General features: G+C 41.5%; 5 protein-coding genes across 7 annotated transcripts; 3 read left to right on the top strand and 2 right to left on the bottom strand.

The window, feature by feature from the left end:
- Positions 1 to 23596: 23596 nt before the first annotated feature.
- LOC139381917 (zinc finger protein 665-like) lies at positions 23597 to 27053 on the top strand. Its single transcript, XM_071125776.1, has 4 exons — positions 23597 to 23876; positions 24103 to 24360; positions 24525 to 24621; positions 24781 to 27053. The coding sequence occupies exons 1-4, from the start codon at positions 23730 to 23732 to the stop codon at positions 26577 to 26579; spliced, it is 2301 nt and encodes a 766-aa protein (XP_070981877.1). The 5' UTR covers positions 23597 to 23729; the 3' UTR covers positions 26580 to 27053.
- A 5189-nt stretch (positions 27054 to 32242) lies between these two features.
- LOC139381342 (adipocyte plasma membrane-associated protein) lies at positions 32243 to 40660 on the top strand. The gene is made up of 9 exons (XM_071124796.1): positions 32243 to 32544; positions 33302 to 33418; positions 34849 to 34964; positions 35368 to 35460; positions 35926 to 36045; positions 36285 to 36459; positions 37688 to 37822; positions 38776 to 38968; positions 39355 to 40660. The coding sequence occupies exons 1-9, from the start codon at positions 32453 to 32455 to the stop codon at positions 39562 to 39564; spliced, it is 1251 nt and encodes a 416-aa protein (XP_070980897.1). The 5' UTR covers positions 32243 to 32452; the 3' UTR covers positions 39565 to 40660.
- Positions 40661 to 41269: 609 nt separating this feature from the next.
- LOC139381799 (cystatin-F) lies at positions 41270 to 44441 on the bottom strand. The gene is made up of 4 exons (XM_071125568.1): positions 44307 to 44441; positions 43662 to 43819; positions 41673 to 41795; positions 41270 to 41523 (listed from the first exon to the last, which is right to left on the bottom strand). Exons 1-4 carry the CDS (start codon positions 44353 to 44355, stop codon positions 41431 to 41433), a joined length of 423 nt encoding a protein of 140 aa, XP_070981669.1. The 5' UTR covers positions 44356 to 44441; the 3' UTR covers positions 41270 to 41430.
- Positions 44442 to 65105: 20664 nt separating this feature from the next.
- On the bottom strand, positions 65106 to 98583 carry LOC139381718 (synapse differentiation-inducing gene protein 1-like). Its single transcript, XM_071125445.1, has 4 exons — positions 98168 to 98583; positions 94852 to 95524; positions 88512 to 88649; positions 65106 to 66663 (listed from the first exon to the last, which is right to left on the bottom strand). Exons 2-4 carry the CDS (start codon positions 95416 to 95418, stop codon positions 66505 to 66507), a joined length of 864 nt encoding a protein of 287 aa, XP_070981546.1. The 5' UTR covers positions 95419 to 95524; positions 98168 to 98583; the 3' UTR covers positions 65106 to 66504.
- Positions 98584 to 106116: 7533 nt separating this feature from the next.
- On the top strand, positions 106117 to 143409 carry LOC139382048 (cullin-9). Of its 3 annotated transcripts, none has more exons than XM_071125999.1 (41): positions 106117 to 106237; positions 107164 to 107826; positions 117595 to 117749; positions 117885 to 118481; positions 118629 to 118770; positions 118955 to 119145; positions 120097 to 120496; positions 120718 to 120910; positions 121002 to 121203; positions 121390 to 121583; positions 121703 to 121899; positions 122130 to 122367; positions 122552 to 122657; positions 122778 to 123005; positions 123218 to 123308; positions 123572 to 123743; positions 124032 to 124137; positions 124251 to 124346; positions 124468 to 124643; positions 124727 to 124860; positions 124978 to 125163; positions 125472 to 125501; positions 125795 to 125931; positions 126134 to 126316; positions 126520 to 126677; positions 126792 to 126993; positions 127174 to 127345; positions 130486 to 130631; positions 130751 to 130880; positions 131130 to 131332; positions 131515 to 131768; positions 132593 to 132968; positions 135303 to 135443; positions 135659 to 135823; positions 136061 to 136224; positions 136373 to 136466; positions 138692 to 138877; positions 142018 to 142135; positions 142247 to 142380; positions 142513 to 142604; positions 142714 to 143409. In XM_071125999.1, exons 2-41 carry the CDS (start codon positions 107169 to 107171, stop codon positions 142919 to 142921), a joined length of 7755 nt encoding a protein of 2584 aa, XP_070982100.1. In that variant the 5' UTR covers positions 106117 to 106237; positions 107164 to 107168; the 3' UTR covers positions 142922 to 143409. The 3 variants fall into 3 exon arrangements, with proteins under 3 accessions (XP_070982100.1, XP_070982101.1, XP_070982102.1); XM_071126000.1 differs by having other exon boundaries at positions 106221 to 106237; positions 125475 to 125501; XM_071126001.1 differs by lacking the exon at positions 125472 to 125501 and having other exon boundaries at positions 106221 to 106237.
- The last annotated feature ends 770 nt before the right edge of the window (positions 143410 to 144179 follow it).

The following is a 144179-nucleotide window of genomic DNA, read 5'->3' as shown; positions in this document are numbered from 1 at the left end:
AAAAAAAATGTCACGTTGGATTCACATCTTAGAAGGAACTATCCAAGCAGTAGATACATCTTCTTTAAATGCCGATATTTGGTTATGTTGTCAACCAAACGTAATTCAATATTACTTTTGTAATACAATAAATAAATAGACTAAAGTTAAGGCTATTATACAAACTAATGTAACATTCAAGATATAAATGAGTAACACATGCATGGCCACATTTTGAGGTTACTATTACTATACATTTCGTCTTATGTAATCATATAAAGCCTGCATGTTCAAGATAGTATGCATACATCGTTGCATGTCTGTGGAGATCTTTACAATTCATCTAATAATTTGTACATGATCTCGAACGACATTGATCACTTTCACCACTTTTCATGTAATCTGACATTGTGTTCCCCTATGGACTTTGCTTTCCTTTTAAATGGTTGAAAGCGCAGTGACAGACAGTTGGTTGACAACTAAACCAAACATCAGACATTGTTTTTCCATTGGAATTTGGTTTTACTTTAAGATGATTCAGAGCATAGCAATAACACATGGGGAAATTCAACTAACTTTTGGCTGTCTTTTTGAGTGGTTAAATATAGGTTGTAATCTCATTGATCAACATCTCAACCAAATATAGCCCAATTATCTAGGTTGAGATTATGTGGAGTGCCCAGTGGATATTTGGGGTTATTGTCCTGCTAAAAGATGACAATTCTATCCCAGCAATAGGATTTAAAGGGATACTTTATGATTTTGGCAATGAACACCCTTTATCTAGGCTACTTTCCCAGAGTGAGATGAACTCTTGGATATCATCTTTATGTCTCTGCGTGCAGTTTGATGGAAGTTGCTAATAGAGGTCGACAGATTATGATTTTTTTAACGCTGATACCGATACCGATTATTGGAGCACCAAAAAAAGCCGATGCCGATTAATCAGCCGATTCTTTTAATTTATTTGTAATAATGACAATTACAACAATACTGAATGAACACTTATTTTAACTTAATATAATACATCAATCAAATCAATTTAGCCTCAAGTAAATAATGAAACATGTTCAATTTGGTTTAAATAATGCAAAAACAAAGTGTTGGAGAAGAAAGTAAAAGTACAATATGTGCCATGTAAAAAAGCTAACGTTTAAGTTCCTTGCTCAGAACATGAGAACATATGAAAGCTGGTGGTTCCTTTTATTAACATGAGTCTTCAATATTCCAAGGTAAGAGGTTTTAGGTTGTGGTTAATATAGTATTTATAAGACTATTTCTCTCTATATCATTTGTATTTCATATACCTTTGACTATTAGATGTTCTTATAGGCCCTTTAGTATTGCCAGTGTAACAGTATAGCTTCTATCTCTCTCCTCGCCGCTACCTGGGCTCGAACCAGGAACACATCGACAACAGCCACCCCCGAAGCAGCGTTACCCATGCAGAGCAAGGGGAACAACTACTCCAAGTCTCAGAGCGAGTGACGTTTGAAACGTTATTAGCGCGCACCCCGCTAACTAGCTATCCATTTCACATCGGTTACACAAGCCTAATCTCGGGAGTTGATAGGCTTGAAGTCAAAAGCAGCGCAATGCTTGAAGCATTGTGAAGATCTGCTGGCAAAATGCACGAAAGTGCTGTTTGAATGAATGCTTACGAGCCTGCTGCTGCCTACCATCGCTCAGTAAGACTGCTCTATCAAATATCAAATCATCGACTTAATTATAACATAAAAACACACAGAAATACGAGCCTCTGGTCATTAACATGGTCGAATCTGGAAACTATCATTTCGAAAACAAAACGTTTATTATTTCAGTGAAATACGGAACTGTTCGGTATTTTATCTAACGGGTGGCATCCATAAGTCTAAATATTCCTGTTACATTGTACAACCTTCAATGTTATGTCATAATTACGTAAAATTCTGGAAAATTAGTTCGCAATGAGCCAGGCTGCCCAAACTGTTGCATATACCCTGACTCTGCGTGCAATGAACGCAAGAGAAGTGACACAATTTCACCTGGTTAATATTGCCTGCTAACCTGGATTTCTTTTAGCTAAATATGCAGGTTTAAAAATATATACTTCTGTGTATTGATTTTAAGAAAGGCATTGGTGTTTATGGTTAGGTACAGTCCTTCCTAACCCTAACCTTAATCACTGAAACTATACTTTACCCTCATTCTTAAACCTAACCTAAAGTAATTTCGACCCCTGTGCCTAACCACAATTCTCATTAGGTTATGCCGTTCCTAACCCTAACCGTAATCACTGAAACTATACCTAACCTTAACTTCATTCTTTAACCTAACCCAAAGTCATTTCGACCCCTGTGCCTAAGCACAATTCTCATTGAATATACACTTTTGAATATACACTTCAGTACCATTTACAATAATTCCATCTCTCCCTCTGTCTCAGGAAAGTAACACAATCTGTGGATCAGTGGAGAGGAACTGTAGCCTTTCATTCTGATTAATGGGGTCAGTTCATGCACTAGCTACTCATTAGAATAAGTTATTTGCAATTCAGAAAGTGTTGAAGTTAAGTGTTTCTGTTTGACTGAAATTATCATAAGATATTTTTTCAGAGTGGTGTCATAAATGCGATTGGTGTGGATCTCTGGTCAATGTGGAGAATCGTGATGGTGAGCACATCATGGTGAAGAACTTATACATACAGATGAATTAGAAATATTGCCTTTCATACCAAGGAAGCAGTGAAAAACCTTACATCTGCGGAATATGTGGGAGAGGTTTTGGTCATGCTGCCCATGTGAACCAAGATGTACACCATGAGGAGTTAAGCATTCGGCTGTGGGACTTGTGGGAAGAGATTCTGTGGGAACCCAGTTCTGATCTTTTTCCACTAATTGTTTTTTTGACCAATCATATTTCTATTGACATGTCCTCTATTGTCGATGTTGCTTTATCTGATCACCACGGTGTATTTTGTATTACCTTGATGCCCATAGGTAATACTTATTTTCCACCATAATTTGCAAATAAATAAATAAAAAATCCTACAATGTGATTTTCTGGATTTTTTTTTTCTCATTTTGTCTGTCATAGTTGAAGTGTATCTATGATGAAAATTACAGGCCTCTCTCATCTTTTTAAGTGGGAGAACTTGCACAATTGGTGGCTGACTAAATTCCTTTTTGCCCCACTGTATGTACCACATGTGGAAAGTGATTCTGTCTAATTTCTTGAAGACTCATCAGGAGACACTTAAAACAGAAGATGAGGAAGCTTGAAGTGAACTCACGGGCAGGTCCACAGTTTCAGTAGAATTGATTTTGCTTTTCAGGTGAATATATGTAGGCCTACAATGTAATAGATGGGTTCTGAATATGAATACTGATATTTATTAATCAATACATTACATTACCAAAAGTAAAATGTTTTTTTTTATTTAATGCAGCCTCTGTATATTAACTTGGGCATAAGTGCATGTCAATAAATATTTTAATGAATTAGTATTACACATACTTAAATTGAGTTTATGTATTTTCAAACAGAATATTTTATTTCAATATCCTACTTTTAGATATCTGTTATTTGACTTATTTTATTGCTGTTTTCTCACAGAAAAAAAGTATCTTGTTGACATTGCTTTGCTTAGCCTATAAGCCTCATTGTGATGGCTTGAGTGGGTATTGAAAACCCCAAATACTATCATCGTTGCCCTATTCGGTTTATGGTTCTTAAGATTTCTAATATCTAGTTGTTTTTCATGTCTAGATTAAGCTTTAAAACCCTGCTTCATCACATATAATTCCCACTTAATGGTTCACAAATCATATAATTGCTCTCCTGCCTTTCCTTCATTTTCCACATCATAGTCTAATGGCCTTTAATCTGAAATTGTTTTGAGATTACAATGTTTTGAATAGCCAATAGGCCAGTAGATTTCCAAATGAAAGAGTATTTTGATTTGGGTTCGCTAATAGTTTATTTATCCTGTAACATCAACAACATCTTTAATATGATACATAACACACATTTCCAAACAATAGTTAAAGCTGCAAGCAGCGTGGCCGGGGTTCGGCTGTGTGCCCACTGTGCCACCATCTGTAACGGCTTTCTTCCTGGGAAGGAGAGGACCAAAGCGCAGCGTGGTAAGTGTCCATGGTTTTTTAATAACAGAAACTCAACATGAACACACTACAAAACAATAAACGTGGCAAAACCTGAAAACAGTCCTATCTGGTGCAGAGAACACAAAGACAGGAAACAATCACCCACAAATCCCAACACAAAACAGGCTACCCAAATATGGTTCCCAATCAGAGACAATGACTAACACCTGCCTCTGATTGAGAACCATATCAGGCCAAACGTAGAAATAGACAAACTAGACACACAACATAGAATGCCCACCCAGCTCACGTCCTGACCAACACTAAAACAAGGAAAACACACAAGAACTATGGTCAGAACGTGACACCATCAGGACAAATTGGACACATTTCCCTAGGATGAGCTATTTCTGTACTATTTACAACACTTGCCAAATATCAGAACTCAAAATCAAACTGATCATGTAATATAATAGGCTTTTGAAGTATTTTGAACCATTGTCAATTATGTTACTTTAAACGTCTTCTTCTCCAGAACCGCTGGCCAAATCATCACCAAATTTGGTATATAGCAGCTATGGACATATTTAAACACAGTATTTTCCATGACTCTAGCTGAAACAATATGGCCGCTACGAGCCCATTAACTTTTATTTTTTTGAGTCTATGAACTTGCATGAATGTTTTTTCCTGACCTACAGTGCCACAATGTGGCCAAACTCAACCATACTTTACAAGTTAGCTAGACTCATATCCTTGAGCATGTATGCCAAATTTCATCACTCTGTCCAACAGATCAAGAGATATAAAATGTTGCCTGTTATAGCGCCACCACGATATGAATGTGCTTGCATAGGCTGAGTCTTCACAGTGATTGAAACATGTGTACCAAATTTTGTTACAATACAGGTATCCGTGACTGATTTATATGCATTTGTGACAGACCACGCCCAAATGAATATTTATTAGTCCGTTGTGGCCATCTCGTTTGACATACTAGCCTGGATTATAGTGCGTTTACAGACTTTGGTCAATAGATGCCATATATACAGTTTCGTACAGATCAGCCATTCGGTGAGTAGCATTTGAAGTGTTTTTCACAAAATTCAAAATGCTGGAAAATCCATCATGGAGCCCATTATGGGTCCTTCAGGTACATTTATTCCTCGTGAGGAGAGAGACATATGTATAACAAAGTTCATGACTAGGTCACACGGTGTGCGGGCATGAGCTTTCAATATTAGCATTTTCAAAAGATTGTTATAGCGCCACAATCTGTCCAGTTGGCATGGCATTGCAGAGGGTGTGGCCCATGGCCCTTTACCATCAGGCAAATGTTCATCCTCCTAGGTCTTGTTATCTCACAGGTACTTGCATGTGAATTTTGGCCTTACGGAGGAATAATGGTCCATCTTTAAATGACTTTCAGCTTATAAAGACTTCATAAAGCCTTCATAATGCCTTCATAAGCACTACATAAATGTGTTACAAAGTATCTATCCCCATATGTCATGCATTATAAAGGGTTCATAAATGTGGAATAACTGTGTGACGTAATCACCAATGTCAAATGTGACAACACACTATGTCGAATATGACATAAATATGTGCTTTAATAAGGGTGACATGTTGTACTGAAGGATGGCATACGCTCTAAAGTGAAGTCATGTTGGTCACATTACACCTAATCTCATTCACAGACACTTCCGCCTAAATGTGTGGACGTTTTGATGGACCAACTCATCAAACTTGGCCTTCATTAATTAGAGTTGGGTTTAAAATCACATTTTATGAAGAGAAATTGTGGAAATGGGCAAGGTTTAGACTTTGTGGCTGTGATAACCAGTGACGACCAGGGGGAATGTTTTTGCTAGCAATTCTTTACTCAGTAAGGTCACTCCCATAGAATGACATGGTCACTCTCACTAAGGCCAGCTTTGAATGGTTAACATCCCAGGCCTGTATGTACTGTGTGCGTAATAGCCTGTGGACGAACTAACACCAACAAAAACACTTTACCTTGATGAAAGTCCCCAAGGAAATTGAAAGTGGCTTTCCTCTGGAACCAAGTTACAGTACATGTTCCTCAGTACATAAATACACATCCAACAATATATAACCGTGCTGTAGCGGACCCAGTCAGGTCTTTGACTCATTCACCCACTCTCACAATGACAGATCAGCAACAACATGTGGGCACCATTGTAACAGGTTGTAATCAAGCCCTGGTCTCCAGCATTGGGAACAGAAGAGGAATACCTGGTGCGGTAATCTCAGGTTGGACTACTCCAAATCATCTTGGCTGTGACAAATACATTATCGCAAGCTTTGCAGGTCCGTTAACCCATTCAAATACCTCTCACACTCTAGCTGTGGATCATGAGAGAACCGTCATAAATTAGCAGAATGTTAATAACCTATTTTTGGACAGACACTTTATGTAGTGTCCTGTAATACTTAGTTTGAAGTGACACACCTTGAGTCATTCATAACGCATCTACAAAGACTCTATATCGCATCACGCTGTACTTACGTTAAAGTCAGACACCTTTGGTCATTCATTACACATACATAAAGTCTTAATGATGTAAACACAAATGTATTAACACTTAGGGAATTAGCACTAACAGCTAAAACAAATCAACATTAAAGACATATTTGTACATTTTTAAAACAACACAAATACATTAAGTTAAAAAATTACAGCAATGCAATTACATTGAACATTACACAAGGCTGTGAACAGTGTAGCTTGTTCCTGAGCTCGAGGACAAATGGTTCTTGCCTCTCTGCCTGCTGGAGGTACTGCATGTTGTTTCCAACCTTAAAAGTAACAACAAAGAAAGTTACCAGGTCTGTTAGAAAATGCCTTTGTCTCACAATCTGGATAAGGGCATTTCTGTGCTGCCCCAGAAATATTCTAAATGTGAGATGGGAAACTCCATTAAATTCGTATTATTATATTCCTCTTTCATTTACAAATCTCATGACATGACTAAAGAGACGTGGCTGTATCTAGACAGATTTTTATTTTCCCTGCTAGTAGCTGGCTAAATTTCAGCTAGCTACCAATTACTGTGGAAGCCACAGAAATAATTTGAAATAATGATTGAGGTAGCTACAGTATGAACTTAACTACTCCAAAATCATTTAAATTACAATAAATAAAGATGAATTTACTCTTTTTTTTCGCTGTCCACTGGCACCACAAGTGGCCATTTGATTTCCGATCTGATCATGTGTGCTTACCGTGCTACAGAAACACCACTAACCGAACAACAGTGCAGGGCATGTAGATATTTCCTATACCTCAAAAGTCATCCCCTGATGTGGTTAAAGCATCGTTGTGAACATAGAAAATCAAATTTTGTTGTTTTCTATTAAAAAAGTGAGAAAAAATGGGGGAAAACAATAAGAAAACCTGAAAAAACAGAAATTGGGAGAAATTTGGCCCAAAAAATTCAGACAGATTTTTTAAAGGCCCTAACAAAATTTTTTTGTTGCTGTTCATGACTGCACTTTAGTGTGTGTGTCATCCTGCAGCCCAGAACTTTGAGGAAAGTTGAATTCACATCCAATATTGGCTATGCTCCCAAGAGGGAAAGAGGTTGGGCCATTCTAGAAATGTTTTAGAGTAATATAATATATACAATTTAGCAGACGCTTTTATCCAAAGTGACTTAAAGTAATGACTGAATGCATTTTTATGTATGGGTGGTCCCCAGGAATCGAACCCACTATGACAGGGTTATAAATGCTTTGTAAAGCCTCAATTTAAGCGGTGCTTATGCCTCCCTTTATAAACCACAGGTTTATGTCATATTAGACATAGTGGGTTATTGCATTTATGAGTTATTGCATTTACATTTATGAACCCTTTATAACTCATGCATACGGTTATAGATGATTTGCAACACATGCATGTAGTGTTTATGAAGCCTTTATAAGCTCCACGTCATTTAAAGCTGCTGAACCCCTAACAATACCTGAGATTGATCATAGCATGATAATGTGCTTGTCAACACATGCTGGTTGTAAGTTAATGGCGTGAATGAATCATTGCACATGCAAATATTTGACAATGATCGCTTGTAAACAAGGTTCTCTTGGAATTAGTGTTGTAGATATGCATAACCAGACTGTGTATCTGTTTCTGTGTACAATCCAACAAGCAGAATCAAATGTTTAATTCAACATAATTTACATTTACATATTAGTCATTTATCCAGAGCGTTCATTTTAGCTAGTTGAGATAACCCCGTATCTCAGTCATAGTAATAACATTTTTTCCTCAATAAAATATACCAGCAAAGTCAGTGATCGTACGAAAAAGTCAAGTGTTAGTTCACAAAGGGCAAGGGTGTTACTATAAAAAACACATTATTTTGTATCGTTATGTTTATCTCCACAGCCTCATCGATCTAGAATACCTCCCAATCTTAGCTAGCATACAAAAACAATACTTATAATAAATTGCACAGGCTGATTACAATTACCATCATTGCGTTAGTATTAAACTATTGATAATGCTCAGTGAACCAACCGTAGGTCACATTATGTGAGTGATTGCTTTTCTCATTTATTGAACAAACAGATTAGAAGCAGGGGAAAAAAACAAAACACAAAGAGATTATCCAGGGTTCTCCAACCCTGTTCCTGGAGAGCATGTAGGTTACCGCTCTAACCCTGTTCCTGGAGAGCCTGTAGGTTTCCGCTCCAACCCTGTTCCTGGAGAGCCTGTAGGTTTCCGCTCCAACCCTGTTCCTGGAGAGCCTGTAGGTTTCCGCTCCAACCCTGTTCCTGGAGAGCCTGTAGGTTTCCACTCCAACCCTGTTCCTGGAGAGCCTGTAGGTTTCCGCTCCAACCCTGTTCCTGGAGAGCCTGTAGGTTTCCACTCCAACCCTGTTCCTGGAGAGCCTGTAGGTTTCCACTCCAACCCAAGTTGTAACGAACCTGAAACATTTTTTTCAACCAGCTAATTATTCGAATCAGGTGTGTTAGATTAGGGTTGGAGGGAAGACCTAGAGACACTTCAGACAAAGGCAGTTTTAAGAAGGAGGGTGGTAAAAATGTCACCAATCAGAATTTATCCCACAAATCTATGAGACACTTTCATACCTTTCCATCCCCTCCCCCAAACTAAACAACAATTATATGATGGTACTACTTTAGAGCATTATAGATTAACAGAGAAAATAATCTGGCCTTTTGTTGGAATTGTCTCTTAATGGAAAATAGTGTTAGTTTAAAGAACGTAATAATATCTGTTGTTGTTTTGTCAAGCAGGAACTGCCTGCCAAATGTTTGTTTGACTCAGTTCATGAACATTCATATTTTATGGTGGATAATTCACTAGCATATATATATATATATATATATATATATATATATATATATATCTATATATATATATATATATATATTATATACATAATTTATTAGGAGGTTATGGGCCTAAAGCTTTTTCAGTAGATATTCAGTGTGTTGATTAAGAATTGATTTCTGTTAAAATTACCAATTTATACTATTCAAGCAAGGGATGGAAATTACTGTACTCAGCATAATAGGCCTCTATTAGGCTATTTTAGACATTATGCCCATTGACAAGCCCAATGTAATGTAAAGTTTCAACTAGGGATTTGAGGGGGAAAAAAGGTCACACTGAAGGGTTAATTGTTGTTGAACAAAGTGTTGGAATGTGTTTGCAGGTTATATTGAAACGATTGCATTTTGTTTTCCACTAATCCAGATGATGGGATTGAGATGTCATTAAATGAGAATATCATTTCACCCTTCTTTATGGTCCTCTAGGAGGCAGCACTTTTCCTGAATATGAGAATACATGTAATAACATAGTAGCAGCCCATTTAGAGTTTTAATTGCAGTGTTTAACTTATTTAATTAAGGGCCTACACGAGATGACGCTGATGAACAATTCAAAGGAAAATGAATTACCACACATTAGGCTATAGAAAAGGAAATCAATAGGTTAATCATTAAATATTTAACACAAATATCGTTTTATTAATATAAGTTTTGATATGTCTTCTAAATACCACAATCTACTTTATAGGACATGTAAATTATTAAAAGTGAAATGGAATGTTGCCCCAGCTGAGTCAGAAATTGCACCCCAAAACTTATTTGCAGAATTTCACTGTTGCAGCAAAAATATAAAAATGAAAATAGTGTAAAATAGAGTTGGCTGCTTGTCATTGGCTAAGATACCTGTAACCAACTTTCCTCTGTACGTTTCATCGTAGGATATTTTTGTTCAGTATATACAGTGCTCCTGACTTTTTCCACATGTTGTTACGTTACAGCCTTATTCTAAAATGGATTAAATAAAGACAAAATCTCATCAATCTACCGCCAATACCCCATAATAACAAAACAAAAACAGGTTTAGAAATGTATTCAAAATAAAAAACAGAAATACCTTATTTACATAATTATTCAGATCCTTTGCTATGAGACTTGAAATTGAGCTCAGGTGCATCCTGTTTCCAATGATCACCTTTGAGATGTTTCTACAACTTAATCTGTGGTAGCAAAGCAAAAGCAAAAACAAGTTTTTAGAAATGTTTGCACATATATATAAAAACAACTGAAATATCACATTTACATAAGTATTCAGACCCTTTACTTAGTACTTTGTTGAAGCACCTTTGGCAGCGATTACAGCCGCAAGTCTTCTTGGGAATAATGCTACAAGCTTGACACACATGTATTTGTGGAGTGTCTCTCATTCCTCTCTGCAGATCCTCTCAAACTCTGTCAGGTTGGATGGGGAGTGTCGCTGCACAGCTATTTTCAGGTCTCTCCAGAGATGTTTGATTGGGTTCAAGTCCGGGCTCTGACTGGGCCACTCAAGAAATATTGAGACTTGTACCAAAGCCACTTCTGCCTTGTCTTGGCTGTGTGCTTAGGGTTGTTATCCTGTTGGAAGGGGAACCCTCGCCCCAGTCTGAGGCCCTGAGCACTCTGGAGCAGGTTTTCATCAATGATCTCTTAGTACTTTACTCCATTCATCTTTCCCTCGATCCTGACTAGTCTCCCAGTCCATGCAGCTGAAAAACATCCCCACAGCATGATGCTACCACCACCATGCTTCACCCTAGGCATGGTGCCTGGTTTCCTCCAGACCTGACGCTTGGCATTCAGGCCAAAGAGTTCAATCTTGGTTTCATCAGACCAGAGAATCTTGTTTCTCTTGGTCTGAGAGTACTTTAGGTTCCTTTTGGCAAACTCCAAGCGGTCTGTCATGTGCCTTTTACTGAGGAGTCACTTCCGTCTGGCCACTCTACTATAAAAGGCCTGATTGGTGGAGTGCTGCAGAGTTGGTTGTCCTTCTGGAAGGTTCTCACATCTCCACAGAGGAACTCTGGAGCTCTGTCAGAGTGACCATCGGGTTCTTGGTCACCTCCCTGACCAAGGCCCTCATACCTGACCAAGGCCCTCATTGCTCAGTTTGGCCGGGCGGCCAGCTCTTGGAAGAGTCTTAGTAGTTCCAAACTTCTTCCATTTAAGAATGATGGAGGCCACTGTATTCTTGGGGACCTTTAATGCTGCAGAAATGTTTTGGTACCCTTCCCCAGATCTGTGCCTCGACACAATCCTGTCTTGGAGCTCTACAGTCAATTCCTTCAATCTCATGGCTTAGTTTTTGCTCTGACATGCACTGTCAACTGGGGGGCCTTATATAGAAAGGTGTGTGCCTTTTCAAATCATGTCCAATAAATAGGTGGACTCCGATTTGTAGAAACATCTCAAGGTTGATCAATGGAAACAGGATGCACCTGAGCTCAATTTCAAGTATTTTTATTTCATTTTCTATAAATTTGCAAACATTTCTAAAAACCTGTTTTCACTTTGTCATCATGAGGTACTGTATGTAGATTGATGAGGAGGAAAAAATATATATATTATTCAATTTTAGAATAAGTCTGTAATGTAACAAAATGTGGAACATTTCAGTGCACCTGAAGATGATTAATTGAGAATCTCCATTGTTCAGTTGTAAATATCTCACACATGCCAGTGAATGGCAGTGCCCCAAAGAAGCCACAAAGTCACTAATATTAATCTTCCTATATGGCTTGCAAGGAGTGGAGATTCAAAGTAGTACTCAAAGACCTTATAACAAAACACTTTCATACTGTGTTGTACCCAAAAATCTACCCATTCGTTTTCGACACGTCAGATAGTGTTTGACGGAATCAATACAGTACTCATACTTTTACTAACGTACACATGCAACAACAGTTGAGGTAACTGCTGCTCCAAGTAATAACTTTAGTCTGACCTCGATATGATTGTTCTACAGGGAGCTACTTGAGACTACCTGCCGCTTAGCCAACACCCTGAAGAGGCATGTGGTCAACAAGGGTGACCAGTTGGCCATCTATATGCCAGTGTAGCCCATCGCCGTGGCTGCCATGCTTACGTGTGCTCGTATTGGTGCTGTAGACGCGGTAGTGTTAGCTGGGTTCAGCTCAGAGGCCCTGGCTGGGAGGATTCAAGATGGTGAGTGATACTGGGCTTGGACTCATGTTTGACTGAGATTAACTCTTAATTTAGGCTTTTACAAATGTTAGGGGTCAAGTCACACTAGCCAAGGTTGCCAACACTGTTCAACCATAATGGTTGGGGCAGGCTGTCATTCTAGCTAGAAACCTTGGGCATGTCACGAGATCTCATGGTCCAGTTGGTAACCCGAGAATGCATTTCAAGGACGTTTGTGTTTTGTATACAGTTGCTGCCTCCATAAAGCCCAAACATAACATTTGAATGGTTGACTGAGCACAAGGGCAATACAGGGCATTTCAATTGTGCATGCCTCCAGCTATTTAACATTTTAGAGACTGTAATCATAGAAATCGGGACCCAATATTTAAGCTTTGCGCCTTTAAATAAAGCTCCACCATGTTGAGAGTTTACAGTCATTTCAGATGTTCTGTTCAAAGGCACAGGATAAATGACTGATATTTAAACAGTCTTCAAAGGTTCTCAGCACTCCCAGGTGAGTCATTATGCATAGAACATGTTCTCGGCCGTTGTAGCTGGGATACGCCAGTCATGGTGAGTCTCTTCCCCTTTTTTTCCAAATTAACTCCAGTGGTAAACGGTCCTGTTGAACTCAAACGCTTCTAACATCATGAGATTAGACAAGGATTGGACAGACAACTAGGAGCAACATGTCACGTAAAACATTTATAACATGTATACCTCAAACAGAACCAATAGATAACAGCAATTCGGCCAATTGTTATCAGCTTCTTGCATTTTCTCAAAGTACTTCATATTCTCAATTGGACTGTATAGGGGTGTCAGCACGGTCTCAGATCTCTGACTGTGTCCCCCATCTGCAGCCCAGTGTAAAGCTGTGATCATGTGCAACCAAGGTGTGAGGGGAGGTCGGTTCATAGACCTGAAACCTACAGTAGATGCAGCAGTGAAGAACTGCCCCTCTGTCCAACATATGTTTGTGGCCCAGAGGACCACAAACCCAACTTCCATGGGCAAATTAGACATCCCATTGGAGGAGGTAATACTTGTTTCTCACACGTTTTCTTGTGCCAGGTGGAGGTAATGCTGAGTCTGAGTAGGACAAGCCAGTAGCAGTCCTGTAAAGTGATCGGTTTGCATTGTAGTTCAGCTCCACTCACAGACGTAATTCGCTAGGTTATTTTGATCGAATGGCTATCGAAATTGTGTTTTACTGGAATGAAGTAGCCTACCGGTAAGCTGCCGCCGGAGACTCTCATCATATAGGTAGGCTACATGCTGATTTTATTTTGATTGTTCAGGTTCACCATTAGCAATAGTTTTGGTAGTTCTGCTTGAAATAATCAGTGTATATGGTCATTTTTACATATACAGGGTAAAGTTAACGAGGACAGCAATCACTTTTGCTACCGTCACTGCATGGTCAAAGTGGGAGAAGAAGAGAAGCTCACGCCGAGCAGTCAAAACCTCCACACGGTCTAAACCAGGGGTGTCAAACTCATTCCATGGAGGGCCTACTCTCTGCTGGTTTTGGGTTTGGGGGTTTTCCTTTCAATTTAGCCCTAGACAACCAGGTGTGGGGAGTTCCTTACTAATTAGTGACCTTCATTCATCAATCAAGTACAAGGGAGGAGCGAAAACCTGCAGACCCTCGGCCCTCCGTGGAATGAGTTTGACACCTGTGGTCTAAACCATTTGATCATGAGATGGGGGTGAAATACAAAGTTGTGCTACAGTATATATTCCTTGGCTATTAAAGCAAACATTGTCATATAGTATGCAGTATAGGCATTTCTCCAGTGTTGAGTGACTCATTCACTGAGTTGACGACAAGTTTAGTCTTGGTTTACTACCTTGGGTTGTCAACTGAAGAGGTACTTCAGAGTTATCAGTTGATTGTTAAGGTTTGTTGTAACTCTGTAGTGGTGGGACATCGGCCATTGAGCTCTGTAGCTTTGGCATAATTGGAAATGTCCTGTTCTTCTCTCTTGTGCCCGTATTAAGTGGGTTATAGAGACAGGAAGAATATACTTTATTTTTGATGAGTAATAACTATGTGTATGCATGTAGTGGATGGCTTTGCCACGATGACGATCTGTCTCTGTCCCCCCAGGGAGATACTGGGAGACAGTGGAGTAACTTGGAATTAACAGGCTCTACTGTGCTGCCACTGCCATCAGGCTGCTGCTGAAGTACGGTATTAGGAGCGCTGGGTGAAAAAGTATGACAGGTTCTCCCTCAAGACCCTCGGCTCTGGTGAGCGAACCAATGTTGTCAAACTATCCAGCACAACTTATTATACTATCAACCAGGTGATTCTACCAGATAGATTAAATGACTGATGAACTGTTCTGTATGTAATTTAGTCGCATAGATGCCAATACAAATTCAAAGTTAATGGCTTTGCGTATTATGGAAACTTGACTTCATTACAGTGATTCCTGTCAGTGTTACAATGACATTAACAAAATATGTGTCTCTCAGGTCTTGGCTATAGCTATCAGCATCACATTTCTAGACCAAAATGAGAATGAATCAAAACAGTTGAAAAAAAATAAATATCTTTATTATTAGTATCTTATAGCTGAAAAGCCCATCAGTAAAAAGGCAGCCCGGATAATACAGCATTTATATGCCTAGAGTACATTTCACAATTTCTTGAACTATCACAGAGTGTAACTGTACTGAACAGATCTTTCTTCATGCAGTGGCGGAGCCTATGAATCACGAGGCATGGTAATGATTCTACAACGGGGGGTCAAATGGAAGATGCCCTTCAGTGGATACATGGTGACAGGCAGGTAACCTCAGGGCTGCTGACTGTCTCGGCCCAGGTTGCCTGGTGTGGTAAAGGCTTCAGCTTTGATGGTCTTAGCTGAATGGCCGAATGATCAGTCTTTTTAAAGAGGCGTCGTAATTTGTAAAGTCTTTAAAGATTTTTATTGCACCACCATGATGGAACAAGCATCATAATACAGTACATAACATGGCGCCAGGGGCTTATCAAATGCTTCTAAAAAATCAGGTCAAGTTAGGTTTGTAAGAAGGAGGAGACAATCATACATAAGCAAGCTTATTTTCTGCATCAAATAAATGCTAACGTTAGTGCCGTTGTGTTGCATGCTGCTGGAGGAGAAAGCTCTGCGTCTAAGGCACATCTTGATTTGCTGTGGTAGTTTCTGTGCTGATCTAGCCAGTAAGTCTGTCTGATACTGTTTATCAGTGGTTTAACACTAATTTCCGATTAGCACAAGGAACATCTGCATGCTCCACTGAAAATGAATTAAAATAATCCCCCCCCCATCACCCACAACAGACTTACCCCCTTCTCCCTGACTCCCCACACCCCCCAGCGGGCGAGTGGGGAGGGCCATGACCTAATTCCTCGAAAATCACTTTCTGGGGTTTTCTCCATGAGCATATGTGCGAAGTCTTTCGAGGGGGACTGGAGAGTAGAGTTCTTCCAAAGGCTTAATAAGAAGATGAAGTGCAATTTTCTTGTCCAGTACTACAATTCCTTTTTTTATTAAGGTGATTATCACATATTACTAATTTGCCATAGCCACAGGGGTTCCTTACAATACACCCCACACCACTCTTCCCCGTCAGGAAAACATAGACAATCTGTAGTGCAGCCAGACTTTGGTCAAATACAGTACATGTCAACTACTCTCCAATAAGTCAGCATCACATCCCTTTAACCCTGCTTATTGCACTTTTCCTTGCATCTCCTGTCTCTCTCCCTGTCCCCACAGACAGTATGAGGGGCCATAGCCATGAGGCCCTTCTTCGGGCATTCGGGCTTCAGCCTGTTTTCATGGAGGAGAAGGTGATCTGTTCCTTGCTTTTTTTTAACATGAATTGTGGAGTCTCTAGTTAGTCCCAGTCTTTTCATCTTCAGACCAGAGACTTTAGAACGGAGATAGATAGCTTTATGTCCACCAATCCCTCAGGCTTGACCCGATGTGACCCTGTGGTAGATGGGTCACACCCGCCTTACTTCCTTTCGCAATTAAAACTAGACAGCATATGCTTCCTTTCCTTATTTAACAGATCTACAGGGCTTTGTTGGAGTGAAAATGTGACCTCCCCACTAAACATCTCCTCCACTTCTTTTACTAGTCATTTCAGTAAATAGTACATCTACATGGAAGTACAGTATAATCTCCATGCACTGAATTAGTCTTAAAATCACATTTTATTAGTCACATACACATGGTTAGCAGATGTTATTGCTAGTGTAGCAAAATGCTTATGCTTCTACATCCGACAGTATCTAACAGGTAATGTCTATAAATTCCACAACAAAACCTAATACATACAATCTAGTAAAGGAATGGGATAAGAATATATAAATATAAAATAAATGGATTATCAGTGACAGGCGGCTAAGATGCAATAGATAGTATAGAATAGATAGTGAAGGACATAGTATACAGTATATACATATGAGATAAGTAATGCAAGATAAAGTGGCATTATTAAAGTGACTAGTGTTCCATTTATTAAAGTGGCAATGATATCAAGTCTGTAGGTAGGCAGCTGCCTCTCTGTGCTAGTGATGGCTGTTTAACAATCTGATGGCCTTGAGATATAAGCTGTTTTTCAATCTCTCTGTCCCAGCTTTGATGCACCTGTACTGACCTCGCCTTCTGGATGGAAGAGGGGTGAACAGGCAAGTGGGGGGTTATTGTCCTTGATGATCTTTTTTGCCTTCCTGTGACATCGGGTGTTGTAGGTGTCCTGGAGGGCAGGTAGTTTGCCCCCGGTGATGCGTTGTGCAGACCGCACCACCCTATGGTTAGCCCTGCGGTTGTGGGCGGTATAGTTGCCGTACCAGGTGGTGATACAGCCCGACAGGATGCTCTCGATTGTGCACCTGTAAAAGTTAGTGATGTCTGGTTTGCTTAATAGAAAGAATGACATGATTTACAGCATTTACTTTTACCTTTGATACTTAAGTATATTTAAAACTAAATACTTTTAGACTTGTACTTAAGTAGTATTTTACTGGGTGACTCACTTTTACTTGAGTCATTTTATCATAAGGTATCTTTACTTTTACTCAAGTATGACAATTGGGTACTTTTTCCATCACTAATAAAATCAATTTCTTGATTATGTTAAAGAGTCACTGTAATGTTGTTTCCTGCATGGTTGTCTTCTGTCTTTTAGGATTAACACCCAGCAGTTCCAGGGACTGCTGTGATTGGCAATTCCCATGATATCAAAGGAGAGGGTAAGAATACAAATACACACATACAAATGCAAAACCTCTCTATCATCCCACATTAACACACACAAAATATATTTTGTACATTATATAATGCGAATCAGGTATTTCTGAAGCTTTGAAATGGCTTCTAAACCGTTGAATCACGGTACAATGCAACCATGAAATGGAGAGCTTCTTAGCTTTGAGTCAACTGACCAGGATGCATCACTCCTTGGCCATGATAGAGATTCTTAGACTCTAGAGAATCCCCCTGGTTTATCTTTCTCTTCCAGTCCTGTTTGCTATCATGAACGTTACAGACTGTTCACCGTGTCCTTATAGTCACTGTTTTCATTCAGTGGTATAATAGGCACTATTTCTCAGCTGTGTCAATGTTGTGTAATCTACTCTAAACTATAGGGGCAAAACCAACAATGTCTTAGTATGGTTTGTCACTGCGGTTAATGATCAACCCAGAGAAAGCCCATAGCAGTTTCCTCTTGGTAAACTCTTGACACTCAGCACCACTGTGTGGCTATAAAGGGGAATAACACGGAATATGTGGCAGACTGAACATGAATTTAAAGGGCAATTCCACCACTTTTCATTATATTCATATTCATTATCTTCAGCACCAAACCAGTGTCTACATGTGTGGTTAAATAGATAATAAGGTCATAAAAAATGTTTCTCTGTGACATCACAGGGTAGGATTAAAAGTAGTTTTTTTACAGTGATTTTCAAAACCTGCAACAAGTTTCTAGTTAGAGGGAAGGTATTTTCTTTGCTTCCCACGTCACCGTGAATCTTGTGTTTGAAAATCACGTTTTTGATGATGTCATCAGGTAGAACTTTTTAGTTTCATATTCCTTTCTACAAAATATAGAAATGCACAATTTTCATATATGTACACTACATGACCAAAAGTATGTGGACACCGGCTCCTCGAACATCTCCTTCCAAAATCATGGAGTTCGTACCCCTTTGCTGCTATAACAGCCTCCACTCTTTATGGAAGGCTTTCCACTAGATGTTGGAACATTGCTGTGGGGACTTCCATTCAGTAACAAGAGCGTTAGTGAGGTCGGGCACTGATGTTGGGCAATTAGGCCTGGCTCGCAGTCGGCGTTCCAATTCCTTCTATACCTTTCCATTTTTGTATGGACCTCGCTTTGTGCATGGTAAACTAATGTAATTTGGAAATTTTGCACAGAAAATATTTCCCAGTTTTGGGGGGTTATTGCATTTTCTCCCAGATCCCTAATCGTTTTAGCTCTGCGAAAGAATCCGAGATGACCAGAAAACGTTACCAATATCAACTAGACTGAAGCATTCATTCTACAATTTATGACATTATTCTGGTGGGAAAGGGTTTATTTGGTATTCTATGGCAACATAATGTCAGAAGAGAAGCTGCATGTATCTAATTATAGACAAACAGAACTACAAATAGCCTACCAAAATGTCGTAAATTATAAGCAGAAACATATCTAAATCAGGCAACAACAAAAAATACTGCACCCCCTGTCAAAAAAATCGTTCTGCCTTCTCTGACTGTAGCCTAGAGCGCAGTGCATGTTCTATATTTGAGGGTTAGGGTCGGGAGCAAGTCTCAGATTTTCACTTTATCACATACTGCATAATCAGCGGTTGCGGTTGGTTTATTAGCGGGCGATTGCGGGTTAAAAAACAGCTGACTCGCGCACAATGATTAAACCTCGTTTTTTTCGGAGTTCCCAGATCTCTTGAAAGCACCATTATATCTGGAGTCTCGTTCGATATTGATGACGAGTAGCCTACCTTATTCAGAAAATCTCAGGAGTGGACAGTGCTCATCGCCTGACCAGTATGATAAATGGAAAGAAGGAGAAAAGCCTATCAATAGAGACTCCAAATGCACATGTGAAGCTTGGATATGTGAGGTAGAGTGTGGGAATTGCAAAAGATATGGCCACATGTCAAATGTTTGCAGATGGAAGTTGTATATTATTGATGAATCTGTGAATGGAAAATGTTGCAACTGTGGTGTGGATCATACTCTGGATTTATTTGAGTAGGGTACTAGAGGGTAAGACAGTTGTGAAGAGGGCACGACAACACATTTTCCCCCTCAGGAGACTGAAAAGATTTGGCATGGGTCCCCGGATCCTCAAAAAGTTCTACAGCTGCACCATCGAGAGCATCGTGACCGATGGCATCACCGCCTGATATGGCAACTGCTCGGCATCTGATCGTAAGGTCGCTACAGAGGGTAGTATGTACTGCCCAGTACATCACTGGGGCCAAGCTTCCTGCCATCCAGGACCTATATACTAGGCGGTGTCAGAGGAAGACCCAAAAAAGACTCCAGTCACTCAAGTCATAGACTGTTCTCTCTGCTACTGCACGGCAAGCGGTACCTGAGTGCCAAGTCTAGGACAAAAAGACTCCTTAACAGCTTCTACCCTCAAGATGTAAGACTACTGAACAATTAATCAAATGGCCACCCAGACTATTTACATGTGTCTTTACACTGCTCTTACACACTGTCTAACATCTATACATAGTCACTTTACCCATACTTACATGTACATATTACGTTGACTAACCTGTACCCCCGCACAATGACTAGGTACCGGTACCGCTTGTATATAGCCTCGTTATTGTTATTTTATTGTATTACTTTTTACTTTAGTTTATTTAGTAAATATTTTCTTAACTCTTCTTGAACTGCATTGTTGGTTAAGGGCTTGTAAGTAAGCATTTCACGGTAAGGTCTAAACCTGTTGTATTCGGCTAATATGTGACAAATACAATTCGATTTGATTTGATTTAGTTACCGCCTATTACCCTGAGTACCCTGTTATGGGGAAAGTGGTCGAGGTGTCAAGGATCAGGGCTGTACGGCAGATCTCGTATGTGGAGGCGGTGAAGAGAGAGGAAGGGGCAAGAGGCCACAATGCTGAAGAAGATACACGACAACCAGTTGCAAATGTTTTATTCCAATCAAGTGATCTGCATAAACTCATTGTGAAGGTGGATTTTGTAGCATTTTTTAGCCACATTCATTAATTGTAGCCTACTACACAGAATTGTGTAGAAAGGTTTTTGCTCTATAAGCCAATATGTATTCCATATACAGTGATTCACATTGTGTCCAATGGAATGGGTGGAGTAAAAGGTCAGCAACACTCCGTATTATTCAGAGCCCCATGAAATGACACCATATATACATCCTACAGACCCTACTGAGTATTCCCTACAGAACTTTTACTGCGACACCCAGAATATGTATTCCATATACAGGGATTCGCATTGGTGGAATTTATTTAACTTTGGAACATATTTTCAAACCCAAATGTGATGCAAATGAATCATTGTTCATGTTTAGACAATTGTTTTCATATATCATGAATAAATAGAGGATATTGACACTTTCCTACTATTACATGTGGGACTTTTTTATTTTGAACATTTCTGAAATTCCGTGACCCAGAAGTATGATGAGTCTGTGACAGTAGGAAAAAGTGGACCCTTGCCTTTTGGCTGATCTATTTGGGGTTTCAGGGTGGGTGAAAACAGAATTGGGTACTGTGGAATCGGTGGGGGTAACCAGAAGTGGTCTTGTGATAATTGTTTATGTTTCTGCTGGTCAGAGGGAGAAGGCGCTCGGCGTTAAACAAATGGGGGCAAGAAATGTGAATTGTTTCGCTCTCAAGAAAAGGGCGCCTTTGAAAGGAGTGATTACTGGGGTAGCAGTAAATGTAAAAGTTGACCAACTGAAGGGGAAGATTCCCGGTGTTTGTGATGCTCGTCATTTGGTGCGATGCAAACAGGGTGGCGAGAGTGGGGAAACAGAATAGTCATTGTCTGTTCTTTGGGGCTGGGGATCAGAAATGTCCAGTGCGAGAGAAGCAGGTTGAGGTTTCCAGGGATAGAGTAGTGCATAAGTTGTCATATGCTGAGGCAGTAAAGAAAGTAGAGGAAGTTGGGACAAGGGGAGGGATCCTGAGAGGAGTGGTGTGAGTTTACAAACACTCAATTAGTATTTGGTAGCATTGCCTTTAAATTGTTTAACTTGGGTCAAATTTTTCAGGTAGCCTTCCACAAGCTTCCCACAATACGTTGGGTGAATTTTGGCCCATTCCTCCTGACAGAGCTGGTGTAACTGAGTCAGGTTTGTAGGCCTCCTTGCTCGTACACACTTTTTCAGTTCTGCCCACAAATTTTCCATAGGATTGAGGTCAGGGATTTGCGATAATACCTTGACTTTGTTGTCCTTAAATTTTGCCACAACTTTGGAAGTATGCTTGGGGTCATTGTCCATTTGGAAGACCCATTTGCGACCAAGCATTAAATTCCTGACTGATGTCTTGAGATGTTGCTTCAATATATCGACATAATTTTCATACCTCATGATGGCATCTATTTTGTGAAGTGCACCAGTCCCTCCTGCAGCAAAGCAACCCCACAACATGATGCTGCCACCCCCGTGGTTCACATTTGGGATGCTTTTCTTTGGCTTGCAAGCCTCCCTCTTTTCCTCCAAACATAACAATGGTCATTATGGCAAAACAGTTCTATTTTTGTTTCATCAAACCAGAGGACATTTCTCAAAAAAGTACAATCCTTGTCCCCATGTGCAGTTGCAAAACATAGTCTGGCTTTTTTTTATGGCGGATTTGGAGCAGTGTCTTCTTCCTTGCTGAGCGGCCTTTCAGATTATGTGAATATAGGACTCATTTTTACTGTGGATATAGATACTTTTGTACCTGTTTCCTCCACCATCTTTACAAGGTCCTTTGCTGTTGTTCTGAGATTGATTTGCACTTTTCGCACCAAAGTACGTTCATCTCTAGGAGACAGAACGCGTCTCCTTCCTGAGCGGTATGACGACTGTGTGGTCCCATGGTGTTTATACTTGCGTGCTATTGTTTGTACAGATGAACGTGGTACCTTCATGTTTTTGTAAATTGCTCCCAAGGATGAACCAGACTTGTGAAGGTCTACAATTTCCTTTCTGAGGTCTTGGCTGATTTCTTTTGATTTTCTCATGTCAAGCAAAGAAGCACCTCCAATTGACTCAAATTATGTAAATTAGCCTATCAGAAGCTTCTAAAGTCATGACATCATTTTCTGTAATTTTGCAAGCTGTTTAAAGGCACAGTCAACTTAGTAGATGTAAACTTCTGACCCACTGGAATTGTGATGCAGTGAATTATAAGTGAAATAATCTGTCTGTAAGCAATTGTTGAAAAAATGACTTGTGTCATGCACAAAGTAGGTGTCCAAACCTATAGTTTGTTAACAAGAAATGTGTGGAGTGGTTGAAAAATGAGTTTTAATGACTCCAACCTAAGTGTATGTAAACTTCAGACCTCAACGGTATGTTTCAGGAAAATTTGATTTTTAGCATTTATAGCAATGGTTTTCAACTTTACTGCAGGGTTGGAATGTATTTCGCAGAAAACTGAGGTTGTGGTGGCAGCTGCAGAGAAGTATTTGGGTATGCGAGACTTGACATCAGAAGAGTTACAGGGTGTGTTAAGTGGTGATGTCCCATCTATTTCAGGTTGGCATGAGGTAGAACTAAATATATTTAAATAGTGGAGTAGGATGGTGTAATTTTTATTTTATTGATTTTTTAACATTTGTTTTGTGATTTTAGTGTTAGATGGTAGGGTATTTATATTTTTTTATTTATATTTTTTTAACCAAAGTATAAGGGAGTTGTACTCCAGTCTAGTAGGTGGCGGTAATGCAACACGTTGGAATTCAACTTCCGTTAACCTCATCAAAGAAGAAGAAGACCCGGAAGTACTTTTCTATTGTTATTGACGAGATGCTGATGTCATCTTGTTGAATGAAATAGTTAGCCAGTGAACTACAATGTGACAGCATCTACTGCGTAATCATAACGTTATATTTGTCTAAATGTAGGCTTTTAAATCTCAGGGAAAATGTCACGTTTAAAGGATCAACTGGCCACCGTCATGAGGCTTTTAGTAAATGCAGCCGTGGTGGAAATAAGTAAATTGTTGGACGAGTGCACGAGTCAAAACGTTTACACCGAGTCACAGAGGCAGTGCACTGGCCCTGGGACTGAGGTAAGTGGGTCACAAGCACAGTTTACATTTGCCTAGCTAACCAGCCTGCATTGTGTTGGCACGGACGTGTGTGTTACATAGGATAAATTGTATGAGGAGCTAACCTTAATAGTTTGTTTGACATTATTATGTCATGTCTTGGGTCAGAAAATTGTCATTGAGACTAGCTAGCTCAGAAGTTAAGAAAAGAGTCAGTGTCATATGTTTGTGTCTTCTCCATATACAGCTGTCTGCCACCATGAAGAGATTGTGCAAAGAGGCCATGCAAAAAATCATTAGTCTCATAGATGAGGATACAGCTTCTCTGCGTCTGCAAGTGTCTGTGTGTCAGAGAGATAATCAGGTTCTGAAGGAGAATCTCCAGGTGATGGATGGGGACCTGAGGTCGACTGGAGGGCTTGGAGAGGTGGATGCAGAGGACAGGAAGACCCAAGGAAAAGACCTGACTAAATCTGTGCGCTTGTCTGAAGTCAACAGTGGCACGGTAGGCTCCCATATATCCATATCACTGGTCACCAATATCTTGAATAGGATGCAAATTAGTTGCTATTCAAGGAATGTAGCTAGCCTATGTTAGAGGTCAGAGAGAGAGAGAGAGTGTGTGTTTGGGGAAGGATACTTTCCACTGATTTATTATTTCACGTCTAGTCTTCAGAGACGGAGGAGGAATGTGCTGAATGGATCACGTTGAAGGAGGGTACCCTGCAACAGGACACCCAGACAGGACACACACATGAGCACACAGGTAAGCAGTTATGAAGTCACCTTTCAATACGTTCAGAATAGTCTGAATGTAGACAACTGACTGCATTACATCTTATATTCACAACTTAGAAAGTTTAAATGAAATGCTGAAACTGCAGCACAACAGCAGTGATATTAATATGGAATGTCTACTGCCCAGATGGAGAATCCAGGACTGAGGATGGGGAGGATGCTACTATTGAACACAACTTAGAGGAGGAGATTACTACACTACTCTCACCAGCAAAGGCCCAAGATGACCAAGACTTAGAGCCTGCTGTGCCCACAGACATATCCAATGATGCTAAGATGGCGGCTCCCACAGTACGTCAAATGAGACTGCGTGCAGTGAGACGCACCCAGGGCCAGAAATCTGTCAAAGGAGACAAATGTTTAAGCTGTGTACAGTGTGGGAAGGCTTTTAGTAAATTAAGTAACCTGAAAGCCCACCAGGTTGTCCACACAGGTGAGAGGCCATTTAAGTGTACGCATTGTGGGAAGGGCTTTACAGCAAAGTGCAGTCTCAAAGTACACCACGTTATAGTCCACAAAAGGGAGAAGCGATTCAAGTGCACATACTGCGGGAAGATATTTGGCACCCAGAGCCAGCTTAAAGAACACCAGGTGGTTTTCAAAGGCGAGAAAGAGAAGGTATTAAGATGTACTTTGTGTGCTAAGGCTTTCCCTGCCAAATGTAGCCTCAAAGCTCACAGAATAGCTGTACACAGAGGAGAGAAGAGATTCAAGTGCTCTCAGTGTGGGAAGGTTTTTGCCAGGCAGAGAGATATGATAGTACACCAGGGTGTACACACAGGAGAAAGACCGTTTAAGTGTACAGCGTGTGGGAAGTCTTTTACAGCTAGACGAAGTTTAAATGTACACGTGCTGACTGTACACAAAGGAGAGCGACCTTTCAGCTGTGACATATGTGGCAATAGATTCAGCCAGAGAAGTGGCCTCAAGGCTCACCGAAGGACCCACACCGGAGAGAAGCCCTACATGTGTGACCAATGCGGAAAAGGCTTCAGCCTGAAAAGTGCCCTTAATACCCACCACGTAGTTCACACTGGTGAGAAAGCATTTAGCTGTGAGATCTGTGGCAAATGTTTTAGTTTAGCGCCTAACCTCCGCAGACACCAGCAGACTCACTCTGGTGTTAAAGCGTTCACCTGTGACATATGCCAGAAGAGTTTCACTCAAGCTAGTCATCTCAAAGTCCACCAGCGCATTCACACAGGTGAGAAAACGTTTGTATGTGACGTATGTGGAAAGAGCTTCAACCAAAATAGTTCGCTGATGATCCACCAGAAGATACACAGTGGGGACAAACCCTATGACTGCTTAGAGTGTGGAAAATGCTACCGGTCTGCAAACTATCTGAAAAGGCACCAGGTGACACACACAGAGAAAAAAACTCACTCTTGTGAAGAATGCGGAAAGAATTTCCACACCGCTACCAATCTCAAAACTCATCGTCGGGTCCACACAGGCAAGAAGACATTTACCTGTGATATATGTGAACAAGGGTACAGTTCCCTAAGTTACTATAACGCTCACCGGCTCATTCACACTGAGGGGAAACCATTCAGCTGCACCATGTGTGAGAAGCAGTTCGCCAAACAGCGTTTCCTCAATCTTCACCTACGCACTCACACTGGAGAAAGGCCACATACCTGTGACCTGTGTGGGAAGAGCTTCAGTTTTGCACAGAACCTTGTTCGCCACAAACGCGTGCACACTGGGGAGAAACCGTTTCTCTGCATTTTGTGTGGGAAGACTTTCAGCCAAGCGAACAATCTCAAGGCTCACCGGCAAGTGCACACTGGGGAAAAACCATACAACTGCTCCAAATGCAGGAAGAGCTTCTCCTGTATGAGAAATCTGAAGGAACACAAGTGTATTGAAGTTCAAGAACAAATAGTGGAAGTGACTGTTGGGAGACTCTCACAAGTACTGTAATAATGTATGAATAATGGCACAATACCAACACACCTGACTAACTGGAGCTGCTTAGCAAAAAATGCTATGAATGTTGCAAATCCATGTAGCAATTATAATTCTAGAATATCTAGCTATTACACAAGCTGCATAAATGACAATGCAAGCCTTCTACTGTACGTCCATGGTCCTTCCATGGATTCCCCCTGATGTCATATTAGGATGGGTTGAAATTTGCATCACTGTTGCTATCATCATGTCTCTCAGGTAACCTGGGCCTAGTCTAATGATAAGTACTACTATGTTATTATATGTATGTAATATGTATTTAGCATTTCCATATTTCAACCCACATGCACCAGTAATGTTGCAGCATGAGTATTTTACAGTATGTTGCAATACATTTGCTCATTTTAACTCAGGTAACAAGAGGTGTTTGACTTGTGTTTTGTCACTGTAAATCTGAATTAAATAAATCTACTTAGAATCAAATTATATATATATATATATATGTGTGTGTTTATTCGTTACCCATGTCGCTGTTCAGTTGAACCAAAGAAAAGGTGTCCTTTAATATAGGCTTAACTAAGGTTGTGAGTTTAAAGATATTCAGTAAAACATATTCAGAACTTTGAGTTTTTCAATTTAAATGATTATAGAAAATTATTGCAACCAATAGAATGTTTATATATATATGTCATGTGCCTTTTACTGAGCAGTGGCTTCCGTCTGACCACTCTAGCATAAGGCCTCATTGGTGGAGTGCTGCAGAGATGGTTGTCCTTCTGGAAGGTCCCATCTCCACAGAGGAAGTCCAGAGCTCTGTCAGAGTGATCATCGGGTTCTTCATCACGTCCCTAACGAAGGCCCTTCTCCCCTGATTGTTCAGTTTGGCCGGGCGGCCAGCTCTAGGAAGAGTCTTGGTGGTTCCAAACTTCTTCCATTTCAGAATGATGGAGGCCACTGTGTTCTTAGGGACTTTCAATGCTACAGGATGCACCTGAGCTCACTTTCAAGTCTCATAGCAAAGGGTTTGAATACTTATGTAAATAAGATATTTCTAACAGCCTGTTTTCGCTTTGTCATTATGGGGTATTGTGTGTAGATTGATGATTTAAAAAAAATATGTATTCATCCATTTTAGAATAAGGCTAACTTAAACAACATTTGGAAAAAGTCAGGGGGTCTGAATACTTCCCGAATGCACTGTATATATTTTATATATTTACAAAAAAATATGCACTACCGTTCAAAAGTTTGGGGTCACTTAGAAATGTCCTTGTTTTTGAAAGAAAAGCACATTTTTTTTGTCCATTAAATAACATCAAATTGATCAGAAATACAGTGTAAATATTGTTAATGTTGTAAATTACTATTGTAGCTGGAAATGGCAGATTTTTTTATGGAATATCTACATAGGCGTACATAGGCCCATTATCAACATCCAATGGCAAGTTTATCATTTTAAAAGGCTAATTGATCATTAGAAAACACTTTTGCAATTGTTAGCACAACTGAAAACTGTTCTGATTAAAGAAGCAATAAAACTGGCCTTCTTTAGACTAGTTGAGTATTTGGAGCATCAGCATTTGTGGGTTTGATTACAGGCTCAAAATGGCTAGAAACAAAGAACTTTCTTCTGAAACTCGTCAGTCTATTCTTGTTCTGAGACATGATGGCTATTCCATGTGAGAAATTGCCAAGAAACTGAAGATCTCGTACAACGCTGTGTACTACTCCCTTCATAGAACAGCTCAAACTGTCTCTAACCAGAATAGAAAGAGGAGTGGGAGGCCCCGGTGCACAACTGAGCAAGAGGACAAGTACATTAGAGTGTCTAGTTTGAGAAACAGACGCCTCACAAGTCCTCAACTGGCAGCTTCATTAAATAGTACCCGCAAAACACCAGTCTTAACATCAATAGTGAAGAGGCGACTCTGGGATGCTGGCCTTCTAGGCAGAGTTGCAAAGAAAAAGCCATATCTCAGACTGGCCAATAAAAGAATAAGATGGGCAAAAGAACACAGACACTGGACAGAGGAAGATTGGAAAAAAATGTTATGGACAGACGAATCTAAGTTTGAGGTGAACGGATCAGAAAGAAGAACATTTGTGAGATGCAGAAAAAATGGAAAGATGCTGGAGGAGTGCTTGACGCCATCTGTCAAGCATGGTGGAGGCAGTGTGATGGTCTGGGGGTGCTTTGTTGGTGGTAAAGTGGGAGATATGTACAGGGTAAAAGGGATCTTGAAGAAGGAAGGCTATCACTCCATTTTGCAATGCCATGCTATACCCTGTGGACGGTGCTTAATTGGAGCCAATTTCCTCCTACAACAGGACAATGACCTAAAGCACAGCTCCAAACTATGAAATAACTATTTAGGGAAGAAGCAGTCAGCTGGTATTCTGTCTATAACGAAATGGGCAGCACAGTCACCGGATCTCAACCCTATTGAGCTGTTGTGGGAGCAGCTTGACCGTATGGTACGTAAGAAGTGCCCATCAAGCCACTCCAACTTGTGGGAGGTGCTTCAGGAAGCATGGGGTGAAATCTCTTCAGATTACCTCAACAAAATGACAACTAGAATGCCAAAGGACTGCAAGGCTGGAATTGCTGCAAATGGAGGATTCTTTGACGATAGCAAAGTTTGAATCATTATTTATGACCTTGTCAACGTCTTGACTATATTTCCTATTCATTTTGACACTCATGTATGTTTTCATGGAAAACAAGAACATTTCTAAGTGACTTCAAACTTTTGAACGGTAGTGTACATGGGGGATTGAAAATGATGCAGACAATTACATTGATGGAAGCCAGAATATATTTGCAATATTAAAGCTGATCTACACCCTAAAAAAAAGGGGGAAAAGGTTATTATGTCATTATGCTATCGTGACGTCAGTTGAAACAGTATAACAAGAGTCTGAAACAAGGTCATTTGGTCATTTAGCTTAATTTGCAACTGAACCGGGACAGATCTGCCCAGTCACTAATTTCTGGGTGCTTTGAGAAGATTCTGCCCTGCATTTACAGGGAGCAGACAGCAACCGTGGCCTCCCCCTTGGATCAACCAGCCCGTCATGGAGGAGACTCGGCTTGAGGCGGCTGAGCTCGTCATAGACGAGACTGCTTGAGGTGGCTGCTGTGGAGACCTTGGCCATGACAAAGAGACTCAATGTTCTCGTGCTGCGAGGCTATCTCAGAGTCAAAGCTGAAGGTCTCTGCCTGGAAGAGGAACTCCAGGGTGGAGGACCGGTCAAGTTGCTGCTTCCCCTACTGGCAATTTAAAATGCTCTGAAGGAACCCCTGTCAGAGCGGAGACTTCTGGCCCTTTGCCCTCTTCCCTAGGTGCAAGGAGGTAGTCACCCTGCAGGAGAGAGTTACTGTAGAGCAGCCTACCTCCAGCATCACTCGTTTTAGGGTGCTCTGGGCAGACTTAATCAATGAAGCCAAAGATCTCCACCTGCTGTTGAACTCCAGGGTGGAGGACCAGTCAGACTGCTACTTCCCCTACTGGCAGTTTGAACTGCTCTGCAAAAGCAAATAATGGGCACATTCCTCTGCCCAGGTGTTGCTGACACGTGCCAGATCTTACAACACCTGGATAGATATTTTACGTGTCAGCTAATCACATCAAATGTTACAGTAACCTGTCAGTCACTGACACAGTCAATGACATGGCACGCAACCATTGGTTGACGCATGCAAAGTCTGAGGAAGAGAACGCTACCGGAGTCACCCCAGGAGTATGTGCATTGTGACATCACAGTTGCTTAAAGGAGCAATCAACAACAAAGTGTTCAGTTTTAGCAAAAAACTGAGGGATGGGGATGGAGAAATGTTATCACTCTTAAATTCATAAATTCCAAAAATGGATGAAGCAACTGCAGATTGCCCCTTTAACGTTACCATCCACCAACATTTCTTATGTACCTAATCCTAGAATTACATATAGAATCCCTATTAATTCAATAGGATCTCTGTAGGCCTAGTCGTAAAGATTTGTAATTTAACTTTTAAAATGTATGACCTTTTACTGTTGAATAAACACAACCAGTTTCCATCTGATTGTCAAACAATCATGTTCATCCACTCACAACATATTTCCAGCCTCCAAACAGTGATGAATGGAAACAGACATCTTTTACACAAAACACCAAAAAGTGTAGGCCTAATGACATTTGGCGATTGTCAGTTGGCCAGATTTTTTACGTTTTTATCTTTATTTTGCAGGGATGCAGTACCAGAAATTCCCTCCTTACGTTCACCCCTGGAGTAGGCCTATAGCTTCATCTAGTGGTCATGTCGGGGAACAAATCTTCAGTATCACCACAGGGAATGGGAAATGAGAGAGTGCTGAATTTAGTCAAGGAAAAAATGAATTGCTATTTTGATATGCGAGGCTCATTTGATCTAATAGAAGTTTCGTAATGTTTAGGTTGTTACGAGTGTACTGATAAGTGTGATGCAAGTCACATCGCGGCAATTTTGAGAAAGGCATCTTATATCAGAGTTCGAAACAGTCTATGCATACCAGTGGAGGCTGCTGAGGGGATGACGACACATAATAATGGCTGGAACGGAGCAAATGGAATGGTATCAAACCATCTGTTTGATGTATTTGATACCGTTCTGCTCGAGAATGTCCTCCCCAATTATGGTGCCACCAACCTCCTGTGATACATATTCATGAAAATAGCATGGCATATCACTCTCCATTGAATACAGGTGGTTGACGTCAACACCCCTCGTAGAATATTCAAAAAGTATTTAAACAACGAAATGTATCCACCAATCCAAAGAGAGGAATAGGCGGGAGCTTGACAGCCCGCTGTTCTGCTCTACGGTCGACGAACCCCATTGTTAGGGCGGAGACACCAGCATCTCGTAATTATATCCAGTATCTGAAAATATTTGGCATGGGTCCTCAGATCCTCAAAAGGTTTTACAGCTAGACCATCGAGAGCACGGGTTGCATCACTGCCCTGACCGCAAGGCACTACAGAGGGTAGTGAGTACAGCCCAGTACATCACCGGGGTCAAGCTTCCTGCCATCCAGGACCTCTCTACCAGGCAGTGTCATAGGAAGGCCCTAAAAATTGTCAAAGAATCCAGCCACCCTAGTCATAGACTGCCCTCTCTGCTTCCGCACGGCAAGCGGTCACCGGAGCGCCAAGTCTAGGTCCAAGAGGCTCCTAAAGAGCTTCTACCCACAAGTCATAAGACTCCTGAACAGCTAATCAAATGGCTACCCAGACTATTTGAACCCCCCACGCTGCTGCTACTCTCTGTTATTATCTATGCATAGCCACTTTAATAACCCTACATGCATGTACATAATTACCTCAATTACCTCAACACCAGTGCCCCAGCAGATTGACACATTGACTCTGTATGGGTACCCCTGTATATAACCCCGCTATTGTTATTTACTGCTGCTCTTTAATTATTTGTTTTTCTTATCTCTTACCTTTTTTGTAGGTATTTTCTTAAAACTGCATTGTTGGTTAAGGGCTTGTAAGTAAGCAATTAACTGTAAGGTCTACACCTATTGTATTCGGCGCATGTGACAAATAACATTTTATTTTATTTATCTCTGGCAATATGACGTTCCAAAAGGGTATGTAATGCACACTCCACAACAGAAGGTGGCGTTGAACATCAATGATCTAGAGACAGCAGCTGTCGCTGACGTAGAAGAAAAAAATGCGTATTGCGAAAAAGGTGTCCACTCGGAAAGCTCGTCGTATACTGTAGATATCTCTACGATATCCTGTATTTGTCTGTCTTTACAACCAATCAAATGATCAACCTACTCATGTAGCGAGCTTCATATTTGAAACATCATTCCTGGGTAATAGAGTCATAGTAGAAGAAGTCTCATTTCATTATGAATGAGCCAGAGGGACTGCGGTTCAGGAGACTGAACAGACCACAGATCATCACAGATGAATTACAGGAACCCCAATACAAGGGCACCAGGTAAGCTATCTTACTCAGTATTGATATTAACATCAGATGCTGCTTTCCTTGCTACTGTAGTATTGCATCACGCAACGATGCACAATCAACCACTGTGTATCAGACTGCATGATTCTCATTTGCGCTTCCTAGCTGATGGAAGATGCAGAGGTAAACAATCCATATCTAGGTCAGTTGTACACTCACTGACTAAAGGTAAAAGGGGATGGACTGAATGTGCAATTACTTTGCATTATGCATGCATGGTATGAACCAAACAGTCAGTAATAAGTGGAGAGAGCGTTGACCAGCGTGCACTTAGTGTAGGCTACTGATAGTAAGGCCTATTCAGGTTTTTCATAGATGCTTTCCCTCTGAAAATAGATACATGTGCATTCTGTGTGTATGTTTTGAGTACTGTATTATCCACTGTTGACCAGATTTCATAGATCTCTTCAAACACCAAATAACAAATTGATATTAAAGCTATAGTCTGGGATCTGGGAATCGGTTCGATATACCCATTGATTCTTGAAGAATGTAACTTAGGCCTATGCCTGAGGACACAACTATCGTAACTTATAACCCCAAATATAAAGGTTATAGGCCTATGCCATTGTTTAACAACAACATAAACCGACAATGTATAAATATATATCATATGAATGTCAGACTGTCAGTCGTTGCATCTAGTGCCCTGTCTATGAATTTGAGAGAGGAAACATTTCCTCAGCTGTATTTAAAAAAGTGTTTCATTTATCTGTTTTGTTTTTCCCAGTACCTATAGTGGAAAGGTATTCCGTGTGATCCTGGTGACCCTGGGAGGATGCCTGATCCTTCCAATGCTTGTAGTCTTTTTTCTGCTTGAGTCTCCTATTCACCCTGAGCTGCTTAGGTGAGCTGTCAAGAATTTAAATCCTTCTTTTTTTTCCTCTCCTGTTCTTTAGAATCATGTTCACTCTAATGTCTCAGAAACGTAATGACTTCAAGGAATGTTGACATTTACATTTGAGTCATTTAGCAGACGCCGTTATCCAGAGCGACTTACAGGAGCAATTAGGTGGTGTCAATGTAAATTGTCCGGTGGCGATTGTTATGAATTGTTCAGTAGTCTAATGGCTTCGGGGTAGAAGCTGTTGAGGAGCCTTTTGGTCCTAGACTTGACGCTTCGGTACCGCTTGCTGTGTGGTAGCAGAGAAAACAGTCTATAACTTGGGCATTCACACATAGGTGTTCCTTTTGTCCAAGTGAGAAAGGGCAATGTGGAGTGCGATTGAGATTGCGTCATCTGTGGATCTGTTGGGGTGGTATGCAAATTGGAGTGGGTCTAGGGTGTCCGGGAGGATGCTGTTGATATGTGCCATGACTAGCATTTCAAAGCACGTCATGGCTACAGACGTGAGTGCCACCTGGTGGTAATAATTTAGTCAGGTTACCTTCACTTCCTTGGGCACAGGGACTATGGTGGTCAGGGAGAGGTTGAAAATGTCAGTGAAGACACTTGACAGTTGGTCCGCGCATGCTTTGAGTACACGTTCTAGTAATCCGTCTGGCCCAGCAGCTTTGTGTTTGATGGTTCGTCTGAGGGCATAGCGGGATTTCTAAAAGCGTCCAGATTAGTCTCCCGCTCCTTGAAAGCGGCAGCTCTAGCCTTTAGCTCGATGCAGATGTTGCCTGTAATCCATGGCTTCTGGTTGGGATATGTACGTACAGTTACTGTGGGGACGACGTCATTGATGCAATTATTGATGAAGTCGATGACTGAGGTGGTGTATTCCTCAATGTCATTGGATGAATCCCGGAACATATTCCAGTCTGTGCTAGCAAAACAGTCCTGTAGTGTAGCGAGTCACTGTAGTGTAGCGAGTCACTGTAGTGTAGCGGTACTTCCTGCTTAAGACTGTTTAATCAGCTTTACAGCAAGATACTTTAGAATCAGTCTGCATAGTTAACATTTTCTGCTTACTTTTCAACTTTCTGGAAATCGGTTTTTGGAAACTATTATGTACTAGTCCTTCTCACAGATCTCACTCCACTGAATGACTGGGCCTATACTACTTGTATAGCATACATATTATGTAGTATATAGTCAGTATGTAGAATGGTTTCAGTTATCCCTTATCAATAGAATTGATCATGTAGGCCTAGATGTTCTGATGCAAAGACAAAATGCTTAGCCAAACATTACTTTTTCAGTAATTGCTTAATTATTGATTGAAGAAAGATTGATGAGGCACTCGGCTCAAAGTTTGAATGCACGGTTGCAATTTTCCTTTAGGCGCTTTTTGATTTTGTTTCCTAATTTCTTTCCTCTTGTCTTTTCAGCCTCAATGAGCCGCCCCTTATGTCTGGCTGTTACGAGCCCAACTTTAAGCTGAGGGAGGCACAGCGGCTGTTTGAGGACCAGCTTGTTGGCCCAGAGTCTATCGCTAACTTTGGAGGTCAGTATGGGACTAGAGTATTCCAGCAGGAGTCTCGCCACATGACAATGTCTTTCACATCTTTCACCCAGTTTGTTTGGGGCTTGTGTCATTTGTGGGGATTCCACAGTAACAGCAGTCTGATAGTTCAAAGTTGAGGGGGCAATGCTGGGGTAATACTGTCTGGATGGCTGTGTTGACCAATAATAGCAGATGCTTAAGTTTCCAAATCTGCACATACTCTGTGGGTCTTAGTGACGGACAGATATTTGGCATGACACATTGTCACCTTTGATTTGACTTGTGCATTATTAGTTCACCTCTGCAACGGTTGTTCTATGCTGATGTCCAACATATTGCCTTTGCGTTTGACCAGTTTCAACATGCACATTTTGATTGTTTATCTCTCACTCTCTCTCTATAGATTTGATTTACACTGGTACGGCTGATGGAAAGATAGTGAAGATTGAGGGCAAGAGCATCACTGTTATAGCCAGACTTGGCAAGCCACCCTGTGGTAAGTGAGAGAGGGGCTTTGACTAACTGGTTACTCACACACTGTGTGTCCATCTGATTGTGTGTCCATCTTGTGTGTCCATCTGATTTCTTAAGCTTTCATGACACAATGTTGTCTCTTCCCTCAACATGACATGATTTAGACGAATGACCCAACAGTTCCCATTGCTCAAGACTGGAGTTTCAAATGCTCATTCATAAGCAACTCTTAGCAGGTGCATTTCCCTCATGCCCTTTATGGATTGTTTTTATGCTTACACAACAAGGACAGCTTAATGCACAACAGGCCTATTATGTTGGCTCAAAACTGAAAAGACCTCAAGAATAGACTCAAGCTCTAACCCAAACATTTGCTCGTATAAATCAGATTAGCCTGTTCAAAATTATTGAAATTATTGCTCCCAAATAAATTATCAATTACTTTACACACCACATGTCCACCACTGTGTTATGTGCTTTGTTGTAGATGGATCCCGTGAACAGGAGCCTAGCTGTGGACGACCCCTGGGTATCAGAGTGGGTCCTAACGGCACCCTGTTTGTAGCTGATGCCTACCTTGGGCTGTTCAAGGTCAACCCTGTCACAGGTAAGCAGCACACACAGCAATGGCATCACAGTTCTCTATTCCTTATAGGATCGATTTGAATATCAATAATGTGACAAAGACCTGTTTGGTTTTTTTGCAAGGTATTAAATATTTGTTTTAGATTTTCCAACAATTTCACCTTTTACTCAGTTTAATCAATTTTGTTCAATATACTATCCTCAAAAAGAAAGTGCTGGATTATGCAAGTCATTTTAGTGTTTCTTTGACTCATTACGAAGGTGAGGTGACCAACCTGGTGTCGGCTGGGCAGATGGTTGGGGGCCGGAGGCTCTCCTTTGTCAATGACCTGGATGTAACGCAGGATGGGAGGAAAGTGTACTTCACCGACTCTAGCAGCAGGTGGCAGCGCAGAGACTACCTTCATCTCATTATGGAGGCCACAGCAGATGGACGGTAACTGTTACCACAGAACATATGGAGATCCTTGAGCACATTCTAATAGCAAGGTCTTGTCTACTTTGTCAAGAGTTTCTATTGATATTTGATATGCATATAGGGCAGGGGTCTCCAACCTTTTGTAGCATGAGAAATGAAACATGTTGTGAGCTACTCATTTTTTTCTAGCTTTCAATAGGCACATTCTTCTCTTCTCCTCTGCAACACTTCCCAGGTCCTTAGTGTACAGGAGAAAGTAGTGCACTGTTTTCTTACAATATACCTGGTACAATAATGGCTAATAAACAACAAAAAAATCCCTAAAAGCCCTATAAAATATGTAATTTTTTTATCTCCCAAATTATGTACTCTGTTTTATTTTTTTGGTTTTAGATATTTTACTTTTTCAATCTCAAAATTATAATTTTGTAGAGAAACAATGAAATGGAATCTTCTGAGTCCATGTCAATGCTTAAATCAAATCAGGAGACAATTTATTTTATGTCTGGAAGGATTTTGGAGTGTAATTCCCCTTTAATTGCACATCTGGCCCTTTTTAATTTCTCATCTAGCAAGTGAGGAATGTGCCATCTAATGTGCCTGTCTAGTGATGGTTCTGTACTGTTGCTGCTCATTTCATGGCAAAATGGACAAATAACAGATACAAATTATATACTTACTCGTGATATACTTCTGCCAGGTAAGCTTACTTTACAGTTAACATTTCATTGAGAAGGTTTTGGGGAACGTATTTCTGTAAATTAATTGGCAGATATTGTGTTAGGTTTGGCTTTTTAAGCCAATATTGGCTAACCAGGGGTGGGATAATGTCAATGTTGCGTTGATTCGATAGTAGCTGGGAGCTTGCGGTGTCTGATACTTGTGATATTTGTTTATGACAGTTTGCGGTGGAACACTTGAAAATTGCATGTACTTTCAGAATTGTTTGGCGAGCTACTCATAGGTGGGCTGCGAGCTACTCATAAGTGGGCTGCGAGCTACTCATAGGTGGGCTGCGAGCTACTCATAGGTGGGCTGCGAGCTTTTGGTAGCTCGCGATCGACCTGTTGGAGACCCCTGGTATAGGGCCTTGTCATATTTGAAGATTTAATTTTCTAGAATGAAAGCATTTGTGTTGATACATAATGCATAACCTTATATTTTTAAGAAATTGAACACTTTATTAAGACAACAACCTGACGGCTGAGCGAAGTTGTCCGTATGTAACCCTTTGCCTGTCTTCTAGCGTGTTGGAGTATGACACAGAGACCAAGGAGGTGACCGTGCTGATGGAGAACCTTCGTTTTGCCAACGGGATCCAGCTTTTCCCTGATGAGGAGTCTGTGCTGGTGGCTGAGACCACTATGGCTAGGATACGCAGGTACTGTAGAGTTGATCCTCCTGAGGAACACAACCAGCCTTATTTAACTACTGCACCGAGTGACGAAATGCTTCCCAAAGTGGATTGAAACGTTCTTTAGTTATCTCATGTTTCATCAGATGCTAGGTTGTTGTGGTGCCGGCTTTTTGAGCGTGCTCCAAGTGCGCCAACAGGTTTTTTTTTTTAATTCTCTGGTTTTCATTATTTTCTCTCTCCCTTATCAAGATTTCATGAATATATGTTGCCTTTGTAATATCAAACTTTAAAAAAATTGCCGGGAGCAGTCAGTTCTCCCACGACTCACATGTATAAATGATGCAAGCTCACTGTTGCCTCGGTAACAGAGCCCCTTCACTGAGCTGCCGGAGCAGAAAGACATTATATTGGCTTGTCCTTACACTAATTTTGGAGGTGAGGGGGAGGTGAGGGGGAATGAGTGGTAGGGAGGTGTTCATTGTTTGTTCATTTCAGCGCGTATGGTAATGCAGACAGTTAGGGGAAGGTTTTTTATTTGATGACTGTGCATAATGGAAATCAGTAAGTTGATTCCCTGAAAAATGGGGCAGAATTATTATTATTTATTTTTTTCATGGTATTTTAGGTTTCCCCAGCAAGTAGATTGTCTCCCTCCCATAACTGGTTTATAATAGTCATAAGTCATGCATTTTCTTTTGGCTTTATCAATGCAGACAGAGTCAAATCCCCTGCTGCTGCTAAGAGATCTGAAGCTGGCTTGTTTTTCAATAACACAGTCTTCAAAGTATTGTGAAGACTGCTCGTACAGGAGTTTTGTCAAATGTTTTTGAATTGTTTCCCATAATACCTCTGTTACCTGTCACACATTCCATAAGCATGAGGCAAGCCATTTTAACCTTAATCTGCATGACAGAATGGACTTTCTTTCCCTCATCTCCTGAATTTCCACGACTTTGTTTCTGACTGTGTCCGTGCAGGGTCCATGTGTCAGGTCTAAATAAGGGAGGAATGGACACGTTTGTTGACAACCTTCCTGGTTTCCCTGACAACATCCGTCGCAGCTCCTCTGGAGGGTACTGGGTGGCCATGTCAGCTGTGCGGCCCAACCCTGGATTCTCCATGCTGGACTTTCTGGCCCAGAAGCCCTGGATAAAGAAGCTAATATTTAAGGTAGATGATATGACATGTGATAGCATATGGTATTATATGATATGTTGTAAAACGATATCTTTATTGACCATTTACATGGAAGTTCATTTTAATCCACCAAAAGACTAAAGGGAGGATTGACGTGTCCTATTTACTGTGACTATAAGTCTGGTATTCATTCCTGTTGGTCTGTTTCTTGGGTGTTTCTGCATACAAGGGTTTGGGATCTTGCATGCTGGAAATCTGCCTAACATATCGAAGGAATACATACAGTATACCTCATTCATTGTGACCATGAGACCATGTTGTTAGACTGTCTCTTTGTGTGATCTCTACTTCAGTCTGGTTTTGGTGATAACTCATCCCCCTCTCCCATCTCTCTTCATCCCTCCCCCCTCTCCCTGCAGCTCTTCAGTCAGGACGTGCTGATGAAGTTTGTGCCTCGCTACAGTCTGGTGATAGAGCTCCAGGAGAGCGGGGCATGCATGCGTAGCTTCCATGACCCCCACGGCATGGTGGCAGCCTACGTCAGCGAGGCACACGAGCACGACGGCCACCTCTACCTAGGCTCTTTCCGCTCCCCTTACCTCTGCAAGCTGGATCTCAGCAAGGTTTGAGCTGGGAGCTGAGCACAACCGCTGTCTCGAAAAAAAAACATATAGTGTTGCTTTCTGATGAAAACCACTCATCTCCAAAACAGGAACTTTTCAGGAAATGTAAAAAAACTGCCATATTTTCCCATTAACAAACATACTATTATGAAACTTCAGAAGCTATTTTGAATATATGTTCTTGGTCCTGGAGTCATGAAATGTTCAGAGTACATTGAGGGGAGTTACCGCTTTCAATACGTGTTAAAAGAAAATGGAGAATGGGTTTTCATCAGACAGCAATATGTTCCACACTGTGAGACTGCTCTCTGCCTATCTAACACCTCCCTACCTAGTCTTTCCCAAAGGAGTGTTTTCCAATAACAGATACATTGGAATTGATCGGAATGGCTTAATGCTTGATGTGCTGCGTTTGCATTGCTTTTTCGCCAGCTTCAGGAAAACATGGGCTAGTCTTCATTAAGTAGCTGCACTACTGAGGCACATTTGACTGGGATGCATATCCATCCTTTCTAGTCTTATCAGCCCACAATGGACTATTAACCCTTTAACTTCTGTTGACAAGTATGATGGTGTGTTTCATTTGGAGCTCAAGTACTTTTTTTTTTTTTTTTTTAACCAAGCATTCCTTGGGCCAAATTGTTTGTGAAGAAATCCCCATGTAAGGTACATTGTTTTTCAGGTCTGTTTTGTTGAAATGAGGTGCCAAATGTGTTACTTTTCTTGTGTGAACCATTCAGTACTGAGCTCTCATCTCACCCCTAAAAATAACTGACAATGTTATTCTTGTACTTCAGACTTAATTTTATCAGTAGAAATAGATGTAAAGATCACTGAATCTGTATTTTAGGAGTGCCACTTTAAACTGATTTGTGTGTATATTTAGATATCCTAGACCAAGTTGATCATACTGTGGTGAAAAAGGAAATAAGTATGAATCATTTCCCCTGACTTTGTATATTGCACAACTGCTTAACGGAATGTCCATTTTTTGCTCAATGTTGAATGCTGCCAGCCTTCAGCTGAGCTTCCTTTGAAATAAAACAGTTTGCCTAATAATAAAAATGACATTTCTAGTGTTTATATACACTACCGCCCCCACTGCATGTCTTCAGAGAAACCAGTTGGACAGGGGTAGTTTCATGTCAGTGGACACCTCAAATGTACAGTAGAAATGAGCACACAGAAACCCTCCCCTGCCTCAGAGCCAGTGGAGCTCATCAGATCAAGGGCCTCATTAAGAGGGTGCACGGAGAGCTGCTTCAAAGATGTTCCTGAGAGCTCCGACCCCACTCAGCGAGCCTGATCCCAGGGCTGCCCTCTGTAGGAGGGGCCCCTCCACTGCTGCTGGCTCTCTACTCACTAAGATCAGACGCTGCTGCACTGGTTTCATAAGAGCCTTTGAATGATAGACCAGGCTTTTCAAAGGATATAGGTCACGGAGTGCTGAGGAAGAATCATATCCCAGTCTGTACAAAGGCCCTGTGGAGCAAGCCTTCAGATGGAATCTCTAGAAGTTTAGATAGCCCGAGCACAAACGCAACTCGGAACAGCCGCACAGATGTTCTATTCTTTCCTACGGATATGATGATCCAGTTTGGGATTTAAGGTGTTGATCAGAATGTATTAGTCTGTGCAGACCCTAACTCATGCCAAAACATGAGTTATAATTCATTGTATAATTTGCACGGGATAAAGCAGTCCACCATTTTATTTGAGGATAACAAGGTTAGATAAGTTAACCTAAAATACATATTGGTACTCAAGACATATAGTAATAGCCATTGTTAAACTATACGTTAAGGCTCAATTTTATTTTGAGGAATGAAAATGCTCAGTCATGTATGGAGAGAAACAGCTTAGGAACTTCCTTCAAGATCGGTCAGATGGGCTGCACGAAAAATAGGTAGTCTTCATGAAGTGGAGCCAAGGCATTGTCCAAACCTCAAAGTCACAGTGGAAGGTCTGAAAGACACAAATGCACTATTATAATTAGTTATTACTTTTAGCTATGATCCACTTGCCAGCCAAAATTAGTGCTGATCTTCACCCAATTGCTATACATACAGCTTCAACATAATGTATCATATTTCTAAACTAAAAACGTACAATACCTGCTGCAACAAACCATCTGGTTGGAACTTGCAGTTGGCCAGGTCTGGGTCTTTGTGTCCGTTTTTGCGGCACACGGTCCGTGAGAGGTCTACTTCCAAAATGTATTTGAGTCCCTTTACAATCTGTAACAGAAAGCTACATTGAACTGAAGAAGTTTGTGCCTCCCTGGTGTAGTCTAACTATACCAGGGCTGCCCAACCCTCTTCCTGGAGATCTACTGTCCTGTAGGTTTTCAGTCCAACCCTAATTTGGTCTGGTTGAGCAGCTAATTAGTAGAATCAGGTGTATTAAATTAGGGTTGGACTGAAAACCCACAGGATGGTAGATCTCCAGGAAGATGGTTGGGCAGCCCTGAACTACACTGCTCAAAAATATAAAGGGAACACTAAAATAACACATCCTAGATCTGAATGAATGAAATATTCTTATTAAATACTTTTTTCTTTACATAGTTGAATGTGCTGACAACAAAATCACACAAATGATCAATGGAAATCAAATTTATCAACCCATGGAGGTCTGGATTTGGAGTCACACTCAAAATTAAAGTGGAAAACCACACTACAGGCTGATCCAACTGATGTAATGTCCTTAAAACAAGTCAAAATGAGGCTCATTAGTGTGTGTGGCCTCCACGTGCCTGTATGACCTCCCGACAACGCCTGGGCATGCTCCTGATGAGGTGGCGGATGGTCTCCTGAGGGATCTCCTCCCAGACCTGGACTAAAGCATCCGCCAACTCCTGGACAGTCTGTGGTGCAACGTGGCGTTGGTGGATGGAGCGAGACATGATGTCCCAGATGTGCTCAATTGGATTCAGGTCTGGGGAACGGGCGGGCCAGTCCATAGCATCAATGCCTTCCTCTTGCAGGAACTGCTGACACACTCCAGCCACATGAGGTCTAGCATTGCCTTGCATTAGGAGGAACCCGGGGCCAACCGCACCAGCATATGGTTTCACAAGGGGTCTGAGGATCTCATCTCGGTACCTAATGGCAGTCAGGCTACCTCTGGCGAGCACATGGAGGGCTGTGCGGACCCCCAAAGAAATGCCACCCCACACTGTGACTGACCCACCGCCAAACCGGTCATGCTGCAGGCAGCAGAACGTTCTCCACGGCGTCTCCAGACTGTCACATGTGCTCAGTGTGAACCTGCTTTCATCTGTGAAGAGCACAGGGCGCCAGTGGCGAATTTGCCAATCTTGGTATTCTCTGGCAAATGCCAAACGTCCTGCACGGTGTTGGGCTGTAAGCACAACCCCCACCTGTGGACGTCGGGCCCTCATACCACCTTCATGGAGTCTGTTTCTGACCGTTTGAGCAGACACATGCACATTTGTGGCCTGCTGGAGGTCATTTTGCAGGGCTCTGGCAGTGCTCCTCCTTGCACAAAGGCGGAGGTAGCGGTCCTGCTGCTGGGTTGTTGCCATCCTATGGCCTCTACCACATCTCCTGATGTATTGGCCTGTCTTCTGGTAGCGCCTCTATGCTCTGGACACTACGCTGACAGACACAGCAAACCTTCTTGCCACAGCTCACATTGATGTTCCATCCTGGATGAGCTGCACTACCTGAGCCACTTGTGTGGGTTGTAGACTCCGTCTCATGCTACCACTAGAGTGAAAGCACCGCCAGCATTCAAAAGTGACCAAAACATCAGCCAGGAAGCATAGGAACTGAGAAGTGGTCTGTGGTCACCACCTGCAGAACCACTCCTTTATTGGGGATGTCTTGCTAATTGCCTATAATTTCCAACTGTTGTCTATTCCATTTGCACAACAGCATGTGAAATGTATTGTCAATCAGTGTTGCTTCCTAAGTGGACAGTTTGATTTCACAGAAGTGTGATTGACTTGGTGTTACATTGTGTTGTTTAAGTGTTCCCTTTATTTTTTTGAGCAGTGCAGTTGGACTATACCAGCGAGGCATGAACTTCAATTCAACATAGCTTTCATCCTTATTTCAACACATTCAATTCCTCCATACCTGTCTTTTGGCTTTTTCAATTGCAGATGGCTTGAAGAGGAAGGCATCATTGGTCTGATTGTTAAATGAATTGGTCCCATGAAGCGCCGCTTTTAGGACCCCCTTGTCATTTGTGTCGATCTTATATGGAGCGCCAGGCACTAACCTTTGGCAACTGACTGAAAAAAAAAAAAAGCTAATTCAACAAATTCACTAAATGTTTGCGACGTTATGTTTTAGGTTCGACAGGTCTTCCTATGAACACAGAATTAGGTCAGCTTACGCAAGACTGTGCTACAACTGACAGTCAGAACTGTTGCCAAAAGGCAAGTGACAATATATTTCTCATACCGATTAAGTCAACCAACATGAGCAGAGAAACCTAACTCCCCACAAAGAAACTGAAATCCATAAGGGCCTAACGCTAACAGGATACAGCTGCATTATTTCACAACAATCATTAACGGGCATGCACTGCTACTGATCAAAAGACAATTCATTATTCAACATTTTTGTAATTACAGACATTGTGTGGTTATGGTAAAGTAATTAGAATTGTTAAATTGTGGACAAAAATCCTCAATCCTAAGAAAACCTAGATAACGAACATGCCATACTACTTCTACTAAACACAGACAATTTCATCCTATTAAAATTTGATCTTACCAATTGAGCACAAGCCAGAGAAGAGCAGAAGCATATAACTCAGCCCCATGCCTGTTAGAGATTTCTCAACACTGCTCTGTTTATTTTACTTCCTGTAAGGCAACACTTCCACCACATGTTGCAGACTAGCCAAACCTACCATGGGCCTACTTCCACAAGACAATCAATTAACTAACAGGTGCAGCCAATAGAGAAAACTGAACAAACTAGTTTGATCATTTCAATATCTTTTGATTGACATTCTCTCATCTTTTTGCAACAGAACATTATTTTCATTAATTGTGTTACATGGAAAGGTGGTGCTTTACTTATATTTAATCAATACATAAAATAAAAGAACCACAACCAATTTTGAATTGGCCTTAAATTGGTTTAAAGCTCCCTTTGAACAGTCTTGTGTAATAGCATTTTTCCGATCTGATTGGTGAAAAGACCAATTAGTTGGCCTCCGGAGTGGCGCAGCAGTCAAACACACTGCAATGCTTGAGGCGTCACTACAGATGCGCAACCACGAGACCCATGACGACGCACGGGTTAGGGGAGCGTTTTTGCCGGCGGGGATGTCCTTGTCCCATCGCGCTCTAGCGACTCCTGTGGCGGCTCGGGCGCATGCACGCTGCCACTTTGGCCAGATGTATGGTGTCCTCCGACACATCTCATGGCTCTCGACCTTCGCCTCTGCCGATATCCAATTGGATATCACACAAAAAAAAGACCAATTAGTGAAAATAAAGAACAGAAGAACAGTGCTGCTTGTGTAAACGTAAAAGTGTTTTTTAAAATAATGTTGTCTGTGGAAAGTGGCAATACAAAGAAATAAAACATGAATAATAAAAAGGCGTCTAATCATCCACAAGAAACCAAAGTAGGCTTTGAGAAAACAGTAAAAGTGACGAAATTCATGACATGTAGAGTCTTAAAACACTACTCTATGGGCTACTCATACTGTAGATATACTGTACATTGTTTGTAGTACCAATTACCACCAGCAGCTGGTAGACATAGCTCGCGTTTCCAAGAGCTTTGTCTGCATTGAATTGACAAAATAATGTCTTATTTTACACAAGGAGGTACAAATCCAGATGTGAATTATTAATACATTTTGGGAAACGTCATGGAGTTGTAGAGATCTCAACTAGAGAACGTTGATGATTACACTGACTGGGGGAATCAGTTTAGGCCATGTCAGAGTGACCTGAATCGAGACATTTTTAGAAACTATACCCTGTGGATAAATCTTTGCATGGAAACTGAACATTTACAATGTCTTCAGACTAACAACCCTGTTTTGAGAGACCAAACTGCACTCCTCAAAACATCTGACAAACTTTTATTTCACTTTTGTCATGTCTGTAAAGAAGTGCATTGCACTTTCAGTATGTAGAAGTAACATCAAGTTAATTATAATGCTCATCTCACAATCATTTAAATTAACTGGTTTACTGGTCCCACATCCCATAAATGGGATAAAGCCAGAAGTGGGAAACTGTACACATTTTGTAATGTCTGTCAAATTTGGAATTCATTGGCTGTATCCTCATTGTCTCTTTATTCCCTGTCACATCACTTGACCATGAATTGCATTCTGGTTTTGACATCTAGCTGCATAAAAAAATCAGCTCCCTGAAAAAGGTCAGTAGACGTTCTACTTCAGAGGAGAGAGATGGTAGTTCACTGATGCACTAAGGTTGAACCTCTGTCATCAAAGTCCCCCCTCCCCCACCCCCCCACCACCACCATCTGTCGTTTCTCACTCACTGACAGAGAACTTTATCTTATTTGTGTTTTTCCACAGCTTCCCCCCTCTAGGGAAAATCCTGTTTTTCACTCTTCATGTTGGCAGAAACTGGTCTTAGGATTTCAATGGCTTACTTAGTATCTCACAGTGATAAGTCAATCAGACACATGATATCCTCAAATTTGACCATGTAGTTTTGCTAGGCAATCCTTTTAAAAAAATTTTTAAATTGTTTCTTAGAATCCTGTACTAACTCTTAGATGGGACATCTGATGTCCACTGACTGCACTCACTTCACTGACCAAGGAAATTATGACTTATCACTATGAGTTATCACTATGAGTTATGTGAGTTATGTGAAGTGCACTACATTGCCAAAAGTATGTGGACACACCTTCAAATTAGTGTATTTGGCTATTTCAGCCACACCTGTTGCTAACAGGTGTATAAAATCGAGCACACAGCCATGCAATTTCCATTGACAAACATTGGCAGTAGAATGGCCCGTACTGAAGAGCTCAGTGACTTTCAACGTGGCACCGTCATAGGATGCTACCTTTCCAACAACTCAGTTCGTCAAATGTAAGCGCTGTTATTGAGAAGTGGAAACGTCTAGGAGCAACAATGGCAACAGCCGCTAAATGGTAGACCACACAAGCTCACAAAACAGGACCACCAAGTGCTGAAGCTCGTAAAAATTAGCTGTCCTCAGTTGCAACACTCACTACCGAGTTCAAACTGCCTCTGGAATCAACAACAGCACAATAACTGTTCGTTGGGAGCTTCAAGAATTGGGTTTCCATGGCCGAGCAGCCTCACACAAGCCTAAGATCACCATGCGTAATGCCAAGCGTTGACTGGAGTGGTGTAAAACTCGCCACCATTGGACTCTGGAGCAGTGGAAACGCGTTCTCTGGAGTGAGGAATCACGCTTCACCATCTGGCAGTCCGACGAAAAAATCTGGATTTGGCGGATGCCAGGAGAATGCTACCTGCCCCAATGCATAGTGCCAACTGTAAAGTTTGGTGGAGGAGGAATAATGTTGGGGCTAGTTCCAGTGAAGGGAAATCTTAACGCTACAGCATACAATGACATTCTAGAATCTAGACAATTCTGTGTTTCCAACATTGTGGCAACATTTCAGGGAAGCCCCTTTCCTGTTTCAGCATGACAATGCCCCTGTGCACAAAGCAAGGTCCATATAGAAATGGTTTTTCGAGATCGGTGTGGAAGAACTTGACTTACCTGCACAGAGCCCTGACCTCAACCCCAGAGAACACCTTTGGGATGAATTGGAACGCCGACTGCGAGCCAGGCCTAATCGGCCACATAATTTTGGCCATGTAGTGTATGTCTCCAACATGAAATAGATTTTTGTCATTCAGATCTATAAAAAACAAGGTGAGAAACCATGATAGATATTGACTTTGAAATGTTTACTTTGATGTGTGATAGAATATACAGTCAGGTCCAGAAGTATTGGCACCCTTAATAAAGATGAGCCAAAAATACTGTATAAAATAAATAATACAAACACTGAGCTAATGTATACTGTATGCAAAAACATTTTTTTATTATATTATTTTATACTAATACGATTGCTCAGAGTAAGAGATTTAAAAAAAAAATCAAGTAATCATCTCTTTTCCCCAAAAGATAGGGGTCAAAATTATTTGCGTCCCTGTTTCCAATACCTTTCAATACCTCACCTTGCGAAAATAACAGCACTGAGCCTTTAAAATAATTATTTATGAGATTGGAGAACATATTTGGAGGGATCTTAGACCATTACTACGTACAGAATCTTTCCAGATTCTTGATATCCTTCGTCTGCGCTTATGGACTGCCTTCTTCAATTCAAACCACAGGTTTTTAATGGGGTTCAAGTCCGGGGAATGAGATGACCATTGCTAAATGTTGATTTTATGGTCAATTAACCATTTCTTTGTAGATTTTGATGTGTGCTTTGGGTTATTGTCTTGCTGGAAGATCCACTTGCGGCCTAGTTTCAGCCTCCTTGCAGAGGCAACCAGTTTTTGGGCTAGAATGGTCTGTTACTGGGTAAAGTTGATGATGCTGTCAGCCTTAAAAACTGCTACAGTAACATGATGCAAATGGGTTTGTCAAGTATACTGTATTGATTTGTGGGCCTTTTAGAGGCCAATCTTGTTGCAAGAGGTAAGCAATCAAATAGACTGAGTGGTTCCTGCCATTTTGATGGAGTGCTCTAAATTTATCTCAGCCCAACAATGTGAACATTCGTTCTGAGCTCATGTTGCTCTTGCAGGAGGATTCCGTTTGAAAGGGAGAGGTTGTTTTTATATCTCAAAGTGTCTGTTGTTTAATTATTACTTGATTTCCTCGGTAGCCAGAGAGCCATGTGCGGCTTGAGGATGTACATTTCTAGGTACCACTTTATATTTAGCTCCCTTCATAAAACGTTTATATATAGTTTGTAAAGAGTTTACTTGCCATTTATTAATCATTGTTCCTATGTTTGTAAACGTCAATAAGCAATCTTTAAATATTTCCGCATTTATGAACACTATTTTAAATCATTTATTATTTAAATTGTATGATTTATAAGATAATGAATAAGGTGATTGATCATAGTAGGTTCACAATTTGTGTAAATGATAAATTAATAATAATGTATTACTAAAGTACTTACAAACCAGTGATAAAGGAGTTATTGTCAACTCATAAGATTATTTATAAGGCATTTGTTAATGGTTGATTAATGGTTATGTTATATGCATATTTATCAATAATATATAATATATGAATATATGCCATGAATGGGATATTTAATACTTGTTAATGAGTGCATTTGTAAATGTGAGTAAATGCACATACTAATACATCAGTTGATGATTAATGTAGCACCTTATTAACCATTTACTGATTATTTTTAAGAAATGTTTCCTTGTGTCTTGTCATTCTGTTACCAAAAACCCACATATCTTTAAGATATTTTCTTATTTCACAGAAGTAATAGTAAAGGTAGACCTACCAGTTAGTTATAGTGTTTTAACTGAGAATAATTTAGTTGTTTCTGAATTATTAAGTGGTTAAAATTCAGAATTCTGTTGCCAAATTGGTAACAGAATGACTGGAATTGAATTGGCTACAATGGAGAATCATAGTAGTGACAAGCCACAGTTGGGTCACCTGCTACTGTCCTCATCTTCTACTGGCATACTGTTATGTTCAGCTCATAACTGTTTTCTTTCTCGTTCTGTCGTCTGGTGGTCAATGGGAAAACCATTTGAACAACCCCTAACTCTCACTCCCTCGCTCTGCCTTCTCTATATCTAGTTAATGTTACCTCTCCCGGCTCAGGGGTATTACTGACACATACCCATAAGACCCTCTCTTTCCATTTACTGTAACCAGCATCCTTACCCCTGAGCCCCGACCGACACCGGACATCCATGAACATTGAAAAGTAGTTGAAATTCAGTCTGCCCTGGCCTTGATTTTCAAAGTACATAGGCGTAGTTTTTGGGTCCGGTCCGGACCGGCCATGATTTGGCCTAAACATAGACGTCCATGATTTGTTCAGATTTGGTCCAGTCCAGACAGTAGAGTACAGTACTGTAGAGCACACTAGAGTAGAAGAGAGTAGTATAATGTACTGTTTTGCACTATACTGTACTAAACTCTACTTTACTGTACTGTTACTGTACTGTATTGTATTCTACTGTGATGTACTGTGACATCCAAACTTGAAACATACACGTCTGTGATTGGTTCAGGTTTGGTCCAACCAAATTTAGTCTTGTTTGGGGGTGGAGATGATTTAAATAATAGCCAGTGTGTAGGATAATACCCAAATATGAAAAGAAGGATATTGCACCATAAAGAGAATGACATTCATATCCATAATTATGCATTTCCAAAGAATAATGTGTGAGTGATATAATATGTAGGAGTGACCCTCCAAGTTGGTTAGAATGATACAAATTGTGATTATTTTCTGAGAAACCTTATATAAACAGGTGTGTGCCTTTCGAAATCATGTCCAATCAATTGAATTTACCACAGGTGGACTCCAATCATGTTGTAGGAACATGCAAGGAGGAGAAATGTAAGCAGGATGCACCTGAGCTCAATTTCGAGCATCATAGCAGTGGGTCTGAACACTTATGTAAATATATGCACGCCTGCTCCCGCTCTTCCCCCCTGGCGCTCGAGGGTGCCAGGCTCTCCAGCATTGCGCACTCCTGCCACCATCATTACGCACACCTGCTTTTCCCACTCATGCACATCAGCATATTATTGGAATCACCTGCATTCAATCACCTGTTTATTACCTCCCCTATATTTGTCAGTTCCCCATCTCTGTTCCCCGCTGCTGCATTGATTGTCATATGTCCTTGTATAGTGTGCTGTCGTTGTGCATGTCTTGTTTCATGTCTGTTCCTTATTAAATGGTGACTCCCCTGACCTGCTTCTCATCTCCGGTGTTGGTCCTTACACAGTGCTACATTACAGCCTTATGTTTTTCATTCATGTTTTTTTATTTAGTTTAAATTAGCAAGAAATTCTAGTTTTTGCTTTGTCATTATGGGGTATTGTGTGCAGATTGATGAAGGATTTTTTTGAAAGTTTGGAATAAGGCTGTAATGTAGCAAAATGTGGAAAAAGTCAAGGGGTCTAAATACTTTCTAAAAGCACTGTACATAATGTCCCACAGCTGACAGTGCATGTCAGAGCAAAAACCAAGCCATGAGGTCGAAGGTGTCACACCCTGATCTGTGTCACACCCTTATCTGAAACAGATCAGGGTGTGACACCTTCGACCTTATGGCCTTCCAACAGGACAACGACCCTAAGCACACAGCCAAGACAACGCAGGACGCCCAGCCAGAGCCCGGACTTCAAATAGCCATCTTAAAACAATTTCATGTTAGCTTAGACACCCCCCCCCCCCTTTTAGAGGTTAAAAGTAGGGCTAGGTTTTTTTTCTACCTTAAAATGAATCACATGAAATAAATAATAATCTTCAGAAATTACTTTGTCAAAGCAACAAAATAACTAAGGCTTTACAATGATGGTGTAAACGTAGATACATTTCTAGAAGTTGCAGAGGTTGCACTGAGGGACATGTCAAAATGATGGATTTTGACACTTTAGCAAGTCTTTATTCATTTAAAAAATCTGATGTATTGAATTTTCTATGTGGTCTATATTAAAGGGCACTTCACTCAATATAACAGGCTTTTAACCTTTGTGTAGTCTTAACATTCGGTATACTCCCCTTGTGTAGTCTTAACATTCGGTATACTCCCCTTGTGTAGTCTTAACATTCGGTATACTCCCCTTGTGTAGTCTTAAGATTCGGTATACTCCCATTGTGTAGTCTTAAGATTCGGTATACTCCCCTTGTGTAGTCTTAACATTCGGTATACTCCCATTGTGTAGTCTTAACATTCGGTATACTCCCCTTGTGTAGTCTTAACATTCGGTATACTCCCCTTGTGTAGTCTTAACATTCGGTATACTCCCCTTGTGTAGTCTTAACATTCGGTATACTCCCCTTGTGTAGTCTTAAGATTCGGTATACTCCCATTGTGTAGTCTTAACATTCGGTATACTCCCATTGTGTAGTCTTAACATTTGGTATACTCCCCTTGTGTAGTCTTAACATTCGGTATACTCCCCTTGTGTAGTCTTAACATTCGGTATACTCCCCTTGAGTAGTCTTAACATTCGGTATACTCCCCTTGTGTAGTCTTAACATTCGGTATACTCCCCTTGTGTAGTCTTAACATTCGGTATACTCCCCTTGTGTAGTCCTAACATTCAGTATACTCCCCTTGTCCTAAGGGTAAAAAATGACCCGCTTTCACTTAACCCCTAATATAAAGCAGCTTAGTTGAATTTTAAACCCCAAATATTTTTTGCATGAAGAAACAACCTGTCGTTAATCACAAACTTTGTGAAAAACTTGGTTTTCCCACTTCACAATGCAAAAAGATTGCATTTAATCAGTGGAGCACTCGTTTTTATTACAACACACCTTTTCTTTACTAAAGTAGAGGTTTATTATTATTTGTATTATTGCTAGGTACTGCATAGGTGTAAACATACATTTTTTAGCAAGAGATAGCACTTATATATACTGTACAATGAGGAACTCAACTACAAAATACTAGTCTTCTCCCATTTTTTGAACCATTACCCCCACACAGTAAGGTGTGTAAAAAACAACAATAAGTAAGAATAAAACAAGATAATAGATACGAAACAAAAACGTGAAGAACATAAATCATTCAACTCTAATTAGCACATGTAGGACAGTATGTAAGTGTGTGAGCATGGACTTTGCAGATGTATTTCTCACATGTGCAGCACATCGTATTAGTTTTACAGTCCTTCTTTGGGGGCAGAATTGGCATCTCCTCCTCTTACCTGCCCCAGCTGCAGCCTCAGGTGGATCAGGACAAGATTCAGCCCCCTGAACAGCTTTCAGTAGCGCTGCAGAGGCTACTGTGCGGGGAAGGCGCTCCTTGCGTTGAATGTGTGGGGTTACAAGTGCCTTTCCCAGCTGCTCCAGAAACATCCTCCTCTTGTTCCGCTTATCAGGCATCCAGGTAGGGTTGATCTTGTTCCATATCACAAAGACATTGTATGAGGACACATCAATGATGTTATGGAAGATGACCAGGGGCCAGCGGGCAGTCATCATCCTGCAGCTGTAAGTTCCAATCACCTTGTCCAGGTTGTCCACGCCTCCTTTGTTGTGTTCGTAGTCCAGGATGATGGCTGGCTACCTGTTCTCACGATCACTGATCTCAGCCGTTTTGTGCAGTATGCTCAGGAGGACCACATTCTTGTTCCTCTTTGGGAGGTAAGAAACTAGAGTGGTGGTGGGGGTGAAGGCAAACTTTGATGAGAAGGTCTCTGTCCCACTTGTTGCGAGGATTGCAAGGGGGAGCTCAGGCTTGTTCTTTCTAACTCTGCCAACCATGGTGATCTTCCTCTTCAGGAGCTGCTGGCTGAGTTTTTTAAGAGGTGAAGAAAATATCACACCTGACATTGTGCCCCCTAAATCCATCTGTCACATCAAGCACAACCCGCATCCCCTGGTTCTTCTCCGGGCCTCCACTGGTCAGCTTCGCTGTGTAGACTTGCATCTTCCAAGTGTAGCTGGATTGTGCGTCACAGCCACCCATATCTTGATGCCACACTTTGCTGGCTTGCTGGGCATATACTGCCGGAAAGGACAGCAACCTTTTGACAAAAGAGATTACTGTCAGTAATTAGTATCAGTGTCACAGAAAACAATCACATAAATCAATGATATTACAGCAATACATAATAAAATTAACAGTGAAAATCACTTACATTACAGATATGAAAATAAAAATGTACCTCTGAATGGAACCAGTGGCTCATCCACTGTTACTTCAGGCTCAGGGTTGTAGAGGTATATCAGACGCTCCATCTACTTCTCCCAGACCTCTCTTATGGCCGCCAGTTTGTCTCTCACACGTCTTGACTCACGGTTATCAAATTGTAGCATTCTTGAGAAAGCGTGAAAGACTTTCAGTGGCATCGTGGCACGGAAAATCGCCCTTCCACTCTCTGCATCCCAGAGACGACATGTAGCCTCGCCTCGGGACTTTACACACCCGCTAAGATTAGCAGCCCTATGTAGGCACACAGGTCACTCTACTAATAGGTCTGATTTTATAACTGCCAGGTGAAAAATGACCCTAAGACAATCTTTGTACCCTGGTGGTGTACAGCTTTCATGGAAATATGAACAAAGGCGATGTTTCACTTTTTCTAATGTTGGCGTCACTCTAGGAAAAGACATCACATTTCAAGTTGAAAAAATATCATTTAGGTGGTTTTATCCAAGGGTTAAAATTCAATATTTGTGCACAATTTCTACTTAAATTATTAAAGGGACGCAAAAGGCACTCATTTGAGCATATCAAGTGGATGGGGATGTAACTGTATGTAGTTTTATTTGGTTTGTGTACTCTATTGTCTATCCTTGGTGTGAACGTCTCCAGTTACTTTACATATGTTGAATTACATAACCTAATTGCAAGGGCTTTATCAACCCTTCAGTGGTGAAATTTTTACTTTCAAAGTGTGTTGTATGATGACCCACAACATGTCATCATACAGTGCTAAATAGCAACTATCTGGCTGACTATTATAAAGTAATAAAGTGTGTTTGTGGGTTTCCAGCTAGATATGAGCATTACACAATACAGCTAGTCATCCAGTCTGTAGGCGTGTAATGCATTTAGTTATGAATTGCCTCTCGCTCCCATCCTGCTTTTCCAAGGACATCTGTCCACAGGTATAATGTGATGTTCAGAGATAAGGGGATGCTCTCTAAGTTACATTTATTCAGTCACTTCCAGTCATTTGACATGCCCGGTGGTAGAAACTCATGCAGGCATAAATCAAAACAAGGCTTTAGCCCAACTAATGTTATGTATATACCCATTAAAACAGGTAGCATCTGTCACTCTTGGCCCTGTCTTTGCTTTGCCTTGCAATACGACAGCTTGGAGGAGGCGAGGAAGACATACAAATCCCTGTATTTTTTGCCGTCTTTCGTGGATATGTATTTTATATAATGAGTTTTTGCCACATCTTCACAGCTTTTAAAATTAGAAATAGCAGAGGCATGTTTCTCAACAATTTAAACCAGGTCATGTCATTATTCTGTTAAACTGAATGTAACCTAGCAACAGCTCCCAAAGTGGATGCATTTTTATTCCCCAGTCTAGGTCCTCCAAACTCAAACCTGTTCATCACCACATCACCAATGACAGCAGTGCTGTGTGATTGTTAACTGCATACTAATTTAAATCAGATTTAGTTCAATATAAACCTATACAATATGTAATGTATGCAAAGAGGGAAGGATGAAAAGCAAGAGCGGTCTTAACCGAAGTGGACTCATAGTCGTACATACAGTCGATCAAGTGAAAACAGGTAAGGTATATAGAGGCATTAGTGCAGAATGATTGAGAATGGAATGCCTGCATTGCTCTTCCAGTAGACTGAGGCTGGTGACAGATGACTGCCAGGCATTGATCATTGCAACCAGTTTAGGGAACAGAGCTGAAAAAGAATGACATTTTTCGAGGAACAGAATCAGAACTGGGAACGAAAGTGATCTATACTGTTCCAGAAAATAACTGTTCTTTTAAAAGCTTGGGAACTGGTAAATAATGCTCTTTTACATTCTGGGCATTTTTTCCCCATGTAAACAACTAGCTATATCCTGCCTGCTCCAAGGCATGTTGCTCTATCCACTCTGATTGGTGAAGTAATTTAATGTCGAGCTAAATGTTTAAAAAAATCTATACTAAACAAAAATATAAATGCAACATGCAACAATTACAAATATTTTACTGAGTTACAGTTCATATAAGGAAGTCAGTCAATTGAAATAAATTCATTAGGTCCAATCTATGGATTTCACATGACTGGGATTACAGATATGCATCTGTAGGTCACAGATACTGTCGCTTAAAAAAGGTGCATGTATCAGAAAACCAGTAATTTTCTGGTGTGACTACCATTTGCCACATGCGTCGCGACACATCTCCTTTGCATAGATTTCATTGTGGCCTGTGGAATGTGGTTCCACTCCTCTTCAATGGCTGTGCAAAGTTGCTGGATATTGGCAGGAACTGGAACATGCTGTCGTTCAGCATGATGACATTTTCAGTTTCCAGGAATTGTTTACAGATCCTTGCGACATGAGGCCATGCATTATGATGTTGAAACATGAGCTGATGGCGGGGGATGAATGGCACGACAATTTAACCTTTATTTAACTTGGCAAGTCAGTTAAGAACAAATTTTTACAATGACGGCCTACTCCGGCCAAACCCTAACCCGAACAGCACTGGGCCAATTGTGCGCTGCCCAATGGGAGTCCTAATCATGGCTGGTTGTGATACAGCCTGGGATCGAACCAGAGTCTGTAGTGACGCCTCTAGCACTGAGATGCAGTGCCTTAGGCCGCTTTGCCACTCTGGAGCCCTAATGGGCTCAGGATCTGGTCACGGTATCTCAGTGCATTCATAGTGCCATCAATAAAATGCAATTGTGTTTGTTGTCCATAGTTTATGGCTGCCCATACCATAACCCCACCGCCACCATGGGGCACTTTGTTCACAACATTGACATCACCAAACCTCTCAACCACACAAAGCCGTACACCCGGTCTGCGGTTGTGAGGCCGGTTGGACGTACTGCCAAATTCTCTAAAACGAGGTTGGAGGCGGCGTATGGAAGGGAAATTAACATAAAATGATCTGGCAACAGCTCTGGTGGACATTCCTGCAGTCAGCATGTCAATTGCACGCTTCCTCAAAACTTGAGACATCTCTGGCATTGTGTTGTGTGACAAAACTGCTCATTTTAAAGTGGCCTTTAGTGTCCCAAGTACAAGATGCACCTGTGTAATGATCCTGCTGTTTAATAAACTTCTTAATATGTGACACCTGTCAGGTGGATGGATTATCTTGGCAAAGGATAAATGCTCACTAACAGGGATGTAAAGTAATTTGTGAACAAAATTTAACAAAAACAAGTTTTTTGTGCGTATGGAATATTTCAGGGATCTTTGATTTCAGCTCATGAAACATGGGACCAACACTTTACATGTTGCGTTTATGTTTTTGTGAATTACAGAGGTTTCACAAGGAACTGAAAGGAACAATATGAACCGTTACTTTTTTTGGAGTTCGAACCGATTCAGAACTTTATTTTGCAATTCAGAACAGTGAAATGGAACGAAAAAAAATGATGGTTCTGTTCGGAACAAAACAATTGGAAAATTATTTAGGTTCCAACTGCTGCGGCTCAATTCTCCCTCCCCTGTAGCCTCTCTTAGAGAACACAGACAAGTTACACCCCAAAATATCTTCTCACAGCCATGGCCAGTACACGTAGTTAAAGCAGCGTTTTGAAAATGTTTTATTGGCTTTGATACTCTGATTGGTTAGAAATGATCCAATCGCTGATGACTTTGTTTTGCGGTGACATCCTTTTGACGCCACCACAAATGACTTCAACGATGGCAGTCTCAGACTGAAGTATGTAGCGAACATAGAGCAAGCGGAATAATTCAGTTTGAGTCGTCAAGCTAATCCTGACATGACTCTGACCTCAATGATTTGGACCTAATGGGCATCAGTTTGGACTTTGTACCCTGCTGCTATGAATGGGAAGATATCCTGAAAATATATCCACTCCATATCCTGATGGTCAGGGTACACGGGTCATGCTTTAATTGTTCAGTAGCTTCAGCGTAGTGTGAACAAATAGGCTACTGCTTCACATGTTATTCGAATGCTGTGGATGTAATTTTAGACATTGACTTCATTGTTATTCACCATAGCTTTGAGTAATGCATGCATGTCACCCCATACATACAGGAAAGTGCATAAGCCACTGTCTGGGTTGCATCACCACCATAAGAAGCACTCTAAACTCTGTAACCCATGGCTCTGCCTTTGGCATACATACTTGTTTACTTTACTAAATGGCAGAACTATGTCCAGCAAACACAGTTGTTAGAAGCTTGAGATTTTAAAAGTATTACTGAGAGTTGAATTAAGAATGCTAGGGATTGAAATTGCACATTTGGATTTAATTGTATGATTGTACTTCATTTTCTAAAACTTTTCTGTATTTTCCACTTCTTCCTCTTCTCTTAAATGGGGCAGCTGTAATCTGGGATATGGATTTGCTGTCACCTGACTTCACTGATACAGAACATCACTTCCTGGTCTTGACTGCTTCCTCTTGCTTGCTTGATGGATGGCTGCCATTCCATGCACAAAGACGACTTCCTCAAAAACAAATAGATATGCAACACACTAACTGCATTACCACTGCTCAATGAAGTTATCTGGCTTTTTAGAGGGCACTTTCATTAAATGCTCTTATAGAAGAACCATGTCTATGTATTGTATAGCGTCTCCTGTGGGATAGCTGACAGTGTTGTTTGTATAGAGTAATAAATTAGCAATTTATATAGCTGTACATAGCTTTTCCACCAGGAGTTCAAAATGCTTCACATTGTATGGGAAAACTCACCTCATCCACTATCAATGTGTAGCACCCTCGAGAGTGATGCCTGTGCAGGCATTTCTGTCCCAGAGCTCATCATCACACATCAGCTATCACAGTGGAGAGGTGAGGAGCGACAAAATGCCAATTAATCAGGGGATGATTAGATGGCCATGATATGAGGGCTAGATTGGGAATGTAGCCAGGACACTTGCAATAAGTGCAATAGATCCCAAGTGTTTGGGGTCTATAGTCAGGAGGACCTCGGTTTAACATGTCATCCCAAATGACGGGACCAGCGAAAATGATGACGTCAATGTGTCGGACGCAGTAATAGCAACACAGTTGTTTAATGAAGGGAGGGGGTGTTTGCTTAGCCCATTCATAGATGCTAACTAACTTTAGAACCTATTGATAAAGGTATTTTCTTCATCGCTTGCGGTTTTGGACACATAAGGAACGTATCTGTCATATCAGCGAGAATACATTTTCAAAAAAACAAAAGGTTCAATTACTACACACCGTCATAGGATTAGTGTTCCCACACTGCCATATCTCCATGTTACAGCGCTTGTTTACGGAAGACTGACAAAAAACAGAGGCGACCCCCTGTGCTAATTAGCTATCTAGCGTGCTCAGTACACCGATGTGTCAGCATAACTGGGGAGGAAGTGTAGTTCGTCAACTGGAGACACACACAGCATATGGATGCAAATCTCCTACAGTCATTTTATATTTTGTATTTTAAATATCATGTTTTGCTGATATGACAGCCATGTTTCGAAAACGTATTTTAAGCGATGATTATTGACGTTAGTAAACGGTAAAACACCGTGTCAGGATTGTAGTTCACATGGAGCCAAGCGTGGGTGAAGCTAACCACTCTGAACTCTAGGGAGAAAGCAGAATTCTGCCTAGAGTTTGAGAGAGCTAGTGTCTGCTCTGCTGTGGTGTGATTGGAGCAGTGAGGAGCAGGGCCCACATATCGAGCCTCAGGAGGCATAGACAGCATTTGCATAGCAATTAAAACTCCATTGCTGGGTGATTTCCATTTGACTGCATTACATTTCCCTTTTAAAGGTTGATTTATTATACAGTACTCTCTACGTTAATGAGCCTTCCTCTTCCCACCTCTTTCTCCTTCCGTTTTGTTTTCTGCTTCATCCTCCATCTGAAGTCCATTTGGTTTGTGGTTGCTCCTGCCTGGTCTCTCCTCAGACTCCAGTGGCTAATGGCAGTGGTTATTAGCAGAGCACTACTGTTGTCTCCCTCTTAACCAGATGACATTGCATCACTGATCAGAAATCCTCATTATTGTGTCTGAAGTTTCAGTTTAACCTGTGGTCGGTTGCATTCATATTGCTGATTCATTTAATAATCAAATACAGTACATTATAATGTAATACAAACATCCAAGTGAAATTATTGCATCAGTACACACAAGTAACTGCATTTCCACCAAAGAGTTTTCTTTCAGGCATTGTTCAGACTCTCACTAAAGGGTCAAGCCAGAATTGCAGAATACAGTACGTAGCTACAACAATGGTGTGGTATGCTGAGTGTCTCAAGCATGGTCTCCGCTGTGCAGACATGCCTGACTAGACCCCTCCCCCCTCCCTAAAGGCAGGGCTTGGTCTCCACTGTGCAGACATGCCTGACTATACCCCTCCCCCCTACCCCCTCCCTAAAGGCAGGGCTTGATCAAAAGCATTTGGGTCTGCTGCTCTGATCCTCAGTGAGGCAGGGCCGTGGTTGCCTTCTTCCTTTCTCTCGGCGTACAGTATGACGGAACCGCCCAGAAGAGCTTGGCGTCTGTGATCTCACAGGAACTCTCTACGGCATAAGCGGGGAACACATAAGTGGAGGAGAGAAAGTAATGCTCTGTGTATGTGAGGTGACCCAACTCTGATTGTTAATTTCAGGCTAACATCTGATTAGCCACAGTGCCTGTATTGTTCATGAGATAATATGACACTAGCCATGATGACCCAGTTGGAACACAAGTGCCCGATTCTGTATCAGAGTACACAACAACCTCCTGTTGACTTGCCTTGCTCCCCGACCACTTCTCACAACTACTGGCCCATCGAGAGAGTTGTTGGCCTCGGAGAAGACTGGATGAACAAATCATTCAAAGATGAGAGAAGTGGGTTGAGTCATCACTGCTCCGTGCCACAGCAGTGGGCTCTTGTACATTGATGCACCACTTGCACATTCATTAACATTTGCAGCTGTCATGGAAACCCGTGAGCGAACCCTTTAGAATTAATTGAAAAGGGTAAAGCTAGGACCTTTTTCTTTGCTACTTATGCTGTATTATGAATAGCTTAATCTCAGCAATCTTTAACTGACCCATATGATGATTATATTGAATTTTGGGTGAAGCATCTGAGTGGAGGGTTGAGATGCACACCTGGCTCTGTATCATATAGATAATGTATTTATTTGTGCAATTATTTATGTGTTGTCCTTTGCAGGTAGTTATGCACAATATACCTGTGTGTGTGTGTGTGTGAGTGTGCTTGCGTGCGCGTGTATACATTCGTGCCCATTATTCATACCTTATTCATGTGGCAGATATTCTATGTGACTCTAAAATGGATCTTAGGGACAATATGTCTATTTAATCATAATTAACCCTTTAGCTCAAGGGAGAGGATGCACACACTACAGATCTAGGTTGACGTTTCTTCTTAATTAACGGCAGCCCAAACCACAGTGTTGCATCAATGGAAAAGAACTCAGACCTCCCGTAATGTAATGTACATTATTAGGGGCAGTGTATAATGATAAAAACTATACATTTCCAGTTACCCACAGCATTGGTTCTCGTTTGCATACATTTTCCATGACAAAATATTATAATGTATAATTCATTTAAAAAATAATCCCCTTTCTCATCCTTTCCTTGCCTTATTCCTTCTTGAACATAAACAGGTGTAAATGTGACCGACCAGCTCGATTCGGTCTTATGTAACAAAATTTGAAATTGTATTTTTTACATTGGATAAAAGTAAAGACTCAGAGCTAGAAAATGGTATATCATACACTACAGTTGAGGAACAATGGGAAAGTAATTCTGGTAATTCAGTAATTCTGGTTTGAAAGTTGATAAACGTGTAACCTCACTATGAGAAAATGGCCCTTGAATATTTTTGTGAACCAACTGGAGAGCGCTTCTTTGTCTACACCCATTCAGCATTGTTCACACCCTCTTAAGCCTTAGCCCCACCCATCTTTTTAAGGATTCACATGTGAGGCCATGTAATGTACTAACCAACCAAAGATTTCAAGACTAAAGGTTGGTTTATACTACATCTATGGACAGTTGTTGCAGTGACACCCTGAACATTCGATTGTCATCCGACATCAAACTTGTCGTTATGAAAAAGTATAAACACAAAAACTACAGGTTGCATGACATCAGCCTGGTGTTTCAAAATATCATAACTAGTGTATTTTAACACCAATAAACCCACCTGTTTAAAAATGAAATGAGTATATGTCAATCTATCAAACCAGGCTACTAAAATAAACTTTCTAAACAATGTTTTGGTTAGTTTCTAGCTTGTTAACTAACTAGCTAATGTTAAGTTAGCTGGCTAGCCAGTTCAAATAATTATCATATAGCTGACAACGTCTTCACTTTAGCTAATTTGTTTTCATTATTACAGGAAAATAAACTCACAACAAAATCATTATTTACAAATGAATGTCGAGCCAATTACAGAAAATAGCTTACGGTTGTGAGTGTGACGAAATAAAAGCAGGGCATTCTACCGGATATTTTTTTCACTTGGACATTGTCTCATTGGCCTAACGTTATATCCTAATTTGACTTTGGTGCAGGTCATGTTCTTCACATTACCGTCTCTAGTAAACACATACTATGATTTCATTTGATAAACTTTATTTGTCACATGCACAGGATACAGACGGTGTAGTGAAATAGTTACTTGCATAGTGGAGTCTTTTGTTTAGACATGTAGCTAGCTAGCTAAACAATGAACCATAATCCCAACTCATAACATTACTACCCTGCATGAATCTGCAGGTAGCTAACCAACCAGGTTCAATGTTAGCTAGCTAGCTAACATTAGGCTATAACTAGCAATGTAAATGGCTCTGAGAAACAATTAATATTACTACACAGATCATACACGTAATGTAACGTTAGCTAGCAAGCCAGCAAGCTAACTTTAGCTAGCTAGCTAACAGTAAGTTTGAACTTTAAATGAAAACGACTTTGACAAAATTAGGAACGTATAATATCTGAAAATGTAGCTAGCTAGACTATCTTACCCGTATACATGGATGGACGCATCTCCCTCTCTGTCACAGGTGCCATGGTTGCCCTTAGTTTGAAGATGTTATCCGGAGACAAGTGTTTTTTACAACAGCCTTCTGTGTTCTCTTTTCGACTCCCTCTGCATATTTGCATTTAAACGTGAGATTTTTCTCCATCTCCTTAGCTATCATACTCTTAATTGCACCAGGCATTCCACTGATTTCAAAACTGGGTCTTCCAGAAAGTGGAGAGCAACACTTTTGTAGTTCTACTATGTGATATATTTCAAAAAAGCAGCATTACAAAGGAAATTACATACACGTACTGACCAGCTCATGTTATAGACAGAAGCGTGCTACAAACTCATCTCTCTGCATGTTCAGCCTTTATCTCAGCCAATCATGGCTAGTGGAAAGGTTCCTGTCTTTTTCAGTGGCTAAACCAACTATTCGTATTTATTCGTATTTACAGATGGCATACAAGTTTGTTATTAAGGCACGTGAAAGTTCACATGTTCCAAAATGCATTTCTGCCATAAAATGATATATATATTTTTTAAAGTTTATGTTCAAATGGCTCTCCTGTGAAGTAGTGACGCGCGACATACACCTAGTTTCATAAAACGAGTCACAAATGTCAAACTGCTGCAAAAGCTAATGTAAACCTGTCTGTCCCTCTGTGTCTCCTCCTCAACAGAGCCCAGCCAGGCCAAGTTTTTCTGTGGAAGAAAACTCAATCACTGTTCATTTACAATTAATGAGCCTTGGGAGAAAAACAGCTGCTGTCATTCATCGACTAGATTCCTCCTCGCCACAAGAACCACACCATGTGATGAATGGTAGCAACTTCTCATTTCATTCACTTTTTGTTGCTGGTTGAGACCAGCAATGATATGTATTGTAGCTAGTGCTACTATACATATTTTGTCTAACCTATCAAATCTCTGGAGCCGAACACTGTATTTGACTCAATGATTGACATTGAGAGTTAAGTGTCAAATGGGGGTGTTGTGCAAATCGACATTTGAATTAAAACATATCTCCTTTTAGATCTTACCCTGCCAACTCTGCCTCAAAGTGCAGTCTTACAGTACACAACCATAATCAATGCCCTTCACATGTTTTAGAGGATACGACAATGCAGATATGAATAGACTGCGCAATCATCATCTCTGCTTTTCAAATCAGATGTCCTGCTAGTTAACAAAAACATTGTTGAAGCCACTGTGCATTAAGCTAATTACCCATCTTCCCCCACTCCCTCAGTCCCCCGCTCTCCAACCCTCCACCATTTCACCCCTTATTAGATAGGGTTGTGGGCTGCTCTTAGCACACAGATGTTAGCAGCAGGCGTTTATCCCTATTGGCAGCTCTTTGCCTTGGAGTTGCTTGTTAGTTTTCTGGTGATAAGGGGCCCTCTGTTTAACAATGAGAGCTCTAATGCATTGTTCCAGTGCTGTCAATACATGTTAAAGGTCAGTGTACGGTCGAGTCCAATACTTTGATGGCCAAATGCAAAAGAGTGTCTCATCTGCTTCTTTATCGTATCGTAACACATGTTGGAGGTCTAGACAATACCGATATTGGAATAGGCTATTGATTTCCATGGTTATTGTTGCAATCCAATTTCCCCGTGCCTTCTAAAAAAGGGTATCTTAACCATTCCGGGTCTATAGCCATAAACGCTATAGGTGGTAGGTGTCTTCTTTACCATCAATCCTCCTTGCATTTACAGAATGGCTGTTGTTATTGCCTGCAATAACTCAACCAGAGCCTGATAGCCTTTTGGTATTATTTTTATGGTTACGTATTATACTTCTCTATTGTCTTTCTCTCTGCGTTGTTGGGGCGGGCCATGTAAGTAAGCATTTCACTGTTAGTCTACAATCTGTTGTTTAGGAAGCATGTGACGAATACAATTTGTTTTGAGTACAATAGGCCTTAACCACTGAGTCTCTCTCATGTCATATATAGATATGATACAACTATAGCCCCCCCCCCCCCCCGACATTGAAGTCTTGGCAAGCACATAGAGACGCGTTAATTACAGCCAGCGGAACATCCGCTCTGAGCTGAATTACGTTTTCATTAATTAGAGAGAAACCCGGCCTCCCTCTGATCGTGTCCACAGGGTCCCACTCACCAAACCTCCAATCACCCAATCCCACACTCTCATATCATATAGGAGGGACAGAAGAAGAGGGGTTGGAGCAATTAAGGTGCCCGCAATGTCATGTCAAATGTATAAATCATCTGGGCGCCTGGCAAGCTAATATTTCTGACAAGCAGTGAGATGTTTCTGCTGCCATGAAATATGCACAGTGCGTGCAGGTGATTAGTCATTCTTGGGTGCAAGGCTGGGTGTAATAGAGTTGCAATAGTGTGTGTGCAGTGGAGGAGAGGATAGGGAGTTAGGGGAGTGAGTGGAGAAACCTGATGCTTGAGCAGGGTCCATAATGTATGTCTATATTGACCTCAATAAACACTAATAATCTTTTGGTGTGTTCAAGTAATATTTTTGTTTGTTAGAAGCCTTTACATTGCACATAGTATTTTTTTTAAAGTATTTTATACTGTACAGTATTTGCAACAAAATAGCCTAACCTGCAAGACCATATTACTTAATGTGGTAATACTGTGTGCATGAAGGAAAAAAACTATAATTTTAGCAGCTGAACTAACCCAAGTCAGACTGTGAAATCAGCCATTTTTTTTATGGAAATACATTTAATTTGCAAGCACTTTTATGTCAAACACTGAGTCCAATGAGTTTCCCCCCCAAAATCGACAGTTTTGACATAATAATCATTACATTTGTCCTACTTCACACATGTACAAGTGTGTATTATACATATGTGTGAATTGGAAATGTGTTTTTTGCATAACTCACTCCCCCTGAGACACCCTCAGAAAGTGGGGTCACAGCCAGAGATCAGCCATTATTGATGGCAATTCTGGAGCAATTAGGGTGAAGTGCCTTTCTCAAGGGCACATAGACAGATTTTCCCACCTAGTCGTCTCGGGGATTCGAACCAGCAACCTTTTTGGTTACCGCCCCAACGCTCTTAACTGCTAGGCTACGTGCCGCCCATACATAGTAGCAGTTTACAACAGGAAAATAAATAGTATTGCAAAAAAAATAATATTGCAGTTAGGCATGTATCGAGGTATTTACAGCATGGCTTCTGCCTCCAAAGACTTGTCTGCTTTCTCTTCCTTAGTGATTTGTGCCTATCAACATGGAGGTATCTCTGTGTAAGCAGGTTCTGTCAGAGAGCTGCAAGCCTGTGCACTTGATCTCCCTGACGAAACACAAAAGCATGTTGTCGTAGGGTTACAACAAAGCTCCACATTTCAGGTGTGTGGCATGTGTTAAAAAATATTGTGCCGTGAGGACACATCAGTTCTCCCTTGAGATAATAGGACCACCAAGATACTGTATTAGAGTGCAGTATATAGACCATCACCTTACTTAATAAGTGAGCTGCAGTGTCTACTATGCGACTTCCACAGATCAATTCAATGTGATGTAGAATACATGTATACAGGTTGAATGTATGGATGAGTGACAGCTTTAAAAGCACTTTTATCCACCCTCTTTATACTCGACAGGAGCTGCCAAATGTGACTGATAGTGCGGTAAATGTAGCTGAACATAAAGCAGCCCACTCAACAACTCACCGTTAACCGAGCAGAGAGCATGCCCCGTAAACTAACACTATGCCCTTGGTACAGGTAATATTTAGTGCAGGTTGGTCTGACCTCTCAAAGGATGTGTCTTGCCTTGGTAAAACTCACACACCAATTTTAGACATCTGAAGAACAAAATATTCAGTTGTGTATGGAACGACTAACGAGTTCCCAGTTTTTCGTTGTCAAAATGAGAGAATGACTTGACCATTATAAGACTATTTTCCATATCATAACCCTCTTATGTTACATCCCATGAATTGAGTCAACCATATGGCCAGGTTCTGTTCATCCTGATAGTCCCATAGTTTGCAGGCCTAAATTCCATTGTTAAACTGCCCCCAAGTGAACCACCCCCCCCCCCCCCCCCCCCCCCCCCCCCCCCCTGTAGTGCAGGGGGTGGGGCCAGGGCAAGGCTACAAGTGGTGGTTCTTGGAGAGGTATGCGATGAGCGCTACAGCCACGCCCACATATATGCCTGTGCCGATGGTGATTGACAGCACAGCCAGGAAGAGGGCACGTCTGGAGTTGGAGCTGGCCAAGTGGAAGTCCCCCTTAGACACTGCCTTGTTCGTCTGACACAGAGAGAGAGAGAGACAGAGAGAGGGGGAGACAGAGAGGCAAGGCGGGGAGAGATAGACAGACAGAATTACTCAATTAATAGGAGGAAATGAAACAGTAGATAGGCTCATTTCCAGTGAGATGTCTGGGGGATCTTGTGGGGTCTCTCAGCAAAACATGGCAACACACAAAGGATAATAATGAAATCACCTGTGACTCAACCCACCTATAGGGCCTGTAGCCTTTTGAAGTGCACAAGATGTTACCAAGATTAACAAGGGTTATTCTGATTAATACATTTCTGTCTCAACAACCTAGAGGTATTCCTTGTCATTTCATCTACACTGTACATATCTTCCCTGACACACTTCTCTGTGAACTATTAGCCCTTATTACCTTGTTGAGGATCATTCTGATGTATTATGTAAAGGGGAGGGGGAGTTGGATTGTAGGCGAGCAGACCTTGATCTTTTATCTTCAGCATTATGGGTGGCCATCAAAAGATTGTCTCCAGACAGGCTCTCTCTATAACATTGTTAATTGTGCACATTTGAACTCAAAGACATTTATTAATGAACCAGTCCTTATTTAAAGATTCCAGACGAAGTTCATCACGAGGTGGGTAGGGGCTGAAAGCTGATTACCCCACCAGTGCATGGCCCAAGGTTTCAAAGAACTGTTCTGTGGTCACTGGAGGGTGAAGACAGGAGATGAGAGGATTGTGATGTTTTAATCTTGTTATTTTTTATATTCAGACAGGTGCATAAATGGAGACTCATATTTTTATGTACAGTGAACACAATGTAACAGCGAAGTAACGAAGGGCTCTATTCCATCTATAAAGCGTTACAGATTCTGCGATAGAAAAGTAAAAGCAATTTCCAATTGAGCCGAAATATGGAGTGTTTACCGTGAATGCAGTCTCCGCTGAGGCAGAAACATTGCTTTTAAATTTCTGCGATGCGGATCGAATAGAGCCCTAAAAAAAAAAATCATTATAAGAACTTCCACTACTGTCTCTACCGCTGTCGTCTGTCAAATGTTTTGATCCTTCTCAAATACCTTTCCAATTTAACGGCACTAAGAATTTGCCTAATTATATCATTCTGAGTGGAGATATTAGATTAATTTCTAATTCTTTTTAGGGGGGGGGGGGGGGAATCTACAACCCTTATGAAGCTTGCAATATCTTTGTTCATATACAGTGCAGTAGAAAACTGCTTCTCACTGAAGAAACAAACCTCCTCTGCTGCTTGCAGGAAAAGAGTGAGTCAGAGGAAGTGAAATGGTTCCTTGGAAGTTGTGGGAACGTACGTTTTTGGTTTCCCAAAAACAACGACGCCATAAGTGTCCTGACCGGTAAAACGTAATGTTTTTTTAAACGTTCTGAGAACATTTAGTCTGTTCTGGGAAAGTTGTTTTTTATGTTGCAGGGAGGTTCTGATAGTGTTTTACTATGATTCCTTGAAAGTTTTATTAATGTTCTGAGAACGGAAATTAAATAACTTTCTGAGAACACTACTAGCTTAGTTTTGGTGAACTGTTTTGAACTCCAAGCACAGATAGGACACATGTAAATTAATTTGCTTTAGCAATTAAACATGCAAACACATTTATTTACTTTTGTGGCACAGCGTCAGTGAGATTCAAACCTATGATACTTTGATCTCTAGCCATGGAATTAGTCCAATGCATTACCAGGGTGGAGCTGTTTTTCTAAACTCATACAAAGCTGCTCATTTGAGTCTATTCAAACAGATGAAACTCCAAAGGGAACAAGAACGTATTAATATCACAGATAGAGTATAGAGTTTTCTTGATGCTGAAAACCGAATATATGTTTTTAAATAACGTTCTTAGAACGTTCTCTGAATGTTACTAAAGTTTGCTTGTGGTTTTTATGGAATGTTTTCTTAACATTCTCTGTACAATTTGAGAACTTTAATTTAAATAGAACCATAAGGAAACATTACACTGCAGTACTGAAATTCCCACAGAGGAACGTTGTTTCTTAATGTTCTCTGAACTATTTGAGAACATTCCCAATGTTAAACCAGTTGGAGAACATCCCTAGAACATTACCAAAATTGTATGAAATGTAACCATGTTTGAACTTTTAGGAAACGTTCTGCTAGAGTAATGAAATACCAAGAAAGTAACGTTATTTTGTTCCTTAAACGTGCTGAGAATTTTCCAAAACCAAGCAACTATCCTGCACCGTTCCCAGAACGTTGTGGGAAGGTTGTATGCAAAATAACCATAGAACAACCACACTCTCACCAAGCTCTAAGAAACATATGGTCCTCAGCATGTTATGTGCTTGCTGGAATGTCATTCTGTGCAACAGGTCCATCCTTGTCATGGCAATTTAATTTTCACACAAAACAGTGCCAAAGAACAGCAATGTTGGAATCATTGACATATGGTTTAATCTTACCAGTGTACGAAGAGACCATAACAAATTATATTCAATCACAGGAAGGGATATAACACCTCTGTGTTAGGATCTGTGTAACTTTTGGGATCTTTCATAAAAGCCAGGCTTTTAATTCTCAACAAAACCAGGTTTCTATTCTTGCACAATCATAAAAACTAACTAATACCCAATAGGCTAACTGAACATGCATTCTCTCACACAGTTCCCTTTTTAACACCAAACACATCACTGGTGTGTGTGGCTAAAGAGCTAAGGCAGCAGCTACTCTTCTAGACAAATGTAGGCAGTTACCATATATATATATATATATATATATATATATATATATATATATATATATATATATATACACTGCTCAAAAAAATAAAGGGAACACTTAAACAACACAATGTAACTCCAAGTCAATCACACTTCTGTGAAATCAAACTGTCCACTTAGGAAGCAACACTGATTGACAAATTTCACATGCTGTTGTGCAAATGGAATAGACAACAGGTGGAAATTATAGGCAATTAGCAAGACACCCCCAAAAAAGGAGTAGTTCTGCAGGTGGTGACCACAGACCACTTCTCAGTTCCTATGCTTCCTGGCTGATGTTTTGGTCACTTTTGAATGCTGGTGGTGCTTTCACTCTAGTGGTAACATGAGACGGAGTCTACAACCCACACAAGTGGCTCAGGTAGTGCAGCTCATCCAGGATGGCACATCAATGCGAGCTGTGGCAAGAAGGTTTGCTGTGTCTGTCAGCGTAGTGTCCAGAGTATGGAGGCGCTACCAGGAGACAGGCCAGTACATCAGGAGACGTGGAGGAGGCCGTAGGAGGGCAACAACCCAGCAGCAGGACCGCTACCTCCGTCTTTGTGCAAGGAGGAGCACTGCCAGAGCCCTGCAAAATGACCCCCAGCAGGCCACAAATGTGCATGTGTCTGCTCAAGCGGTCAGAAACAGACTCCATGAGGGTGGTATGAGGGAAATGTGTTCTATGGAGTGGTGAATCACGCTTCACCATCTGGCAGTCAGACGGACTAATCTGGAATTTGGCGGATGCCAGGAGAACGCTACCTGCCAAAATATATAGTGGCAACTGTAAAGTTTGGTAAAGGAGGAATAATTGTCTGGGGTGTCTTTCATGGTTCGGGCTAGGCCCCTTAGTTCCAGTGAAGGGAAATCCTTTATTTTATTTATCAATCTTTTCTTGGGGGTGGAACAGCATTAATATTGCATATACAGTACTTCTATCAATGTAATTGTCTGTATAATTTCCAATCCCCCTTATATACTTTTTTATAAATTTGTTATTTTAAATATATAGTGAATTTGGAAAGTATTCAGACACCTGGACTTTTTCCACATTTTGTTACGTTACAGCCTTATTCTAAAATGGAAAAAAGAAATACAAATCTTCATCAATCTACACACAGTAACCCACAATGACTAAGCAAAAATAGGCTTTTGGAGAAAAAAAACTGAAATATGACATTTACATAAGTAGACCCTTTACTTAGTACTTTGTTGAAGCACCTTTAGCAGCAATTACAGCCTTGAGTCTTCTTGGGTATGATGCTACAAACTTGGCACACCAGTTCTCCCATTATCCTCTGCAAATCCTCGAAAGCTCTGTCAGGTTGGATGGGGAGCATCGCTGCGCAGCTATTTTCAGGTCTCTCCGAAGATGTTAGATCAGGTTTAAGTTCGAGCTCTGGCTGGGCCACTCAAGGACATTCGAGACTTGTCCCGAAGCCACTCCAACGTGGTCTTGGCTGTGTGCTTAGGATCGTTGTCCTGTTGGAAGGTGAACCTTTGCCCCCAGTCTGAGGTTCTGAGCGCTCTGGAGCAGGTTTTCATCAAGGATCTCTCTGTACTATGCTTTGTTCATCTTTCTCTCGATCCTAACTTGTCTCCCAGTCCCTGCCGCTGAAAAACATGGTCTGAGTGTCCTTTAGGTGCCTTTTGGTAAACTCCAAGCAGGCTGTCATCAACCTTTTATTGAGGAGTGGCTTGCGTCTGGCCAATCTACCATAAAGGCCTGATTGGTGGAATGCTGCAGAGATGGTTGTCCTTCTGGAAGGTTCTCCCATCTCCACAGAGGAACTCTGGAATTCTGTCAGAGTCACCATCGGGTTCTTGGTCACCTCCTTGACCAAGGCCCTTCTCCCCCGATTGCTCAGTTTGGCCGGGCGACCAGCTGTAGGAAGTCTTGGTGGTTCCAAACATCTTCCATTTAAGAATGACGGAGGCCAATGTGTTCTTGGGGACCATAAAATACTACAGAAATATTTTGGTACCCTTCAACAGATCTGTCCCCCTACACAATCCTGTCTCAGAGCTCTACGGACAATTCCTTCCGACCTCATGGCTTGGTTTTTAGACATTTTTGCAAATTTATTAAAACAAAAAACAGAAATACCTTATTTACATAAGTAATCAGACCCTTTGCTATGAGACTCGAAATTGAGCTCAGGTGCATCCTGTTTCCATTGATCATCCTTGAGATTTCTACAACTTGATTGGAGTCCACCTGTAGTAAATTCAGTTGATTGGACATGATTTGGAAAGGCACACAACTGTCTATATAATATCCCATAGTTGACAGTTCATGTCAGAGCAAAAACCAAGCCATGAGGTCTAAATAAGTGTCTGACCGCATTCTGTCCTCGATCAACACTTTTTAAACTTTTGGTGCCAGCGAAAATGACATACGAAGGTAGTCAAGAAGACAGGCTTGATTGAGCATCCGCCATGTATATCTCACTAATATAATAAAGAGCTGGCTGGATTTTCCATACACGGGCAGAACAGAGAAGAAGTCTGGTAAGACGAGGGGGGGGGGGGGGGGGGTGTGTTTATTTTTCAATAACAGCTGGTGCGCAATGTTTAATATTAAAGAAGTCTCGAGGTATTGCTCGCCTGAGGTAGAGTACCTTATGATAAGTTGTAGACCACACTATCTACCAAGAGAGTTCTCATCTATATTATTTGTAGCTGTAAGACCACACTAAAACAACTCTATATGGCCATAAGCAAACAAGAAAATGCTCATCCAGAAGCGTGCTCATAGTGGCCGGGGACTTTAATAATGCAGGCCAACTTAAATCAGTTTTACCAAATTTTTACCAGCATGTCACATCCGCAACCAGAGGGAAAAAAACTCTAGACCACCTTTACTCCACACACAGAGATGCATGCAAAGCTCTCCCCCGCCCTCCATTTGGCAAATCTGACCATAATTCTGTCTCGATTCCTGCTTACTAGCAAAAAGTAAAGCAGGAAGTACCAGTATGTTCTGGGATTCATTAAATAGCATTGAGGAATATACCACCTCAGTCATCGGCTTCATCAATAAGTGCATCGACGACGTTGTCTCCACAGTGACCATACATACATATCCCAACCAGAAACCATGGATTACAGGCAGCATCCGCATCGAGCTAAACGCTAGAGCTGCCGCTTTCAAGGAGTGGGACACTAATCTGAATGCTTTTAGAAATCCCGCTATCCCCTCAGACGAACCATCAAACAAGCAAAGATACCCACTCCAATTCGCATACCGCCTCAACAGATCCACAGATCTCGACTCCACACTGCCCTTTCCCACCTGGACAAAACTAGCACCTATGTGAGAATGCTGTTCATTGACTACAGCTCAGCGCTCAACACCATAGTTCCCACGAAGCTCATCACTAAGCTAAGGACCCTGGGACTAAACACCTCCCTCTGCAACTGGATCCTGGACTTCCTGACGAGCTGCTCCCAGGTGGTAAGGGTAGGCAACAACACGTCTGCCACGCTGATCCTCAACACTGGGGCCCCTCAGAGGAGTGTACTTAGTACCCTCCTGTACTCCCTGTTCACCCACGACTGCGTGGCCAAACAATACTCCAACACCATCATTAAGCTTGCTGATGACAACAGTGGTAGGCCTGATCACCGACAACTATGAGACAGCCTATAGGGAGGTCAGAGAACTGGCAGTGTAGTGCCTGGACAACAACTTCTCCCTCAATGTGAGCAAGACAACGGAGCTGATCGTGGACTACATGAAATATCGACATCACCACATCACCAACAAACTATCATGGTTCGAACACACCAAGACAGTCGTGAAGAGGGCACGACAAAACCTTTTCCCCCATAGGAGACTGAAAAGATTTGGAATGGGTCCCCAGATCCTTACAAAGTTCTACAGCTGCACCATCGAGAGCATCCTGACCGGTTGCATATATATATATATATATATATATATGCAGAAGGCCCAAAAAATTGTCAAAGACTCCAGTCACCCAAGTCATAGACTGTTTTCTCTGCTACCGCATGGCAAGCAGTACCGGAGCACCAAGTATGGGGCCAAAAGGCTACTTAACAGCTTCTACCCCAAGCCATGGGACTGCTGAACAACTAATAAAATGGGCACCAGACATTGACACCCCTGCACCCCCCTACATTTGTTTTGTACACTGCTGCTACTCGCTGTTTATTATCTATGCATAGTCACTTCCACCCTACCTACATGTACAAATTACCTCAACTAACCTGTACCCCCGCACACTGACTCAGTACCGGTACCCCCTGTATATAGCCTCGCTATTGTTATGTTATTATTTTTTACTTTAGTTTATTTAGTAAATATTTTCTTAACTCTTCTTGAACTGCATTGTTGGTTAAGGGCTTGTAAGTAAGCATTTTGTGGTAAGGTCTACACTTGTCATATTCGGAGCCTGTGACAAATTAAGTTTGATTTGGCTAGTTCAGGATATTTACGCCTCCATATATCCACTAGTGATTTCCTTTACGACCCATGAAGGTATTTAAAACCGTATTATAATCTCCCACCATAGTAATAGAGTCTTGTATTGCTTGTAGGCTTGATAAATTATTTTATATATTTTCAAAGAAGCGTGGATCATCATCATTTAGACCCTTTAGATTAATGAACCTCTTCAAGAAGAAGTTACAGGTCTGTGAGAGCCAGAAATCTTGCTTGTTTGTAGGTGACCAAATACTTATTTCCCACCATCATTTGCAAATAAATTCATAAAAAATATTTTTGTCTGTCATAGTTGAAGTGTACCTATGATGAAAATTACAGGCCTCTCTCATCTTTTTAAGTGGGAGAACTTGCACAATTGGTGGCTGACTAACTACTTTTTTGCCCCACTGTACACGCTGGTACCCCGTTGTGACCATTTTCCCAAGCATCTCTGAGCAGTCAGACCTTTTGATTATTTTGTGCCGCCAGGGTCACAATCCTTTGCCCCCTATCTGATTGTCCGAGTGTGACTCCCTCTCCATGGGTTACTGCAGCTAGTGTTGCGAGCACTGCCACTACCTGGTTGGTAGTCTCCACCAGAATTCCCACCGGCTAGGAACAAGGTCATAAAAGTTCTCATTAGCAAATTCCTTGTATATTATGCTCACCCACCCGGGGCTTTGGCTTTGTTGGTCCAACCCTGCCAGGCAGGCTCAGATCTTGAGGGGCGGTGCTGCTTAGTGGGTCTCTGACTGCGTTCATCTTTCTGCCTTGGCTGCGTATAGGCTACTTGCAGTAGGCCTAAAAAACAGATGAGGACTTCTCCTTAGTCTGTGGGTCGCTCAGGTGGGTGTCTAGGTTTAGGGTTGGGGACCGTTCCATCATGATAGGACAATAAATAAATATACTATATTTGTAATTTATTAAAACATTTACTGTGTATCCCATATCTGCACAAAATTGAAAACTCTCTCTGTCACAACTTCTGCTCGCAGACACACATGGGCTCCATTTTCCTTTTTCCCTCACTTAACTCACCACACTTTCCCAATCACAAAAACACACATCCCATCTTCCATCACAACAACACTCCCCCCACATATACACCCGCACATACCCACATACTGTCCTCTGTTTGCTGGGTTTTTATCTCTACCATGTTTATTCCTACCTAATTTCGGGCTTTTGAGTACTTTTGTGTTCCAGTTCCTTATATTTTAAGATGTATTATTTAAATAATTGTCCTTTCGTCTAATGCTGTCTTTTATCCATTTATAAATATTATTTTACAACATTCTCTATCTTAAATGGTATAGTGTATTTGTAGTTTATTTCTTTATCAATTGTTGTATTTTATTGTTTTCCTGTTTTTATAACAATCCCTACCATGGATAGTATTCGACTCCTCTATGGGAACTATTATCGAGAATAGCCATGGAGTAGTCTTGGTGTCTCAGAATAGTTGGTTATCAATGTACAGTTTCTCAACTACGAGAGCTACACGTTTCTATCACTTTGAAGAGTGGGTAGAGAACTTTGCGCTGTTCTGAAATTTCCTTCAGGAACTGATCATTCATGCGCCTGAAGGGAAATCTTAACGCTACAGCACACAATGACATTCTAGGCGATTCTGTGCTTCCAACCTTGTAGCAACAATTTTGGCAAGGCCGTTTCCTGTTTCAGCATGACAATGCCCTTGTGCACAAAGCGAGTTCCATACAGAAATGGTTTGTTGAGTTCGGTGTGGAAGAATTTGACTGGCCTGCACAGAGCCCTGACCTCAACAACAGCCCTGACCTCATCAAACACCTTTGGGATGAATTGTAATTCCAACTTCGAGCCAAGCCTAATCGCCCAACATCAGTGCCTGACCTCACTAATGCTCTTGTGGCTGAATGGAAGCAGGTCCCTGCAGCAATGTTCCAACATCTAGTGGAAAGCCTTCCCAGAAGAGTTGAAGCTGTTATAGCAGCAAATGGGGGACCAATTCCATATTAATACCCATGATTTTGGAATGAGATATTCAACGAGCAGTTGTCCACATACTTTTGGTAATGTAGTGTATATAGAATTAAAAACATTACATTACATTTCGCAAACAGATTTCACTACACATTAAGTGTGTCCTCAGACCATTACTCTACTACTACATATCTACAACACAAAATCTGTGTGTATATGTGTGTATAGTGCGTATGTTATTATGTGTGTGTGTGTGCGCGTGTGTGTATATGCGCGTGTCTGTGCCTGTGTATGTGTGTCCCCTGTTCCATAAGGTGTATTTTTTATAGTTTTATTTTAAATCTGATTTTACTGCATGCATGAGTTACTTGATGTGAAATAGAGTTCCATGTAGTAATGGCTCTATGGAGTACTGTGTGCCTCCCATAGTTTGTTCTGGACTTGAGAAGAGACCTCTGGTGGCATGTTGTGTGGGTTATGCATGGGTGTCTGAGCTGTGTGCTATTAGTTTAAACAGACAGCACGGTGCATTCAACATGTCAAGACTACTCACAAATACAAGTAGTGATGAAGTCAATCTCTCCTCCACTTTGAGCCAGGAGAGATTGACATACTGATGTTAGCTCTCCGTGTACAATCCAGTTTAGTCTCCTTGCTCAATTTCCACAATATTCATTACAAAATGTAGTTGAGGTTTAGGGTTTAGTGACTGATTTGTTCCAAATACAATGCTTTTATTTTTTAAAATATTTATGACTAATTTATTTCTTGCCATCCATTCTGAAACTGACTGCAGCTCTTTGTTATGTGTTGCAGTGATTTCACTTGCTGTGGTATCTGACGTGTATAGTCAGCATACATAGAAACACAGACTTTACTCAGAGCCAGTGGCAGGTCATTGTAAAGATTTTAAAAAGTAGCTGCCCTGGGGAATGCCGGATTCTACCTGGATTATGTTGTAGAGCCTTCTATTAAAGAACACTCCCTGTGTCCTGTTAGACAGGTAACTCTCAATCCACAATATAACAGGCAATGTGCCCTAACACATACATTTTACCAGCACCAGATTATGATCGATAATGTGAAAAGCTGCACTGAAGTCTAACAAAACAGCTCCCACAATCTTTTTATTATCAATTTCTCCCAGCCAATCATCAGTTATTTGTGTAAGTACCGTCCATGTTGAATGCGCTTCCCTATAAGGGTGCTGAAAATCTGATGTTAAATTTGTTTACTGTGAAATAGCATTGTATCTGGTCAAACACCATTTTTTCCAAAAGTTTACTTAGGGTTGGTAACAGGCTGATTAGTTGGCTGTTTGAGCCAGGAAAGGGTGCTTTGCTATTCTTGGATAGCAGAATAACATAAGGCCCCTCCACACACTTTCCCCCATGGCCCTGCAATACAAACTCAATTCAAAAGGATTTATGTAATGCTTTTTGTCAGGACATATATTTCAGTCATTGAGCCCAGGCAGCATGGCAGCAAGTTGTTTTCTCCTGTTCTGTGATCCATGTATATATTACTGACATATAGCTAGCTACCTCAGCCATGTCCAGACCTGAGGAACAGAGAATGTGGTTTAGCCACACACATCGTCTGGATTCACAAACTGCAGCCTCAGTTATAAGCTTTCGTGAAAGGCTAAGTACAGTATGTTCAAAAACATGAGTGAACCACGGTTCAAATGTGCTTGAATCATTTAGGACATTACCTAATTGCTCACTATATCAACAAGACTAACCCTAGCTCTTGTGAACTTGATGATACTCCAAATCGTAACAGGTTTTATAGAAGATTCACTCTCTTGCCCACATTTCTGACTGACAAATATACTAAAGAGGCACTTACAAGACAGACCAGGAAGAAGACTAATAACATGCAACATAATAATCACTTCATTATCAGATCGATTAAAAAGCCTCCTACTTTGTGAAATTAAACATTGGTAATATGAGCTTAAACCTAGTACTCATTACAGATAAGGAGATATACAAAACGAGGTAATCTTTAAAAAAAATGAAGCATGATGATTTCTCCAATTAGTCAAAAAGCATTGTTCATGGAAGCAAAGGATTAAGTTAATTTAAATAATGATTTTCTGCTTTTGCTGCTGCTTTGTATTGAGAGGTCAAATTTATTCTCTAATATAATAGATTACATTTACAGTGTCTGGACGGACAACCCACCCCTAACACACACACATTCTCTGTCCAACTCCAAACAATGCTACCATGAGGTCCAAAGGCTGATTATTATCCCCTATGTGGGGATCCCTAATCCATGGTTAATCTGGGCTTGATGGTATTATAAAAAAATAAAAAAAGAGAACTCCCACCCACTGCCCCCACCATCCTCCAAAATATAAGCCTCCACAGAGACCTTAAAGATCAATAGCAGACCTGAGCAGAGTAACTGCAGGCCATGTTACAGATTTAGTGTGCATCGAGCTGAAAGATGTGGGTCTTGGCCCCAGTATCAGGTAGCATTCTGCCCCGCTGCCCCAGTGACATCTAAAATCTGAAGTTTTTTTGATTACTCTCTGTGTTTGATGTAACACACATTCCCCCAGGGGGGAGGGTAAGCCGGGCATAGACACAAAAATTGACCTTCACTACCTTTAAAAAATATATATATTTAACCTTTATTTAACTAGGCAAGTCAGTTAAGAACAAATTCTTATTTACAATGACGGCCTACCCCGGCCAAACCCTAACCCGGACGACGCTGGGCCAATTGTGCGCCGCCCTATGGGACTCCCAATCACGGCCGGTTGTGATACAGCCTGGAATCGAACCAGGGTCTGTAGTGACGCCTCTAGCACTGAGATGCATTGCCTTCGACCACTGCGCCACTTGGGAGCCCATCTATCTTCATCACATAGTGAGGACACATGCACAGTTGAACCATTCGCAGAGCTATGCGACGTTAATAGCCTTTGTTAACAAAGTGTGTTGTTATGTCTATGATGTTACATACAGTATTTGAAACAAAAGACAAGTAATTTCTGCATGCTTAGAAAGGTCAGCAGGACATGGCTGCAGTCGACCGAATTGTAATGAGGACAATGAAACATTCAGTTGGGCCTGAAAATGACTGTTTATGAATATACAGTATGAGAGACATCTCTATAGAATGGCTTCGATGTTGTTGTTTAAAGTATAAGACAGTGAGATCAAGATTCCTCAGTAACTCTCAGGAGCCCTTCAAAAATACAGACTGTTTCAGATGACTGATAAATGCATGAAAATGAGCCACAGTGCTCCCAGTTTGTGTCTCATCATTCTAACTATCATCTGTTTGAACTAGAGGATGCCACACAGGGTGTTGTTGAGTCTTGGGAAAATCTTACAGACACAGTCCCATTTTCCACCCAGCCCTCCATAAATTGAAGGAGCATACTAAATATGCAAATACGATTAACAATCCTATTGTTCTGCGCAGGCGAGAAACAGTTATTTTGTAATTACTGGTTCAATTCAAGTCAGCATAATGAGTTCAAATCAAATCAAAGCAAAAAGGAATGAACCACGGAGCAACTGCAGTTCTTCAGATGCAGTACAGTGAAGGAGAGGAAGAGAAACCGCAACATCATTTTGCGACTGAGGATGAACGTTTTTTTTTTTTTTTACAAACACATTACACAATTATCTTTTACCCTTGTGATCTGAAGGTGTTTCCTTAAAAAAAAATATTTCGCATTTCAAAAACAAACTTAAATACAGTACTCCTACACTATTATCCACAGGGACATAAATGTACTGTATACACTACGTGAAAGTATAGAGAAGTAGGTCATTGTGGATAAGAGGAAAGGACATACAAGCCCATCCATGGTATACAGTAAATAAAGAATCTGTGCTTTGTGGATCATCACCATCATCGCCCAGGAAAGGTATTTCTTCCCAGCTTATTCCATACAAGGCCCACTCTCACACTCTCTCTAGCCAAAATATTATATAAAAAGCTTACTCCATTTGTATGGAGTAAACTCTAAAAGCAGTGAATCAGATTATGCACACTGGTTTACTAAAACAGATTGTTGCAGTTTGGTATCGGAAACAGTGAGAGACCTCCTCTCTAGGGAGTCGCGACCTATTCAACTTTGCCCATGTGATAGTATGGAGCTTAATTAAAATAAGATCTACAGTATTAATATCTCACGGTGACAAAAACAAAACAGGGGAATTATTCAGCTGCACATAATGTGTTTTTCCATCACACCATTTGTATACACAAACACCTTATTCAGAGAATAACAATGACCTGGTATGCTCAGGAAAATAGAAAAATAACAATTCCAATACAATAATCCTTGGCACAACCAATGACTCAAATCACAAAATCCGCCAATAACAGAAGAAATGTTTGAGAGGTACAGGTAATAGTAAAATACTATTCCTATTTGTTTGTGTCTGTGGCTTTGACAATGGTAATCCTGTGGAGAAGCCTGATACCTGTCTCAACCAAAACTAAACGAGGTGTTACTTATTCTTATACAGCAGCTAAATGACCAGTTGTTTCATTTCCGGCAGATCTCATTCTGGTCTCTTGTGTTCAGGCCGTTCAATCTGTATTTGGCCAGTGCGCCCCCAGCTTAATGAATCTGTGAGCCGGTAAATGGGCACATGCATAAAGATGAAGCTGTCCATTTAACCACAGCGATTGAAGTGGGTTATGTGATAATAGTCGTGGACACACGTTGTTTGCTCTTGCTGGGTAGAAAGAGGGAACACCATGCACCAATTTGGTCTTGTCGATGCACAGTTGCAATATATCAGCGACAGCTGTTGATTAAAACTGTCTGGGTCCAACCATGTAATGTGTCACTAGAATGATGGTGAGGGCCGAGAGAGGGATCCTCATGAAAACAACACTTTCATTAGTAAACCAGAGTTATATATTGCCCTGGAGAAAGTAAATAAACACCTTAAGGCTTATTCAAACCAGGGAAATACCCTCAAAGCAAAGCACTTTAAATATTCAAAGAGTTATGCATGTCCATTTACACAGCAGTATTTCTCTGTGGATCAATGGAGCATGCAGTTCTGATTTATGCTCTGTGTAATGGCTTTTAGTTAGCCTGGTTGCAGAGTTGTTTGTACTTTAGCATGGTTTGATTGGTTTGACAAAAAGAAGTCTGAAGAGTTTGCTAATGCACAAGCAATTTTGGCAACCAGGCAGGCACTTCAGGCAGTAGAAGGTGGCAATTACAATAACAACGCTCTCAGCCGGTCATATTAACTAGAGAGATAAATGGACAGATTGGCCCTTGTTCTCCACCAGGTTGCTCTTGGATTGGTGCACATCTATAGAAGAGACCAACCCTTGCTTGAATATGTATTTCACAATCTACCCTCTCTGATAGTTCCTCCTAAGCCTTAGAACAGATGGGAAGTAGTGTGGTGGTGGTTGCAATATGCATGATGACCAGAGCTCTTCCACTCTGCCAGATGAGTCAGAGGGACATAGTCATCATCAACTGTTTCACTGTTGGTGTCATAATAATGAAAGTGGAAAGAAAGTGTACCAAAACACGCCTCAGCCCAGCTTGACTGAGGGAATCAGGAGCTTGACTGAGGGACTCGAAAATCCCCCCAAAACATTCCTAACCCCAGGAAACTTCAACGGGTGATTATTCAGGAAAATAAAGAAAAATGGTCACTCTGTCTGTATTGATTGGAGTATAGATTGAAGGGACATACAAACAGGCTTATGTTTCGGCATAATGACCTTAGATTCAGTCTGAATCAGTCTGGGAGTTTCCACTTCGATAAAAGCCAATCCATGCATGTCCTTTGAGTTTGAGACAGTAACATAAGAGTAAGGAGTAAGGATGCTGGGAGCTGTTGATCGATATAATAACATATAGTAGTAACACTTAACTGCTCTCAGAAAATGGCATCATTACCACGTAAGACGTAAAAACTATCAGGGGTACCAATGCAATAATGATGAAGAACGGGAGGAAGAAAGACAAGACGACAACGATCATGATAATGATGACCTGTATCTCATTCAGTACAATAACTGCAGCTAACAATGTGCAGAAATGAATTGCTAAAATCAAAGTAATTCTGACAGATTGGTTTAGGGGGTGGGGGGTCCCCTGCAATCTCACCCATGAAATCTAGATTTGTTGTGGTTAAAGCTTTTTTTCCTACACCCTGTCGCCCCAAAGAGCTGTGTATTGATTGCTTTGTTCCTCCTCAAAGGAGGAAATGAATTGGAGTGTTGAGCAGTACAAAAGGTAAAGGCAACCAATTAAAATGGCTACGGCCTGTAACCAAAGTGCAATACTCAAAACACTGCTCTTACTGACGTCTTACCATTGACACAGAAGTTGCTTTCTGGTCTGCTTTGCTTTGAGAGTAAGATTGAGGCACATTTTCACAGAAAGAGCCCATAAGCAGTAACCTGATCTTGATTAAAGTGCACTTAACCTATTTAATCCCATGGGTCACAAAAGTGAGAGCACAAAGCTTTTGTACTTTACAAGCTCTAAAGAAGTTAAAGTTGTACCTCTAAACAAATGTATCATATTATGCATTATTAAAGGTGTCTAGTATGATTCACAGAAGTTTCATATGATTTCTCAAAATGGTCACAATTTTTCAAATCAAATCAAATCAAATCACATTTTATTTGTCACATACACATGGTTAGCAGATGTTAATGCGAGTGTAGCGAAATGCTTGTGCTTCTAGTTCCGACAATGCAGTAATAACCAACAAGTAATCTAACTAACAATTCCAAAACTACTGTCTTGTACACAGTGTAAGGGGATAAAGAATATGTACATAAGGATATATGAATGAGTGATGGTACAGAGCAGCATAGGCAAGATACAGTAGATGGTATCGAGTACAGTATATACATATGAGATGAGTATGTAAACAAAGTGGCATAGTTAAAGTGGCTAGTGATACATGTATTACATAAGGATACAGTCGATGATATAGAGTACAGTATATACATATGCATATGAGATGAATAATGTAGGGTAAGTAACATTATATAAGGTAGCATTGTTTAAAGTGGCTAGTGATATATTTACATCATTTCCCATCAATTCCCATTATTAAAGTGGCTGGAGTTGAGTCAGTGTCAGTGTGTTGGCAGCAGCCACTCAATGTTAGTGGTGGCTGTTTAACAGTCGGATGGCCTTGAGATAGAAGCTGTTTTTCAGTCTCTCGGTCCCAGCTTTGATGCACCTGTACTGACCTCGCCTTCTGGATGATAGCGGGGTGAACAGGCAGTGGCTCGGGTGGTTGATGTCCTTGATGATCTTTATGGCCTTCCTGTGACATCGGGTGGTGTAGGTGTCCTGGAGGGCAGGTAGTTTGCCCCCGGTGATGCGTTGTGCAGACCTCACTACCCTCTGGAGAGCCTTACGGTTGAGGGCGGAGCAGTTGCCGTACCAGGCGGTGATACAGCCCGCCAGGATGCTCTCGATTGTGCATCTGTAGAAGTTTGTGAGTGCTTTTGGTGACAAGCCGAATTTCTTCAGCCTCCTGAGGTTGAAGAGGCGCTGCTGCGCCTTCTTCACAATGCTGTCTGTGTGAGTGGACCAATTCAGTTTGTCTGTGATGTGTATGCCGAGGAACTTAAAACTTGCTACCCTCTCCACTACTGTTCCATCGATGTGGATAGGGGGGTGTTCCCTCTGCTGTTTCCTGAAGTCCACAATGACAATTTCTCCAAGGTGTACGTTTACAGATGAATTTGCCACCAGAAGTCTGTATTCAACAACTTAAAAGACATTGTTGAAATGTTTGAATGTTTTCTTTGCAAAAATAATGTAGTTGACATTCAGTATGTGCCTACATTTTCAATGTTTTGCTAATGCCCGTTCAATACTTTGTTTTGTTAATGTCAGTATTGCCTTGTAACCTAAGCTTTGTGCCTTGTATGTGATTTCATTCATTTTACAATGATATGGTATAGAATATATTCCATTCTCAGACCTTTCTTGTTATTATTCTTGTGTCTCTTTAAGTTGGTTGCAACTTCAGCTTATCCTTCAGCTTTATAGAGTCAGATATTCCAGTTTTAATAGACTTGGTAATATTAACTACATTGTCTTATTATGGGTTGCATGTGATGTATGTACACTGCCTTCGTAAAGTATTCAGACCCCTTGACATTTTCCACATTTTGTTATGTTACAGCCTTATTCTAAAATTGATTAAATAAATAATAAATCCTAAGCAATCTACACACAAAATGCCCCATAATGACAAAGAGAAAACAGGTTTTTAGAAATGTTTGCAAATGTATTTAAAAAAAAATCAAACAGAAATACCTTATTTATATAAGTATTCAGACAGGTGCATCCTGTTTCTATTGATCATCCTTGAGATGTTTCTACAGCTTGATTGGATTCCACCTGTGGTTAATTCAATTGGTTGGACATGGTTTGGGAAGGCACACACCTGTCTATATAAGGTCCCACAGTTGACAATGCATGTCAGAGCAAGAACCAAGCCATGTGGTCGAAGGAATAGTCCGTTGAGCTCCGAGACAGGATTGTGTCTAGGCACAGATCTGGGGAAGGGTACCAAAACATGTCTGCAGCATTGAAGAGCCCCCTTAAGGTTACTAATGGCATTAGATTTGCATAGTGGCATGTCTGAGAAAAATTTGGTAACAAATGGGTTAAGATGACTGATATCTGAAACACAAACTCCTGAGGGAGGTGTTGAAAGAGAACCTATGCTATGGCAGAAACCCTGTATGTGTGGGCGGTAGACAACATGGTTTATCTAGAGTACACATAAATACAGACTGTAGCAGAAAATTGAGCCGTACTGCAGCAGTTCCTTGCTTTAAGATTATCGATCTATGCATGGTTATCCATTTAATTATCACATTTACATAAATGTAAATACTAACAATGTTCTTAATTATAAGGTTCTGGCTTCTAACTCTTTAGATCCAATAAACACACTTATATCCGTGCCTATCCATTCTGCACACACAGTAAATTGTGTCTATAGTATTTTTTTAAATGATGAAGTGAAGATTTCAACATTTTGTGTACGTGGGTTGCTTTCTCAAGGCTGTATTTTCCTTCATTATGTTTTGCAGACCACCTTTGATTTTTCTAAATCCCAAAGTGTCAGTATCAATTGAGGACAACTCAAAGAAGGAAGATGATCAGAAGAGATTTACTTAACATGGGTTTGTGCATGTGTTTTCAAATCACTGAGGCTCAAAATGTTTTCCTGTCCTGCTCCTTTCAGGATCTTTCAATGGCTGCTTTGAATAGCTTATCTTTGATAATACCCTAAAGCTTTTCAAAACCTCCCACCATGGCGATGTTGTTTTAAATCCAGCCTGCTACATTTTTTATTCTGCGTCTGCTAGGCTTTGTAGTTGGATTTTAGGGAATTGATTTTAGTGTGGGCTGTGTTGCCCATGCCAACCAAGCAGAGTTTTTTTTAAAGCTGGAGAATGAGAGAGAGATGTAGGTGTGAGTCGTGATGTGCAGTCAGACCAGAGTGATGCAGTGTGGGTAGCAGGCCTCTGCCAGAGGCTTCGAGCAGCTCACAGATATATGAGATCGTTACACACACAGGGAAAACAACTACCTACCATCTTCATCAGGTCCACTCTTATCTTCCTCTCAAGGTGAATTAATGTTGTTTTTATATGGGATTTTAAGAAACATTTGTGTGTTGAAAATGCCTAACCACTTGTATAATCTATTTACATACACTTCAAACAGACATGCACTAAGTGTACAAAACATTAAGGACACTTTCCTAATATTGAGTTGCACCCCCGCAGTTGTGTTAAGTTGGCTGGATGTCCTTTGGGTGGTGGACCATTCTTGATACACACGGAAACTGTTGAGCATGAAAAACACAGCAGGGTTGCAGTTCTTGACACAAACCGGTGCGCCTGGCACCTACTGTACAACCATACCCCGTTCAAAGGCACTTAAATATTTTGTCTTGCCCATTGACCCTCTGTATGGCACACATACACAAACCATGTCTCAAGGCTTAACATTTTTTAACCCCCTGCCCTTCATCTACACTGATTGAAGGGGATTTAATAAGTAACATCAATAAGGTATCATAGACTAACCAGGTGAATCCAGGTGAAAGCTATGTCACGAAAAGAGCAGGCGTCCTTAATGTTTTGTACACTCGGTGTACATACCCCACCAGGCATGCCACTATGGATTTCTTTACGGTACCAAACCAAAAACAGATTTAACGTTACTCACCACATTTTATGCTCTGCAGTGCTAGCTAGCTGTAACTTATGCTTTCAGTACTAGATTCATTCTCTGGCCCTTTGACTGGGTGGACAACATTGGGTGGTCAGTTCATGCGGCAAGAGCTCTGATAGGTTGAAGGATGTCCTCCGGAAGTTGTCATAATTACTATGTAAGTCTATGGAAGGGCATGAGAACCACGAGCCTCCTAAGTTTTGTATTGAAATCAATGTACCCAGAGGAGGACAGAAACTAGTTGTCCTCCAGCTACACCATGGTGCTACCATACAGATTGTTGTTGAGGCTACTGTAGACCTTCATTGCAAAACAGTGTGTTTTAATCAATTATTTGGTGACTGGAAAACATGTAGTATAGTTTTATCTAGAAATAATAACTTTTTTAATGTTTCACTATTTGTATTTTTATGAAATTCACTGAGGATGGTCTTCCCTTTCCTCCTCTGAGGAGCCTCCACTGGCATAGAGCCATGTCATTGTGGAATGCTCTGCCTCCAGAAGTTACTCGGGCAAAAAGCAAGTCCAGCTTTAAAAAACAGATACCAAATCTTCTTGTATCCCAGCGCCTCACCTCTTTTCTAAATATCCAATTTAACGGTACTGTATATGAATATGTACATTGCCTTGCAAAAGTATTCATCCCCCTTGGTGTTTTTCCTATTTTGTTGCATTACAACCTGTAATTTAAATATATAATTTTATTTGAATTTCATGTAATGGACGTGCAACCAATTACCTTCAGAAGTCACATAATAAGTTTAATTAATGCCACCTGTGTGCAATGAAAGTGTCACATGATCTCAGTATATATACATCTACTCTGAAAGGACCCAGAGTCTGCAACACCACTAAGCAAGGGGCACCACCAAGCAAGCGACACCATGAAGACCAAGGAGCTCTCCAAACAGGTCAGGGACAACGTTGTGGAGAAGTACAGATCGGGGTTGGGTTATAAAAACATATCCAAAACGTTGAACATCCCACAGAGCACCATAGAATCCATTATTAAAAAGTGGAAAGAATATGGCACCACAACAAACCTGCCAAGAGAGGGCCGCTCACCAAAACCAAAACCAGGCAAGGAGGGCATTAATCAGAGAGGCAACAAAGAGACCAAAGATAACTCTGAAGGAGCTGCAAAGCTCTATAGCGGAGATTGGAGTATCTGTCCATAGGACCACTTCAAGCCGTAGACTCCACAGAGTTGGGCTTTATGGAAGAGTGGCCAGAAAAAAGCCATTGCTTAAAGAAAAAAATAAGCAAACACATTTGGTGTTCGCCAAAGGGCATGTAGGAGACTTCCCAACATATGGAAGAAAGTACTCTGGTCAGATGAGACTCAAATATAGCTTTTTGTCCATCAAGGAAAACGCTATGTCTGGCGCAAACCCAACTCCTTTCATCACCCCGAGAATACCATCCCCACAGTGAAGCATGGTGGTGGCAGCATCATGCTGGGGGGATGTTTTTCATCGGCAGAGACTGGGAAACTGGTCAAAATTGAAGGAATGATGGATGACGCTAAATACAGGGAAATTCTTGAGGAAAACCTGTTTCAGTCTTCCGGAGATTTGAGACTTGAATGGAGGTTCACCTTCCAGCAGGACAATGACCCGAAGCATACTGCTAAAGCAACACTCGAGTGGTTTAAGGGGAAACATTTAAATGTCTTGGAATGGCCTAGTCAAAGCCCAGACCTCAATCCAATTGAGAATCTGTGGTATGACATAAAGATTTCTGTACACCAGCAGAACCCATCCAACTTGAAGGAGCTGGATCAGTTTTGCCTTGAAGAATGGGCAAAAATCCCAGTACCAAGATGTGCCAAGCTTGTAGAGACATACCCCAAGAGACTTGCAGCTTTAATTGCTGCAAAAGGTGGCTCTACAATGTTTTGACCTTGGGGGGTGGGGGGGGGAGTGAATACTTACGCTCAAGTTTTCCGTTTTTTTGTCTTATTTCTTGTTTGTTTCACAATAAAAAATATTTTGCATCTTCAAAGTGGTAGGCATGTTGTGTAAATCAAATGATACAAACCCCCCAAAAATATATTTTAATTCCAGGTTGTAAGACAAAAAAATAGGAAATATTCCAAGGGGGTAAATACTTTCGCAAGCCACTGTATATATGAATAATGTGAAATAGTATTTTTTTTGTCTCTTGGTGTCTTTCTAATATATAACTCTTGTTTGAATTTAATGTCACATCTTTTGTTATTGTCTCTATCTGTTCTGTACTTTGTCATCTATTTTTACATTTAATGTGAACCTCGGGAAGAGTAGCTGCAGCATGTGCAGTAGCTAATGAGGGTCCTAATAAACAAAACGTAAATCTAGAAATGATTGACTTATTTCGGTTAGTTATTGTCTGATGTTATACACATTCTCCTAAGACTGCCTTGATATTTACTGTAAATGCTTGCGGTGACCATGCCGTGGTGTTGAGTCATTGACAGTACAGTAGTACTTACCTCGTGGGACAGGTAGAAGGCAGCGATCCCCAGGGGCCAGAAGCAGCACACCATGGAGAAGACGCTCAGGCCCAAGTGGTCTCTTGGTGGCATCATGAGGAAGTTGTCCTCACTCTCCGAGTCGCTCGAGTACTCGCTCTGTGAAAGCACAAAGAGTGAATACTTTGAGTGAATACTGCATGTCAAGAAAGAAGAGGGGTCTACAGAAGACTGCACTGTAGCGCATCATAGGGTGGCCTTGCTAATGTTTCGTTGAAATGATTTTCTGTCTTTATAGACTACAGATGACCTCTTGTTTTCCTCACCTCAGTACAGGTTTGTAAATACACTGACAGCTTGCACAGTTGGGCTCTCTAGCAGTCGATTTGCACCGGGAGGGCCCTGTACATATGTTCACCCAGACAGGGGCACGACTAGCCATGCCAGCTGGACAATGATGGGCAAAAAACAACCCACCACCTCGCTCTCTCTCGCTCTCTCTCTCTGCTTCCTCTCTCTCTCTTAGACACAGTGCCTTCAGAAAGTATTCACACACCTTGACTTTTTCCTAATTTTTTTGTGTTGCAGCCTGAATTCAATAATAATAATAATCAGGTTTAACATTATTTTTGAATGACTACCTCATCGCTGTACCCTACACATACAATTATCTCTAAGGTCCCTCAGACGAGCAGTGAAGTTGAACCACAGATTGAACCACAAAGACTAGAGAGGTTTTCCAATCCCTCTCAAAGAAGGTCAGCTATTGGTACATTGAGTATCCTTTTGAGCATGGTGAAGTTATTAATTATGCTTTGGATGGTGTATCAATAAACCCAGTTACTACAAAGATACAGGCGTCCTTCCTAACTCAGTTGCCAGAGTGGAAGGAAATCGCTCAGGGATTTCACCATGAGGCCAATGGTGAATTTAAAACAGTTTAATGGCTGTGGCAGGAGAAAACTGAGGATGGATCAACAACATTAACCTAAATAACAGAGTGAAAAGGAAGTCTGTACAGAGTAAAAAATATTTCAAAACATGCATCCTGTTTGCAATAAGGCACTAAATGAAAACTGCAAAAAATGTGGTTTATGTCCTGAATACAAAGTGTTATGTTTGGGGGAAATCCAACACATCACTCACTGAGCATCACTCTTTATATTTTCAAGCATTGTGGTGACTGCATATTGTTATGAGTATGCTTGTCATCGGCAAGGAATAGGGAGTTTTTTAGGATAAAAATAAATGAAATAGATCTAAGCACAGGCAAAATCCTTGAAGAAAACCTTTTTCAGTTTGCTTTCCAACAGACATTGGAAGACAAATTCACCCTTCAGCATGACAATAACCTAAAACAAGGCAAACATACACTGAAGTTGCTTACCAAGATGACATTGAATGTTCCTGAGTGGCCTAGTTAAATTTGACTTAAATCGCCTTTAAAATATATGGCAAGGTGGTCTCCCGAGTGGTGCAGTGGTCTAAGGCACTGCATCGCAGAGACTGGAGGCACAGTCGACCGCGACTCACCGCGATCGGGAGGTCCATGGGGCGAAGCACAACTGGCCTAGCGTCGTCCGGGTTAGGGAGGGTTTGGCCGGCAGGGATGTCCTTGTCTCATCGCGCACTAGTGACTCCTGTGGCGGGCCGGGCGCCGTGCACGCTAACCAGGTCGCTAGGTGTACGGTGTTTCCTCCAACACATTGGTGCGGCTGGCTTCCGGGTCGGATGCGCACTGTGTTAAGAAGCAGTGCGGCTTGGTTGGGTTGTGTTTCGGAGGGCGCATCGCTTTCGACCTTCGTCTCTCCCGAGCCCGTATGGGAGTTGTAGCGATGAGACAAGATAGTAACTACTAATAATTGGATCCCACAAAATTGGGGAGAAAAGGGGGTAAAAAAAAACAACATTTGAAAATGGCTGTCTAGCGATGATCAACAACCAACTTGACAGTGCTTGAATAATTTTTAAAATAATAATATGCAAATATTGTACAATCCAGGTGTTCAAAGTTCTTTCAGGCTTACCCAGAAAGACTCACAATTGTAATCGCTGCCAAAGGTGATTCTAAAATGTATTGACTCAGGGGTGTGAATACTTATGTAAATTAAATATTTAATGTAATTCACTCTGAAGAAATTTGAGAGAAAAAAAATCTAAAAACATGTTTAAACTTTTTCATTATGGGGTATCGTGTGTAGATTGAATCCATTTTGAATTCAGGCTGTAGGGCCATGCTTTATGGCCTTAAAAAAAAGCTGCTTTTACCTTAATTTCCAGCATGATCCACTGGGTTTGCTGCAGGTAGAAAGTTCTAGGAAATGTTATTTTAATTGTCTCCAGTCAATCAATCAATCAATCAATCAATCAATGTCTGGTTGTGCATGTGTGTTTGGTGGGGAATCGCCTAAGTCAGCGGTGGCGTACCTCTGTGACCTTAATTGCACAATGCCTATTATTTGTCAGGGAATACTATTTGTAGTTCAGTGATTCTAAACCTCACTTTGCTCAAGCTGATCCTTTCCAACGGACTTGTAAATTGTAGCTAAAAATGGGTCAGTTAGGGGCAGTTAAAGGGGAGAGTCAATCAAACCAAATGCAATATACTTCCATGGTTGGTTTCATTGACTCATACTCATGACTCATACTGGTGAAAGCAAAGTGCCCCCCCAAAAAAGCCAAAAAAGCATTGCCCTAATTATGAGGACATTCTTGTCCTGGAGGGTGGATTAGCAGGAAACTACAAGAAATCCTTGCACCTCTTCAGAACTCTAGCTAATTAACTTCAGATGGATTCCGAGCAAGACGCCAAAGAAATGTAATTCACAAATATCATTCCAGACACAGTGCCTAAATCCGGCGGTAATGGAGTCAGAAATGTGGCTGTATAATAGAAGAGTCAGATGCTCCATTAACTAGATTCTGAGACAGACTTCAACGTTCTATGAAAAATACCAGAGTACACAGTAAATGATATATGATAATTGAAGGGACTTAGATAGTAACTTAGACAGCCTATGTAAATGTGGAAGGCTTAGACATGTTTTACTCCACAAGTACTGTAAGAACGTTGTGAAGGACAGTCCAATAACAGAAACCCACGGGAATCGTGTTAAGTGTTAATAATTATTCTGTGGGCACCTCATACAGTTGAAGTAGGATGTTTACAAACACCATAGCAAAATACATTTAAACTCAGTTTTTCACAATTCCTGACATTTAATCGTAGTAAATATTCCCTGTCTTAGGTCAGTTAGGATCACCACTTTATTTTAAGAATGTGAAAATGTCAGAATAATAATAGAGAGAATGATTTATTTCAGCTTTTATTTCTTTCATTATATTCCCAGGAGGTCATAAGTTTACATACACTCAATTAGTATTTAGTAGCATTGCTTTTAAATTGTTTAACTTGGGTCAAACGTTTCGGGTAGCATTCCACAAGCTTCCCTCAATAAGTTGGGTGAATTTTGGCCCATTTCCTCCTTACAGAGCTGATGTAACTGAGTCAGGTTTGTAGGCCTCCTTGCTCGCACACACTTTTTCAGTTCTGCCCACAAATGTTTTATAGGATTGAGGTCAGGCCTTTCTGATGGCCACTCCAATACCTTGACTTTGTTGTCCAAGAGCCATTTTGCCACAACTTTGGAAGTATGCTTGGGGTCATTGTCCATTTGGAAGACCCATTTGCGACCAAGCTTTAACTTCCTGACTGATGTCTTGAGATGTTGCTTCAATATATCCACGCAATTTTCTCCTCATGATGCCATCTATTTTGTGAAGTGCACCAGTCCCTCCTGCAGCAAAGCAACCCCACAACATAATGCTGCCACCCCCGTGCTTCACGGTTCAAATCAAATCAAATCAAATCAAATTTTATTTGTCACATACACATGGTTAGCAGATGTTAATGCGAGTGTAGCGAAATGCTTGTGCTTCTAGTTCCGACAATGCAGTAATAACAAGTAATCTAACTAACAATTCCAAAACTACTGTCTTGTACACAGTGTAAGGGGATAAAGAATATGTACATAAGGATATATGAATGAGTGATGGTACAGAGCAGCATAGGCAAGATACAGTAGATGGTATCGGGTACAGTATGTACAAATGAGATGAGTATGTAAACAAAGTGGCATAGTATAGTATAAAGTGGCTAGTGATACATGTGGCTAGTGATACAAAAAGGGGGTGTTCTCCACCCCCTTTTTCCTCCAAACATAATGATGGTCATTATGGCCAAATAGTTATATTTTTGTTTCATCAGACCACATGTCCCCATGTGCAGTTGCAAACCATAGTCTGGAGTTTTTATGGCGGTTTTGGAGCAGTGGCTTCTTTCTTGCTGCGCAGCCTCTCGGGTTATGTTGATATAGGACTTGTTTTACTGTGGATATAGATACTTTTGTACCTGTTTTCTTCCAGGACTTTCAAAAGGTCCTTTGCTGTTGTTCTGGGATTGATTTGCACTTTTCGCACCAAAGTACGTTCATCTCTAGGAGACAGAACGCGTCTCCTTCCTGAGCGGTATGACGGCTGCGTGGTCCCATTGTCACATTCTGACCTTAGTTCCTTTGTTTTGTCTTTGTTTTAGTATGGTCAGGACGTGAGTTGGGGTGGGCAGTCTGTTTGTTTTTCTATGTTGTATTTTGCGTTTGGCCTGGTATGGTTCTCAATCAGAGGCAGGTGTCGTTAGTTGTCTCTGATTGAGAATCATACTTAGGTAGCCTTTTCACACCAGTGTTTCGTGGGTGAATGTTTTCTGTGTCTGTGTGTTCCACACGGAACTGTTTGGGTTTTCGTTTCTGTCTTTCACTTTGTTATTTTGTATTTGTATAGTGTTCAGTTTGTATTATTAAAATGGACACATACCACGCTGCAAATTGGTCCGACCTCTCTTACTCCTCATCAGAGGAAGACGACGAACCCATGGCGTTTATACTTGCGTTTATACTTGCGTACTATTGTTTGTACAGATGAATGTGGTACCTTCAGGTTTTTGGAAATTGCTCCCAAGGATGAATCAGACTTGTGGAGGTCTACAATTTTTTTCTGGGGTTATTGGCTTATTTCTTTTGATTTTCCCATGATGTCAAGCAAAGAGGCACTGAGTTTGAAGGTAGGCCTTGAAATACATCCACAGGTACACCTCCGATTGACTCAAATGATGTCAATTAGCCTATCAGAACCTTCTAAAGCCATGACATAATTTTCTGGATTTTGCAATCTGTTTAAAGGCACAGTATATGTAAACTTCTGACCCACTGGAATTGTGATGCAGTGAATTATAAGTGAAATAATCTGTCTGTAAACAATAGTTGGAAAAATTACTTGTGTCATGCACAAAGTAGATGTCCTAACCGACTTGCCAAAACTATAGTTTGTTAACAAGAAATTGTGGAGTGGTTGAAAAATGAGTTTTAATGACTCCAACCTAAGTGTATGTAACCTTCCGACTTCAACTGTACATTATTACATTGCTGTGTATTTCAAAGAACCCACGTTGAGAATCCACTGAGCTAATTTTCTACTGAATAAGGGCAAAATGAAGGGAAGTTTTTTTGTTGCTTTCTCTAAAGTATTACAACATACTGTAATAAAGATCTTATTAACTCAAATTAAGAATGCACTATAAAAAGGGTGTTCACCTTGACTGCTCCAGTGACAACCACCAGAAACCATGGCAATACCAGAAACCAACAGTTTAGTGTTGACCGGCAAACATGTAGTATATAAATAACTAGTCTTTGAAGGTCACATAAACACAGGGATAGGGAAATTATATATCCACAAGATAGCCATCTGAGCCCACATACAGTACATGTCTTCTCCTGCCTTGTCTGTCCAGAAGCCTCCTGGGCTGTGCTACACCTGAATCAGAACAGTTGGCAGAGACAGTCAGACGCAGTAGATACCCAGTGGTCCAGACTGCCTCTCCCTTTTCCTCCTATTTCTCTTCTTCTCCCAACTCCTCCGTTCTCCTCTATCATCTCTCCTCCCGTCTCCTTTCACCATATAATCTCCTTTCTCCTCTCTCCATTCTAGCCTCTCTGAATTCTCAACAGAGCCTCTTTCATGCTGAGGCAGCCTATGAAAAGCCTGATATTTATCAGATGTCAAGCATAAAACGTTGCTCTCTGTGAACAGCTTCAAGGACCCAAGTGATCTTCGTCCTTCAGACAAAAACTTCTGTAATCCATCTGGTCCATTTGTATTTGGCTCTAAATGCAATAATAGAAACATATAATAGAAACTTCTAACCATACAGAAATACATTCATGTGTTTCATACATATAGCCATCCCTTAAAATGTTAACATTCTAATGTATTATGATAAAAGACAGAGCCAACCGAGCCTTACCTCCAGCTCTTGGAACTCATCATCATCGTCAATGTCATAAGACAGGGTCTGGATCTTTGCATCCTCCACAGACAGTTCCAGGAACTTTCCATCGGCAAACATCAGCCCATCCTTGGAGGCAGCAGAGGAGCCGGATGCCAAGTCCTCTATGAAGGTGGTCTCACAGCAATCCCCAACTCCTCCATCCCCCCAGGCCCGCAGCATGTTTTCAGAGTACAGGATCAGGTTGGGCCTGAAGCGGGGGTCCATGCCCTGGGGCAGAGCGCTGGGGTTGAGCAGCTGTGGGGGTCCCCCTCCTCCGCCCACCCCCTGACCATTCTGCTCCTGCTGAGGGGACAGGTTGACCACCATGTGACCCTGATACTGGGGGGCCGAGTACACCGACACCAGCCCTTCTTTAGTCTCTACCATCAAGCTGCGGGTGTTGATCAGACCGTTGTGCTTGCAGGAGGCCAGCCCTGCATTCCTTCCTCTCCCAATTGGAGAAGTCATCCGCTGGGTGGGGGGCTCAGCCTCCACAGCCTGGCTCGAGCCTGACCCCGCTCCCTGTCCTGGTCCACTCTCCATCCTGGCTTAGAGAGCTGGATTGTTTGATCAAATCCCCTCCTCTTTAAAGGCCTCTCTCATAGGGGCCTTGGGTTGGGGAAGACATGGGATGGCAGGCTGCACTCTCCTGTGGGAGGTCATATTAAAATGGTTTAGCAGATAAAAAGGTATTTTGTATTCAATTTGCCTTGTTGTTGTTTTCATCAAAAGCAGTATAAACCCAGACAAAGCTTTAAACCGTTCATACTTCCTCTATTTAGGTTACTGAATTGGTATTTCAAATGAGAAAAATAATTTTTAAATCAGTGTTGGGCTTTCTGCCTATTTTCATGTAGTCTTGTACATGTTGATTTATTTTGGTGAATCCAGCTCAGTCAGAAACATGGCCAGGTAGAAGGTTTAAGAAAAAGTGAAGAGGAGTGTTTTGTCAATTAACATCCACCATCTCTGTGAAGATTTAATGGCACAGCTGCTAGTCACAAAACATAAACCCTGCCAAGCATTAAATCCCAAGGTGTTCGTTGCTGCCTAAGGCACTTCTAACTCCCAACCTATATCACTTTGCCTTTTATCTGGTGGGGTATGTACCAACAAATACATTTTGTTGGCAAACACACACATGCCCGCATGCACATACACACACAAAAACACACACATGCATAGCACACACGCCTCACCCTCGATCCCTCTCTCAGCCTGCAAGATTTTGCTTCTCAACCATGCAAATGTAGACCCTGCATATGCAGTGACGTTTCATGTCAGAGCCATTGATAATCTATCGGCATGCTCTACCTTGCCAAGGCCTGGAATGAAAAGGCCATTTTTGCTAGGTTCAGCAGTAAACTGTGTGTGCAGGATGAGAAACGGGCCACTGCAGGGGGAGGCTCTAATGGACAAGACATCCTGGGCAGTTTTTGAGTGTATTGCCACAGACTGTGAGAACAGATTCCCGTGCAGAACCCTGTGACCAATTAAATGCCTCACTGAATGTGGGAGGTATTGGGACTCCCTTGGCTTAATTTCAAGCCTTCATTTGTTTGCTTTTCGTCTTTTGCTGAAGAGTTCAATGACCTGCTTTGCATTCATGGCCTCGGGGAAAGTTAACCAACAGCTTTAAAGCATGTTCTTGCTTTAATTAGCTAATTAAAGGCTCCAGTGGAATTAAAATGGACTGCCACTGTTCCCTTTCTATCACCTTCAATGCTCAAAGCCAATGTCAAAGCTAAAGCCTATTGGAGGGAGAGTCCTTCAACTGTTCAACATTGCAATCTCTATTTACATTATGAGAATATCTAGCAGGTCACGTTTTGGCTCAGTGGCAGTCACAACACAGTGCTATCTCTGAGCATATGACCACAATTGGCCCTCACAAGACCAAGCTTTTAAAGGCTTGACTCGGCACTGAGCCTCTGAAACCATTGGAGTACATAACTAGCCTTGCAATACAGACAATAATGGGAGAGTCATTCTTCTGAAAAGATACTAGATGGGCCACTTTGAAAGGGACTATAGCTCCCTGTTGACAAGAAGTCAATGAATTGAGAATGTGAAATGAAGTGACAATTGGTCCCCCCTTGCAACACTAAAATACAATGGAAACAGTGAAGATCATGTTTCCATACAGTCCAATGACCTCTATTGACATTTTTTTTTTTAAATACAGAAAAGTATATGTTTGGAAGCTATCAATCAGGCCAGATAATGTTAACGTTTTCAAATAATGAGTGTTAGGGTAGCCTACCAGTCGACAATTGAACTTTCCATGAAAGCAATATACAGTATCTCAGTTTGCGGGTTATAGCCAGGCTAAGGGTTGGCCAATTTCCTTGAATATTCATAGTATACATAGTGCACGCAATACTGGTTCAGTAAAATAACCTAGTCCATTTGAATGAATTCGAGTGTAAACTAATCCAAGTGTAGGACATGACACATGTGAATGGAGAAGTAGGCTAAAACATGGTCAGCACCGGATCAAAATAGCCGCACGAAGTCTCCTCCGGTGAATGGAGGAGCTATCCATGGTGCTGTCATTCAAGGTCCTTTGTTTACCTTGTTTGTAATGAGCACGGGACCGTCGTCAGGGCCCAGACATCCATCACTCATCTTGAAACAAAATCAGCCTTATTTGATATACAGCCCACGCGGAAATGCGGCAATGTCGTTGATGTTATTGTGAAACGTGAAGCATATGTATTCAAAAAAGCTAGTAGCCTACCCCTTTGGTAAATTTATCTGCATCGCCCAAAAAAAAACGAATCAATGAAAATACCAACTGGGCAAAAACTGGTTGCATCAACGTTGTTTCCACGTCATTTCAACAACAACAAAAATACATCTGATGACGTTGAATCAACGTGGAAAACTGATTGGATTTGCAAAAAGTAATCAACATAAGGGAATTTCGTATTTTTTTCACCCAACCTTTAACCTAAATCCAGTGACATAGTGAAATGTTGTTGAATTCACATTAGTTTACATCTCAACCTAATGTAAATATAAACTAGACGTTTAAATGACGTCTTTTCCCAGTGGCTAACTAACATTTATTTATAGGCTTGCTTGTGTTCTTCGCACTCTCCTCAATTCTTTAAAACCCAATGTCATGAATAAAATTGACAAATGTAGGTTACAGTTATATTTGAATTGTGAATAATTTACGATGATAGTGTTATTTGGTTATGCGCTGGTGTCATCTTGGTGCAATCATTCATTGCTGTAACCTACTTGTTCGTGATCTGACTGGCAAGACATTCACACACACACTTACCTTCCAAGGTGAAAGGGCGTTCTGCGGCGATTAGGCTGGATCCCGTGGGAAACATAAGTGGACAGAGGGTTTATCAATCCGTCAGGGCTCGTTCCCTTTCTCTGGTAATTCTCTACAAGCTATCCCATATACATCTAGCCAGAACTCAGAGTCTCCGCCTAATCTGCCCAAAAGTGTTAAAGCCAAGCCTCAACAGTCCGATTTCCACCCTCCAAAAAGCAGAGCAAAAAACATCAGTCAATTACACTTTTCTTTTGTGTGCCTGCAATGGGGGTGTTGCAGTTGGCTTCTGCTCAGATTGGATGAATCCAGCGGGGAACAGATGCAGCAGCATGCAAGCAACACAAGCTACAGACATACCACAAGAAGAGCATCTTACTTGCGAAGCGAAGGCAGCTGCACTGTGCTTTGTATGTGAAAGTGTCGAATAGAAACCTTTCAGACCTTACCTAGGCTAGTGTTGGATGAAGGTCCCAAGAAAAATGGAACAGTTTACCCCATGGTCCTAAAGAATGCGGGTTCTTCCAACTCGTTTTCATACTTTTTCATGCTGAAATATAGGGTTTTTGAAGAGGATTACATTATCAATGAACCATCAATATCAATGAACCATGGTTAAGTAACCCATCTGCTACATTATATTAGGTAAATCCGATACCTCATTTTATATTTACAAATATGACAATGTAATGTTGTGGTTGTTGAAGGAGGCATTATTGAGTTTCTTGCTTGTCTATCAAATAATCGGATGCTGCCCCCATGTGTATCTGTGCTTGAACAACAAGAGGTGCTACTTTAAATCTTGTTGAACAGAAATTAAATTCAAAGAATGAATAATTTTTTGCATATATTTGCATATAGTCTTTTGATATCTAAAAGACAATATATTTCAGCACCAGACAGCTCCAATGTACAGATAAAATAGATTATGAACTAAGCTAAGCAAAAAAGAAAAACCTCAGAGTGATTATGAAATTGTGTAAATATCCTGATTTGAAGTGTGACCAATCAGTTTCAAATATAAGTTTGCTTGATTTGGCTGATTTATTCTGATCAAATGCTTTCCTTCAAGATCTACATGCATGCATGAGCTTGTTGTAATGTATTCATGTTTTCCAAATGTTGTTGTGTTAGAGCCTGAATTTAAAATGGATTGATTACATTTAGTTTTTTTTGTCACTGGCCTACACACAATACCCCATAATGTCAAAGTGGAATGATATTGTTATGGCGAGCCTAAATAAAAAATGTCTTAACAAGTCTCAAAAGTTGCATGGACTCACTGTGTGCAATAATAGTGTTTAACATGATTTTTGAATGACTACCTCTTCTCTGTACCCCTGCTTAGCTCCATTCCATTTATTTCTTATCCTCCCCAGTCCTTACCGATGACAAGCATACCCATAACATGATGCAGCCACCACTATGCTTGAAAATATGGAGAGTGGTACTCAGTAATGTGTTGTATTGAATTTGCCCCAAACATAACACTTTGTATTCAGGACAAAAAGGTAATTGCTTGGCCACGTTTTTTGCAGAATTACTTTAGTGCCTTGTTGCAAACAGGGTGCATGTTTTGGAATATTTGTATTCTGTACATACTTCCTTCTTTTCACTTTGTCAAAAAGGTAATTACAATGTTTTTGATCCATCCTCAGTTTTCTTCTATCACAGCCATTACACTCTGTAACTGTTTTAAACTCACCATTGGCCTCATGGTGAAATCCCTGAGCAGTTTCCTTCCACTCTGGCAACTGAGTTAGGAAGGACGCCTGTATCTTTGTAGTGACTGGGTGTATTGATACATCATCCAAAGTGTAATTTATACCTTCACCATGCTCAAATGATATATCTACCAACAGATGCCCTTCTTTGTGAGGCACTGGAAAAACTCCCTGGTCTTTATGGTTAAATCTGTTTGAAATTCGCTGCTCGACTGAGGGACCTTACAGATAATTGTATGTGACAGGTAAAATCCTGGAGGAAAATCTGGTTCGGTCTGCTTTCCACCAGACACTGGGAAATGAATTCACCTTTCAGCAGGACAATAACCTAAAACACAAGGCCTAATCTACACTGGAGTTGCTTACCAAGAAGAAAGTGAATGTTCTTGAGTGGTCGAGTTACAATTTTACCTTAAATCTACTTTAAAATCTGAAAATTGTTGTCTACCAATGATCAACAACCAATTTGACAGAGCTTGAAGAATTTTGAAAATAATAATGGGCAAATGTTGCACAATCCAGGTGTGGAAAGCTCTTAGAGACTTACCCTGAGACTCACAGCTGTAATCGCTGCCAAAGGTGCTTCTACAACGTATTGACACAGGGTGTGAATAATTATGTCAATTCGATATTTCTATATTTCATTTTCAATAAATTAGCAAACTTTCTAAAAACATGTTTTCACTTTGCCATTATGTAGTATTTTGTGTAGATGGGTGAGAAAACAAATATATGTAATACATTTTGAATTCAGGCTGAAACAACAAAATGTGGAATTAGTCAAGGAGTGTGAATACTTTCTGAAGGCACTGTACAGTACATAAACAGATCACAACCTACCTACATGTAATTCTTACCATTGAGCTATGCCCTAACCTAAATCCCCTTTAGAGTATGTCTGGATGACTCTCCATATTCTGACATAACAAAAAGGTCTTAGTGCCACCAGAAATTGATCATCACTCTTATTAGTACTACATAACAATTGTTATTGTTGCTAGTGAATTTATTGTAGAGGTCGTGTACACCCATAAAGGGCAGCAAGTGCTAGGGAAGCTATGTACATCACCGTTTTTTTTTGTGAACAATTGTTTTTATTGGGTCACATCAGAGGATGGTTGCCAAGATGTTGCTGACAGACACGGTTGCACTGTTTCGAGCTCCTACCCAACGTTTCTAGTATTATTACCTACAGCCAAAAATAACTTTGGGATATTAGGTCGGTGTTCATTCACCAGAAATTCAACTAGAAATTCGACTTCCCTGGCCTGGATCCTTTGTTTGAACTTCCAGAGGCTGCCCCATTCATCCCGGGTGCAAAACCAAAACGTTGACAAAGGAGAAGAGGGAGGAGAAGTGGGGTTCTAGTCATATTCAGGCGGCGAACAAACCATCCACCACTTTCGAGTATATTACTCACTAATGTTCAGTCCCTGGGCAATAAGTAGACGAGGTCAAGGCGAGGATCTCCTTCCAGAGAGACATAAAGGACTGTAACAAACTCTGTTTTACGGAATCATGGCTCTCTCCGTGAAACTCTCTGTGAAACACCCCTATACCTACAGAGGTAGAGGGGTGTTTGTATTGATTAACAACTCATGGTGTGATTGTGGTAACGTACAGGAAGTCCTTGTTCTCCTGATCTGAAATACCTCACCATCAAATGCTGACCGCGTTACGTGTATATCCCCCCCAAGCCGACACCGCAATGGCTCTCAAGGAACTACACTGCACTTTGTACAGACTAGAAACAGCATATCCGTTTATTGTAGCTGGGGAATTTCATTTAAAAAAAATCTCATGAAACGCTCCTGAAATTCTATCAACACATCTCCTGTGCTACACGCAGAGAGAACACGCTTGAAAAAATACCTTCCAGGACAGACTAAATGGCCCTCCCTCCCCCGCCCTCCCTTTGCAAATCATCAAAACTGAAAGCGTGAACCACCGCATTTAACCATGGCAAGGTGACTGGGAACATGGACGTGTACAAAAAGACCAGCTATGACCTCCGTAAGGCAATCAAAGAAGCAAAACGACAGTACAGGGACCAAGTGGAGTCACAATTCAACGGCTCAGACACGAGACGCATGTGGCAGGGGCTCCAAACAATCACAGATTATAAAGGGAATTCTCAGGGTGATGAGAGGTGTTGGATTTGCACCAGACATAGCATTTTCCTTGATGGCCAGAAAGCTACATTTTAGTCTCATCTGACCAGAGTACCTTCTCCCATATGTTTGGGGAGTCTCCTACATGCCTTATGGCAAACAGAAACGTGTTTGCTTATTTTTTTCTTTAAACATTGGCTTTTTTCTGGCCACCCTTCCATAAAGCCCAGCTCTGTGAAGTGTATGGCTTAAAGTGGTCCTATGGACAGATACTCCCATCTCCGCTGTGGAGCTTTGCAGCTCCTTCAGGGTTATCTTTGGTCTCTTTGTTGCCTCTCTGATCAATGCCCTCCTTACCTGGTCTGTGAGTTTTGGTGGGCAGCCCTCTCTTGGCAGGTTTATTGTGGTGCCATATTCTTTCCATTTTTTAATAATGGATTTAATGGTGCTCAGTGGGATGCTCAAAGTTTTGGATATTTTTTTATAACCCAACCCTGATCTGTACTCCCCCATAACTTTGTCCCTGACCTGTTTGGCGAGCTCCTTGGTCTTCATGGTGTAGCTTGCTTGGTGGTGCCCCTTGCTTAGTGGTGTTGCAGACTCTGGGTCGCCAGTAGACAATGGACCTGATCGGACAGCTCAGAGCTTCTGCTCTTTTCTGTCCATAAGAAACAATTGGATTGGTGGAAGAGGCAGGGCAGGCCAGGAGCAAGGAAGGAGGGTGTGGTCAAGCAAGGCATCCCCCGAGGCTAGATGCCCTAGGGTTTTTATCAGAACGGGCGTAGATTCGTTTCGCCTTTTTCTTTTCCCGACATGAGTTTGTGGTGTTTACTTTAAAAAATAAAATATAAATAAAAAATAAAAGATAGAAAACGTCATAAAAAAATTAGCTCACAACTGTGCAGGGGGAGAGGGGTGGGGGCGCTAAGGAGTGCATTCTACACACTTTCATACACACACAATTGATTGTTTTTTTTGTATTATTATTATTTTTCTTCTCCCCTTTCCTCTCTTCTAGGTCAGTTTCAGCATTATGGACATGGGTGTATCTGTGGTCTATTTGGCTTGTCCCACAGCTTCCTTCAATGATGGGTTGTGAGCGGCTCTGTTGATGAACTTCTGGCCAATGATTGACTGTCTATTGTTGATTGATGTCAGTCCAGATATGCTGTTAACGTAGTGATTGCTGATGTATCTTGGTAGTCTGCAAGCCATTTTTATTGCTATGAATTCTTCAGGTGCATGGATTCTACAAGGTGTCGGAAACGTTTCACAGACGATGTTGGTCCATGCTAAAGCGATGACATTACGCAGTTGCTGCAGATTGGACGGTGTACGTTCATGTTGCAAACAGCCAAATCCATCTCATCCCAAAAATGCTCTATTGGGTTTGGTCAGCAACAATGTTCAGATAAGCTGATAACCTGGATGGCAGGAAGCTTGGCACCAGTGATGTACTGGGCCGTTCGCACTACCCTCTGTAGCGCCTTACAGTCAGATGCCGAGCAGTTGCCATACCAGGCGGTGATGCAACCTGTCAGGATACTCTCGAGTGTGCAGCTGTAGACACAACAGGACTGGGATTCGATGGACCAGGCAATGTTTTTTCCACTCCTCAATTGTCCAGTGTTGGTGATCATATGCACACTGGAGCTGCTTATTTTTAGCTGATAGGAGTGGAACCCCGGTGTGTTCTTCTGCTGCAATATCCTATCCGTGACAAGGATCGACGAGCTGTGCTTTCTGAGATGTCGTTCTGCACACCACTGTTGTACTGCGCTGTTAATTGTCTGTTTGTGGCCCACCTGTTAGCTTGCACAATTCTTAACATTCTCTTTCAACCTCTCTCATCAATCAGCTGTTTTCGCCCACAGGACTGCCGCTGCCTGGAATGTTTTTTGTTTGTCGCACCATTCTCTATAAACCCTAGACACTGTTATGCATGAAAAGCTCAGGGGGGCGGCCGTTTTGGGGATACTGTATCCGGCGAGCCTGGCACCGACGATCATACCACGCTCAACGTTGCTTAGGCGGATTGTTATGGCTGAATAAACAGCAGGATTTTTTTTTTGCCCATTCTAACGTTCAATTGAACAGTAACTGAATGCCTCAATGTCTTTCTGCCTGCTTTATATAGCAAGCCACTGCCACATAACTCACTGTCTGTAGGAGCGATCCTTTTTCGTGAATGGGTTGGTGTACATAATAAACTGCTAATGAGTGTATTGTTATCTATCTTAAATGACAGGACTTTCACGAATTGTATGATATTATCGTGAAGCTTATTTCAAAACATTAGGGGGGTGGCAATACACATTTTTTGGATGGGTCCGCCATAACACTCACAGAGAAGAAGAATAAAACATTAGGGGTGAGAGGCTATGCGGACAAGCCTGATGTCCAAAATGTATGATTTATGCGCAGCGAGATGGATGCCGCTTTCAAGACAACTTGTAACTCTGAAACTCGCGCAGAGTTTCTCCCTTGGGAAAATATCAGAATCGAACACAGCCATAGAATCGGTTTAGTCAGTTGTCTAATGAGCCCTTCCCAGCTAGCTAGTTTATGCTTGTGGCTAGAAACTTCAACCAGAATTTCAAATTAATCTGCCGAAGTTGGGACTTAAAAAAAATAAATGTAGATGTAATGCCGTAGATTTACATTTTTGGCGAAAATCACTACAATAAATGTGCTTTAGCTGTCACATTGGCCTGATATTGGCTACAATATTCTAGATTATTCATTCTCCGTACTGCAGGATAACAAGTGCTCGGCAAGCGGGACACACTGCATGTTGTTGTGTTACTATGGAACGCCGTTTGGAACATACTATGGACATGTACATTGGATGCAACCCGGATATAGACCGTCCATGAATCGGAGTATGCGAATCTGAATTAGATTACAATGAAAACAACGGTAGGACATCTTGGATGCAGTCTCAAATTCTTTGTTGGAAATGGAAATGGCCGTTTCTGACATGACGTGAACAATGTAATATTCTATGAAAGAAACTGTTCCTCTTTACTCCCGTAGCATTCCACCTAATGTGGGGGAGGCTATACGGACACGCCTCGTGCCCAAGTTCGCAGTTGAAAGTTGATTTGAGACAAATGGATTTGGCTTAGTTGGTTCAGTCAGTTGTTCTGACGAGCACTTCCCAGCTCGCTATTTATGCTGGCTAGCTGACAACAGCAGCATTGCGCTAGTTAAAAATGGTAAAAGAAAGTGATTATTTCAATTGTAGTTATATTTAGAGTAGGATAACAGCCTACTTGATATAGCATGAACAGCAATTAATGAATCATGTAAACCTAAAACATGACAGACATTAGATGAAACTATATATTTTTTTTTTCGGTTGCAGTGACTTAGACCGCTGCGCAACTCGGGAGGATGGCTATATCAATATTTCCTCCACCAGTTCTTACATAATTAATTTTACTCACACAAAAAGATCCCACCATGTTGAAAAAACAAATGATCTGTTGGAATTTATACAATTGTACCACAAATAGGATACATGTCATGATTAAAAAAACAAAACAAGGAATGACTTTACTAGCATACTGGCATAAAAACTGGATGGAATGGAAACGCGATTAGTGACTGTAAACAGAACCGCAGAAGAGTTTTGAAATCTTCCACATCATATATGAATCAGCTTTCGTTTTGTTAGAGAAAAACATGCTACTTATTGTTTTCTATAAAATGTTTTGCACAATTAATTTACTTAGTTTTGATCACTTTACACTTATTGAGCGATAGACCCCTGTAAATGCAATTTGCCTAACGCTTCGTGACGGAGAAGAACCATATTGTTTCAAGCAAGTGCATTTCCAACCACGTTCACTCTCCTCGATTAACTTCGACCTTTTTAAAAGAGGCAAGAGATGACGCAGGAGGTTAGCAAATCGAATTGATAAAAGGCCGGTGACCGGAACCCTGCACCCTTGTTTGCAAAGCGAAATACTTGGATTCCGAGTTTCCCCACTTGGGAGGTATCAGAATCAACCAATAGCAAGTTATACGGTCTCTACAAAGAAGTTACGTTCATTTGACTCGTAATTACCGAGTTGTCGACATGACGTGAACGTGGTGAAATTCCTACCTGTCACGTGCGCGCCCCGTATCAAACGCTGGCTAAAAACTAGTTCCAGGCAGGGAAACGACATATTACAACAGAGAAGAACATTCCATCGACAGAGGAGCGGGGAAACCCTGTAACACTGGAGGTAAGAGGTATCCCCTGTTATTATAGTGTTATTAGGCCGCACTATTCCAGCTATCCGTAGCTAGCTACTGAGCGATGCTGGCAAGCTAGCTAGTTGAGGCAGGCTTGCCTTGTCAAAACGGGCCCCTGCTGATAATGAGGCAGTCTGTCGCTAAACTGGTGTGTTGGAGTTAATCAGCGACATTGGCAGCCACACCTGTTCACCGTAAATATGAGGATAACGTTAGTGTTTAAAAAGTAGAGCTGACTAACCTCCCAGCTGATGCAATCAGATGTTTCAAGTTCAAAGTTAGCTAACGTTACCAAGCTAACGTTAGTTAGCGTTTTCAAGCTAACTGCAGCAGCAGCCAGCGTTTACCATGTTTGCAATGCGCTTACGACCGTGGTTGGCATTTGCAACTGCTAGCGAACTAGCTAGCTAACTGTTACTCATTCTCTTTTGCAAATTATTCAAACGATGTTCGTAACTAGCTAACGTTATTTAGGTAACTTAGTTGAACTAACAAAATACTTTACTGTCTACATGTTAGTCGATATTATTGTTAGCTGAGTTGGCTAGTATAACCTGTTAGCTGGCTTTTTAGTGTGGCGTCATTTCGCTAATTATCTTTGCCTTGAAAAAGGGATGTTCAAATAACTCAGTGAAAATGAAAGTTTCCAGAAATGTATAGTTGTCCTTTCACCAATGGCTTTATCATGTCTATCCTTCCCAAGAAGGGTAAATCTTAAATGCAACTAAGCCTTCATTGGCTGAGTACAGTATTTGCCCATCCAGTATCTCACTCTGGTTTGCATAGTCTTAATTGCTGATTCAAAATTACTTTACAGTTGCAAAACGTATGTACAGCTGTTTTTTTAGATTTGTAAATATATATGCAGATATCAAAGTATATTGATATTAAGCATTCCTTTATATTTCCCTTACAGCAATCATGGTAGGCGAACGCCGCAACGGGAACCTACTTGTCCAGCTGGGCACGAAGCTGCAGGCCTATCCAGAGGAGTTGATCCGGCAGCGGCGGACTCACGATGGCCAGACAGAGTACTTGATCCGCTGGTGCCTGCTGGCCATAGACGACGGTAGTGGCTCAGGTGGAGGGAGCAATGAGGCAGGAGGAGGTGGGGGAAGCAGTTCAGGGGTGGGCGGCTCCAGCGGCTCAACCTCAGGCGAGAGCAAGACGGAGAACATACTGATGTGGATGTCAACGGAGGATGTCTACGCCAACTGCCCCACTCTACTGGGCAAGCGCAAGGCAGACACCCAGCGGCCCCTCCAGGAGGAGGAGAGGCCCAGTGGAGAGTTCCCTGCTGATGTCACCTTTGACGAGGTGGAGCTCTCAGACATGAAGGACGATGTCAAGAACTTGGTCACGAGGGCCCGCAAGCAAATGGCCAAGAAGAGCGACTTTGCCATCAGCATCACACACACCATCCACGTGCTTAGTGCCTACGCCAGCATCGGCTCACTGGTGGGCGTCTTCAAGGAGACCGGTGCCCTGGACCTGCTCATGGAGCTGCTCTGCAACAAAGAGCGACAAACCCGCCGAAGTGCTGGGAAGATGCTCCGGGCTCTGGCCTCTCATGACGCAGGTATGGGGTTTTGATAGTTTCGTTCTTAGACTGTCCCAGTGTCAGCCATGTCGGAAATGAGAGTAGAGTGACATGCTGTTAGCATGCTGACTGCAGGAATGTCCACCAGAGCTGTTGCCAAAGAATTTAATGTAAATTTTTCTACCATAAGCTGCCTCAACATAATTTGAGTATTTGGCAGTACGTCCAACAGGCCTCACAACCACAGACCATGTGTATGGCGTTGTGTGCTTGAGAGGTTTGCTGATGTCAATGTTGTGAACAGTGCCCCATGCTGGGGGTATGGGCATGCATAAGCTATGGACAACAAACTATTGCATTTTATTGGTAGCAATTTGAATGCACAGATACTGTGATGAGATCCTGAGGCCCATTGTCATCCCATTAATCTGCCACGATCACCTCATGTTTCAGCATGATAATGCACAGCCTCTTGTTGCAAGGATCTGTACACAATTCCTGGAAGCTGAAAATGTCCCAGTTCTTCCATGGCCTGCATACTCACCAGACATGTCACCCATTGAGCATGTTTGGGATGCTCTAGATTAGAGGTTGACCGATTAATCAAAATGGGCGATTAATTAGGGCCGATTTCAAGTTTTCATAACATTCGGAAATCGGTATTTTTGGGCGCTGATTTTAATTTTTTAAATTTATTTTAATTGAATTAAAATGGACTTTCTTTTTTTTTTATACACCTTTATTTAATATTTATGTAACTAGGCAAGTAGGTTAAGAACACATTCTTATTTTCAATGATGGCCTAGGAAAGGTGGGTTAACTGCCTCGTTCAGGGGCTGAAAGACACATTTTCACCTTGTCAGCTCGGTGGATTCAATCTTGCAACCTTACAGTTAACTAGTCCAACGCAATAACGACCTGCCTCTCTCTTGTTGCACTCCACAAGGAGACTGGCTTACTGCATTTGCGTAACAGGCAAGGTAAGTTGCTAGCTAGCATTAAACTTATCTTATAAAAAACAATCAATCATAATCACTAGTTAACTACACATGGTTTATGATATTACTAGATATTATCTAGCGTGTCCTGTGTTGCATATAATCTGATTGAGCCATACAAGTATCTAAGTATCTGACTGAGCGGTGGTAGGCAGAAGCAGGCGCATAAACGTTCATTCAAACAGCACTTTTGTGCATTTTGCCAGCAGCTCTTCGTTGTGTGTCAAACATTGCGCTGTTTATGACTTCAAGCCTATCAACTCCCGAGATGAGGCTGGTGTAACCGAAGTGAAATGGCTAGCTAGTTAATGCGCGCTAATAGCGTTTCAAACATCACTCGCTCTGAGCCTTCTAGTAGTTGTTCCCCTTGCTCTGCATGGGTAACGCTGCTTCGATGGTGGCTGTTGTGGTGCTGGTTCGAGCCGAGGGAGGAGCGAGGAGAGGGACGGAAGCTATACTGTTACACTGGCAATACTAAAGTGCCTGTAAGAACATCCAATAGTCAAAGGTTAATGAAATACAAATGGTATAGAGGGAAATAGTCCTATAATAACTACAACCTAAAACTTCTTACCTGGGAATATTAAAGACTCATGTTAAAAGGAACCACCAGAGTTTATATGTTCTGAGCAAGGAACTGAAACGTTAGCTTTCTTACATAGCACACATTGCACTTTTACTTTCTTCTCCAACACTTTGGTTTTGCATTATTTAAACCAAATTGAACATGTTTCATTATCTACTTGAGGCTAAATTGATTTTATTGATGTATTATATTAAGTTAAAATAAGTGTTCATTCAGTATTGTTGTAATTGTCATTATTACAAAAAATCATAATCGGTCGACCTCTAATCAATATAGCCTAACCAGAAGAGAACCTGTTCCTGACACCCCCCAGCCTGCTGCTGCTGGCCTTCTGCCATTTAGTCAAGTTGCCAGTAATGGGCTACACCAGCGGTCAACAACCTCTTCCATTTGAAGTGCCAATTTATTTGACCATTTCTACTGACATGATTAGGATTTTCATATGCACAATTTTATGGAACAGTTAAATTTGTAATAGTCTTCATATCTCAATCAATGTCATGTGGTCAATCAAAATGTTACTATTCGAAAAGTAAATGTGCTAATATGTAAGAATAGCATACGTACAGCCGACAAATAAAAATATTGCATTCAGTAGGTAGAAAATATCCTGGTTTTAAAAGTAAATATCCTATAAATCACATTGGCTATGCATGGCCTCTCTGCAAGGAACTTAACATTGTATTAACTTGGTCCAGCCCAAAGCATGTGCTTGCAACATTGTATAAAATATTTTGGGCCCTCAGTTTCCCACAGCTGTAGGCTACTTGCGCAAGGGATAATAAGCCAATTGTGCTTTACCGGAATAAAAGTAAGTTACCAGAGAGACAACTCATTTGGATATACGTGCTGAGGTCAATACGTAAAGCTTATTACTGTCCTTATGAAACAATCAACTTTACCCACACATGAACATTGTGTTTTCACAGGAGGCGCATGTAGCTTGTTGTTTTTGTCGGCCAATCATCAGTGGTACTAGCCTCTGACTCTGTTGTGGCAAGCAAGTTAGGATATCAATGGAAGATTGATTTAAAATGATGCTGTTAAATGAGAAGGATATATTTCCATGACCAAGAGCCATCAGGTAGGCTTCTACTTCAACTTTGAATGAAGTTACTGTGTAGGACGGGGGAAAGGGCAGCCTATGTAGCTTTGATTAGCTAGCTTATTAACTAGCTTCTCTTCTTGGTTTGATGCAGTAAAAACGAGTGCTATGTAATCAGTGGATGATAAATAACCCAGCGGCTAGAAGTTAGTAACTAGTACAAGTGGGCTTCTTTGCTTCACTCTCTTCCTCCTTGTGCTACTCAGCCACACAGTCACAAACACAGCACGGCTCCTCCCCCGCATGCTGCCAGCTCAGTTTTCCTCTCCCTTAGTTTGTGCGTTTTTAAACGCTTCAGTTAATAACATAGCAAAAACAATGTATTTTCTGCTGCTTCCCTCATTCGATTCAGATCAGCCTGGTCTGGACTTGACAGGGTCTATACAGGGCTGGGTCTGGTTGTCTGTTTGGACCTGGTCTCCATATTTAAAACATACATTTATTCAGGTAGGGTCCAGGGAGGAAAGCTTGTTGAACCTGAGAAGACATCTAATCTGAGAAATGTATTGGATTGTCTTGAATGGGAAAGATTCATATCCTTAATAATAGGTCATTAGGTCTGTGTGATATTAAAAGATTCAAATATATTATTCTGTAAACATCATTGATCTAAGTAATGGTATTTCTGAATGACTTATAGCTTTATTTTCTGAAGAGGGGCTTGAATTCTGGGTTTAGCAATGCCGTTTTTCCACTGGTTAATCTTACCTTTGCCTGATGGCTTTAGTTTGCGTAGCATTTTCTATTTGACCAACAATGCTTCCGGTTTGATTTTAAGGGTGTGAGTTTTTGGGTAATGGTTAGCCTAACTATGGGCTCTCGTACTTGCCCTTTAGTCATGACATGAATACTCTGTAACTTGGAATTGTGTGCAACTAGTCCGGATGTGAACCCGGACCAGTTAAGCTGTTTGTTATTCATTTGAATATACTCTGAATTGTTGACATTGGCTAAGTCTGTTGCAGTTGACAGCCATGACACTTGGTCAGTGACAATTCACTGATGCAATGACAATCTGTACAATGCAAAACACAAAGATTAGTGGTACTGGTAAAGCCTTGTATCAGGTCCCACCAAGCATTTCTTTACCGTGTTTTTTGCCTTCCAACTGACCCTTTTTGGCAATTTGATAGAGCCTTATTACAGAGAATTCCCCAGTTGTAGAGCTGTTGATGTTTTTCTCATATGCGTCATCAATGAAGGGTAAAAAAGAAGGGCTTTACTCATCTTCCCTTTATAAAGAGGCCACCTTGGCTGATTTAGACTGTTTGTTTTAAGGTTTCTTAGCAACTATGTTTGCTGGAGGAAATGGATAACATTTTCATGTTTGATAAGATAAAGATTTTTTTTAACATGCTTTATGAAACCAGTCAACATTCATTGAATTGGGTTGTTGATTGTTATGGTAGGTTCATTTTTCTTTTATTAATTAAGCCACTCACAATTGTCCTTTTAATTAATAAAGACACTGTCTGCTCTACTGTCTTGAATGGAATAACACAGCTATAGTGTTGTATTGCGCCTCTGTTTCTGTACTTTTTGAAATCCCACTCCTTGGGCCATGACGGTCCAACCTTGTGGACTCTTAAATGTGACTCCCCTATCAGGAATGGCTGAGACCTTTTGACATGGCGCTAAGTAGTGGTCGACCGATAATGATTTTTCAACGCCAATAGGACCGATGTCGATTTTTATTATTATAACTTTTTATATATACATATATAATTTGTAATAATGACAATTACAACAATACTGAATGAACACATTAAAAATTTTTTTTTTTTGAATTTTACCCCTTTTTCTCCCCAATTTAGTGGTATCCAAATTGTTTTTTAGTAGCTACTATCTTGTCTCATCGCTACAACTCCCGTACGGGCTCGGGAGAGACGAAGGTCGAAAGCGATGCGCCCTCCGAAACACAACCCAACCAAGCCGCACTGCTTCTTAACACAGCGCGCATCCAACCCGGAAGCCAGCCTCACCAATGTGTCGGAGGAAACACAGTGCACTTGGCAACCTTTGGTTAGCGCGCCCGGCCCGCCACAGGAGTCGCTGGTGCGCGATGAGACAAGGACATCCCTACCGGCCAAGCCCTCCCTAACCCGGACGACGCTAGGCCAATTGTGCATTGCCACACCGACCTCCAGGTCGCGGCCGGTTACGACAGAGCCTGGGCGCGAACCCAGAGTCTGCGCCACCAGTCTGCGCAACCACTGCGCCACCCGGGAGGCCCATGAACACTTACTTTAATATAATACATAAATAAAACTAATTTAGTCTCAAATAATGAAACATGGTTAAATAATGCAAAAACTCAGTGTTGGAGAAGGTAAGAGCTTTTTACATGGCACATATTGCACTAACGTTTCAGTTCCTTGCTCAGAACATGAGAACCTATGAAAGCTAGTGGTTTCTTTTAACATGATTCTTCAATATTTCCGGTCAAGACGTTTTAGGTTGTAGTTATTATAGGACTATTTCTCTCCATACCATTTGTATTTCATATACCTCTGACTATTGGATGTTCTTATAGGCACTTTAGTATTGCCAGCCTAATCTCGGGAGTTGATAGGCTTGAAGTCATAAACAGCGTTGTGCTTCAAGCATTGCGAAGAGCTGCTGGCAAACAAAGGAAAGTGCTGTTTGAATGAATGCATACGAGCCTGCTGCTGCCTACCACAGCTCAGTCAGACTCCTCTATCAAATATCAAATCATAGACTTAATTATAATAAAATAACACACAGAAATATGTGCCTTTAGGTCATTAATATGGTCAAACCCAGAAACTATAATTTCAAAAACAAAACGTTCATTCTATCAGTGAAATACGGAACCGTTCCCTATTTTATCGAACGGGTGGAAACCCTAAGTCTAAATATTGCTGTTACATTGCAGAACCTTCAATGTTATGTCATAGTTATGTAAAATTCTGGCGAATTAATTACGGTCTTTGTTAGGAAGAAATGGTCTTCACACAGTTCGCAAAGAGCCAGGAGGCCCAACCTGCTGCATATACCCTGACTCTGCTTGTACTGAACGCAAGAGAATTGACTTTCCCTAGTTAATATTGTCTGCTAACATGAATTTCTTAATTAAATATGCAGGTTTAAAAATATATACTTGTGTGTTGATTTTAAGAAAGTCATTGATGTTTATGGTTGGGTACACTGGTGCAATGATTGTGCTTTTTTTTTGCGAATGCGCTTTTGTTAACCTCTTACAGTTACCCTCCTACTTTTTTCAATTTCTGCCTGAAGACACCCAAATCTAACTGCCTGTAGCTCAGGCTCAAAACCAAGGATATGCATATTCTTGGTACCATTTGAAAGAAAACACTCTGAAGTTTGTGTAAATGTGAATTGAATGTAGGATAATATAACACAATAGATCTGGTTTAGATAATACAATGAAAAAACTAAGTATTTTTATTGTTGTATCATCTTTAAAATGAACAAGACAAAACAAACATTTAGATAGGATGATGGGGACAATTTTAGTGAAAAACAAGACGGCAAAAGTACTTGTGCAAAGTTTCAGAATGATAACTCCCAAAATGAGTGTGCTATACATGACATTTATCATGAAGTCACCCAGATGTCCCACACAAGTAGCCCAAATGTACCCAAGGGCCAAATTGGTGAAGTTATACATTTTGAATGGAATAACTATATACAAAATACCAAAATGGTATTCTAACCCCCCCCCCCAAAATGGAGAAGAAAATATATATTCATTTACAAAATAACACTTTCAATATTTGGAAGACCCTCAGTCCTCTACACAATATTGTGTTGCTGATGCCAGGTGCCATAGCATAGTCTCTTTCTGCTGTAAAGCAGAGGGTCACCAAGCATGTAATGCCGGTGATGGGGGACTTAATTTTGCAAAGAACACAGCGACGCCTCCATGTTGTGCCCTTTTGGCCCTGAGGCACATCCAAACCTGCAGAAATACATTTGGGCAGATGAACACCACTTGTGGCAGGAGCTGGATGAACCAGCTCCAGGACACCTTGGCACTGGGGGCTCCCATTCGGAGTCCGTGTCACTGTGAAAGAAAATGTTCAGTTAGAATAGTTTCACATATGAGCCCTGTCTCAACAGGTATAATAAACAGATATATATATATATATATATATATATATATATATAGAGTACAGGGAACATAAGGTTGAATATATTATTATAGACCTGCTAGATCTACTGTCTCATTTATATTATGACAGACCAGCTAGATCTACAGTCTCCATTTCACTTTGGCCATTGTTGTGGGCCTGCCCTCCCCTCAACAGCCTCTAATAGGCTATTTCATGTGGGGTGAGGTGGGGCGGCAGACACACTCGTCTCACATTACATTTTTATGTATTGCTACTAAAATTTTCAAAAATCACAAATGTTATATTATTAATTTCAAACAGCAGCATTAGCATGAGAAGAACTTACCAGTCCAAAACTATGTCCTCTCCGTTCAAAAAATATTCCTCCATTTGGGAATCGCTAAATGAATCGTCCTCTAACAATCTCTCACTTTCCCGATCAATTTCTCCTAAAATTGTGTGTACATCTGTATATCTAGACTTCGATTTAGCTTTCCCTGACTTAGTCGCCATACTGATTGATATATAAACAGCTGAAGATGCACTTTACCAAAACAACGCTGAGCGTAACATGCGTTGCTCCTTCCGGTATGAAACTTTAATGGCGATTGACCCTCTTTACGTCGGAGCTTACTACATGGGTTGGTCTTCCAACACATAAACATTACATATTGCCTTTTACCTCAGCTCATTGGCTATCTACCCAGCTAGATTTCAAAAAGATCAGTGGTCATTGGGTTAAAATACAGTCAATCAACGACACAGCGGTCATATCATTGGTGCCCAATGATGTCATTACTTGTCTTCAAATCGGTTTCTTTCGGTCAATACGTCCTGGGAAATGACCCATCAAGTTTGCTTGTGTTACAAACAAACCAGTTGATTGCAATGAAACCAAACATGACTGGAAAAGTCACGTTTAGTGTGTGTGTTTACATCGAATGTGTTGTCGAAAATGGAATGAGACGGAATTCACGACACAAGCGGTTCACAAAATGTTTTGTGTTAGGCTATAAAAATTGATTTTATTAAACAATAGACCATTGTGTGAACACTTATTTTAACTTAATATAATACATCAATAAAATCAGTTTAGCCTCAAGTAAATAATGAAACATGTTCAATTTGGTTTAAATAATGCAAAAACCAAGTGTTGGAGAAGAAAGTAATGTGCAATGTGTGCTATGTAAGAAAGCTAACGTTTCAGTTCCTTGCTCAGAACATGAGAACATATGAAAGCTGGTGGTTCCTTTTAACATGAGTCTTCAATATTCCCAGGTAAGAAGTTTTAGGTTGTAGTTATTATAGGACTATTTCCCTCTATACCATTTGTATTTCACATACCTTTGACTATTGGATGTTCTTATAGGCACTTTAGTATTGCCAGTGTAACAGTATAGCTTCCGTCCCTCTCCTCGCTCCTCTCTGGGCTCGAACCAGCAACACCACGACAACAGTCACCATCGAAGCAGCGTTACCCATGCAGAGCAAGGGGAACAACTACTAGAAGGCTCAGAGCGAGTGACGTTTGAAACGCTATTAGCGCGCGTTAACTAGCTAGCCATTTCACTTCGGTTACACCAGCCTCATCTCGGGAGTTGATAGGCTTGAAGTCATAAACAGTGCAATGCTTGACGCACAACGAAGAGCTGCTGGCAAAACGCACGAAAGTGCTGTTTGAATGAATGTTTACACGTCTGCTTCTGCCTACCACTGCTCAGTCAGATACTTGTATGCTCAGTCAGATTATATGCAACGCAGGACACGCTAGATAATATCTAGTAATATCAACCATGTGTAGTTAACTAGTGGTTATGATTTATAGTTTTTTTTATAAGAAGTTTAATGCTAGCTAGCGACATACCTTGGCTTACTGCATTCGCGTAACAGGCAGTCTCCTTGTGGAGTGCAACGAGAGAGTGAGGCAGGTCGCTATTGCGTTGGACTAGTTAACTGTAAGGTTGCAAGATTGGATCCCCCGAGCTGACAAGGTGATAATCTGTCATTCTGCCCCTGAAGGAGGCAGTTAACCCACCGTTCCTAGGCAGTCATTGAAAATAAGAATGTGTTCTTAACTGCGCAAGTCTGCGCCCAAAAATACCGATTTCAGATTGTTATGAAAACTTCGGCCCTAACTAATCGGCCATTCCGATTAATCGGTCGACCTCTAGTTGCCACATTCGCTGAGGTTTCCTTTCTTTGGCAGTTTGAAGATAAGTACTTTTCTCCAGTCTTGTGATATGATATTATGCTCCCAGATCTTGCGAACGAGATCAGTCAGCACCTTGGTAGTGGTGTTGAAGACAGCTTTAAGTAGCCGCTGTTTCCGGTAGCTTACTTTTATTACACTATTTTTAACCGCGCGTAGATGATAACCTAGCAAATTACATAAGCGTTATTTGAGTGACAACCTAATATCACTCAAGCCATTTTAGCATTTGAATGCTGAATGTGTCAGATATCAGGAAGAGGCCGCCTACCTTGCATTGCTCAGTGCTGGGCATATTGCTCAGTTTGACTACGTCACTGATGCTGCCTGGGCGGTAATACTAGATTAATGACTGTCAACATTTACATGCAGTTTGACACTGATGGAGAGGATGCATCAGTTGTCTCAAGCTGAGCGGTATTTTCGTAAGGTAGAATGTAATATGAGAAACATTTTAGTGAACTGGCAATTCGTGACACATTAATACATTTTATGACCAATTTATTCTACACTTGGACCGGTTTGGGTCCTGCTGACCTATGCACTTGTATCTTAAACATATTTGTATCTGGTACTGAAGCAGTGAATCATTACCTCACTTTTTTAGAGTATGACTTGAAGTTCAAATTGAGTGAAACCGAACAGGGTTGTTAATCAGGTAGGTGTGTGTGTGCATATGCAACTCTCCTAGGGCAGTGGTAACCACCTCATTAGATACTAGGTGTCATGACAGACCAACAAGCAGTAATGATTCAGAGGGTAAGCTCAAAATAGTGTCCACGTAAAATAATGGTGCTCCTGTCTTCCCACAGGGAGCCGTGCCTATGTGCTCCTGTCCCTCAGCCAGCAGGACGGTATTGAGCAGCACATGGACTTTGACAATCGCTACACCCTCCTGGAGCTGTTTGCAGAGACCACCTCCTCTGAGGAACATGGCATCTCTTTTGAGGGGATCCACCTCCCTCAGGTAGCTACCAAATCATATTCCATGTCTCTGTACTGTATTCTTACTTACCAATGGGTTCCTACATGTACCTCTAGATCAAACCAGTGAATTATCGGTCGCTGAGATGTAATGTGGCGTTTCCCCTGTGTGCTCCAGATCCCAGGGAAGCTGCTGTTCTCCCTGGTGAAGCGCTACCTGTGTGTGACGTCCCTGATGGACAAGCTCAACACGGCAGGGGTGGAGTCGAGCTCTGAGCGGCAAGACGCAGCAGGCTCCTCCTCAGGGACAGGCCACCAGCCGGAGAACCTGCGTGTCCAACGAGAGTTTGAGTTCACCATGGCCATGGCTAACCTCATCTCTGAGCTGGTGCGCGTCATGGGCTGGGACCGCAACCGGCAGCCGCCACAGTCAGCCGGCCTGGTCCAGGGCAGCGCCTGCGGGGAGGACCAGGAGGACGAGCCGCCCCGCCGTGTGGTGCGTTCTATCTTCCAGCCTCGCTTCTCTGCCTCTGCTTCTGCCTCTCCTGCCACTGCTGCCGCATCTAACATGGCAGCCACCACACCACCCAAGAAGAAGACCAGCAACGGCTTCAAGACGCGCACAGACTTCGCCAGCCGCTCGGCTTATGTGGAATATGTGCAGGAAAACCTGAAGAGCGGCATGCTGGTCCGTATGTTGGAGGATTATGAGGAGGTCAGCGCTGGTGATGAGGGGGATTTCCGCTACAGTAATGATGGCTCGCCACCAGTGCAGGTAAAAATCACACCTTGTATCAGCCTAGACTGTGTCACAGCACAGGCTCCTGCGATTTGAGTTAGGGTTGAGTGATGACGGATTTGGGAAAGACATTAACGCTGTTTGGTCAGATTTGCTGTAAAGTGATTGTTTTTCTGTGCACAGGTGTACTGGACCTCCCTGTCTCGAACCTACTGGGTGCACTGGCACATGGTTGAGATCCTGGGCACTGGCACTAGTGGACAGGGTGAGAAAGACGCCCAGGAGAAGGCCTCCTCTCTGACTGAGACCATCAAGCTCACGACTGGTAAGAGAATCCCCTGCAACCACACTCACTCATGTAAGTGACTTTTAACAGTAACATGGCTCCGACGCGCCAAAGAACACACATTTTGAATCCTAATGCACACGCAGGTTATTCTGTAAATTCAACAAATTGCCATATTGTTTTTATTAGAAACTGTTGTCTAATATTGTTGTCTTGTATGCAGTGAGTCAGACATTATTCTCCAAGCCTCCTGGTGGGCTGTACTCGTTGCCTTACCTGGCTGAGGGGCTGCAGTCTGACGGCGCCACCCTGAGCAGGGCCGAGTGGTGGGAAGTGCTCTTTTTCATCAAGAAGCTGGAACCAAAGCAACAGCAGGAGATCAACAACATCCTGCGTCAGAGCCTCGATGAACAGGCAAGTGCCCATCACTGGAGCTGTGGCGGTCATGAAATGTTGTCAGACAGTTATTGTCATACAAGCCTTTTGGATATCTACATTTTTAAAATAAGTATAATAAATCAATTGAATATACACTATCACAATAAATTAATTATTTATTTTAGGTCTAAAGAAACATGATGTGAAGAAAATGCATTTCAGAAGAACAGAATATGATTTCCCCTACTGTATGTTATCTGACAGTGCACCGTGCTGTTGTTAATTTACCAGACAAGATGTGCTTAAGTCCCGTGCCATTATTTTATAATAAGAGGAACATATTTGAACTTAACTGAATAAAATAGAATGGATATTTTTCCCTTTCCTGAGTGAGAGTGCGCCCATATGAAGTGGCTATGTTGAGCGTTTGAAACATGTACTATATGCTAGATTTAGAGTTACTTAGCTACTTTAGTTGTGAGTGATGCAAACCTTAGACTGCCTTAGAAATCACAAGATATGAGCTGCATGATGTGACCTATAGGCTATTGATGATTTTGAGAAAGTCACAAAAAAGCTTGCACTCTGTTCCTTGCCTCAGGCTGCACACAAGCCTCATAAAGGCTTAATATCCAATATGCATATGGGTGATTTTGAATTCATCCTCACCTAAGAAAGTGCTGTCCATTTTGTTGTTTGGCTCTGAAACCACATTCACAACGACCATGTTTTCCACTCAGTTTCAACCTATTGTTGAACTCCTTTCCTCAAATTGAGCAATCGCAGTGAGGTGAGTTGTAAAAGCACATACTGTGTTAAGTGTTTTGATGTAATTTTCTATTGGATTGATGTTCGAGGGAAAATGGACCCATCCGTCTTTAATTCCCACTCTCTAATCCTCTCACTCTTCCTGCTCTTTTCATGATGCTCAGCCCCCATGGATGTTGAGAGTAGATTTCATGTTTTTGCCTCTCTCTGCTCTGTCAGATGTCAGACGTAGACGAGGCCACTCTTATCCAGCTGTCGGTGCCAGGCGAGGTGGCCCGGAAGATGCTCCACTACCTGAAGCAGACCCTGCAGAACTCATGTCTGTGGGACCTGCTCTGCTCCCATGCCTTCTCTAAACACTACCTGCGGCGTGGTGGGGGAGGCCTGGAAGACGATGAGCTGCTGCCCGACGGCTCCCTCGGATCCTCTGGCCTGGGTGGAGGACGGGGCAACTCCTCATCTGATGCCACCGCCGCCGCCTCTTCCTCCTCTGCCATGGGCTCATTGTCTAAGAAGCCCAAGAAGGAGAGTCCTACGGACTATTGCTCCGACACAGAGTCTGAATTGCCCATGGAAGATGAGTCTAACTACCCAGAAGATCTGAAGGAAAAGATGAAAGGTGTGGCAGTCTGTGTTTGAGCTTTGTTTGTTTTTGTTGTTGGCAAACTACCTCTAGCTGTAGCCAATCCCTTTTTCCAGAGAAAGACAAGTGAAACCATAAACATGCCCAAGAATACAGGGTTGTTTTTCTTACCTCACACTGTTGCACTCTAGCCTGATTTTTAAATAATGACAGCCATTCTTGCTCTAACATGCTTTGCCTTGTGTTTTCCCTACCAGTGTTTAACAACCCCAAGGTGCAGGGCAAGAAGACAGCCCTGGAGAAGCTGGGGGAGGTGGTTGACATCATGAAGAAGAGTGGCTCAGATCCAGTCCAGCAGCTGGCTGGGATCAAGTTCATCATCCAGGTCCTAGAGGATGAGGGGCCTCAGGAGAGAAGCACCCTCAGGACGGACGCTGTCCAGACCATACGGTAAGGCTGCTGTCTGCACACTTCTATTCTTTTAGGGTCATGTTTGAACTCTAACATTTGTGTCCTCCAACTTGATCTTTGAACCCCCCAGGGATAAAGTCCTGAAGCTTTTGGTCGAGATACTGAGTGGGCAGCCCAAGGAGAACGTGGTCAGCACCCTGCGTCTCACCCGCGCCCTCATGGTCAAGTACGAGTGGAGGGTCTCCTTTGCCACTGAAGGTGGCGTCAAAGCTATCCTCTCCTGTATGCAGGAATACCCCACTGTCCCACAGGTCCAGCAAGTCGCTCTGGCTGTGAGTTCTCAATCACTTTTTCTTTTTTTACTCACCTTTTATTGTCTAGCTAGTTTTATAATGAAAGAGCACATGTTTCCTTATAGTTTTAGGGGATGACAACTTCACAGCTGCAGTGTTGTCATGACTTATCTATCATATTTCTGTCCACACTTAGTGTGTGTGTTGGTTTCTTCCCCTCCCTAGACTCTGATGGTTATCACAGGTGCCAGTAAGCATGATCTGGGCAGTATGAGCAGCTGTTATCTTCCTCTCTCTGAGTCTGGCACACCCATGATGCTCGGGGTCTTTGCCAGTATTGGCTCTGCCACCGCCGAGGGCTCCAAGGGACTGCTGGCTGCAATCCCCGCTGGCATTGAACTGATGCTCAACACACCTAGGTATGTCTTTTACTGGCTCTCAAAGGGAATGGTAACATGCCCAACTCCACTGTTTCCTATGATGACACTGCTATGTCACAGTGGTGGCTAAGGGATATCTGCTCTCTCTCTCTTTCCAGGTGTATGTTATCGGTGAGGAACGGTCTGTTGGTGATCATCATGCTGATCTCCAGTAGTAAGAGCCTGGCGGAACAGCTGGTGGCCTGTGATGTCAGCGCTGTGCTCAAGAAGTGCCTTGCAGCCTCGCGGCCAGTGAACATGCTGGCCATCATTGCCCTCAACCACATTTCCATGGTCCACAAGCTGGAGAAAAAAGGTTTGATTTCACTGCTCGTCTGAACACACTCCTTCCGGTTATGTCTAGGGGTTCCTAGCTAGCTAGTTGCACATATGCTTTTTCTGCCATGCCTCTTGCATTCCTATAATAGATCCTTCTTCCCACAATAAACGATAAAGAACAGTTTATTGTCCTCTTCTTGTGGGCCTATGTCCTAATGGGGACTAAGAAGATTAAGTAAATAAATTATGTTCTGGATATTTTTCCAGAGTCAAAGGATGAGTTGGACTTCAAGGACACAGAGCTGAAGATGCTGGTGGTGAGCCTGAAGGAGATGACGGCAACCAAGGAGGTGATCCTGACGCTGGAGCAGCTGCTGTGCGACGACGCCTCCCAGCTAGAGGAGGAGCGTAACCAGGTAACCCGCAGCCGAGAGACCTACCAGGACCTGGTGCGCCTCATGGACCAGCACCGAGCTGACCGGGCCGCGCAGCTCTCCATCCTCAGGTGAGACTGAGGGGCTTGTTGTGCTGCCTACCGACAGGGTTTAGTTGTTGGAATGTCATGTCAGTGCCTAGATCATGTCATCAGTGTACTGTGTAATGAACCTCCAAAGGGCGTATGTATGTATTTCAAAGGTGCCCTGAGGATAACTAATTTAACACGAACATTTGTATATTCTCTCCTGTAGAATATTGAACAAGTTCTTGGACAATTACCTGGAGGATCTGCTTCCATGGCATGAGAGCATAGAACCATGCTTGTCTTCTATGACCGCATTCATCAATGACCGTGAGGTAGGAAAGATCCTCCATAATTATAAACCCAGAGGCGCGTATTTATAATTCTCTATGTTTCTATTTTAGATATGTATTCAATGAATGGTTATGTAATTGACACAAGGTTGTTTCCTCTAGGTGGTCCAGCTGCTCATCCGCTTCCTGTATCGCCTGGCCTCTGTGAACAAAGACTATGCCGTAGTGATGTGTCGTTTGGGCACGAAGGACGCCCTGGTCAAGGCGCTAGACAAGCACAGTATCAACCTGCTGTTGGTCACAGAGCTGCGGGACTTGATCACAGACTGTGAGAAGTACGCCAGTCTCTACAAGAAAATGACCACCAGCGTTCTGGCTGGTTGCATACAGGTTTAATACAAATTCTACTATCTTACCTATTCAGTCAGTTACAAGACTAGGTTTTTATATTGTAAAATTCTACATTTTTATACAATTTTTTACTTGTGGGTCTTTGAAATGTTCCTTCAATAGTGGGTGCCACATTTGGCTTGCAAGTGTCATGCTACTCTGTTGCTAATAGCTAATTTGTAATCTCTGCTGTCCTTTCTAACCAAATACAGATGGTTTTGGGCCAAATAGAGGAGCATCGGCGAAGCCACCAACCAATTAACATCCCCTTCTTTGACATCTTTCTGCGCAATCTGTGCCAAGGTGTGTTTAAAAAAAAAATATATATATATATATCTTACTTTTAGCTAACTCAAATTACAAGTGAATACTAGCCTTGTATAGAAATGGTGCCAAAATAAATAATGTTGTTACTTTTGTATTCTTTTTTTTTTTCGTAAAATCAAGAAATGAGTACTGGTAGATTTATTTACTTTAACCAAACATCCTTTGAAGTTTTTATTTAGCCTCAAAGTTAAAGTACAACTTGTCTTAAACTGTCATTCTTTGTCTGTGACCATTAACAGGATCTAGTGTGGAACTCAAGGAGGACAAGTGCTGGGAGAAAGTGGAGGTTTCCTCTAATCACCATCGAGCCAACAAGCTCACAGACAAGAACCCTAAAACGTACTGGGAGTCCAATGGCTGCACAGGTTCCCATTTTATCAACATCTACATGCACAAGGGGGTGGTGATTAGGTACGTCCACACATCACTTTGGCCATACAGAGGGTTTAGAATGTTGGCATTTTTAATCTTGAGACAATTGAAAATGAAGCACACCTGTGTTGCCCACTTTTACCTTGCCTGTATACTGAAACTTTTGTTATTGCCTTGTTCATGTGTCTGGATTTTTATGCTAGACTGCATGCTCTCAAACAACTGTGGTTACCTCAATGACATTGATATTTGTACTTTAAACTTTTTTTTTTTTTACTCTTAACTACTTACTGTAAGTAAATTTTCTAATTTTCTTGATTAACTCAGGCAATTGGCAGTGCTTGTGGCCAGTGAAGACTCCAGCTATATGCCTGCCCGCATGGTAGTACTTGGAGGAGACGACCCCACAAACATCAACACAGAGCTGAACACAGTAAGTAGCTGTATAAGCAGACCGGAGTAGGATACTTTTGGAAATTAGGTTACATTTACCATCTTGTCTTTAAGGTTTAAGCCCCGCACCCACCCAACTCTTTGTTTTTACAGGTCAATGTGCCTCCTTCAGCCAATCGCATTGTGTTGCTGGAGAACATGACCCGCTTCTGGTCCATTGTGCAGATCAGGATCAAGCGGTGTCAGCAGGTGGGCTGTGGAATCATGAAAATTTGAATTTCAGTTTACTTCCTGAATTGACATGGTACTAATCCCAACTCTGGTCAGCAGGGAGTCTCCTTTAAAATGTTGAACCTGCTCTTCCCACCAGGGTGGCATTGACACAAGGGTCCATGGCTTTGAGGTGCTGGGACCCAAGCCCACCTTCTGGCCCGTGTTCAAGGAGCAGCTCTGCTGTCGCACCTACCTCTTCTACACCACTAAGGCCCACACCTGGTGCCAGGAGATCCTGGAGGACAAGGCCCAGCTGCTGCAGCTCTTCAACAAGTAAGCCTGTCTCTACTATACACGGTACTGCAAATTACACAGACCCCCTGACTGTGCTAACCTGGCCTGGTGTGTGTCTGCAGACTGAACAGCGCTCTGCGACATGAGCAGATGTTTGCTGATCGTTTCCTGCCTGATGCCGAGGCAGCGGAGGCTCTGGGACGTACCTGCTGGGAGGCCCTCATCACCCCCATCGTACAGAGCATCACCATCTCGGGTAACTTTTGGAGTCTGTCTCACTCTGTCCCTCTCGCGCACACACTTCCTGCACTTCAGCTAGCTTCTATCAATCATACATTACAAATAACTTGCTTCTCTTCTCCACTCCCAACAGAGACCCAAGTCCTCAGTCCCCTCTCCTGGCTGCTCAGTGAGTACCTTGACAACGCAGAGTCAGCCAGGCGCTGCAAGAGCCGGGCAGCCATCTTCAACTCCCGCGTCCGTCGCCTCACCCACCTACTGGTTCATGTGGATACCAGCAGAGTGGACACAGAGGAGCTCAAGCCGCCTATCAAGTGCAGTGAGTAATCCTGTAACGCTATACCTTACCACGCATTTACTTCTGGTAAACACTCAAGGCTGCTATGGGTCTTTTCTCTGTCCAGCTTCTCAACCTTCAGAATAGTGAACTGACAATTATTGCCCCTGGAAATGGGTGCTGGGAATTGCCAATCAAAATGAGCTGAGAATACATCTTAGTACACTAGATTTTGCATGGTAGTTAGAAATTTGGAAACGCGAGCGTATTGATACTTACTTTACTTATAATATTTGGTAGACACCACTCATCAAGTCTTCCGTATTTCAAGGTATTTCTTTTGTTTTCAGAAGGTATCAACCGAAGCAAAGATTTAAAGAGTAAGTAACAGTTTAGAGGCTAATGTACTGCATTTCGTTTTAAGTTATTCTTCCAGCTCAATGGCACCCCCATTTTTTTTTATTTTTTATATATATATATTTTTTAATATATAACTAATGATTGCAACATTCCGCTTTCCTCCCACACGCAACCCTCCAGTTTCAGTTGAAAATGATCAGGACAATGTGTTTGATTTTTGTTTCTTTGTTGTTTTTGGCTGCAGATTGTTTTTACCCTGATTTTATCTCAAACCTTTTGTTTAGAAGGTAACTGAATTGTCATTTACTTTCAGATGGAAAAGAGGGAAAGAACAAAGATGCAGCCGCTGTCTCCTCTTCCTCCTCCTCCAACTCTGTCAAGCCGAAGATGAAGAACACCAGCAGTATTGCAGGGATAGCACTGTGTTGGCAGGGCGTTGTACAGAGACAGGTAAGCCACTCCTTTATCTCTAAAACCGCTGAGGCCCATTATAAACCTACTCTGATCTAATGTCCTTGAAGTAAGTTGGTGTAGTAACTCTAAAAAAAGGTTTGATTCTAGATGGCATCACTAAATGAGTCTTTGGCAGGATTTCAAAGTTGGAACTCCTAGATAAAAACTTTGGAGTGATGACTTAACACATGTTTAACAGGTTAAGAAGTTTTTGGACTCTACGTGCAGCCTGCCAGACTTTGTGGAGCGCTACAGGAACATGTACATCCGTCTGAAGAATGCCATGGAGGAGCTGTTTGGCCAACAGACAGCATTTGTGCTGGCTCTCCGCCACGGCTTCTCTGCTGCTCTCCTACAGCTCTCCATCCTCACTGCCATGCACGTGAGTTATACTAGACGACCTATACTCAATACTAATTGGGTCATATTAGGGCATGCAACAGAAAACACACAGTTCTTCCCCGTTCCAGTAATTTTTCTTCTGTTTGGTGCCTAATGAACGTGACCCGGCAGTGCACCGTTAACACATCTATTCTCCAGATCACTGCTCTTTGTGTAGGTTGAATTCTCCATCTCTGTTTGCAGGTGAGCGAGCGGTTTGCCCAGTACATCGACTTGATGATCCAGGAGAGTGGAGTGGACTCTGGCAACGTGGAGACTCTTAACCAGTTGCAGCAATTCCTAGAACCCATGCTCTTCCTCTCCGGCCTGGAGCTGGCCAACACCTTTGAGCACTTTTACAGGTAAGGCCATATTTCTATCCCTGTAGTTGGTAAGGTCCATCTAACACCATTTATCATTCTGAAAAGGACCATATTGTACCCGAGTCTCAATCCATCTTGTTTCCTCCTCCTTAGGTACTACCTGGGTGACAGGCTGCTAGGCCAGGGCAAGGTGTGGCTGGAGAGTGCTGTCATAATGCAGATAGGCACCTGCTTTCCCAACCGCTTCCCCCAGCAGATGCTGAAGAACCTGAGTGAGTCTGAGGAGCTGCAGCAGGAGTTCCACCTCTACCGCCTCCAGCAGCTGGACAAGACCCTTCAGGATGTCGACGAGGAGGTGAGCAGAGGACGAGAACTACTATTGTATCAGGCCCTGCAATGTTTTTCCTTTAAAAAAGAAAACATAGATATATAGCTGATGCTCGTTTCCAAAGCAGCATACACATGTTACGATGCGATATGGGCTCCTGGGAATCCAACCCATAACAAACTATTTTTGTCCTTTGCTGTGCTACAGATGATGGATGATCAGCCATCGGAGCCTGAGGAGGAGAGTGAGGTGAAGGTGCTGATCCTGTCTCCTCGCTGCTGGGCTGTCTCCTCCCCCTGCTACATGGACAACCACAGCAGATACTTCCCCAAGCAGCTCTGCACCTACCTGGCAGAGTTTACGGACTTCTACTCTAACAGTCAGTCCCCTTCGGTTATCTCTTTTCAAAAAGTTTGTATGCTATAATTTGTTTGCCTCCTATTGATGTATTTTCTTATTTCTCATATGTGACTGACCGCCTCGATTCGGTGTTACGTAGCAACATTTTAAATTGTGTTTTTTTTACGTTGGATAAAAGACTCGGCTAGAAAATGTTATCATACACTACAGTTGAGTAACAATGGGAAAGTAATTCTGCTTTAAAAGTTAACTTTTAACCCCAGTTTTGAGAACATGGCCCTTGGATGTTTTGGTACACCTACTGGAAAGCTCTTTGTCTACACCCATTCAGCATCGTTCCCACCCTCTTAAGCCTTAGCCCTACCCTTCTCTTTAAGGTTTGACATGTGAGACCAAGTGCTATACAGAGTAAGTAGTTTAGTAAACAACCAAATATTTCAAGTCTAAGTGTTAAAAGTAGTATCCTACAATAAGGAAAGAATCCATGTAAAATACACTTATCTAGTCTTTGGCCTATATCCTAATCTGACTTTGGTGCAGGTCATGTTCTTCACATTAGCGTCCCTGGTAAACACACACTATCAAATAACATCCAAGTTATGTTACGAACATTTTGTGCAACTTCCAGCGTGCGTTTACTGTGAACACTGAGGCTGTACCTGCTTTAAGTTAGTTTTAACCAGTGGCCTACATCAAAAACGGAGAAAATGCATCCCGTAACATTTTAACATGGAAATTAGAGGTTGACCAATTAATCAGAAGGGCCGATTTCAAGCTTTCATAACAATCGGTATTTTTGGACCGATTTTCCGGTTACTAGTCCAACGCTCTAACCACCTGCCTTACATTGCACTCCACAAAGTGCCTGCGTGGCAGGCTGACTACCTGTTATGCGAGGACAGCAAGAAGCCAAGGTAAGTTGCTAGCTAGCATTAAACTTATAAAAAACAATCGATCTTCACATAATCACTAGTTAACTACACATGGTTAATGATATTACTAGTTTATCTAGCATGTCATGGTGCCTGTTAATTTCTCATTGAATCACAGCCTACTTCGCCAATCCGGTGGTGATTTAGCACTGTTGTTGCACCAAACCTAACCATAAATATCAATGCGTATTTTTAAAATCAATATACAAGTATATATTTTTAAACCTGTTTATTTAGTTAATATTGCCTGCTAACATGAATTTCTTATAATTAGGGAAATTAGACTTAGTGATGCCACCCGTTAGATAAAATACTGAACGGTTCCGTATTTCACTGAAAGAATAAACGTTTTGTTTTCGAAATGATCGTTTCTGGATTCGACCATATTAATGACCAAATGCTCGTATTTCTGTGTGTTATGTTATAATTAAGTCTATGATTTGATAGAGCAGTCTGACTGAGCGATGGTAAGCATTCATTCAAACCGTACTTTCGTGCGTTTTGCCAGCAGCTCTTTGCAATGCTTCAAGCAATGAGCTGTTTATGACTTCAAGCCTATCAACTCCCAAGATTAGGCTGGTTTAACCGATGTGAAATGGCTAGCTAGTTAGCGGGGTGTGCGCTAATAGCGTTTCATTCGGTGACATCACTCGCTCTGAGAGTTACAGTAGTTGTTCCCCTTGCTCTGCAAGGGTTGTGGCTTTTGTGGAGCGATTGGTAACGATGCTTCGAGGGTGGCTGTTGTCGATGTGTTCCTGGTTCGAGCCCAGGAGAGGGACGGAAGCAATACCGTCACACTGGCAATACTAAAGTGCCTATAAGAACATCCAATAGTCGAAGGTATATGAAATACAAATGGTATAGAGAGAAATAGTCCTATAATAACTACAACCTAAAACTTCTTACCTGGGAATATTGAAGACTCATGTTAAAAGGAACCACCAGCTTTCATATGTTCTGAGCAAGGAACTGAAACGTTAGCTTTCTTACATAGCACATATTGCACTTTTACGTTCTTCTCCAACACTTGGTTTTTGCATTATTTAAACCAAATTGAACATGTTTCATTATTTATTTGAGGCTAAATTGATTTTGATGTATTATATTAAGTTAAAATAAGTGTTCATTCAGTATTGTTGTAATTGTCATTATTACAAATACATTTTAAAAATCGTCCGATTTAATCGGTATTGGCTGTTTTGGTCCTCCAATAATCGGTATCGGCGTTGAAAAATCATAATCTGTCGACCTCTAGTCATAGCTGTAGTATGAATCTGCATGTAGCTAAAGCTAACCAACTAGCTATGTTCAATGTTAGCTAGGTAACATTAGGCTATAACTAGCAATACAAATAGATTTCTGATTCCAATAATATTATTATTGATCATACATGATTTGTGTAATAATATTATTGCCAGTTTGCCAGCAAACGTTACGCTTTAACTTGGAATGAAAATGACTTTCTCACAAAATTAGACACTTGTATCTGAAAATGTTGCTATTCTTACCTGTCCGTCCGTATACATGGTTGAACGCATCATAGCAGACGGGCACCATTTGAACTCCATTTTGTTTGTAGGCACTTTTTTTTTTTTTAAAATTTTTTTTACCATTTATTTAACTAGGCATGTCAGTTGAGAACAAATTCTTATTTTCAATGACGGCCTAGGAACAGTGGGTTAACTGCCTGTTCAGGGGCAGAACGACAGATTTGTACCTTGTCAGCTCGGGGATATGAACTTGCAACCTTTCGGTTACTAGTCCAACGCTCTAACCACTAGGCTACATTGTTTGTAGCCACATTGTTTGGCCAGAGTTGTCAAGTCACTCCCGTTCACAATTACCGTGGCGTGTGCAGAAAGTAGCCTATCACTTTTTCCAACTTATCTGTCGAAAGTGCCTGCTAAATTCAGGGCATCAATGCTGTTGAGAAAGTAGCAAAACTTTTGTAGTTCTCGATGGCTAGCGTTATATCTTTCAAATAAATTGCACGGTAGAAAGAACACATACTGAGCAGCTCACGTTATAGACAGAAGCATGCCACATGGCAGACCTATCCAAACTCATCTCCCGGCATGTCCAGCCCATCCATTATCTCAGAGACATATGCCTAGTTTCCTGAAACGAGTCACGTATGCCAAAATCTCATCAGAACCAGTCCGTTATGGCATCTTTCAGAACGAAAGTGCTCGAGGCTAAACGTTGAGTGATGTGTGTTTGTCTGCAGGCCAGTGCATGTACAATCTGACCCACAGTAAGCCCCGGCGTCTACAGTGGACCTGGCTAGGCCATGCAGAGCTGCGCTACGGCACCTGCACTCTCTACGTCTCCACCCTGCAGATGTACATCCTCCTGCAGTTCAACCACCAAGCGGTAACTAGATGACCGGGGGGGTACAGTGCAATGCACTATGGGGAGTTGAAGTAATACATTTTCTCCTTTGACAATGGGCTGTTGTCTCTGATACTACCGCCTGTTGTATTTTATTTCAGGATGTATCTGTGGAGGCTCTTCAGCAGGCCACAGGCCTCTCCCCGACAATGCTGGCCCATGCTCTGTCTCCCCTCATAGCAGGGAAGGGCATTCTCACCCAAGACAGCCCTGACAACAATCTTGTGAAGGGTGAGCTCCTGCTCTTTGTCTCCCCCTGGCTAGCTCTTTCTCTCTGAGCCTTTCACAAATATTCTATGGAGCTACTGTTGATCCCTGTAATCCATCAGATTTTGTGACATTGCATTTACATTTTTACTGACAGACCTCATCTCCTGCATTGTTCCCCAGTTAGATTTTATTTTAGTGACCATTTGAAATTACTGTTGGCATTTGTCGGTGGAGTTGCACTGAATGTATAGTTTTGTTCTCTGCTCATAGGAGTCCTGAGATTGAACAAAAAAGCTCTGTCTCAGAGTTTGGAAAACCACAGCTATTGCTACCTGCTGCCCAAGCAGACCTACCTGAATGTGGATGAGGATGCTGCCCGCTCGCTGGAGAGGAAGAGGAACTTCATCTACTGCCTCATCATCCAGATCATGAAGGCTGAGAAAGAGATGCACATAGACAACCTGGTGTTCAGAGTAAGGCCATGTTTCCTCCCCATGTCCTTTTTCATGTGTGACCAATGGAGATCCTCAACTGAACCTATGTAGTGGTAGTATAGACGTCCATCCCTCCGTGGTTCAGGACCAGCTTTATTTGATGGGCCAGATACTAGCAGCTGGTGTCTTATGTACTACTTTTCTCACTTGTCCTCCCCCAGGTGTTGGACACGTGTCAGAAGCGGGAGGTGACTCGTTCCCCGGGCTCAGTTCGTTTCAGCTGCAGCACTACAGATGTGCTGTCCTGCGTCATGCATGTCATCAGCAAGGGCTACATCAGGCGCAACGAGGACAGCCCCCACATCGTGGAGTTCCTGCCTGAGGACCCCTCCACTCCCCAGAAGGGCCAAGCGCATTTCTCCTTCAGCAAGGCTGAGCTGAAGAATAACCCCAGCAGCAGCAACGCTGACATCAGGTGTGCGGACTGGCCTTGACCTAGTGGGGGGAAATAATTTTAATGTGGATGATTGGTGTGGCCTCTGGGGAGATTCTGTATCTCGGGGCTAGTTTGGTTTTTGAATTGTAGGGAAGGAGAGTAGACTAGATTAACAGGCCTTTTCCATTTATGTCCCACTGCCTTAGGCATCGGATAAATGCTTTAATAAATAACCAATTGGGTTGAGGTCTTCAGTCCTGTTACAGCACGTATTTGTGACATATGTTCTCGTTCTGTCCTACTTAAGCTTTTAAATGCACTTTGACCTTAACTGTGGCTGCATGGCAATGCCCACCAATGTCAGTAATTTCATATTCAGGATGACCACTGATGCTGTTCATCTAAGCCATTACTTTCCAAGAAACCCATGGCTCTACTCAAACGATAAATGCAACATAAAAAATAATCTAGGCTCTTATACAAATATGTTCAGGAACAGGCAAAATATGCCAGTGAATGTTTTATTATAAATAAAGAAAATTGATCAACTTTGAACCATGTTTGTTGCTTTCTTTGTGTTATAATGAAATAGTCTAGAAATGTTGTGTGGGGTGAGATATTTTCTAACGAAGATTCCAAAATCAGTCACGCTGTCATTAAAATCACACTTACTACTAACCTGATGACTAAGTTTTGCTTGTCTATAAGGATGTTATGGTTACTCACTAAGTAACACATGCTTGTTCTCTTAAAGGAGAGCATTTCCAATATAATCATACTAAACTCTGACACCCTCACTTTTAATAAGTTAAGATTTCCATAGTTGTAAGTACCCTTGTGACCCACTGTGTCTCCTCCTGCAGCCTGGAAGGCATCATTGCAGCCCCTCCGAGTGCAGAAGACGGAGTCCTGGAGGCTGTCCTATTGTCCATGGGCCGGACCATGAACCAGGAGGAAGTCCGGCAGCTGATGCAGCGCACCGTCCAGCAGGTCTCTGGCACTCTGAGTTTGGACCTGGACCGGGCTGAGCACCTGTTGGTCCACTGCAAGTGGAACGTGGATGTGCTGATCCAGCGTTACACAGACGACCCAGACTCCCTGGTTTTGGCTGCCGGGCTAAAGGGCCTGAACCCCCAGCCGCCCCCTAGCCCTGTGGCCAGCTGCCCCGTGTGCCTCATCTCCCAAACAGGGGAGGCAGAGCCTGCCCCCACCCTTTGCTGCATGCACTACTGTTGCCGGGTCAGTCACCTTACACATTTTTCTACCCCTTTTCAGACTTTTACATTTTTAAAAATCTTGCACGGATACTTTAATTCTAAAGTCTAAGCTGTTGGGGAGCGAGGGTTCTACACTGACATGGAATCGTTTTAAGATGGTCATACTATAGATAATTTAGCTATTTGATTCTGAATTTCAGTACCCTTTCAGGAATAAAATATTTATTTGATAAAATATTGAATTTGTTAGTTACTACTATAGCCTAGAGAAACGCATTGAATAACACATTCATAAATGGTAAAAAAGACCATTTTTTAAGTGTTTGTCTTATCTAGAAGATATAAGAAAGCTCAGGAAATATATATTTTTTTACACATTTAACTCTTTTATTTTTGGAGGGGTTAGGCATAAAACTACCTTCAAACTTCCGTTATTTAAATATTTTTTTTATAAACAGTACCGGTTACCTTCAGACGAGTCCTGTGACCCTTTCTGTAGTGGGTCACATTAGTTTGTAGCCAGCTGTTTGGACACTACAAACAGAAATTTGCATGTCAACGGTACCGACTTCAGACGAGTCCTCTGACACTTGTGGGGGTCGGTGACCACTTGTGTACGTGAGAGTCTCCCCCTTTCCATAGTGGTCATAAGAGTTTGTATGTCAAACTGTTGGGACGCTACAGACGTTACGTGAGAATTAACTCTAGGGGGTTAAGGATGAATGACGCTGTACATACTGAGTAGTAACATCTTCTCCTAATTCATGTGTACAGTTTGTCAGGACTCATTTGATGATTATTTACGGTGCCTTCGGAAAGTATTCAGACCCTTTGACTTTTCACACTTTGTTACGTTATAGACGTATTCTATAATTGATTAAATTGTTGTTTTAGTCCTCATCAAACTACACACAATACCCCATAATGACAAAGCAAAAATAGGTTTTAACCAATTGTTTATGCAAATTTATAAAAAATAACTATCACATTTACTTAAGTATTCAGACCTTTTACTCAGTACTTTGTTGAAGCACCTTTGGCAGCGATTACAGCCTTGCGTGTTCTTGGGTAGGACGCTACAAGCTTGGCACACCTATATTTGGGGAGTTTCTCCCATTCCTCTCAAGCTCTGTCAAGTTGGATGGGGAACGTTGCTGCACAGCTCTTTTCAGGTCTCTCCAGAGATGTTTGATTGCGTTCAAGTCCGGGCTCTGGCTGGGCCACTCAAGGACATTCAGAGACTTGTCCTGAAGCCACTCCTGTGTTGTCTTGGCTGTGTGCGTAGGGTCGTTGTCCTGTTGGAAGGTGAACCTTCGCCTCAGTCTGAGGTCCTGAGCACTCTGGAGCAGGTTTTCATCAAGGATCTTTGCTCCGTTCATCTTTCCCTCAATCCTGACTAGTCTCCCTATGCCTGCTGCTCAAAAAACATCCCCACAGCATGATGCTGCCACCACCATGCTTTATCGTAGCGATGGTGCCAGGTTTCCTCCAGATGTGACGCTTGGCATTCAGGACAAATAGTTCAATCTTGGTTTCATCAGACCAGATAAATATTACTTCTCATGGTCTGAGTCATTAGGTGCATTTTGACAAACTCCAAGTGGGCTGTCATGTGCCTTTTACTGAGGAGTGGCTTCCATCTGGCAACTCTACCATAAAGGCCTAATTGGTGGAGTGCTGCAGAGATGGTTGTCCTTCTGGAAGGTTCTCTCATTGCCACAGAGGAACTCTGGAGCTCTGTCAGAGTGACCATCAGGTTCTTGGTCACCTCCCTGACCAAAGCCCCTCTCCCCCGATTTCTCAATTTAGTTGGGCAGACAGCTCTAGAAAGAGACTTGCTGGAGCCAAACTTCCATTTAAGAATGATGGGGACCTTCAATGCTGCAGAAATGTTTAACCCTTCGCCAGAACTGTGCCTCGACACAATCCTGTCTCAGCCCTACGGACAATTCCTTCGACCACATGGCTTGGATTTTGCTTTGACATGCAATGTCAACTGTGGGACCTTATATAGACAGGTGTGTGCCTTTCCAAATCATGACCAATAAATTGAATTTACCACAGGTGTAGTCAAGTTGTAGAAATATCCCAAGGATGATCAATGGAAACAGGATGCACCTGTGCTCAATTTTGATCATAGCAAAGGGTATGAATACTTATGTAAAGGTATTTTTGTTCTTAATAAATTAGCAAAATTACTAAACCTGTTTTTGCTTTGTCATTATGGGATGTGTGTAGATTGCTTAGGAAATGTTTGTTTTATTTAATACATTATAGAAGGCTTTAACTTAGCAAAATGTGTAAAAAGTCGAGGTCTGAATACTTTCCGAAGGCCCTGTATGTTTCCTTCCTACAGTCTTGCTGGCAGGAGTACCTCACAGCCAGGATTGAGCAGAACCTGGTGATGAACTGCAACTGTCCAATCACAGACTGCCGTGCGCAACCTACTTCTCAGTTCTTCTTCAACATCCTGACCGACAAAGACACCATTGCCAAGGTCTGTCCCCCACACAACTCAATGAGAGAAAGACACTTATTTTAACCCAAAATGTTATGTCACATTAGTCTAGTTGTCATATGAAGTGCTGGCTCAGTTTAGCATGGACATTTCTGTCCAGTTTTACAATGTTTGTTTGCGTCTCGTGACATTAAAACAGCAGTACCTGTCCTTTCGCTGAGCCCCTCTGCTCCTGTCCTCCGTTTCTCCTCCAGTATGAGAACGCGCTCCTCCGGGGCTATGTGGAGTGCTGCTCCAACTTGACCTGGTGCACCAACCCCCTGGGCTGTGACCAGATCTTGTGCAAGGAGAACATCGGCAGCATGGGAACCTGCTCAAAGTGCTGCTGGTCCTCCTGCTTTAGCTGCAACTTCCCAGAGGTTAGCACTGAGCTGTCATACAGTACACAGCTTCATGTCTTCATTCTCATTTGTGTGTTAGGGCTTTAGTAAACATTTTTGGGTTGATTTGTAATATTTTTACTTTAATGGTATTGAATCAGAAATCCATATTTGTATGGTTAGTGATCAAACTTGGTGTAGGGTAAATCTATCGATACATATTTTTCCAGACACTCAAGCAAGCACAGAGTACAGCTTAACCTCCATCTCCCCCAGGCTCATTACCCAGCCAGCTGCAGTCACATGTCCCAGTGGATGGACGATGGTGGCTACTACGAGGGTATGACCATGGAAGCCCAAAGTAAGCACCTTGCCAAACTCATCTCCAAACGCTGCCCCAGCTGCCAGGCCCAGATAGAGAAGAACGAAGGCTGCCTTCAGTAAGTGTAAAGCTGCTGGACCCGTTTTTAATCCTCAGCCCTGTTCTGTTGATATTTTTTTTTCTCCATCAAACCATTTCAAGGTTTACCAGAAGTATGTTGTAGGGATTTATAGGCTTTACTACCACTCCATTTGTTTTTCTTCCAGTATGACCTGTGCCAAATGTAACCATGGATTTTGCTGGAGGTGTCTCAAGCCATGGAAACCAACCCACAAAGATTACTACAACTGCTCAGCTATGGTGAGTCCATATGACTTGATTCAATTAAGTTTGCGCTTTATAAGATTTAGTCCAAATGCAAAGGGTTTCCATGAATTGCAGAGTATTTTCCCCTTTGGTATGTGATATGATCATCCATGTCCAATCCTACATAATTTAACTACTCTAGGATACTGGCAAACATCCAGTGAAAATGCAGAGCGCCAAATTCTAATAAATTACTATAAAAATTAAACTCATGAAATCACACATGCAATACACCAAATTAAAGCTACACTTGTTGTGAATCCAGCCAACATGTCAGATTTTAAAAAGGCTTTACAGCGAAAGCATACGATGCTATTATCTGAGTACACAGACAATCATATTTCAACCCACCAGGCGCGACACAAAACGCAGAAATAAAGATGTATTTTAAACCTTACCTTTGAAGATCTTCCTCTGTTGGCACTCCAATATGTCCCATAAACATCACAAATGGTCCTTTTGTTTGATTAATTCCTTTGATATATATCCAAAATGTCAATTTATTTGGCACGTTTGATTCAGAAAAACACCGGTTCCAACACGCGTGACATGACTACAAAATATCTCAAAAGTTACCTGTAATCTTTGTCCACACATTTTTTTGATACAACTTTAGGTATTTTTTTACGTAAATAACCAATAAAATTTAAGATGGAAAAAACAGCGTTCAATACCGGAGGAAAACGAAGTGGAGCGTGCTTTTCCGGTCACGCGCCTCTAACAAAGAGTACACTTCCCTCTACACTCTTTCTTAACATCTTGGAACTACCCCTCCCGGATCCGGGAGAATTGTCATCAACTGACACGAATTAGCATAATGCAACGTACAACAAATATTACTAGAAAATATTCATATTCATGAAATCACAAGTGAAATATATTGAAACGCAGCTTAGCCTTTTGTTAATCACCCTGTCGTCTCAGATTTTGAAAATATGCTTTACAGCCAAAGCAAGACAAGCATTTGTGTAAGTTTATCGATAGCCTAGCATAGCATTATGACTAGCTAGCAGCAGGCAACCTGGTCACAAATCAGAAAAGCAATCAAATTAAATTGTTTACGTTTGATGAGCTTTGAATATTTTCACTCACGAGACTCCCAGTTAGATAGCAAATGTTTCTTTTATCCAAAAATATTATTTTTGTAGGCGAAATAGCTCCGTTTGTTCTTCACGTTTGGCTGAGAAATCGACCGGAAATTGCGGTCACTACAACGCCAAATTAGCTCCATAATATTGACAGAAACATGGCAAATGTTGTTTATAATCAATCCTCAAGGTGTTTTTCAAATATCTGTTCGATAATATATCAACCGGGACTGGTGGCTTCTTAGTAGGATAGAGAGAAACAATGGCCGCATTTGTCCTTTACGCACAAAACACTCTGAGAGACTTCAGCTGACCACTGACGCAATGTTGACGTTCAGGCTCATTTTTCAAAATAAAAGCCTGAAACTATGTATTGTGACACTATACACATTAGGGAAGCCATAGAAAAGGGAATCTGGTTGATATCTCATTCACTGCTCAATAGGGACGCATAGGAACGCAGAGCTTTCTAAATAAGAGAGCCTTCCCGATTGGATTTTTCTCAGGCTTTCGCCTGCAATATCAGTTCTGTTATACTCACAGACAATATATTTAGTTTTGGAAACTTTAGTGTCTTCCTATCCTAAGCGGTCAATTATATGCATATTCTAGCATCTTGTCCTGACAAAATAGCCGTTTACTTTGGATATTTTTCCAAAAATGAAAATGGTGCCCCCTAGATTCAAGAGGTTAACAGTGCTGCTTCATTTCTCAAAGAAAAGACCTCAACTAATTTCTAAAGACTGTTGACATCCAGTGGAAGCGATAGGAACTGCAGGCCTGCCCCTTAGAATTCTGGAATCCCAATGAAAACTCATTGAAAGGAGTGACCTCAACAACAAAACAAAAAATATCTGAATGGTTTGTCCTTGGTTTCGCCTGCCAAATAAGTTTTGTTATACTCAGACATCATTCAAACAGTTTTAGAAACTTCAGTGTTTTCTATCCAAATCTACTAATAATATGCATATCTTAGTTTCTGGGCCTGAGTAGCAGGCAGTTTACTTTGGACACGCTTTTCATCCGGATGTGAAAATACTGCCCCCTATCCCAATTAAGTTAATACAAAACTAAGTAATAAACAAAAGCTCTGATTTCCAATGCAGTGATATTTTTTTGGTCTGTCTGCAGGTGAGTAAAGCAGCAAGGCAGGAAAAGAAGTTCCAAGACTACAACGAGAGATGCACTTTCCACAACCAGGCCAAGGACTTCGCCATCAATCTGGAGAGCAAAGTCTCCTCCATCAATGAAGCCCTCCAAATGAAGTCATTGACATTTGTTATTGATGCCTGCAAAGTACTTGCTCAAGCTCGCAAGGTAAGAGGAAGTAAACTAATAGGAAAATAACCAACTAATCTGTTGCGACATTGAAGCAATACAGTGTCTCTTGTGTTAAAGAGCATTTTGGAAAAATCTATACCAGCATGTGATTTCACATACAAGCCGGGGTGAAAGGTGGTCCGGTACTGCGTCCTGGGAAAATAAATAGTGGGGTTATTACACCATTATTTCAACTTACTGCAAGTCAGCCGCATGACAAATTAGCAAGTTGACTGGAAACCGAGTGGTATACGCTCCAAAATGCGTTGTGGTTTGTGGAGAACAGTTACATTTTGGGAAGGTGGCTGAGACCAAGGCGCGCATGGACAACAGTGGATGCATCAAGTGTAGGCCCAATGACAAATCGTAGAATGTTATTACGGGGTGGCAGGGTAGCCTAGGGCATTGGACTAGTAACCGAAAGGTTTCAAGTTCGAATCCCCGAGCTGACAAGGTACAAATCTGTCGTTCTGCCCCTGAACAGGCAGTTAACCCACTAGGCCATCATTGAAAATAAGAATTTGTTCTTAACTGACTCACCTAGTTAAATAAAGGTAAAAAAATATATATAAAAAAATAACGATAGGTGTTTTGTAACTAATGTCTCTTTCCATTCATCAAATTGCGCGATGCTGAAATTATTTTGTGAGTGGATGAATAGTCTACAGGAAGGCCTTTGTTAAATGATCGATTGTTTAACAATCGAATGAAACACAATGACTGGTTGTTTCTGCCACATTAAAAGGCATAGACGGCGTGTCCATAAGGCTAGGGGGATGATGAGCTTTCCTTAAAGTAAATTGAATTGCATATTCCAGTCTAAAGAAATCAATAAAATAATTATAATTGGGCTACTACACCAGAAAGCATGATTTGGCCATAGAGAATAATTAGCATCAAAAAAAAATATATAAAAGCTGTCGATTTTGTTTTATATTGCATAGCCTACAGTCGAAAGGACCCGCAATGTGGGCAGCACGTGCTGCAAATGGCAAATATATGATTGCGTTTTTATTGATTGGTTTGTCAGTGTCTGCAGAGTACTCTATCCCGTAATTTCTATATATATATATATATATATATATATATACACACACACACACACAGTGCCTTGCGAAAGTATTCGGCCCTCTTGAACTTTGCGACCTTTTGCCACATTTCAGGCTTCAAACATAAAGATATAAAACTGTATTTTTTTTGTGAAGAATCAACAACAAGTGGGACACAATCATGAAGTGGAACGACATTTATTGGATATTTCAAACTTTTTTAACAACTCAAAAACTGAAAAATAGGGCGTGTAAAATGATTCAGCCCCTTTACTTTCAGTGCAGCAAACTCTCTCCAGAAGTTCAGTGAGGATCTCTGAATGATCCAATGTTGACCTAAATGACTAATGATGATAAATACAATCCACGTGTGTATAATCAAGTCTCCGTATAAATGCACCTGCACTGTGATAGTCTCAGAGGTCCGTCAAAAGCGCAGAGAGCATCATGAAGAACAAGGAACACACCAGGCAGGTCCGAGATACTGTTGTGAAGAAGTTTAAAGCCGGATTTGGATACAAAAATATTTCCCAAGCTTTAAACATCCCAAGGAGCACTGTGCAAGCGATAATATTGAAATGGAAGGAGTATCAGACCACTGCAAATCTACCAAGACCTGGCCGTCCCTCTAAACTTTCAGCTCATACAAGGAGAAGACTGATCAGAGATACAGCCAAGAGGCCCATGATCACTCTGGATGAACTGCAGAGATCTACAGCTGAGGTGGGAGACTCTGTCCATAGGACAACAATCAGTCGTATATTGCACAAATCTGGCCTTTATGGAAGAGTGGCAAGAAGAAAGCCATTAAAGATATCCATAAAAAGTGTAGTTTAAAGTTTGCCACAAGCCACCTGGGAGACACACCAAACATGTGGAAGAAGGTGCTCTGGTCAGATGAAACCAAAATTGAACTTTTTGGCAACAATGCAAAACGTTATGTTTGGCGTAAAAGCAACACAGCTCATCACCCTGAACACACCATCCCCACTGTCAAACATGGTGGTGGCAGCATCATGGTTTGGGCCTGCTTTTCTTCAGCAGGGACAGGGAAGAGGGTTAAAATTGATGAAGATGGATGGAGCCAAATACAGGACCATTCTGGAAGAACCTGATGGAGTCTGCAAAAGACCTGAGACTGGGACGGAGATTTGTCTTCCAACAAGACAATGATCCAAAACATAAAGCAAAATCTACAATGGAATGGTTCAAAAATAAACATATCCAGGTGTTAGAATGGCCAAGTCAAATTCCAGACCTGAATCCAATCGAGAATCTGTGGAAAGAACTGAAAACTGCTGTTCACAAATGCTCTCCATCCAACCTCACTGAGCTCGAGCTGTTTTGCAAGGAGGAATGGGAAAAAATTTCAGTCTCTCGATGTGCAAAACTGATAGACATACCCCAAGCGACTTACAGCTGTAATCGCAGCAAAAGGTGGCGCTACAAAGTAGTAACTTAAGGGGGCTGAATAATTTTGCACGCCCAATTTTTCAGTTTTTGATTTGTTAAAAAAGTTTGAAATATCCAATAAATGTCGTTCCACTTCATGATTGTGTCCCACTTGTTGTTGATTCTTCACAAAAAAAACAGTTTTATATCTTTATGTTTGAAGCCTGAAATGTGGCAAAAGGTCGCAAAGTTCAAGGTGGCCGAATACTTTCTCAAGGCACTGTATATACTACAGAAATTACGGGATAGAGTACTCTGAAGGTCCTACCCAGCAGGATCTGTCGACATTACGGGATAATCATATATTTGGCATTTGCAGCACGTGCTGCCCACATTGCGGGTCCTTTCGACTGTAGGCTATGCAATATAAAACAAAATCAACAGCTTTTATATATATATTTTTTAGATGCTAATTATTCTCTATGGCCAAATTATTGATTTCTTTAGACTGGAAGAAAAATATATATTTATATATATATTTATATTTAAAAAAAGTGTGCACTCACTTGGGTGTCCCGTACCGGTAAGAAATTAAATCTGCTTCCACCCCTGCATACAAGGTTCACAATGAACCTTGTTAGTATTCAAAAAATATCCATATGACTAATATGGACCTCTTGCCTGACTGCCATGTAGGTGCTGGCCTACTCGTGTGTGTACAGCTACTACAACCAGGACACAGAGAAGATGGATGTGATGGAGCAGCAAATGGAAGCCCTGGAGCTTCACACCAATGCTCTACAGATCCTGCTGGGTAAGACCTTCATGAATTCTAGGAAAATCATAGTAAGATTTTGTCAAAGCAGATTGCTATTGAGGATGTTGCAAGCCTCATGGATAAGTTATCGTGTCCCCCCCCCCCCAGAGGAGACCCTGTTGCAGTGTACTGATCTAGCGTCCTGCGTCCGTCTCCTGAAGCCTGAGCACCTCAACACTGGCTTGGAACTCATCCGCCGCATTCAGGAGCGTCTGGTGGCCATTCTACAACACTCGACCCAGGTAGGGACTTGCGCGCACACACACTATGAAGAGCAGAACACAAAGTGTGGTGCTAATACTTACTGGATGCATTGTGGTCCAATCAACAGCAAATCATTAGGGTTTCCTCCTGTCTGGTCTCTCCAAACACAGGACTTTCGAGTGGGCTACAACTCCAAAACGGGACAGGAACAGGAATCTGCTCAAGCTTCAAATCTCTCTAAGACCACAGATGCCAACAAAGCGTGAGTACAGAACATTTTGAGAAGTGGATCTCCACATTACCATCTGGATCTAGTAGCATGTTTTTCCTGATTTTCTGTGCTCAAGATGAGACTGGTGTTCTCTCTGCAGGGCTGGAGCCTCTGAGTCTGGTGACTCTGACAACAACAACAACAATGAGGAGGAAGGTGGAGATGAGGCAGAGGAGGATGATGAGTATGACGATGAGGAAGTCCTCGAATGGCATGAAGATGATGAAGATGACATAGACGAGGACGACTTCTTCTCTGATGACGACGAGTCTGAAAACCTTGAGAGGGATTTCAGTCCTTTTGACTAAATATCTGAAAATATTAAAAGGAAGGAAATGTCAATCTGTGCAGGCACTGCAAACACCATATAACTATATTAGAAACAGTACTTAATAAACAAACAAATATCCATTAGAGAGCTTTGGTAACAGGAAAGCCATGGTCTTGTTTAAAGTGAGGCTGGCTGTGAGCCTTCACATTTCCGTTCAGCCTGTTTGTGCTGATCTTTCACAATTTTTGTCCCGTGCCACAACTGCAATTGTTAGGGGCTAGGGGCGTACACTTACTTTTTCCTCTTATTGTTTATCAAATAGGTTTGAAATCCTAGAGCCTTTCATTATTTTTCACATGACTGTTTTGAAGCCGATGAGGGTTCCATGATCATCATGCATAATGAAGGATCCCTGTAAGAAGATATATTTGGGAGGTGTGGCCGTATACTTCGGAACAAAGCCCATACTTTTGTTTAATACAGATGCTGCATTTTGATTTATCCAATAAAGGGATTTATAATCCAGTGCTAGGATGGCTGTCTTAGTTTTAAGTTAATGGTTTTTATATCTGTTGTATACTGACATGTTGAGTTGGCATATGTAGTTCATTACCAAATGGTTTGCCTTGGTTTATTTTTTAATACATGGATATATGCCTTCAAAAATTATAAAGAACACAATTAATCAATTGATTTCCATAGTGAAAGTTAATACTGTTCAATTATATTTGGTTTGTTTAGTAGCCTACTAAAGACATCAGTTAAAACAATGTTTGAAGAGTGAAACATTTTCATGCATCTGGGTTAAAGGGTTGCAGGGGGTGTAAGATATTTGGTGTGTCTGGCAACAAGCCACAGCCCATCAGACTGACATCAGAAACATGTCGCCACCTCTTAACCTCTGCATATAACGGATTGAAAGTATCATAGCTCATGCATTATTTGCTAAGCGAAAACCTACATGCTTTTTTTCTTTCTGGAAAATAGCATTGATTTTTGTACATGTCAATGTTCATCTGTTTAATGGGTTGAGAGGTATCTGATATCTCAACATACTTTGCTCATTGAAGTTGAGATATCCTTATTCATACTGAGCATCTTCCAAAATGTTATCTTTCTGATCTCATTGTTGAAGTTTTGCATCTTCAGCTGACTAAATAAATGCTTTTTCTGCTACCGTACTAGAGTGATTTCATAACTATTACCTGATTTAAATTAGAAGCCATCCAGCGAGGCAAACCACTTTCTTTTCTCTTTTATGAAAGTCAATGAACTAAGTAGACCAGTGCGTACCC

Source organism: Oncorhynchus clarkii, chromosome 23 (genome assembly GCF_045791955.1).
Source record: "Oncorhynchus clarkii lewisi isolate Uvic-CL-2024 chromosome 23, UVic_Ocla_1.0, whole genome shotgun sequence".
Classification (NCBI taxonomy): Eukaryota; Metazoa; Chordata; class Actinopteri; order Salmoniformes; family Salmonidae; genus Oncorhynchus; species Oncorhynchus clarkii.
This window is presented reverse-complemented; position numbering and strand designations above follow the sequence as displayed.

What these genes read in the sequence shown, in the direction of transcription:
- LOC139381917 (XM_071125776.1), top strand. Translation starts at nt 23,730, where the DNA reads ATGTCACGTTTAAAGGATCAACTGGCCACCGTCATGAGGCTTTTAGTA. An exon ending in CTGAAGTCAACAGTGGCACG is followed by an intron (nt 24,361 to 24,524) that starts GTAGGCTCCCAT and finishes TTTCACGTCTAG; the next exon opens with TCTTCAGAGACGGAGGAGGA. An exon ending in ACACACACATGAGCACACAG is followed by an intron (nt 24,622 to 24,780) that starts GTAAGCAGTTAT and finishes TCTACTGCCCAG; the next exon opens with ATGGAGAATCCAGGACTGAG.
- LOC139381342 (XM_071124796.1), top strand. Translation starts at nt 32,453, where the DNA reads ATGAATGAGCCAGAGGGACTGCGGTTCAGGAGACTGAACAGACCACAG. An exon ending in GAGGCCACAGCAGATGGACG is followed by an intron (nt 36,460 to 37,687) that starts GTAACTGTTACC and finishes CCTGTCTTCTAG; the next exon opens with CGTGTTGGAGTATGACACAG. An exon ending in ACTATGGCTAGGATACGCAG is followed by an intron (nt 37,823 to 38,775) that starts GTACTGTAGAGT and finishes GTGTCCGTGCAG; the next exon opens with GGTCCATGTGTCAGGTCTAA.
- LOC139381799 (XM_071125568.1), bottom strand. Translation starts at nt 44,355, where the DNA reads ATGGGGCTGAGTTATATGCTTCTGCTCTTCTCTGGCTTGTGCTCAATT. An exon ending in CTCTGGCTTGTGCTCAATTG is followed by an intron (nt 43,820 to 44,306) that starts GTAAGATCAAAT and finishes TTTTTTTTTCAG; the next exon opens with TCAGTTGCCAAAGGTTAGTG. An exon ending in TTGAAAAAGCCAAAAGACAG is followed by an intron (nt 41,796 to 43,661) that starts GTATGGAGGAAT and finishes TTTCTGTTACAG; the next exon opens with ATTGTAAAGGGACTCAAATA.
- LOC139381718 (XM_071125445.1), bottom strand. Translation starts at nt 95,418, where the DNA reads ATGGAGAGTGGACCAGGACAGGGAGCGGGGTCAGGCTCGAGCCAGGCT. An exon ending in ATGAGTTCCAAGAGCTGGAG is followed by an intron (nt 88,650 to 94,851) that starts GTAAGGCTCGGT and finishes GTGCTTTCACAG; the next exon opens with AGCGAGTACTCGAGCGACTC. An exon ending in CCTTCTACCTGTCCCACGAG is followed by an intron (nt 66,664 to 88,511) that starts GTAAGTACTACT and finishes TCTCTGTGTCAG; the next exon opens with ACGAACAAGGCAGTGTCTAA.
- LOC139382048 (XM_071125999.1), top strand. Translation starts at nt 107,169, where the DNA reads ATGGTAGGCGAACGCCGCAACGGGAACCTACTTGTCCAGCTGGGCACG. An exon ending in CATTCATCAATGACCGTGAG is followed by an intron (nt 122,658 to 122,777) that starts GTAGGAAAGATC and finishes TGTTTCCTCTAG; the next exon opens with GTGGTCCAGCTGCTCATCCG. An exon ending in CCATCCTCACTGCCATGCAC is followed by an intron (nt 126,317 to 126,519) that starts GTGAGTTATACT and finishes CTCTGTTTGCAG; the next exon opens with GTGAGCGAGCGGTTTGCCCA.